We start from the raw sequence: 144,179 nt of genomic DNA on the forward strand, positions 1-144,179 counted from the left end.
AATTATTTTATGTAAGTATGAATTTATTTGTTAACATATGGGTTTATTATTTTAATGAATTAACAAATATTTTTAGAATTTCTTTCTTTTTGTTTCTAATGGTGAAAATCTCAAAATATAAAACTCACATAAAAGAAGTTCCTTGGAATCCTCAATAACTTGGAAATAGGTAAGAGTGCAAACTTCCAAAAATTTGAGAACCTCTGTCCCACATTAATCCCCAATCCCTGAGATTATTTCCATTTTCTATATGAAGGTAAAAACTTAATGTGATCAAAATGATGTTTGAACTATGTTAGGGAAATCACAGAAACTTGTTAAGTCACCATTGCCCAGTCATACACATGTGCTAAGCTGCCAAAATCTGGCCTCCTGCCACCACCACTTTTTCTACTGGGCACCATTCCACAACCCAGGGAAGCTGTTAAGTCTAATGAAAGGGCCTGGTCAGACCTTATACCCAGAACCTGGGAACAAGCAGCCCCCAATGCTTACCAGAACAGGAAAGCTCAATGGCAGGGCCTTCTCCATCTGTTCTCCCCTATGGGTTGGATCAAAACCACACTGAAACCATATAGATTGTCCTGACCCTGAGCAGTTTATAGCCACTCCAGGAGACCAGCCATGTTGGGACTTCTTCCCTTGTTCTTTTGGACTCTTTGTGCTATGTAAGTATCAAGGAGATTATTTGCCCTTTCTGGACTCTATTCTGTACAAAAAAGGGATTATTTGCTGAAAATTTCTGTTGTCCCTGGAGCCTGTGTTCCCACAACACAGTTGTAACCACTGACTCCACACATCATACTCCAATATACCCCTATATATACATTTCCCACTTTTGCAAATTTACTCAATTAAAATGTATTGAGATCTTAAATATTGGAATCACTGTGCTAAGAGAGTGTCCATCTCAGAAGGAAACAGGGCCTTGGAGCTATCATCTACTTTTAATCACTGAGAAGACGGGATACTCTTGTGAAATTGCAGCATGTTTTTTATTTTTTTTTTTCTTCTTTTTTTATGGGATTACAGAAAAATCCTACTTAAAATGCAGGATTCCCATACTCCATCCCACAACCATTGGCGTGGGACATTTGTTACAATTGATGATAGCACATTTGTATAATTGCACTATTTATTAAAGTCCTTGGTTTAACCTAGGGTTCACAGATTGTATAGTGTATGTCCATTGAATTTTTTTAAATTTTTATTCTATCATATACATATATATATAATCTAATATTTCCCTCTTAATCATATTCAGATATATATTTCAGTGTTTTTAATTGTGTTCACAATATTGTACTATCATCACCACAATCCATTACCAAAAATTTTCCTATCATTCCAAATAAGCACCCTGTAATATTAAGCCTTAACTTCCCATTCCATATCCCCATCTCTTCCCCTGGTAACCCATACTCTAGACTCAGACTCTATGAGGTTGCTTATTCTAATTTTTCAAATAGGTGAGATCATACAATATCTGTCCTTTTGTGTCTGGCTTATTTCATTCAGCATGAGGTTTTCAATTTTTATCCATAAGTTTGCATGTATCAGAATGTCAATACTTTTATGGCCGAAAGGTATTCCATCATTTGTATATACTATATTTTCTTTATCTGTTCATCAGTTGATGGAGACTTGTGTTGCTTACCTCATTTGGCAATTGTGAATAATGCCGCTATGAACACTGGTGTACAGATGTCTATTAGAGACCCTGCTTTCAATTCTTTGGGGTATATACTTAGCAGTGGCATTGTCAGGTCATATGGTAGTTCAATGCTTAGCTTTCAGAGGAACCACCAAACTGTTTTCCACAATGGATGCATCATTTTCCATTGCTACCAGCAATAAATGAGTGTTAATATTTCTCTGCATCCTTGCCGACACTTGCTTTCCATTTTTTAATAGCAGCCTTTCTAATAGGTGTGAAATGGTATCTCACTGTGGTTTTGACTTACCACAATGTCAAAGTCCCTGATGGCTAATGATATGCTTTCTGGCCATTTGTATATCTTCTATGGAGAGAGGTCTGTTCAAGTCTTTTGCCCATTTTTGACTGGGTTGTTTGTCTTTTTGTAGCTATGTTGAAGGATTTCTTTATATATTCTGTATGATAAACACATATCAAATATGTGATTTCCAAATATTTTCTCCTATTGTGTAGGTTGTCACTTTACTTTCATGATAAAGTCCTTTGAGGTACAAATGTGTTTTTTTGGTTTGTTTGTTTTTTTAATTTTGGTGAGACCCCATATATCTATTTTTTTCTTTTGCTGCTTGAACTTTGGGTATAAAGTCTAAGAAACTATTGCCTGAGACAAGATCTGAAGATTCTTCCCTGCATTTTCTTCTAGGAGTATGGTAGTTCTAATCTTATTTTTTATTTATTTATTTTATTTTATTTTTCTTTATTTTATTTTTTTGCTGAAAGAGATCAGTTTACCCAGCACTATTTGTTGAAGAGACTATTCTTTCTCAATTCAGTAGTCTTTGCCATCTTGTCAAAATCAGTTGGCCATAAGTGTGAGGGTTAATTTTTGAACCCTCAATTCTATTCCATTGGTCTATATGCCTGTCCTTGTGTCAGTACCATGTTTTGTTTACTGGGGCTTTGCAATAAAATTTAAGATGGGGAAATGTGAGTTCTCCAACTTCATTCTACTTTTTCAAGATGGCTGTGATAAGATGAATTTAAGATAATATTTTTGTGATATTAAGCAATAGCATGCTATTTCCATAATCTCAGTTGTACCCTAGCTTCCATTACCACAGCAATAATGGTATTTGTTATATCAGAAGGTCAAATACAACCTAAATAAAGAGTTTATTGCTCAGTTTTGAGTTCCAAATTAGATTTTCTTAGTGTACAGAAAGATAATAGCCCAGCATTGTAGATAGATCTTTTTTTCCTACATTCTGAATTTCAAATATCAAGAGAAAACTCAGAGGTCAGAGCACAGTTTTTGCCAAAGCCTAACTATAGAGAAGACAGAGGATGTAAATGACATCAGGACAGTTTTACTGTGACTTAGAAAGGAAATAAATGCTTGAGCAGTGACAGGAATCTAAACACATGGAGTAAACAGCTGTTTAAGACATTGCATGGGCCCCTGATAAGGGACCTAAGCCCCCTTTTGGGGATGGGTGTAAGATAAAATAAACCCATGATAGGGCAAAGAAGTCCTTGTACCTGCGGCACATAATAACTACAGAAAAATAGAAGTAATAACTTTAAATGCATACATAGAAAGAGAGCCAGAGACGGTGCTTTCAGGTATCCAGTGCTTACATGGGCACGCAAGAGCTTCAGAGTTTCTTCATACTTTCGCAGAATGTAGCAGTTCAGAGAAGACCCATGACTTGCAAAGTGTTCTAAGTTGAAATGTAACCTTAGAACTGGTAACCTTGTTATCTGAAGCTCAGTGGAAGTAAATAGTCATTAGCAGTGAGTACCAGCCTGATGTTTTAAAGCTAGGTTGAACCTTACACATATCAGTAGATATCAGTTCATTACTGACTGCTGGTGGCAAAATTTAGGGAGGGCAGTACACTGTGTACAGTCAGTGCCCTTCCAGGAAGATTGTAAAACTTCATGGTGAACCCAGGTATCAAATTGGAAAGGCACGACAAGCAGAAAATACGCCTGATAGTATGTTTTAACTTTATATTGACTGCATATTTAGGTGAAAGACTAATATAAATCAAAGGAGATAAAATTACATTTAATAATTAAATGTAAGTTCCACTTCTCTGCCCTCACCTTCAGTAGGAATGTGTGTTCCAGGAGACACTGATGACAGTTTTAGACAATGACGTTAAACTTCTGGGATTAAACCTTGTAACTCAACGTGGAAGGAGCCAAGAGCCTGTCTTTTCTAGTAATCTTCTTAGGTCTTCTGAATGAAGCCCCTCCTTGCAGCAAGTGGGGCACTTTGGTAACAGGTGAGACAAGTAGGTCAATTTTCTGTCCAAAGTGATATTATATTTTTACTTAAGTAAATGCACGCTCTTTATCAGGAACAATGGCTATATGTAATCCATACATTGCAGAAAAGCAGCAATAAACTATTTTTGATGAAGTAGAATTTTTTATATCATATATATCTTCATATAAATTTGAGAAAAAGCTAAAACAGTCAAGACATTTCTCAGGACTATTCTGAAAAACTGGTATGACTTATTTACCACAGCTAAGCTGAGTAACATGACTTGTGCATTTCTCAAATATTGGCATCCACTCCAGGCTTTCTGATACAGCGTATAGCCAAGATTTGAGTGCAAACAATTCAAGATATGCTACATAAAATGATGCCAAAAGTGATAATAAATGCCTTGTATAAATGCAGGACTTACTCATAAAAGACATTCTTTGTGGACAGATAACTATTGCTGACAGCTTGTAAATCCCAGAATTCTTCAGGAGGTTTTTTCTACTAGCCGTTTTTTCTGGCCCAAGTTTATATGATAACTGATTATCACCAAAAAGTGTTTAAGGATGCATTTTTAAAGAGCTTGGATAATTTTAGATTTGCAATGTCGGACAACAAAAATTTCAGTATGTTGTATTATCCTCTAATTGTGTAGATAAGTAAAGAAAGTTAAGCACTAAAGAAAAGATTCAGCAAAAATATGAGTAGTAATATAGTTGTTCATAGCTTTATCTTTAGACAAAGGCTTCCAACTAGTAGACATCTTTAAAAAGGAGCCATAAATTTATTTAAAGAGCATCATTGTTCAGGCCTGCAACCATAACATTGCCTTTTTCAATTTGTGTGAAGTCCGTTCTGGTAGGTGACATTGTTCTTGAGTAGTAATCAATTCATGTCTCAGTGCCATCTGGCATTCTGTTGCTAAGCACAGCTGAAACACTGTAAGGTGAAGTGTGAGTGGCAAGAAGCAGGGTTTACATTCAACACGATGTAGGAGTCCAGGCTATACGTTCAATAAATCCTTGATATGCCAGGCCAAAACCATGGATTGCTTTATTCTAATAAGTGATGAAATGCCTTGACAATCCTTATTTTTCATGGAATAAAACATGAAAAGATAATCACTCCAATGAGATTTTGAAGAGCTTGTTTTATTACATAGAGTGAGCTCATAATGAAGGTCACAGTTATTTTCTTGGATTGAATATATACAAGTCATTAACAGCTATATCATTACATAAGATGTTACTGAAAACTTCTATCACTTAGCTATATGTTATAGCATTCCTAACTGGTTCATTTTCACCTATCAGTCAGTGTCTATATAATTTGTCATTAAATTTCTGGGATTAAAAGGCAGTGCTATGAATGATTATGCAGAGAAAACAGGCTTGTATCAGGAGTGCCCCCAACAAATATGACACACATCTACAGTTCTATAGAGCTGCAGCATTCCCATTGAATATTTCAAACGTCAAGGAAAAATGTAAGGTCTGATCAGAATACTTCTCAAAATTTCACCCCTGATTTGTTTCCCAAAACATCAAAAATAATCAGCTGTAGTTAATCTTGGGTGTGTTGAAACTTTACACAAACCTTCCTCTGAGCAAAAACAGTAAGGTGTTGATTGCAGATATGATTAATAATTCATACAAGCTACAATCGTATTGTAACTGAACATTCCATCGAGTCTCTCTTTGCCATTATATTTCATGACTACCACAATATGCATAATCCATCTTGGGAATGTGTGCAATTAGTTCAAAACATCTTCCTGAATTTAACATTCCACATCTCCTATTGCTTTCCTTGGACAAATAGGACTTGTCTAACCTTCACACAAATTGATTCAATGAGTGTATCGAGCTGGAATAAATTTGGCTCAGAAAACACCTTGGGGAAGGGTACTGACAAACCCTTGTAGTAGACAACCACCTATAATAAATGAATGGCTACAAAAGGTATCCCCAATGATGAGAAACATTTCTTTGAAAAAAAAAAATATGCTTTCTTTTTCTAAGAATGAAACTCTTTGAGACAGAGGCACATTATATGTTAAAACAGTTTTAAGGAAAATGATCTACATGTTTCATACATTCATTAACTCATTCAAGAAATAATACTGATAGAATATTTACTACATAGCAGGACATTTGCATGGAACTATAAATACACCATACTGTTTTGTCTATAAGGTCAAATACAGGAGTGATGCAGGAACATTAATGCTTAAAAAACAATTTGGTATGTATTCTACAAGCATACCTGATCTTCTTTCTCTGACCACTTTACCCTTAGCTTCTTCAGATATTTTAACTGAATAAGTACTGAGTACAACATTCACTGAAAAATTGCCTATTTATCTGAGTGATGCTGATCAAAACATGGGAAAATAGGAATGGGACTAATGACCCATCCTTCTAATTTTCACATACTGCTTCAATAGGAATTTATTCCTGTGGTATGGGCATTCTTCCTCAAAATAATTTTGGACTGGCTTTGGATATGTTTATGTTTACTCTTGAACTTTGACTTTTCTACTTTTGAAAGCTGTTGGGGATTGGCATGAAAGGCACGTTCAGGTCCCAACCTCTGGTTCCATGGGTAGAACCTCACTGTAAATAGGAATTTTGAAGATGATATTGGTTAAGGTATACGCAAACGGAATGAGTATGTGCCTTAATCCAGTATGGCTGAAATCCTTATAAGTAAAGCAAATTGGACACACAAAGAAAAGCCATGGGAGAGAAAAAAGCTGTAAGTCAATGTACCCCCAGAAGAGAATGGAGGAGACATCAGCATGTACATTGCTATGTGATGGAAAAGCCAAAGAACCCCAAAGATGGTCTGCCAGCCAGAAGATATTGAACCATGGGAAGAAACAAGCCTTCTTGCCTTTGAAAATATGAGCCAATAAATTCCTGTTGTTAGGTCAACTCATTTCATGGCATTTATTTATTTTTCCTTTTTTTTTTAACCATAAACTTCATGTTTTCACAATACTTTAATGATAAAGATACCCCTCTGATCCTGCACATTCATTTTTTAAGCATTTTATCTTGAGATAATTGTAGATTTACATGAAGTTATAAGAAATACTAGAGATCCAACATATACTTCACCCAGTTTCTCCCAGTAGTAACATCCTGCATAATATAATTATAATACAAAATCAAATCCAGAAAATTGATTTGATACAATACCCATCCTTCCTCAGATTTCACCATTTCACATGCACTTGTATATTCAGTTCTATGCAATTTTATCACATTTAGATTCATGTGATAATGACCATAGTCAATAAACAGAAAAGTTCCATCTTAAAGACCCCTGGTGCTATGCTTTTTTTTTTTTTTTTTCATTTTGTTTACCTTTTTTTTTTCAATTCAATTTTATTGAGATTGTTCACATACCATAAAATCATCCAAAGTGCAATTGCCCATGGTACCATCGTACAGCTGTGCATCCATCACCACAATTACTTTTTTTTTTTCAATTTTTAGAACATTTTCATTATGCTGGAAAAGAAATAAAAACAAAAAAGAAAACTGATATCCTTCCATACCCTTAACCACCCCCCTCCATTATTGACTCATAGTATTGGCATAGTACATTTGTTACTGTTGAGGAATGTTAAAATACTACTAATTGCAGTACATATTTTACAATAGGTATATTTTTCCCTATATATTCCTCTATTATTAACTTCTAGTTATAGTGTCATACATTTGTTCTAATTCATGAAAGAGATTTCAAATATTTGTACAGTTAATCATGGACATTGTCCACCACAAGATTCACTGTTTTTATACATTCTCATATTTTAACCTCCAACTTTCCTTCTGGTGACCTACGTGACTCTAAGCTTCTGTTTTCCATGACATTTGCACATCTTTTAGCACTATTAGTTATTCTCACAATAACATGCTACCATCACCTCTGTCCATCTCCAAACACTTAAGTTCAACCTAGTTAAACATTCTTCTAATAATAAACAATAGCTCCCCATTCTTTATTTAGCCTTGTTCCATATCCTGGTAACTTCTATTTCATGTCTGTGAGTTTACATATTATGATTACTTCATATCAGTGAGACCATACAATATTTTTCCCCATGTGTCTGACATTTCACTCAACATAGTGCCCCCAAGCTTTCTTCATCAACCCATTTTTTAAGGCAGTTTTGTTCACCCACCATACCCTTCATCCTAAGTAAGCAGTCAATTGTTCCCTGTGTAATCACGCATTTATGCATTCATCACGATCACCACTATCTATATAAAGATATTTCCATTTCTACCACCGTGCCAGTTTGAATGTATTATGTCCCCCAAATGCCATTATCTTTGATGTGATCTTGTGTGGGCAGACCTATCAGTGTTAATTAGATTGTAATTCTTTGAGTGTTTCCATGGAGATGCACCCCACCCAACTGTGGGTGATGACTCTGATTGGATAATTTCCATGGAGTTGTTGGCCCACCCATTGGGTGGGTTTAAATTAAATTACTGGTGCACTATATAAGATCAGCTAGAAGGAGTGAGCTTGCTACAACCAAGAGGGACACTTTTGAAGAAACCACAGGAGCTGCAGATGAGAGACAGTTCGAAGATGGCCATTGAAAGCAGACTTTTGCTCCGGAGAAGCTGAGAGAGGACAAATATCCCAAGTGCAACCAAGAGTGACATTTTTGAGGAACTGTAGCCTAGAGAGGAACGTCCTGGGAGGAAGCCATTTTGAAACCAGAACTTTGGAGCAGATGCCAGCCACGTGCCTTCCCAGCTAACAGAGGTTTTCCGGACACCATTGGCCATCCTCCAGTGAAGGTACTCAATTGCTGATGTGTTACCTTGGACACTTTATGGCCTTAAGACTGTAACTGTGTAACCAAATAAACCCCCTTTATAAAAGCCAGTTCATTTCTGGTGTTTTGCATTCTGGCAGCATTAACAAAGTAGAACAACCACAAAGAAAGAGAAGAGTCATAGAAGGTAGAGAGACAAAAGATAAAGAAAAAGAGTGAAAAAAAATGACAGCTAAAAAGCAACAGAAGGAAAGATAGAATTAAACTAAAGTAGAATAAGAGAGTCAGACAACATCACCAATGCCAACAGTTCCATACCCCTCCCTTATATCCCCCTCTTATAGGCATTTAGCTTTAGGATATTGCCTTTGTTACATTAAAGAAAGCATAATACAATGTTTCTGTTAACTATAGTATCTAGTTTGCATTGATTGTATTTTTTACCCAGTACCACCCCATTTGTAATACTTTGCAAGGTTGACATTCATTTGTTCTCCCTCATGTAAGAATATATCTGTAACTTTTATCACAATTGTTGAGCACTCTAGGGTTCACTAAGTAGTACAGTCCCAGTCTTTATCTTTCCTTTTGCCTTCTGGTGTCCCACATGCTCCTAACCTTCCTCTTCCAACAACACTGACAGTCATCTTTGTTCAGTGTACTTACATTGCTGTGCTACCTTCACCCAAAATTGTGTTCCAAACTTCTCACTCCTGTCTTTTCCTATCTGTCTGTAGTGCTCCCTTTAGTATTCCCTGTAGAGCAGGTATCTTGCTCACAAACTTCTCATTGTCTGTCAGAGAATATTTTAAACTCTCCCTCATATTTGAAGGACAGTTTTCCTGGATATAGCATTCTTGATTGGTGGTTTTTCTCTTTCAGTATCTTAAATAGACCACACTATTTCCTTCTTGTCTCTATGGTTTCTAGTGAGAAATCTGCACATAGTCTTATCAAGCTTCCTTTGTATGTGATGGATTGCTTTTCTCTTGCTGCTTTCAGGATTCCCATTTTGTTTTTGACATTGGACAATCTGATTATTAAGTGTCTTGGCATAGGTCTATTCAGATCTATTCAGATCTACACTGTGCTTCTTGGATCTGTAACTTTATGTCTTTCACAAGAGCTGGGAAATTTTCATTGATTATTTCATCTCTTGTTGCTTCTGCCCCTTTCTCAACTCTTCTCCTTCTGGGACACCCAAAACATGAACATTCATGCACTTCATGTTGTCATTCAATGCCCTGAGACATTGCTCGTATTTTTCCATTCTTTTCCCTATCTGTTATTTTGTGTGTAGGATTTCAGTTGTCTCGTTCTCCAGTTTCTAAATGTTTTCTTCTGCCTCTTGAGATCTGTTGTTGTATGTCTCCATTATGTTTTTCATGTCTTGTGTTGTGCCTTTCATTTCCATATATATTGCCAGTTGTTTTTCAAACTTTTGATTTCTACTTTATGTTCACCCAGTGCTTTCTTTATATCCTTCATCTCTTTTGCCATATCTTCCCTGAACTTGTTGATTTGGTTTTTGAATTGATTTAGCATATTTCTTTGAATCTCTTTAATTGATTGTTTTATTAAACTGAAACAATATCTCAACTATCTTAATTGAGGTGCAAGTTTGTTCCTTTGACTGAGCAATATCTACATTTTTCCTAGTGTAATTTATAGTTTTCTGTTGTCTAGGTGTCTGGTTACAGCAATCAGATTTTCCTAGACCAGAATAGGTTCAGGTCTCAGAACGGGCTTATATTCAGTGTTTTCCCTGAGGGTGTCTCTTAGAAGGTTGATAGACTTTCCTGTGAGGCCTCTAGCTGCTGTGCTTTTCCTAACCTGCCCAACAGGTGGCACCTGTCAGCCTGTCGCTCCCAACTGGTATAAGGAGGTGAGGCCCCTTTAGTTCTCAGGTTAGGTTGCTTCTGTTTTGGCTGTTTTCCCCCAGTCTCTGGGGTATGAATTCTGAAGGGAAGGTCAGCACTAGAGCTGGGCCCCACATCCTTCCTCTTAGGGAAGATACACTCCCTAAGAAGCTATCTTCTGCATTTGAATTACTCCTTTATCTCTCTGACCCTGTTGTCTTCACCCCTGTCTGGGTCAGAGCACTGTGAACTGAAAGTGGCTGAGGCACTCTCCATCGAGCCACTCAAGTTAAGAGACAGAAAAAGGGAAAGAAAGCCCCTTTCAGAGACAGTCCATAGTCCCCCAGTTTCATATTGCATTTACTTTAGCTGCCTCCATTTACAGACTATTTCACGATAAGCAAGCCCTTTTACCTTTGGTTCATTTACCCTAAATACTAAGTGAGAAGAATGGGACTCTAACTGGTGCTCAAATTTTATTGTGCTTTTGGGAACAAAGTTTAGTTAACAATAGAAATCAAAATAATTTTATCATAATTTATATTCACATATTATTGCCAACTAGTGAAAATTAACTTAAGGCACATAAGAAAAAACATACAGGATGCACTATTTAAAAATATACTATTATTCTTAATATCAACCTTTACTAAGCTACATGACAGTAACTTGAATAAATAACTGGATAGATCACATTTGATTTATGACAAGAGTCATACCAGAAACTTCCCTGTAAGTTCTTATTTAATTATAGATATGATAGAATTAAAAAATATATATTCCAATAAGACCTGCCCCCAAAAAGTGGCAGTTGGAGAAGTTGCAATTCTTTACCCAACATAGAAACTTTGAACAGCCAGCAAGACGTGACAGAAGCACCTTTCAAAAGCTCCAGAAAATAATTAAAGAACTGCACTAGCAGGGTGAGCACCAAATAAAGAGAAGAACTACTTGAAGGCAGTAGAATTTCCTGGCACCCAGGCTGGTCCATCCTCTCCAACTCACCAGCTTGGCTTGGAGTTGACCCAGGGTCCTATGTGGATCCCTGGTCCAAATTCCAATGGAACAGAATAACCCTCTTTCACATACTGGAGATATGTATGGCTGACTAAATCTGTCTAGTGGTAGCCTGAGGGACTGGATGTCTCACAACATTTTTTTGTATGTAGAAGATGACTCACTGAGATCTCCTACAGAAGGCTGTAGGAGAGCAGTCAAGTTGATGCCTGGGGCAGGTTGCTAGTAGTAGCACATGCAGTGCAGTGCCCAGGATCATGAGGAAATTGTTTCCAAGAGAAGAGTGGATATTCAGAACTTTGTAAATATGGAAATTTCTAGGGATCAATGTGCATGCCCAAGACAAGCCACCTGTGCAGCAAAGACAAGGGAGGACCCTAGGCTTTGGCCTGGAACTATTCTTCAATCTCATTGTATGGATAAGGTCAGAAGGAGAGCACTTGCACAGATCAATATGCAAAGCTTGGGGAAGATGTTTTGTGTTTTTTCCTCCTCCTCCTCCTCCTCCCTCCCCTTCTTTTCTTTTTTTTTTTTCTTCTCCTTCTCCTTCTCCTTCTTTGCAATCTCCTGGCATTCAAGGAAAGTTCCTTCATAACACTAGCTTAAGGATACAAGTTTAAGGAACCAACACCTTATAGTCAAAATTTCAGTGATACATTAAAATTTCAGAATATCCAGGTTTAAAGAAAATATTATGAAACATACAAAGAAACAGGAAGTGGTAGCCTGGGCCAAGGAGAATATTAAAATATTAGAAAACATCAATGAGGAGGTCAGACCTGGGATATTCCAGACATAAATTTTAAAAATGGTCCTAAATGTGCTCAAAAGCTAAAGGAAAATATGTACAAAAAACTAAAGAAAATCAGGAAAATGATGGAAGAACAAAAAGAGAATATCAGTAGAGAGATGGAAATTATGAAAAAAAACACAAACAGAGCTGAAGACCACATTAACAGAAATTAAAACTTCCCTAGAGAAGTTCAGCAGCAGATTGGAGGTGGCAGAAGAAACAGTGAACTTGAAGATAAGACAATTGAAATCACCCAGTCTGAGGAGTAGAAATGGGGGAAAAAAAAAAAAAGAAGTGTGACTAGAACCTGAGGAGCATATGGGATAATAGTTTATGTATGCTATTAAACTTAAGTTGGTGTGCTGGCTTGGATATATTATGTCTCCCAGAAAGCCATATTCTTTAATGCAATCTTTTGGATCAGACTGATTAGTCTGTTGATAAGGGTAGAAACTCTGACTGAATTATTTCCATGGAGGTGTGGACCCCACACATTTAGGGTGGGTCTTAATTAGATCACTGGAGTCCTTTAAAGAGAGCTCACACAGAGAGCAGAGAAGACAAAATACCCCAGGACATGCTAAGCCAGGACCCACAGAAACTGAAGGAGCTGACAGAGATGCTTGGAGATGTTTGGAGGTGAAGAAAGAAGGATGTTTGGAAATGTTAAGCTAAGAGATGAAGCCCAGAGTTTGCCCAAAAGAAGCTAAGAGAGGACCCCCAGACACTTAGAGAGGAAAATGCACTGAGAGAAAGAAGCAAGGATGCACAATTGCAGACAGAGAGTAGCAAAGACAGAAGTCCAGAGACATCTGGAGAAAGCCATTTTGAAATACAGCCTGGGAGCAAAGGACCAGCAGACAACACATATCTTCCCAGTTGACGGAGTTGTTCTGGATGCCATCGGCAGTTCTTCAGTGATGGTATCCTCTTGTTGATGCTTAACTATGGACACTTTTACAGTCTTAAAACTGTAAATTTGTAACCTAATAAGTCTCCTTTATAAAAGTCAATTCATTTCTGGTATTTTGAATAATGGCAGCATTAGCAAACTGGAACAGCTGGTATCAAAGCAAATGAGGTTGTTATTGATTTAGGATGTTAAATTTAAGCCCCAGGGTAACACAAAGAAAATATCAGAGAACATGCCAACTCACAGAAACATAAAGTAAAGTACAGGTTACCAGGGGTAGAGGGAAGGGATGGGGAATTAATGCCAAATGAGTATAGGATTTCTGTTTGGGATGAAGGGAAAGTTTTCAGATGTTCAGCTTCTTGGTTCCCAGGCTTTCTCTTGGCATGAATTTCTTCTGCTTATAAAGAATTCTAGTAATAGGGTTAAGACCCATCCTGACTGGGTTGACCACACTTCACCTTAACTGAAGTAACTTTATCAAAAGGTCCTACTTACAATGGATTCACACCCACAGGAATGGATTAGGTTTAAGAACATGTTTTTCTGGGGAACATGGCTCCAAGCCACCATAGGAGGTAATTACATTTTCCACTTAAAGAAGGTCATTTTAGAATAAAAATTGTACGGACTTTCGATCCAGATTGCCTAGGTTCAAAGCTCATCCCTTCCCTTTTATGACTATGTGAGCTTAAGCAAAATTAACCTTCTCAGGCCTGAATATCCCCTTCTATAAAATGCATATAATAAAGCAGTCATTGATGGTCCCAGAAATTTTATATATTGTAGCTTTTTCAATCCTCACAACAACCCTTAAAATGGTAGTATTATCTTCAGAATGATTCCATTTGACTATGATCTGTTACTTAAATGTGTTCAGTTTCTCTATTGTGTTTTGCTTTCAATCCCTTGATATGAATGGCTTCTCTCTAGAGTTTATGCATCAGAAATGTAAATGGTTATGGTAGTGAAATATATTTTAGTAAATTGTAGAAATCATAAAGTAGTTTGTATATGAAATATTGATTGGTCAGAAATGATACTTATTTTTTCAGTGATAACTACAACAAACTTACAATGCACTTACTGATTACTGTTATTATTATTTTCCCACCCAGATTTAAGTACTTTATTATCCAATGATATAAATATTTGACAACAACCTTAACTTATATTCAGTGGCTGATTTTTCCTATCTCTCTGTAGTAGCTCTTGACAAGCTTGAAATAAAATAAAATTATTTGGACTGAAAACATGGTGTAGAATCTTTAATTAATACTATTCAAAGCTCTCATTCTTAAATGAAAACTGGGCACAAAATCTAGACTGACACACTTGGTAGTTCGAAAAATTATTATTTCTTTTATTTTTTCTGATGAAAGGTCCACTGTTGGTCTCATTGTTCTTTCTTTATAAGTAATTGCGTATTTGTATTTTTTTGCTCTGCACTTAAGATACAGTCTCTGTCTTCAAAATGAGAATCTATGTCTTTCATCAACTCAGGAAAATTCTCTTTGAACCATGCTTTTTCCTGTTCAGTTGTCTCCTGTAACTCCTCTGAGATGTACATCACAATTTTGATTTATAGTTTCAAAAATCTATCCATTTCCTTTTCTGCTGTATGCTGCTCAATTTGTTTCTATCTTTCAGTCCACTGATTCCCTCTTTGTGTTTAATTTGCTGTTTAACTCAATCGCTTAGTATTTCATTTTCATAATGTTTCTTTGTTAATGGCCACTTTAGTTCTTTTGCAAATCTTCATTTTTCCCCCATTCTCATTATGATTTATTTTCTTACAATTTTTTTATTAATTTCAGGCATATTTGTATTATATTCTATCAGAATCATTTATTATCCCAAGTTCTTCCTTGCAATTCTGATTTCCTATACATGCTGTTTCCCCATCACAATGCTTTCCTCAACTAATACGGATCTCATCTTTAGCAAAGTTCCTTGTTACTGCTGTTGGTGTTTTACTTTTTGTAGACTTCTTGTGTACCTTAAATTAAGAGAGTGTCCTTTCAGATAACTTTTTATTTTGCATTTGCTTCTACTTGGTGCTGCCAGGATTTCATTCATTAGGTTCCAGCTTTTCCAATATTTCCCAGCATTAGATTCCACATCCACATGACAAATAAAAATTCAAATTTCTCATGCATTTATAGCACACACCTTTCTCGTTTCTTATGGGATATTTATTACCCTAAACATGTCCCAGGGTTCAGACAGTCTTATTTGCTGCTGATTTTATGGCCTATTGAGCTAACTTTACCAGCAAACTAAAAAAATTATAACAACTTCCTAATAACATACAGGTACAGGATAATTGTAAGACAATAATAGGATAATGCTAAACTACTAGAAAAATATAAGATAATATTACAATTTATAACATGCTTTTCCATGCATTACTTCATGTGCTTTTTCCTAAAATTTAGTGAAGTAGGTAAGCCAGACATGCACATTTTTTCTTAGGGACTCTTTTCTATATTCACTAGTGTAGATTTACATAAGCTGATATAGCCACAATATATCTATTTTATCACAATTTCTGAATAAACAATAAGTTAAATATGTGTATATTTTTGCTGAAGAATAGTTTGTAAAGTCAACAAATAGATCTCCCTTTCAAGTCATGGTATTTGGAATTCATAATACCAACCTGTACATTTTAGATCAAACTGAAAATTTAAACAGAGCGAGAAATCTAAATTTCAAAGAAAACTAATGATAGAAGTGCTAAAATGTCATCTCTTGGATTTAAGGAGGTAATGAAAGGTAAAACCACCACTTGGAGGCAGCAAATTATGTTTATGTGTTTCTTCATGATCATTAAAATAATCTTCTATGTAAGTAGGAATATAAGGTGAGGAAATTTTCTTGGCACAATAAAATCATGCTGTGAATGTGATCACTAAATGTGAACAGACTGAAAAACAACGTTAAGATACAGATTGTACTAAGACATAGCAGGATTAATTATTATTTGCCTGATTATATTTAGTAACTGTTGTCATACACTGACAATCCAGGGCTTAGCTAAATGTCAGGCTATTTGGCATTGCATTCTTAATCCAGTTACAAAGCAGAGGTGAAGCTCAGTGGTTTGCAATTTCTGCATTGTGGATTTTGACTCTGATTTCTCCTTCACTCTCATCCTCCCCACCCCCGAAAAAAAATAGAATTTACATTTTGGCGCAGGCTACGTTGTGTGCCTAATATTCCATTGCTTCCACCATTCATGATCCTAAAGTTGACCCCTTACTTAAGTTTATGAAATTTTCAATCTAATATGTGTGGTTTATCAGGCACTACCAACTATACAGTTCTCCATCAACCATGTACCTTAAGTTTTAATACAAATTGCTAATTCTTCTCTGAATCATCATTAGGATTTGTGGAATTTTTGTTTCAATATATCATCCCTTCTATATATATTTGTTGTCATTCTTCTTTGAATTGTAGCTTTCCCTCAATAACTGGGCTATTCAGTTTCATATTCTGTCTACTGGATTGCTGATTGAATCCACTTATTATCTATGGCAGAGCACAGGTGGATTTCTGAGGATCTTACATATTTATCCCATGTCTACCAGCTTTTATCTAGTGTAGAGCTGCTGGATTCAGACCACTTCTTCTCTTCAAAAGACCCCACCACAGAAAAACATAAACACATATACTCCTATACTCACAGATACTTGTGATTGTAAATGCAGAATGCAGTTGGCTATAAATATTACATAAATTAAAAATCTCAAATACCCACAGTTCTCACTAGGCACTTATTTTTATCTGTTAATGCTCCAAACACTTTACTCTGAGTTTTATAAACTTAAAGTCTCAATATGGCAACACTAGTAACACTTTCTTCTTGAATATACAGCATTCTGGAGGCCTCAAATCTGTGGCCATAAGGTAGAGAAACAATGCCTCAGTTTTCTGATTACTTACAGACCTTTTATTTCCAAGCAAAAGAGGAAAGCATTAGGTATCTAGTAGACATAGTTTGACTGCACCTGCAATTGCTTTTTCCCATCTATGATTATTAAGCTCATACTTTGTTAAAATTCCCCTCAGAGGGTGGAAATAGGTCAACTTTCAGCTCTACATTTCAGTTTATAATACAGTGCTCAAGCCACTCAACCTGCAGTGCTGAGGAAGTCACAGACACACCTAGCAGTCATGTTCCAGACCTAACCTACAGACACCCCCCTCCCTTTCCTTTTCTATTGTTTGAGGATATTTTAGTATGTTTCTATTCTACAGCCCTGGGGAGATGTTAGGTCTAACGGAGCTGCCTGACCATACCTTAAATCTGAATTCCATAATAAGAAGTTCCAGCTGCTTATCAGGGCTGGAATTCTTAGTAGCAGGGCCCCTTCCCCCTGGAGTGGGCAAATACACAACACCCCCTCCCCCCCCGCCCCCAAGCCACACATATCTGTCTCTTCTCTCTTACAGGAACTGAGGCATGCAGAGTTGTTATACACCGATCCAGACCCAAGCAGTTGGCTTCCCCGGGAGACCAGCATTGATGAGATCTTTTCCCTTGCTCTTTTGGACCCCTTGCGCTGTGTAAATAATAAAGTGGTCATTTGCTAAAATTTTCTGTTGTGCCTGAGCCTGTGTGCCCATGATGCACCATATAGCAACTCAGTCTGCAAGCAGGAGTAGTTGTGATCCGACTGAAAACCAAATACATTGGACACAATAGGCAGCATCAAATCCATTTAATGTTAGTAAAAGATATGGGACAAGCAATAAAACAGATTAAGACAACTACATAATGGAGGTTTGTGGCTCTCAATCATGGCTTCCAAATGCCCAGGCATTCTGCACTTGGGATTCCTGTGGCCACAAGCAGTGAGACTCAGTGGGTGGAGACCACTTCAGTTCAAAGAAACCTCCAGTGTTAGTAATGTAACCCACCCAGGGTTACATAGCTTTCCTGCCTCATCCATTGCAACTGTATCTTAGCAACTTTGTTTATTCATTACTCAATTAAAAGTCTCAACAATAAAGTACAGTGACTTGGTCAGGTATGTAACTTGGGATCCAACACATTTTAATAAATTCCTTGAGTTGGTATTGTAAGGAGAATTTGACTAAGGGTCAGGTGTAGGAAAAAGAAGAAACAGGTGAAATTAATTTTAATACATCTGCTTTAACCCAATATATCAAAAATACAATCCAAATATTATCATTTCAACATATAATCAATATAGTCAGTTTAAAAATCATTAATGAGATATTTTACATTCTTTCTTTCTCAAGTGAATAGCCCCAGGTCCTACACTTCCATGCAAAACCTGTCAGCACTTTCAGAAATCTTCCCCATCTGCATCCCCATATCCATAACTCAGTCATTCTATGGAATTGATGAATGCCATCCAGATGGTAGAATGGACAAACAGAGCTAGATTCAAATGGCTGGAGGCCATGTTGGAGGACTGTCAATCTCTGCCTCCTGACTGATTTAGGTCCAATAAGTGTAAACCAGGCTTTCTTTCCAGATACTTTATGAACATACAGGACTGTATTTCTTGTGTGGAAGCTGGGCACTAGCATAACCTCCTTCCTATAAAGGTGACTTGCACCTTAGAGAGATCATTAGAGAAATTCAATTGTTTACAGAAATGTCAGTAGATCTTGTGGCCCTCAGGCAACTGTGGACATGAAGTATTTCCTTGGTTACTTGACGGAATTTCCTGCAAATAGAAACTAACTTGCTATTTATTATGCACATCCAGTGGGTAGTTATCTCTGCAATGAGAGTCATCCAGTCAGAAAATTTAGTACGGGATTTGTCCCTGTATTGAGCTAAATCTATCAATGACACGGACTCAGCCCTAGACAGCATTTGGGTTAGCATCAAGGCATTGGCTTGGGTGTTTGGGGATGATAGAATTGCCCTAAGCTTTGTCTTTGTGAGCCAAGGCAGAGTCTGTGCATTGGTAATCCATTCTTCCCTGCCTGAATTAATGCCTCAGGCCAAATATAAAGGTCAATACAGAAATTTAAGGAGAAAGCCATATAAGTTTTCTAAGGTAGACCCTGATGGTCTATGATATGCATTTAGTTGGTTGGTCAGTATAATAAGAAGCATGGTTGAGGTCAATGGTGCAGATTTGCTATATTCTTTTTTAAAGATAGGAAGTTAAAGATGGCATCTCATTCTGGAAATAAAGGTAAGTTTGCTTGCAGACTTGACTGATAAAGATATTGTCAGTTTTGAAGCAAAAGGTAGGAATACTTACTGCCCATCATAAAATACTAAGTTCCCTAAACTCAGGATTCTTATTCTATAATGCAACCCACTGTGTGTGCAGGTGTTATATATCCCTCTTGGCTCATACTACCATTGTGGGGATTGGCAAATCTGAATTCCATAGGGATGGCTGCAAGTTGGAAACTTGATGAAGGTGAAGTTGAAATCTCCAGAAGTAGATTATATGAAGTTAGTTCTTTCTGACAACTGAAATCCTAAATTCTAGCTTTAAGGAATCCAAATTGCTGAAGGCAATGATTGTAGATGTATTCAGATATAGATGTAATCAACCGACTATTAATTTAAACCCATCTATGAAATACCCTCACAATAACAATAATAATCTTGACCAAGCAACTGGACACCATAACCTAGCCAAGGTGACACATGGAATTACACATCACGATTTCCTACTAAGATACTGAGTAAAATCAATGAGGGGAAAACTTAAAATGAAGTTTAAAAACAAAAAAATAAACCTAAGTGTGTTTCAAGTAAATAATAAAACCACGCTGAAGGGAAGGAGGAAGAACTAATAAAAATAACTTTGGAATACAGCATTTGGGCTATATACTCTCAGTCTAAAAACAGCAAAAATTGGAGAGGGGAGCAAATATTTGACTCCAGTTAGTAGATTTCTTCTTTCCAGTGATATGGGTTAGCATATATGAAATTACTTTCTGTGTATTGTAAGACTGATAAAGAGGGAGAGAGCAAGCTTAAACGACCTAGAAGCAATGGCACCCCAATAAAAAGAAGCACAGTTAGAACCCAGGCCACTACCAAGGAAAGGACTTAAGACACTTGAGATAAAGAGCTGACTTGAGGACTGGAGAAAGGAAAACCCAACATAAGCCTGAAATATCTTATGCCATAAAGTAAGGAAAATGCTTAAATGATAGTGAGGTCATGTCAAAAGATATCAGAAGCCACCTTGTAGTAACACACAGGGATAAAATCAGAAATAATAACTTGAGCATCAAAATAAGTTGAGTAATGGCTTATAACCAGGGACTAAAATAAATAAGAATCATAAGATCATGCTAAAATTAATTAATTAAGTACAACTAATCCAGTTAGAGGGAATGATGGAGTCAGAAAATCATCATTTAGCAATCATCATAGCAATGACTGATTCAGGCCAGAGTCATTTAGCATCAACGGTTGCTAAAATGAGTAGGTAAAAGCAGATACAGAAGAGGGTATTAAATTAATCTCAAAGTATTTTCCAACAATTTATATATTAATTACAATGGGGAGAAGAGTAGCTTCATAAGGAAGAATTCTGAAAGACACCACCATAACCAAGTGATAAAAATTAACATCACAAATAATGGGATTAACCTACATTAAATGCCTCCTGATATGATGCATTTAGAAGGACATAGCATCCCTTAGGTGGTCTTCTTGCCAAAAACTTGTAAACTAAATCTAACAATGCTAAAACACCAGTCAAATCAAAACTGACATTCTATAAAATAACTAGCCTTTAATTATAAAAAATGCCAATATTAGAAAAGACAAAGAAAAGCTAGGGAACTCATTCGGTATAAAGGAGCCTACAGAAATATGACAACTATACCCAACACAATTAATTAATGACACTGGATTTGAATCCCAGAATGCTGAAAAATAGCAACAAAGAACATTATTGGGACAACTCATAAAATCCGAATATGTACTGTTGCCTAGATTATCTGTTGTATCAAGGTAAAATTTCCTGATTTTGATATTGTACTGTGATATGTAAGTGAGTGTCTTTGTTATTAGGAAATACCTACTGGAGTGTTTTGGAGTAACAGAGTATAATGCCTACAAGTAACTGAAATAACTCAGAAAAAATAATTTGTGCAATTATGTGCATATGTGCTCATATTCATACAAATACATATATATAAGTATATGTAAATATATATATATATACACACACATACATATCTGAGGACAGAGAATGATAATTAAACCAGGGCAAAATGAGAGTTATTTTACAATGTTTATGCAACTGCTCTGTAAATTTGCAATTATATCTAAATAAAATAAATAAATAAATAAAATGTTATGAATCAGGATACTAATAAACACATGCAATATGGTCAACCACAGCAGTAAACAGGTGAATTAATCATGGTCAATTTTTTTTTTCTTCAAATGAATAGATAAGTGGGAAAACATGTAATAATGAAATATTTCTGAGCATAAGAGAAACCACACATTTTCTCAGGTTACTGGTGAGAATAAAAGAGCTACAGTTTTCTGGAGGTAGTTCATATTATGTGTCTTAGCTTTACAAGAGAAAATATTTTCTGATATGTGTCTTAGCTATAAAATAGTAAATACTTTCTGATCTAACAATTCTAATTACTCCAGGAAAAATAAGAAACATACAAAAATGTTAACTAAATTTGTGTATTTCTCTATTACCATGTCCATGATAAATTTAAAACAATCTGCCTTTATGACAAAGGTGAATTAGATAAATAATGTCACATCACTGTAATGGATTAATATACAGATGTAAAAATTAAGTTGAAGAAAAATATGTTGATAGCATGATTTAAAAAAATTAAGCTATGTTATATGAAAATTAGATGACAAAAAAGACTGGGTATATATGACACATTGCCTAATTACCTAAAAATAAAAGGTGTAATTGCACACGAGTAAAGGAAGAAAATGATAAAGCATATACATGATAGGATTACAATTTTTTTGAGGATCCAGAATGATGCCTCTTTGAATTCTCCCAAAAAAAGTCTCACATGGCAGGCAATTTAAAAGATCCCACCCTAGATCTGTTACAGCAGAACATTGAGATGTGGCCCAGGAATCTGGATTTTTAAATAGCACATTGACCAATTTTATGGCATGCTAATGTGTTTCTTGAAAGTAGAGCTCCAACACTAGAATAGACTGCACCAAATGATACCTCCCCCCACCCCACTGTGGCATGTAAAATGTAGAAATATACTTTTCTGTCCAATCTACATTTTCTTCATAACAATTAATTTTCTTTTAGTAATAAAAGAAAGTATTAATAAATGAAAGATCACAGAGTTTTTCGGCATCAGTATGCCTAAGGAAGACTAAGGTATAATGTGAGATTAATGTTTTTCACGTTGTCTCAAATCTCCTTGAGTGCGGCTATCTACAAGCAACCAGTGCAGTGGTAACATGCTTACGAGAAAACCTTAAAAGCAGAAAGCCACCAAGACCAGCTAATATAAAAGAGCATAGAGCCAAGACCAGCCTGTCCAAGCTTTGGCATATGTTTGTTAATGCCATGTCAAGTGTCTTGTGGTATTTCATCAGTCTCATAAAGCTTACTCAATATTTAGTAACATGGCTATTACACATGAAGACTATGAGGCCATGGAACACAGCTTGCCTACAAATGCTGAAAAGGCTTTACTGCTTGTCACCTATATCCTCCCACTGGAGGATGTGTGAGAAAATTATTACATCACAGAAACTGAAGAGTTGTATATTGAGCCAAAAAGCAAGAAACCCTCAAATCAACAGGGAGAAGAAATTAGTTTCAGTATACACTGAAGTAATGTGTGAAATGTGGCATAGCAGGGGAATTATGAGAGAAAATGAATTAAAGGAATAATAACTAAAGTTCATTCACTGAAGCAAAAATACCGAGCAAAGGAAAATTGTCAGGTATTGTAAGCAGTTGTCGTTTGTAAGCCAGTTTAAACAACATTTGTTAAGAAGAAAAATCTGCTTGTTATAGATGATTTTGTTTAGCTTCATGTTTACAATGAAAATGAAATATGTGTATGTGTGATATATTTTACATAATGATGAGTGGATATTAAGAGCTTGCAAAACACTGCTGAATTCACTCACATTGAACACATTCCCCAACAATTGCAGGATCTGAGAAAAACTAACAACTGCATACTAGCACAGAAAACAGCGCATTGGAATTTTGTTGCAAAGAAGAGTTTTGACACCGAGAAAAAAAATGTCACACATTGTAAACCAGTGGACTGTCTTTTATGTGGGCCACCATAATGATTGCATTTTAAGAAGAAATGCCATCACTTTAGAAACCAGTGCTTTATTGTTGGTATACCCTTTTTACAAAAAGCTCCCCCCCAACACCTTCTTAAAAGACTGTATTCTTTAACTCTTGTGTTAATAGGTCATCATTACAAAACTTATATACTAAATGCATTGCAAATAATTGTGATTGTCAGATTTATTATCTAATCAATATCTCCCAAGAGGCAGTTTTCACTGAAAAGATAATTTTAGAAGGCCAATTAAAAAAAAAAAAAATGGCTATTACTTTGAAGGCGGTTGCCTTAGCTACCTCATCTGCAAAATGTGGTTAATAATATCTAATTCATATCTATTGGAATAAAATAATTTACCTAAATTGCCGATTATAATCACCAGCAAAAGGTACAATCACAACAAATGACAATTCTTGTATTAGTGTGTTTGAAATTTAATACACTATTATTAATTTTTTAAATGGGCTCACCTACAATCACATGCCTGCTGGTTAGTCTGCTGGTGAACACAAAGTGAGAGACTTAAAAGTGAGAACTATCTTCAGTAAGAGATTAAGAATGTAAGTTCATTGAGAAGCCAGACATTAAACTGTTCGTTAGAGATCGTTAATTTTTTTATTTTTAAAAATTTTCCCAAATAGCTATTTCAAAGAAGATAAGCCTAAAAGACATAAATACATCCCGGAGAGCTGCTCTGGCAACTGTGTCTTCTATATACTGAGCATAAGAAAAACACATTCTACAAAAAAAGAATTAAACGTAGTGCTGAGAGTGTTTTTTTTAAAAAATGCATTTTTTGTTACATTTTAGCTTCTTTTAGTTTATGAAGCTCCTACATCTATTTTTCTTCCCTCTTAAATGAGCGTCAGCAGTCCTGAAGCATAAAAGTGTTAATACTTTGGTAAATGAATCACTATTGCATTCAAATTGTTAGCCTCTGAACAGATGTCAGAAAATAAAGATTGGCCGCCTCCAGATCAAGTTGCTACTGCCAACTCTCGCGAGCTTTGTCAGTAACAGTTGATTGTAATGTCAGTGCAGTCCAATTTACAGGCTGGAGAAGCAGCTGCATCCTGCTTTTCCCTGAAGTATTAAATGATTTCAACTCCTTGCAAACTTTATCATCTTTGTTGCAGTGATTCGGGTAAGTTGTTCTGAATTTACATCTTCTTTAGAGATGCAAGTTACTGTGAAACTCAATCTGTAGGCAGATTGTGATCCCTTCACGTGTTTGTTGTGCTTCTCTGGTGCACTGTGGGGGACGGTCATTGAAGCTTGCATATGGGACAATGAAGCAAGCTAGCAGGCACGTGTGTCAAATCTACCTATTATTCCGGGAACGCTGATTAAGCCCATTTGGCTGCTGAGGAAATAATGCATTTATTCAAGTTTTTATAAAAGACCGTAACACTTGTGGATTCACTGCGATGTATGTTCTTAACGAGTTCCCTAAGGGAAAAACATTTAATGCTGCGTTTTAACCCTAAGTGCATTGTTTAGCGAATCCTTCCCTAGAAGAATAACCGAAGTGGTCTTTGACCAGCCTTGCTCTGTTTTATTTAAGTGGCATGAAATGAGCAGTCATCTTATTGTCTGACTTAACAGGATACTTTTCTTAATCAAAGCCTTGTCATCTGAACTTCAGCACTATCGATTAGCAAATAAAAGGTCTAAGTTTCATTTATATTTAAAAGAAAATTTATTTCCTAATTGATTTACAAACTTTTGCCCCTTTGCCCTATTGTTGTTTCTTTCTACGTGTGTTTTAATTTTAAGAAAATATTTTACATTTTCAATTATTTTATTATTATAAAATGCTAAGCAAATAAAGACTTTTTGCTCATCTTATCCTCTCTTACACCTACTTTATTTTGATGATATTAATTCTCATTTAGCAAAGGGTTTAAGCATGAAGGGAAATGTGAACAAAATTATTTCATTGTTTATGATTTCTATTTGCAATATATATATACATATTTTATGAGTTCGTCTTCCAAATTTTTATGAACATGTTACATGATAATAGGCTTCATTTGGAATTACTATCACTAGTCTGTGTAATGCCTTTCTTAATATAAACTATCATATTTTGATGAATACAATTATATCTCACATATACAAATATCTACTTTGTTTAAGAATAACCATGAACTTTTAATGTTTGGCTTCATCATTTAAATGAAAATCTTTAGAATTCTCTGTCTAGATATAAAATAACACAATTTCTCATTTGATTTGCAAAGTTCTGTTTTATTCTAGGTTTTGTTTTTTTTTTTTTGATAATTTCTTATGCCTTTAATCATAACAAAATATTGAGATTTATATAATTCCACTTTTTGTTCTTACGAAATATAAGCTACTACTATCTTACCATGCTGCATCTTATTTACAAATTTAGTTTCTTCTTTTGGTTGAATTTTTGTTAACTACATTATAATACATATTTAAATTAAACTTAAATAATTAAATATTGTCTTCAGAATGCTTTCATGACAAAATCAGCTAATTCTTAGCAAAAGTGCACTGCACCAGATGTTAGAGAATTGCAATTGAATAGATGTCAACTGAAGACCAGATTCAACTTTCAAAGACCCACGAAATTTCTCTAATAATTGCATGTTCCAATTGTTCATTAATTCACACAATGAAAAGTTTGTGAATATTTTTCCTGATTTTGGACAGATTCAGATCTCGTGCTTCTTGTACCTAATATAGTGTCTTCTGTCTGTAAACACCCTTTCAGCGCCTAAAGGATCTCTGAAAGACAGTGGTATAGTCTATTTATAAACAAACTTCCTCAATTTCCCACTTCACTTAGCCTGCAACAAAACAGGCTTTTTAAGTTGGGTATAAAGGCTTAGTTGTTTTAGTTTGACCAAACACATTTTAGTGGTGATTGTACTAGATCTTATTAATATTATTTTAAATGGCTCTTTTCTGACCATTTTAAGAGACTAACTTATTTTTCAACTAGAAATATTTTACTGTAATTTTTTAAAGAGAGGAAAATTACCGAGAAAATTTATACCAAATATACAAAAAAATATAATATTTGGATGACCATCTTTTAAGAATTCTCTGGCCAAATATTTTAAAAATTTGATACCTATGCAATTTTGGCAAATAAATGGCACGTAAATAGCACTTTACAGCAACCATTTTATTATATCATATCTTATTGCATAACATTATGTATTTCTTAAAGCTGGCTGGAGAATTTTGATATTAATTTTAAAATTAAAGTAAAATGCAAAAAGAAGAAAATATTTTTGTCATCTTACTTTGAAAGTTGTATTGTAAAAAGTTTAGAATATTTTCCAGAAATTTCCAGTAGATTAGATTTCCTGAAACATTTGATAACTTTTGAACACTGTGGTATTCCCCTTCAGTTCCCACCCACCCTAACCCATCATTCATTTTCTTTGCAATTCCAGAAAAAAGATCCTACCTTCCTTTTAAATATTAAACATTATACCAGTAAGTTAATTGATCTAAATTCAGGTACTCAGTTGAAGTTGGTTTGAAACTTTGCACAATTCTTTCTAGTAAACATGTGTTATTTGAGTTCAGATAGTTTACTTAAAGTGATAGTAGCCAAAATGTAGCAGAATTTATAGGAAGAAAAGCAATAAAGTTTGGTTGTATATTTTAATTATCAATAAAGATTTAGAGTTATATCTAATAATATGTATGTTGTCTCCTTTTATTTATTTGTGAGTCATTTGGTTGTTTAATCATGTGAAAACATATACTAAAATTTTAAATGTCACTTAATGGAAGAATACAGAGCCAACATGTAAGACTAGAGAATACCAGATTATGGAAAGGGCAAAGTAATGCTTATTTCAATAAAGTACCTGGGCTAAATGTAAAAATTTTAGTCTACACTAATGATGAATGTGTGAATATATGCATATTTTCATATTAAACGGTATTTAACACTCCCCAACAGATACCATGCAAGTGACTTGGAATTATATTGCCATTCTTGGAATGAATACATGTTTACAATTATTGTTTTGAATGTTATTAATTATTACATTATTTACAGAGTGACAACTCAGATATCCTTGTTGAAAAAGCAAGGATTATTATTCATATACATAACACTAATATTAAGATCTTCTCAGTGTAAAAATAAAAATAAAAACAAGAAATAATTGTGGAAATCAAAACTGTGACACAAAAGTGCTATTACAACATTTTAGATGTTATAACAACAACTATTTTTAAACATGCAATGGAAATTGTCAAATTTATTAATTATATATAAAATTTATATTGTAATAATTATATTTTGTGAAAAATTAGTAAACTATGGAAAGCATGTAAGTTTGAAAGTTATCAGAGATCAAAAATTATTAGGATTTGTTGTTTGTTTACAAAAACAAAATAATATTTAAAAAGAACCAAGAAAAAAAGAAAAACAGATGATCTTTGTGTAAGACCCAGGAACGTCGACTGAACGAGGCAAAGAGGTAGAATGAGTACAGCCAGGGATGCTGCAATCACTCCATTGAAAAACAGCAAAGAGCAAGCCAGCTTTGTTTCTTAATTAATTCCTTTTTTCTATCCAAAGCAGATTTTTCAAAAGGAAAAAAAAAACATTCTATCACAGCCCTTTGTTCTTCTCCAAACGTGTATATTCATTTACTTAAGAGAAAGGACTTAGTAATTATCAAGAACTGTATTAGCAGTGCCTCTAAAAGTCCTGTACTGTTAGAAATATAAAATTTAATTGATAAGTATCAAGTCTACAGATACCATTACATTCATGCTATATTATACTAATTCATTTTATTCATAATAAAACATTGCAGTTATTGTGAATATAATATCTAAATATCATAATAGTATTGAAGTATGGTGTTAAAATATCATATTCTTCAATAATATATTTTTTGAGATTAGCACAAATCCAATTGTATCAAGACTCAGAAAATGAAAAAAAAAGTAAGCTCATGGATTGAGGATGAGAATTCTTATTGTTATAATGATAATCATATATATGTAAGAATCAGGCACTGAACAAAATACTGTAAACCATGGAATAATTTATTCAGAAATTTGTGGGGATAAAAAGTTACTTATTGATCATTAGCTGTCCTATGAGGAGTGGTGAATGAGTCTTATTTAATATGTGTGTCTTAGATCTGGGCCATAATTATCAGGATATTGCCTTATGTGCTGCCGTCTATGATCATCTAAATAAATAAAAAAACAAAACAATAAAAATACTAATACAAATATTCACAAGATTAGCCCCCTGGATACATAGTTTGGATTTACAATTACAGCATCAGAAACAAATAATAAAGGAAAGAATGTGAACATTTATGAACCCTTGTTATTATTATATGGATGAGGAACAGTGTTTTAAGTTGCCACTTTAACAGATTTTCTTTCAGTTATATAAAGGTATTAGTTCTTTAAATGACGTTTTATTCTTTTTTTCTCTCGTATTTCGTCACATGTCGATTTTGGAGTCTGATTTGAAACATTTTTTTTTATTCAATGAAAATTCATTGTCTCCTTAAGAACTTTTAGTAAAACTTTGATCTCCACGAATAGTCTCTTTGTGTTATCAAATATTATGATTGTGTAGATCTCAGAGATTACTTTTGCTTTCCCTAGTTTCTCCAGATATTTCTTAGTTGCAGTTCTCTGATTTTGTCTACTGTCAAAATACAAGTAATTCTTACTATGCTAACACATTTAACCTCACTAGTTAATTATACTTTAATCATCAACCAGCAATTAACAAATGTGCATTAATTAATCCCCGGGTGCAATGTAAAATTCATTTTAAACCAGTAACTTCCCCTACACAATACATTGCCAATCTTGGTTCTCACCACTGACCTTGTAATTTAGGTAGAAAAGCCTTTCATGGCTATTAAAATTCATAGAAATAGCCTGATTCAAAAGAGGAAGTTTATCCCAGGCATACATAAACGTGATATATATGCTATATGATATATATGTCTCCAACCTTTTCTACCTTTTCCTACATAGGCCTTTACAATGGTAGCAGATTTGTTACTTTTCATACTTCGTAGGACAAATAATGATTACTATGTATTTGTTACTGAATGTTCAGTGAATGGATTGTCCAAATCCTGACCATAGACTAGGATTGAATAGAGCAAAAGAGCCTAGAGAATAGGCAGAAAAGCCCCAGTAGGGACCATGGACACAAATAGATAATGATAGGATCTTAGGTCTATGCGTCCTTAAAGATTCTTGACCTACTTCACAATTCTGCCAAAAGCCAGCCAGTCATGATTACAACTGTGTATATTTCAGAGGATACATGAGCTAGTATTTCCTCCTGTAACTAAGTTAGAAATTGTATCTGGCATAAGCAGAGTACTTTGTAAAGTTCTTTTGGTGGGTAGAGGTATAATATGATATATGCCTGAGATAAGCTTCCTTTTTTTGAGTCAGATGATTTCCTGAAACTCAATAACCATTAAGATCTTCTCTACATGGATTTTGTATTTTAGGTTTACTCCCTTACTTTCTGTCATAGCTTGTGTCCCTTTCAAGCATCTCAGCACTATCCTTCATCCCCATACGGATAGAACATGTTCCTATTAAGTGTTTGTTTCTTTATGACTCAAGCCCTTAAAAAACTAAATCTTCCTTAGACAGATTTGATAATGGATAGTCCCAGAATGAAATAATTTCTACTTTTCCATTTCAATTATTTCTTTTCTAAATTGAAAACTGAAATGTCCCTGAGCCTTCTCTATTTTTTTTTCTACATAGACTTTTTATAGTGGTTGAAGATTTATTAGCTTTCATAATTTGTGGGATTAATAAGAAATATTATATTTTAGTTGTTTATCATCAATAAAGCATAACACTATATGCATGAGGCTGTTAAAGCTTCCTAATTACCTCTCTTTCAGAAACCAATATGCAGAGCAAAGGCACAATTATATACATCAGATTTCTCTTGTGGTTCCTCCTGCTCTGTATGCTTATCAGGAAGTCACACACAGAAGAAGACATCATAATTACAACCAAGAATGGAAAAGTCAGAGGGATGAACTTGCCTGTTCTTGATGGCACTGTAACAGCCTTTCTTGGAATTCCTTATGCACAGCCACCTCTTGGTAGACTACGATTCAAAAAACCACAATCCTTGACCAAGTGGTCCAATATTTGGAATGCTACAAAATATGCAAATTCTTGCTATCAGAACATAGATCAAAGTTTCCCAGGCTTCCTTGGATCAGAGATGTGGAACCCAAACACTGACCTTAGTGAAGATTGCTTATATCTTAATGTGTGGATTCCAGCCCCTAAACCAAAAAATACCACAGTAATGGTATGGATTTACGGTGGTGGTTTTCAAACTGGAACCTCATCTTTACCTGTTTATGATGGCAGGTTTTTGGCTCGGGTTGAAAGAGTTATTGTAGTTTCAATGAACTATAGAGTGGGTGCCCTAGGCTTCTTAGCTTTACCAGGGAATCTTGAGGCACCAGGGAACATGGGCTTATTTGATCAACAATTGGCACTTCAGTGGGTCCAAAAAAATATAGCAGCCTTTGGTGGAAATCCTAAAAGTGTCACTCTTTTTGGAGAAAGTGCAGGAGCAGTTTCCGTTAGCCTTCATTTATTTTCTCCTAAAAGCCACCCATTTTTCACCAGAGCCATTCTGCAAAGTGGATCCTCTAATGCTCCTTGGGCAGTAATGTCTCTTAATGAAGCTAGGAACAGAACGTTGACCTTAGCTAAATTTCTTGGTTGCTTGAGAGAAAATGAGACGGAGATCATCAAATGCTTTCGCAATAAAGATCCCCAAGAAATTCTTCTAAATGAAGTATTTGTTGTACCCTATGAGTCTCTCTTGTCAGTGAACTTTGGCCCAGTGGTGGATGGTGATTTTCTCACTGACATGCCAGACACACTACTCCAGCTTGGACAATACAAAAAAACTCAGATCTTGGTGGGTGTGAATAAAGATGAAGGGACAGCATTTTTGGTATATGGTGCTCCTGGTTTCAGCAAAGATAACAGCAGCATCATTACTAGAGAAGAATTTCAAGAAGGTTTAAAAATATTTTTTCCAGGAGTGAGTGATCTTGGAAAGGAATCCATCCTTTTCCACTACACAGAGTGGTTCGATGACCAGAGATCTGAAATATACCGTGAGGCCTTGGATGATGTTGTTGGAGATTACAATTTCATATGTCCTGCCTTGGAGTTCACTAGAAAATTCTCAGAATTGGGAAACGATGCTTTTTTCTATTACTTTGAACACCGATCCTCCAAACTTCCTTGGCCAGAATGGATGGGAGTGATGCACGGTTATGAAATTGAGTTCATTTTTGGTTTACCTCTGGAAAGAAGAGTTAATTACACAAAAGCTGAGGAAATTTTGAGTAGATCCATAATGAAACACTGGGCAAATTTTGCAAAATATGGGTAAGTGCTGGTTCTTGTAATTGTTTTATTTATTTTGTTTTGCTTTACTTTATTAGGTCTCTAATGTGGACTTCATTAAAGGCGCAGAAAAGATTTACTTACTTTCTTTGTACCTAAGCTGGTTTGGTATGTTATTACGCAGTGAATTTCCTAGTGTTAGAAATGCTTAAAAGAGATATTCATGAACATTTTGAAAATATTTTCTGATTTTATGTCCAAAGTTTTGTGACGTGCAAAAGTAGCCCAAGTTTTCATGGAAATCTGTTTACCCTGAGAACTAGAATTACCGTGACTATGCCTTCTAACCTGCAATTTTATAATGCTCACAGGCTTAGGCAAGATTGGGAGTATATCTTATCCTCATGCTCTTAAGCAGTGGTACAGTATTGCCTGATACGTGAAGAAACAGATCTCTACTCAGGGAAAAGAAGGGGCAAGATGGCGATAGGGTTGGCCCTTAGAGTACCCAAAATACCCACTTTGCCATTTTATTTATTTTTCTAATAATTTTGTTCAGAGCTTTCAGGTAACCTGTGTTAGCCAGGAGCTACCCAGATCCTCATGTTTAGCTAAGCTGTTCTCTACTTGAGCAGTCAAATAACTGATATTAGAAAATTGAAGGCATTATAAAAGAACATATTTTTCCTCACTTGTTATAAATATTGTAATATAGTTTCTAAATGTGTGTATGTATAGAAAATAAGGTTCTATTAAAAAAAAAATTCATTACACTTGTCACCTAAAAATGAATTTTATATATTAGAGTAATTTGAAGCAATGTGAATCATAAAAAATAGAAATTTGCACGTTTATTTTTAAAAGGAATGCTTACAGATGCTCACAATTTGATTGATGAATTAATCCTATCTGTCATACTGTCTTTTATAATTGAAAAGTGTACTGACAGTGATATTGCTTTCTGGCTTTCTTTTCTACCTCTATTCTTAATTCATTGTCCTCTGTGTTACTCTGTGCATCTTTCTGTAGTATTACTCTGTGATGTCATTTTCTCAAAATCTTTTGATACTTACCCACTGTATATATAAAGTTAAAATTATTTCACCTGGCATTAAGGACCTCTGCAATGTTGGTGCAACCTACATTCCTGAATGCCAGTTGGCTCCTCAGTAGGCTACTTTTCTCATGAATGCAAAAGTTTCCAACCTTAACCTCACCTCAGAGCCTTGTTCTTGCTATGACCCCTGGGTAGCACACTTACCTAAGTTGTTTTAAGGTCCTGACCAACTGCACATCTCATCCAGCATTTCTTAAATTCTTGTACTTCTAACTGCTTCTGCCCCCTTTGCACTCCCGCAGAAGTTATTGGTTATGTCTTGTCTCAATCCTATCTATCTTTTAAACTAGGCCGGAGGCTTCTTGAAAGAAAAACTGTTTTTTATTGTCGATTCATTGGAAGTCCTATTAGGGGCATATAACATACTTAGTAAATATTGGGTTAATGATTGAATGAGACCTGGTAAAATGTAGTATAGTTTAGTTTTATTTTTTTCAAGAGGTCTATTTAATTTATAACTGTGCAATATATTATGCCTTCTCAACTTAACATCACTCCAAATCTCTGCTCAAGAAGAATCATCCTATATCTAGAACTACATTAGTATTACTTATGTCTCATTCTGTTCACTTCCTAAGGGATATATCCATATAAAAGCACTTGAATATGTTTCTAATTCTTTCTTACAGTTATAGAAATTGTAAATTATTTGAGGAAGAATATTTCTCATAACTAATGATGCCTATAATTTTTAAAGGACTTCATATTTTGCATGTTGAAATCATCAAAGAATTTATATTTTCTCATGACACAATGGAGAACACCGGATCAGATGTGTTAAATGACTTGTCTGGCCCACAGTCAAGCAATAGATCAGAGAAGAGAATCATTAACACTTAATAGAATAAATTGTTTAACCCTAATCTGGTAGTTCTATGATCAACGTCTTTTAATGCTATATTACTGAAGGTTGACACTTTGTAATTGTAATTATAAATTCACATAATAAAGATTATAAACCATAAAGGGTTAAAGTGAACTTTGCAAAGTAGTTGAACTATAATGAAATGTCTTTGGTTTTCTTTACAGTGCAGATTTGCACAGTTGAACAGAGATCATAGTAATAGGTCATATGTGTTGAGAATTGACTTGATAGCACACATAGTGTTAATATCGTAGTATACGTTATCTCTCTTCACTGTTTGCCTATGAGTAATATAATATAGAAGTTTGGAAAGCTAAATTCAACTCCCGTAGAAACGAAGTTGGTAATTGTTAGGTTTAGAATTCTGTTAACATCCATCTGACCACATACATGATACTCTAACTCTGTGGTTCTAAGTCAGGGGTGATTTTGCCCCCAAAGGACAGTTAGCAATATCTGAAGACATATTTAAGTGTTATGACTGGGGGTTGGGGGAAGTATGCTATGATCAGGGTAGAGGCCAAGGATTCTACTAAACATCCTATAATGCACAGGAGAGCACCCCCACAACAAAGAATTATTCTATCCACACTGTCAGTAGTGTCAAAGCAAAGAAACCTTGCCAGCCTCCACTTCCTCCCAATCCAAAAATGAGATGTTAAAAAAGTAAAAAAGTAATATGAAGCTGTAATTCATATTCAGGGAAATGAGGTTTCAAGTACACAGTTCATAAAATGTTTTAATAAATTCTTCTTAAACAGTAAGCCCATGTGTATTATTTATGAACTTTGTTGGAGTATAATTTACTCACAGTAAAATGCACATTTTAAGCATACAGATCAGTAAGTTTTGACAAATGCATACAAATAAAATATACTACCACTCCAATCAAGATATAATTACATTGCCTCGGAAAAGTCCCTCTTGCCTCTTTGCAGACATTTACTTCTGAGCTCCAGTCAACGACTAGTTATATTTCTATCATTATAGATTACTTTTTCTTTTTCTAGACCTCCATATTATTGGAATAATGCCGTATATATTCTTGTATCTGGCTTCTTTTTCTCACCATGATCTGTGTGTTTCATCTGTGTCATTGCATGTATTAGTAGTTCATTTGTTATTAACTGCTGAATACTAGTTTCTTTGGGAGAATATACCAGACTTTGTCTATCCATTCACCTACTCATGCACATTGAGGTTTTTACTGTTTGGGGATATTACGAATTAAACTGCAATGAATATTCTTGTACAAGTCATTTTTTGATACATGTTTTCTCTTCATTTGGGTTAATAGCTAGGAGAGTGATTGCTGGTTCACATAGTAATTTAATTCTTAACTTTTTAAGAAACTGTCAAACTTTTCCTTAAAAGTTGGGAGTGTTAACCCTCTGCAGCAAGGTATGAGAGCCCCAGTTGATCCACATCCTCAGCAATGTTTGGAGGTATCAGTCTTTTTAGTTTTGGCCATTCTATTGCCTGTGTAGTGGTATCTCGTTGTAGTTGTTAGTTTATAATTATTCTGATGACTAATGATATTGAACACTTGTGTGTCTTCTATTTTGAGGTGTCTGTTTTTGTCCATTGTTACTGGGTTTTACTTCTGAATGAATTGTAAGAGCTCTCCTAAATTCAAGATACAGGTCCTATATATTGTGAATATTTTCTCCCAGTCTGAAGCTTGGCTTTTTATTTCCTTAATACTTTTCTTAGTATTTTCTTAATATTTTGAAGAGCAGTAGTTTTTAATTTTGATGAAGTTCAATGTATTTTTTTTTTCTTTTATGGTTATAACTTACTAAGAAATCTGTCTACACAAAATTTGTGAAGTGTTTTTTTCTGTGATTTCTTCTAGAAGTTTTATATTTCCAGCTTTTACAATTTGGTCCATATTCATAAATAATTTTTGTGAACATTGTAAAGTAGGGGTTGAGTGTCAATCTTTCTCCCATATAAATATGCAGATGTTCAACACCATTTGTTGAAAAAGGCTATCCTTTATTTTACAAAAATCAGTTGGCCTTATATGTATGTACCTATTGAAGATTATGTATTCTGTTCCATTGATTGATCTAACATCTATTCTAATATCAGAGTGCCTTCAAAAGTGTTTTTTTAACAATCAGATAGCTTAAAGAATGCACTCCATTATCCTTTTCAAAATTGACGACTATTTCAGGTTTAAACTTCCAAATAATGTCTAGAATCAGCTGCTCCATTTCTGCGAAATAAGGTGTTAAAATTATTGATTAATTTGGAGAGAATGACCATTTCCCATTTTTGGTTTTCAAACCCATGAACATGGTATATCTTTCCTTTTGTTGTTCTTCAATTTCTCAAAAATGTTCAAAAGTAGTATGTGTAGAGGCCTGGTGTATATTACATACAAATTATTCCTGAGGTTTCTGTGAATTTTTAAATTGCTTTTTGCAATTATGTGTAGAAATACAATTGATTTTTACATTGACTTTGTACCATGAAAGCTTGCATATTTCACTTATTAATTTTAGTCACTTTTGGTAGAATTGTTAATATTTCCCACGTAAAAACAAACTATTATCTCTGAAGAATTGTGGCGTCATGCTTGATGATTTTCCAATCTTTATGTTTATTGTTGTTTTTTGTGGTTGCTGTTATAGGTTTTGTTATTGTAGGCTCTAGAACTTTTAACAGACTACTACATAACAGAAGTGTCAGTTTACATTCTTATTCTGTTACAGATCTTAGGAGAATATGTTCATTATTTCGCTATTTTGTGTGCTATTAGCTATAGTTTGGCCTTCATTAAAATCAGGAAGTTACCCTCTCTTTGTAGTTTGCTGAGAGTCTTTATTATAAATCAATGTTTAATTGAGGCAATTTTTCTCCTTCTATTTGAGAGGACCATATATTTTTGTGTTTTTTTTCCTCACTAATTCTGTTAATGTGGCAAATTATATTGATTCATTTTTTTAGTTGAAACAATATTGCATTCCTAAGATAAAATCCACTTTGCCATAATATAGTATCCTTTTGATATATTTCTGGATTTGGCATGCTAATATTTTGTTGATATTTTTTTCCTCTTGCTCGTGAGGAATGTCAGTATGTAATTTTCTTTTCTTCTAATTTATTTGTAAATTTTCAGTATCACAGTAATACTGGCAGGCAAATTCATTTGAAAATGTACTTCCTCCTCAATTGTTAATTGAGTTTATACACCACTGGAATGATTTAGTTGTTAAATGTTCCTTAGCAGTGAAACCATCTGGGCCTGGTGTTTCATTTGTGGAAAATTTTCTGTTGTAAATCTAATACTTTATTATATATAAGACTATTTAGGTATTTAATTCTTCTTGATTCATTTTTGTTAGGTTGTGTTTTTCATGGATTACTTTTTCCCAGTTCATCAAAGTTGTCAAATTAATTGGCATAGAATTGTTCATCACATTCCCTTATTTTCCCTTCAATGTTTGTAGGATCCATGAATAATAGGAGTAATGGGAATAATAGCTCCACTTTTGTTCCTAATATTGTTAATTTAATTTTCGCTTTTTTGTCTTGATTATTCTTGCTTGAGTTTTATCAATTTTACTAACATTTTCAAAGCATCATCTTTTGCCTTTGCTAATATTTTCTCTTTTTTTAACATCATTGATTTTTCTTCACTGTTTAAAAAAATTATTCCTTCTACTTACTTGGACTTATTTTGTTCCTCTTTTTCTAACTTTTTAATATGAAAATATAGATAATTATTTTTTAAACTTTATCTTTCATTTCTAATAAAGGCATTTAAATTATATTTCCCTTTAAGCACTGCTTTCGCTTTTTCTTAGAAATTAATATATGCTGAGCTTTTCATTAAGCTTAAGTTCAAAATAAAATGGATTTTTATTTGTAATTTCTTATTTTATCTATAGGCTCTTTGGTAGTCTGTTATTTCATCTCCAAATATTCGAGGATTTCCTAAATATTTTTTGTTGATTTCTAATTTAATTTAATTCTAAAAAGGGAATATACTAAGATTTCTACCTTTGAAATATATTGGGAATTATTTTTTGACTCAGCAAATGATTTATCTGGGTGATCTATTCAATGTACTCAATAAGAATAGTGTTCTTCACATGTTTGGCATAGTGTGTTCAGTAAATTAATTAGTTTGTGATTGTTCGGGTCTTCTAATATTCCTCCTAGTATTTTTGTTCTACTTGTTCTTTCAAATATTGAGAAATGGGTGTTAAAATTTCCAATTCCAGTTATGGTTTTCCCACATCAAGCTACTTGTTGTTTATCTTTGCAGAGTGTATTTTGTTCCATCCTTTTATTTTCAACCCATTTATTTTTAAAAGCTCTTATCTTTAAAGGAATGAAAGGATAAGTCATAGACTGGGAGAAAATATCTGCAAAACATATATCTAATAATTTGCTTACAAAATATGCAAAGAACTTTTACCTCCCTACAGTAAGAAAACAAACAACTCAAATGAAAATGGGCAAAGGACCTGAACCCGCACCTCACCAAAGAAGATATGCAGAAGGAATATAAGCATATGAAAAGTTGCTCCACACCATACATCATTAGGGAATTGCAAATTAAAACAACAATGAGATACCACTACATACCTATTAGAATGGCTAAAATCTAAAGCACTGACACAGTAAATACTAGTAAGGAAGTAAAACAAGAACTCTCATTCATTGCTAGTGGGAATGCAATATTGTAAAACCACTTTGTTAAGACAACCTGGTGGCAGTGTGTTAACAAAGCTAATTATAGGCTTATGATAAGAACCAGCGAACACACTCCTAGGTTTTTACCCATGAGTTGAAACCTTATATCTACTCAAGGACCGGCACACAAATATTCATAATTGCCAAAAACTGATGTAACCAAGATGTCCTTCCATAGGTGAATGGCAAAATAAACTATGATACATTCATAAAATGGAATATTATTCAGTGAAAAAAAGAAATGAGCTATGCAGCTATGAAAAGGTACAGCAGAAACTTAAATGCATATTGCTAAGTGGAAGAAGCCAGAACAAAAGGCTACCATACTGTATGAGTCCAACTATACGACAAAACTATAGACAGAATAAAAAGATCAGTGGTTATCAGGGGTCCAGGGACAGAGGGAGAGTGAAGAATAGGTGGCATACAGGACATTTTTAGGACAGTGATGAAACTGTTTATCATACTGTGATAGATACATGACATTATGCATTTGTCAAAAAGCCATAGACACCAACAACACAAAGAAAGAACTCTAATGTAAACTGTGGACATTAGTTAATAATGATGTATCAACATTATTTCATTGATTGTAACAAATGAACATGCTAATAATGCAAAATATCAATAAAAGGAGAAACTGGGGGGGGTAGATATATGGGAATTCTTTACTTTTTATACAGTTTTTCTAAAACCTAAAACTGCTTAAAAAAATAAAGTCTATTTATTAAAAAAAAGCAAAACACAAAAAACCTCCTGCCTAATAATTGGAGTGATTAGTCCATTTAAAATTTAATATAATTATCCATATGCTTGAGTTTGACACTACCATCTTGCTAATTTTTTAATTCATCCTTTCTATTGCTCCTTTGTAGACATCTTTTGCATCAGTTAAATCTAGTTTAGTATTCCATGTTATTTGTGTGCCAGTTTGAAACAGTTATGTACCCCAGGAACGACTAGTTCTTTAATGCAATCTTGTGGGGGCAGACATATTATGGGTGGGATCTTTTGATTAGATGTTTTCCATAGAGATGTGACCCACCCAGCTGTGGATAAGAAATTTGATTGAATATTTCTGTGGGGATGTGACCCCACCCATTCAAGATGGGTCTTAATTAGATCATTGGAGTCCTTAAGAAAGCTGAGAGCCCACACAGACCCAGACACTTTGAGATGCTGGGAGATGCAGACAAAAGAACATTTGGAGATGCTAAGCTAAGAGATGAAGCCCAGAGTTTGCTGCAGAGAAGCTAAGAGAGGACTACCATATGCTTAGAGAGAAAAGCCCCAGGAGAATGAAGTAGAGAGCTGAGAGAATCTAAGAGAGATTGAAGCCCAGAGACATTTTGGAGCAAAACATTTTGAAACACAACCCAGCAGCAAAGGACCAGCAGATGCCAGACACGTGCCTTCCCAGCCAACAGAGATGTTCCAGATGTCATCAGCCTTTCTTACATGAAGGTATCCTCCTCTTGTTGATGCTTCAGTTTGGACAGTTGTATGGCCTAAGAACTGTAAATTTGTAACCTAATAAATCCCCTTTATAAAAGCCAATCCATTTCTGGTTTTTGCTTAATGGCAGCCCTAGCAGACCAGAACAATTTGTGTACAGACTTTTTAGTTTTGCCTTTAATTTTTTTTTTTTTTTCAGTAGTTGCTCTAGGGCTAACAATATGCTTCCTTATCTTATAAAATAAACTTAGAGTTAATATTGAACCACTTAATACTTCACACTTGACACTTCCCACTCTGTTCTTTATATGGCATGCTTCCTATTTTTTACTTCAAAAATGTAAGAAACTTACAATAATACAATTTCACATATCTCCCTGATAGTTTATTATATTGTTGTTATAAATTTGAATCATAATATAATATAAAATCCACCTTAAATATCATTTGATTTGAAAGTCAGTTATATTTTGAGTGGATTTAGAAAGAAAAAGAAAAATGCTATTTTATATTTATTTTCCAGGACACTTTATTCTTTCCTGCAGATTCTGGTTTCATCTGGTATCATTCTTCTTTTTTAGGATTTCTCATTCATTGTTCAGGTCAATGAACTATAAAATGGCTCAGCTTACTTTTTTTTCTGAAATTGCCTTTGTATTTTCCCTAATTTTGAAGGATATTTTTTCCAGATACAGAATTCTGAGGTGACTTTTTTTTTTCCTTTCATCTATGTAAAGATGTGTTTCATTAGCTGTTCTAATGTGAAGTCAGCCTTTGTTTGTAGTATTGTTCTTCCATTGGCAATGCCTTTTTTTGAGTCCCTTTTGCTGATTTCAAGATTTTTCTTTATGGTTTTCATCAGTTTGTCTGTGATATTCCCAGATATTATTTCTTTGTATTTTTCTTGTCTTGGGTTCACCGGCATTCTTGTCTCTGTAATTTGATGATTTTTGTCAAATTTGGCAAATTTTGGGCTAGTATATCTTAAACATTTTCCTATCACATTCTCAGTCTGATCTCCCAGAAATCCGATTATACATATGCTAGACTGTTTGATGTGGTTTCACATATCAGGGACTTTCAATTTTGTTTATATTTATTTTTCAGATATAATACTTGTTATTGATTTATGATCTTCAAGCTCACTGACTCGTCTTCCTTTTATAATCTGTGGTTAATTTATTCAAAGATTTTTTTTTTATTTCACTTATTTTTAAGTTTTCAGATCTAAAATTTCCATTTTTTAAAGTTTCCATTATCTGCTAAGAGTACCTCTATGCTTGCTATGTAAGAATATATTATTCTTTAAGTCCTTGAACATATTTAAAACAGCTGCTTTAAGGTTTCTGTATACTTATCCAATGTTTGGGTCATCATGGGGCCAATTTCTGTTTTCCTATTTCTTTTCAGGCCTAGTAATTTTCAATTTCATAATAGAAGTTTTGGATAATATATAGTAGAGATTCTGGATTCTCTTGTCTTCTTCTAAAAAAATGAATGCTTTATCTGAAGAAAGTTTATTTTTATTCTACCAGGAAGTTCAATTATGGGATGATCACCTTAATTGTGTATCAACTTTGTTTCATATTTTGCTAGAGCAGATTCAGGGAGAGTCAAGAAAATTTTAGACCCTCAACTGGACAGGATGTAAAATATCTGTCTCCACTGAAAATATTGTCCATGCTTGGTTTAAGGGTGTGTTAGGTTGGGGATAAACTTGGTCTCATTGTACTCCTTACTCCTATGGTACAGTCTTCCACTCAGCTGGATGCTGACTATTAATGAGGCATTAATGAGATGTAAACAAAGTGTTCCCAACTGTAAAATATCATTTATTTAACCGCCAACTTTTCCCAGCACTGCTTTTCATCTCTTTTCTGCTCTCAGCCTTGTAGAATCCTCTCTCTGGTCAGCCTCTCATAGTCTCACCCTGTATATATACAGTCCAGCCCTCAGCCAAAGACATGTAGGGAACCTCTGCAGAATTCTAACTCACCTCCTCTTTGGATTCCTGCCCTGCAAATTCCAGCTTCTTCAGCAGTCCAGAACTCTGATTTCTATCTCTTAAGCAAAGTAGGGCTACTGTTTTCTACTTAGATTCAAGCTCCCTGCACCTTAGACAGGAAATTATACCCAAATAAGGATCACAGATAACATGAGACTCACCTTGGGGTTTGCCTTTTCTCAAAGATCATAGGCTTGTTCTGCCTGTTAGCCAACATCTGAAATTCATTGCTTTCTTTGTTTTGTCCAGTATTATAGTTGTTTATGATGGGAGGGCTAATCCAGTGTCAGTCATTCATCATGGAAGAAAGCAGAAGCCCTCTTCCACCCAATTTGTATTTTAAGAGACTTAACCCTTAAATTTGTCATTTAGTTATATAAAGCTAATTTTCCGTTTGCTTTTAAAGAGCTTATCAGTTCCCAAGATGTATGTTGGGCCAACAACAACAACAAAAAGATGAAGTTATTGTATGAAAACTAAATTGTTTTCAAATTTGGAATATCAAGATACAGTGTTTGAGAAACCTTATGAAAAAAACAAACCATAGTATAATTTTGCCCATTGCTGATTGTAATTGCTATCTGTATTAATGTCATAGGACAGCCATAACAAATTAGCACAAACTGGGTAGTTTAAAACAACCAAAATTTATTCCCTCACAGTTCTGGAGGCTAGAACTCTGAAATCAAAGTGTCAGAAGGGCCATGTTCCCTCTCAAAATCTCTAGGGAAGGATCTTTCTTTGCCTCTTGCAACTTCTGGCCGTGTGTTCCTTGGCTTGTGGAAGCATAATTCCAGTCTTGCCTCAGTTTACACATCACTTTCTTCCCTCTGTGTCTGTGTTCCTGTGTTCAAATTTCCCTCTTTTTATAAAGACACTAGTTATATTGGATTAGGGTCCACCTTAATTCAGTACGACCTCAATTTAACTTGATTGCCTCTGCAAAGACCTTATTTCACAGGTACTGGGGTTAGAACTTCAACATAGCTTTTGGGGGGAAAACAATTAAATCCATAACACTACCTATATATGCTTTACTTTTCCTTGCTGTGCCCTCAATCCCATCTTCAAAGATAAATTTAGAGACTTTCACAGATACCACATAGGTCCCTGTTTGCATTAATTACATCCAATGTCCTATAATAAAATATGGTTAAGTATCAGTGCAACATATGCATCCGTTGTCACTCATCATAAGCAAGAATTTTATGGGCAACACATTAAATTATCATTTATTGCATATGGGCAGCACTATCCTGGTGAATTTGCGAAATTTAAGCTTAGTAGGTTTATCAGAGAGACTCGACCTGCTAAAAAAGAAAATAAGCCAAAATATAGGTCATACCTTAATGTAAAATAGAGGATGATCATTATTTCATGATTCCTCAAGTAACATCCGATTGTTGCACAGCATCTTTTATTCATTATATCTTCTCTAGGTTCTATAATCAGAACTTATTCAGCATGTAACTTCAGGGGGAACTATGCCCAACACAGTCACACAGTATTCCAGATCATGAGGGATAAACCTGGCTGCACTCAGTGTTAATGTTTCTATAGATCCTTTGGATATATAACCTTAGTCAACTATTTAAATTTTTCTTTCTTTTTTCTTTCATCAGTAAAATGGGAAATATAAAAATACCTACCTAATAGGTGCTGTGAGGACTAAAGATATAATCCATGTAAATTGCTAAGCCCATATCTAGAATGTAATCTGCTGTTAATGTTGCTAGTTATTATTATAGCTGTCATCAACTGGTTCCCCTGTGCTTGTCATTGACAGGACATTGCATCTTGCCCTGCATTAAAAAAAATCAGTTATTCCCTTATCAGACACAACCCACCTCAATTTACTCTCACCCAAGATTAGAATTTGGCTTCACCCAAAATCTACAATCGTTTAACTTCCTGACTCAAAATTAATTAATCAATTAAGTTTTCAAACAAATGAAAGTAAACTTTAAAACTGAGTCAATTAACTTGCTTCTATCTGCTTGGTGATAATTCATTTATTCATTGTCCTTCCCAAAGTGGGGACTGTTTTCTAATGCTTTTTGCTTGGGATAAGTGTATGAGACAGGTCACTTTTATTTTGTCCTTATGTTGATATCATCAAACCAAAATGTTAAAGTATTTATAAGTAAATTCAAAGCATACCTCCTCCTATTCTCATGTATTTTATGTATTTATTGTTTATTTCTTCCATTTTAAGGAACTTTTATTAGAGAAAGAACAATTTAATTGGAAACAAAAATATTTCTAAGCTTTGCAGTCACATGGTTCACTGATCTGTAAAATATAAATAAGAGCAGTTCTTGACTTTACTAGAGTGCAGGTGAGATTAAATTAAAAACTATGCAATATTTTCTTAATGAACAAGATATATTAAATAGTTGGGACAATTAAACATTATGGATGCCTTTGCGTACTCAATTGTAATTATAATAACCAGAAATTATAGATTTCTAAAGTAATGAACATTGTGCTCTAATTTGGAATATTCAGTGTATGTGTGCATGTGTGTCTATGGGGATGAATGCTTTATTTGGATAGCCATAACTTTATTTTTTTTTATAGTACTAGGAATATGCTCAATAATAATGTATTTCCTGACAATTATAATGTGAAAATTGATTTAATAATATTTAGTAGATATACTTCTATGTTGTTTTCTAATATGTGACAGAAAAATAAAGTGATTGAAAATATATTTCAATCCCACTAATTTTTCAAATGAGTGTATTTTCTTTGTGTGCTCTTTTATTTCTCCTGGAAAAAAATTTATGTTTTTAAAAGGCAATAGAGAGACTGTAGAAAAAGTAAAAGAAACTATGAATGAAATTCAGTGTACTTCATTCTAAATCTCTGTGTCTGTACTCATTATATAGCATTTGTGCAAATACTTTCACCAAAAAATTAATTTTCAAATTATACTTGAATTTATTTTTTATTGTTTTTCAACTTAACAAAATAAATATTCTGGAATTTCACCATAGCATACTATTTTTTAAGACATATCTTAATATACCAAAAGGATATTAGTTTTAGATAGTTTTAAGATGAAGGGTACCATTCCAATGACAAGGTATGAAGTCTATGGGCTTAATGTTAGAATGAATAAAATTCTAAAATGATGAGACTGTATAACATTTTTCAGGTGGGAAAACTGTGGTCCATAGAAGAAAAATGAATTGCTGCTAATAGGTGATAGAGCAAAGATTAACTATGACTCAAGACTATTAATTTTCATTTCCTTATATATTCCATTCACCAGGCAGCCTTCACCATGAATTATTAAAAGTAATCATTAAGTATGTTTAGGAAATGCACTTAGTTGCAAATTTGTTATTTCAACTGTTAGCATGCTGATATCTGCCTGGTTAATGTTACAGAAGTAAGGGCAAAGACAGACTAAAATTAAACATCATGAGATACAGAGACAGGTTTAAGTTTGTTAAAGACTGTCATCTGGCTATCCATTCCAATTATTATCAGGCTTGTAATTAGATTCTCTGACAGATAATAGTTCATGTGGTTTCCAGAGTGAAGGAAAAACTCCTTACCCTCTGACTCTATAATTATTTGTGGTCCATTATTATAATTAACCCAACTGGAATATTTTGATGACTGGGCAGAAGGGTCAGGATTCAAATCCCGTTGGATTTCTTTATTGCTATCACAACAGCCTCAATGTTCTATCACTTCAAATTCTTTTCCCCTCTTAGGAAGTGGGTTAGGGATTACTCAGCAATGCATAAAGCAATAAATGCCTAGCTGCAGTGTTGCTGTAATTTATCTTAAGTTTAACAAATAGAATATAAATGTAAGTCTAAAAACTGATATGTACTAGTGTAATTTATTTGAAAAAATAAAACAAAACAAAACAGATTACCTTATGGGATAATTCAGAATATACATAAGATCACCTGGAAATCTATTTCAGAGTGCAGCAATATTTTACCATTTAAGGTAGGGGAATGAGAGAGAGAGATTAGATCCCCTCAAAGAGCTAATTCTATGAAACTAACTATAAAACTAAAAAAAAAAAAAAAGGTCCAAATATTTCAGAAGATTCTTGCAGTTTGGTAGTTTGGTAGAAGAAAACCAATGGTTTCATAATATAAGAGGACTCATTAAAACATGAAAAATCATATTTATAGGATGCATTTACTTAAAGACAATTTAGTGTGATTTGTTCTCTTTATAGTTGTTCTAGTTTGCTAATGCTGCCTTATGCAAAACACCAGAAATGGGTTGGCTTTTATAAACGGGGTTTATTTGGTTACAAAGTTACAGTCTAAGACCATAAAGTGTCCAAGGTAAGGGGATACCTTCACTGAAGGATGGTCATAGGTGTCTAGAAAACCTCTGTTAGCTCAGAAGGCTCGTGGCTGGCATCTGCTTGCTCCCAGGTTATGCTTCAAAATGGCCTTCTCCAAAATGTTGTTCTTGGGGCATTTTGTCCTCTCTTGGCTGCAGCTCCTCTTCAAAATGTCACTCGCAGTTGCTCTCCAAAATGTCACTCACAGCTGCTCCAGCATCTGGGCTGTGTGGCTCTTTTTAAAATACTCCAGTGATCCAATTAAGACCCACCCTGATTGGGTGCGGCAACACCTCCATGGAAATTATCCAATCAAACATTTCACTCACAGTTGATTGAGTCACATCTCCATGGAAACACTCAATCAAAAAATTCCAATCTAATCAACACTAATACACCTGCCCCCACAAGACTGCATCAAAGAACATGGAGGTTTGGGGACATAATACATCCAAACCAGAACAATTGTTTTCCAAATGTTTTTGAATTTGGAAAAAATAAAGCATTCATTTTCACTTCTGCATTTTAAATTCAGTCTAAATTTAGGATTAATCATTCAATTATTTTTAAATTCATTTTTAAAATAATAATTTCAGGAATACATATTATAAATGTGATGCTTCAAAAGACCCATGGAATGCAATATAATAGCTTCAAATATCACAAAATAACAAAATACAGAAACCAAATGTGATACTGACTGTGCCACAACCAGTTATGATTAATCTGTTTGGTCACATTGATGAGTTCCAGACAGTTACTCTTGTTCTGATTTTCCTTTCCAGTCAATACCACTTAAGATCAGAGAACTCAAAAGCATCTTTCTACCCTTTCATTTCTGTACATTATCATTTTGGCTGGACTCCTTTATATTAACTAATGAGATGATCTAAAGATTTATTGTAAAGGAAATGTTAATATCAACTTCTCTATAGATCTCTGCTGTGTAAGAGCAAGAGAGTCTTTATCTTATACAAATCAAATTTAATTAGTTTGGGTGTTTTAAGTTTTAACTTAGACAATGAATCTCTAAGGATTGATATCAAAATTATATTTTTTGTTACTAGAGTTAAAATTATTAATTGGCAAAATTTATTTTGTGTAATAAACCATTATAAAGCAAAATAATAGCTCAATGATGCCACATGTGTTATAATTTCAGGTTTTCCTCAAAAGCCGTACTACCAATCATTCTTTCACCAATTTGATGAGGTTTCTGGAAGCATGAAAATTATACATTTTATCAAAATCCTCAAAATTAAAATCTACATTTTTTTTATAGAGGTCTTGCTGAGCAAAAGTTAAAATTTTTTGCATGGTTGTGTCTGTATTATGTTGATTTGTTTATTGATTCATCCACTTTTTCATCCAATGGATATTTTTGACACTCAGTATCACCAAGCATTACCTAGATGATAGGGATATAGCAGTGAACAAAAATTGAAACAGGGAAAAGAAGAAAAAAGAAGGAAAAAAATCAGAACTAGAAAAAAATAGAGAAAAATCTCTATTGTAATGGAAGGAAAAAGACAATAAACAAATACATAGTATGACTGGTAGTAACAAGTCCTCTGAAGAAAAATATTAAGAAAAGTTAGCAGCATAAAGCTTGATGCGGATGGAAGGTGGTATCATTTTTGCAGTGGTCACATAAAGCAATGTTACATTAGAGCAGAGTGACAGAACAAATCTTGTGGATATCTGGGGGAGAGTTTTCTCAGAAGAGTAGCAAGGACAAAATCCCTGAGACTGAGCTATTTAACATGTTAAAGGAACAGCAAGGAAGCCAGTGTGACTGTAAGAGTGTATGTGAGGGCAAAGTGGTAAGAGGTAAGAACATAAAAGCACAGAGTGCCAAGGCTTACAGCTTTTGAAGCTTGGTATGACTTTGGAATCTACTCTGAGTGAGATGGTAAGCCATGAGAGATTCAGGACAGTTAATGGCATGATTGGACTTAAAAGGATAGACTTGACTGGTAGGTATGTAAGAGTGAAAGCAGAGAGAGGAGTTGGAGACTATTGCAGCAGTCCAGGTAAGGAATGGATGATGTCTTGGGTTGGGTGTAAAATCAAAGAAATGGTTGTAGTATACACTTTGAATGAAGAGCTGACATGATTTGCTGATACATGAGAGAAGAAATTGAGACAACGGTGCTCCCAGGTTTTTGACCCAAGCCACCAGAAAAACTGAGGTGTCATTTTCTGAGATAGGAACAACTATGGGAAGATATGGCTGGAATAGTGTATTCAAAAGTGCTACATCTGAAGTTTAAAATGCCTATTTTGTGGCTATGTGGAGAAGTAAAATAACAATTCAGACACGGAAGTCCAGAATCCAAGAAAGAGTTAGGGGCTGGAGATATAAATTTGTATCAAACCACTTGAAGATGATATAGAAAGCCATGACACAGGACCGTATCACTTATGGAGGGTGTAGATAGATCAGGTGTCTGAGCACTTAAGAGTTAATCAAAGGAGTAAGAAGATCCAGCAAAAGATAATGAGTAGCCAATGAGATGGAAGAAAAAGGTATCCCCTAAGGCAAAATGAAGAAAATATTTGAGAGAGAGAGTAAATTTTGTATCAAATATAGAATAAGTACAATGAAAACTGCATGAAACTGCATATAATTTCTCTGTGGGTTTGGAAATGCAGAGGTTGTTGGTGACAATGACATGTGATGTTGTTAATGGAATGGTGGGAATTAAAACTTCAATGGACATTCAAAGACAGTGGGAGGAAAGGAAATGAAATTGCACCTCCGGCCCTATCAAGGACCTTTAAAGTAGAGCAGAGAAAAAGTCCGGGATGTGGGGATATTGGAGGGAAGGAGGGAGGATTTTGTTCTTTTTTTTTAAATGGAAGCGATTAGAACATATTTCTGTGCTGATGGGTAGGGTACAATGATTAATTGTGATTCATTTGGTTTGGGGTTGGCATTGTAATGATTTAACTTGTTTATTTACGTTCATATTTATTTATTTATACATTCTTTTCTCTTTAGAAAACAAGCCTTCTAAATACAATGCAACCCACAAGGTTAGAAGTTAGTCTTTCAGTAACTTAGATTATGCACTAGGAGAACCAGGAGCTGGAAGCAAAAGGAAAATCAACAAAAGAAACCACCCAAATATTCTGAACATCAAAAGAGCTATTGCAGAAATATTTCAGTGAATTTACTCCACCAGAAAAGATTGTATTTCATCCTTTGGAACATATTGACTTGTAATGGGCCCTAAATTCTAAAATAATTACTCCTTTATATTTTAAGATAACAGGCAAATCAGAAACAGCAGTTTTCTATGAAGCCTAAGGCAGGATGCAAGCAAGGGAACTGAGAGGCCACAAGAAGCTGGGGAAAAAATAGCCTCTAATATGCAAATTAGTATAAGTAGTGACAAAATATTGATCCTGAAACCATAAAATGTGTCATGCAGTATCCTCTATTTGTCCTTCAGCAATCAGGGAAGATTATATAATGTTGGTTGGAAAAATTATTTTGTTAAAATGAGCATTGTTATAATTAAAAATACTCTAACCCTTAAGGAATACACTTATGTAATATGTAAACAATAAAAATTTAGTTTATTGCACAGTCAGATATTCTTAAGAAAGTATATGTCCATGTAACCTTTGGATTTAATTTTAAACCTATGTTATTGGTTTTCTTTTTTAAATAATAACTTCAATTAAATTTGTTAACTGCTGGCATGTGCTAGCTCCCTGTTAAGGACTTAACTTTCATTATCACAACACTCCAGGGAAATATTATCACATGTTGTGATGAAGATACTGAGTTTTGAAGAGACTACCTGTCATGGCCCAAGAGGACTTTTGACACTGGACACGTTCTGAGACATGAGCTTTTATTATAGGGCTTACCTACAGGGTGGGGAAGTTGAGCCATGTTGCCCTGAAATCAGGAGCTTCACTGAATGGCTTCAGGAACTGCTCTGAATGGTGGCCAGTTCAGAGCACAGTGTGGAAATAGTCCGCCTTTTGCAGGGCTGAATAAGCTGGTTATAAGGGCTTGACATTCCAATGGGTATGAGAGCATAAGACGGGGAGTAGAGGGTCATGCAACATAGGGAGGGAGTGATTGTAATCAACAGGGAGGAGGCGAGGATTATAGAGATAACAGTATCTAAGGGAGTCTCAGGGAGGAGGTAGTTTCGGGTATAGATTACAGTTAGCATCTGATATTACAAGGAGAATAGGTCAAACCATAAATGACCTAGGTCATGCAAGCTGCTGTGTGCAATCTTCAAGGTCCTTGGAATGCCATGTGCCCAGGGTTCCCACTTTACCCTACTCAAAATTGCACAGTTGTGAGTCAAAAACAGAGCTCTAATTTGAATCCATGTGCATTTTCCCTAAAATTTGCTACCTCTGTTAGAATTTTGAGGTACCAGTGGAAAAGGGAAAGAACAAATAAGTGAGCCTCTTTTGTCATTAGTTTCCTTATCTTTAAGATGAGGATGCTCATACCTATCCCCTAAGCTGTGCTGGAGATTTGAGAAATTACATGTAAAATTCTAGACACATAATCCAAGTAGGGTTGTCAGATAAACTACAGGATGCCCAATTCAATTGGAATTTCAGCCAAACAATGAGTATTTTTCAGTGTGCGTATATTCCACATATATGCATAGAGCATACTTACACTAGACATTTTTTTTCATTATTTAATTGAAATTCAAATTTATTTGGGTGTCTGTTTTGTTTTGGCTAAATCTGGCAATCCCAGCTACAACTCAGATGGGCTCCAGAAGGCAGGAACTAGCTCTTGGAAGGAGGAGTTTGACAAAAACTGAGAAGTGTGAGAATGAGGTTCAGTGAAGACCCAACACAAGTAAGAATCAGGAAACTTAAGTGGAAGCTGGTTCCTACAAGTGGATCAGGCCAGCAGGGATGGAGAATGGGGGCATTTAAGGGACACATTTTGTTTTTAATGCACTGACTTCATTGCTCAATATTGGCTCTGGGGTTAGGCAGGACTCAGCTTGCCTGTTTCAGGTTTCCATTAAGGAGCTGAGGAAGGCAAGGATTAACATCCTAAGGGCAAAAGTTGATTTAAATTATTATCATTATAACAGAAACAGGATTTCCTTCTCTCTTGGTCTGGATCTCTAAATCTCTGAATAAGCATTTGAATTTATTGTTTATTTTTGTATTTTTGTGTTTTTTTTTGTTTTTTTTTTTTTTTTCTTTTCTACGGAGGAAATGAAAACTCAGGGAAATGAATGTTTCACAAAATGTATTCATAGAATCAAACTGATGAACCCTGAAATAAAAAATGAGGGAAATATTACATAAACCACAAAACAAGTTATTTGTAGAAACTTCAGACAAATTATTTATAACACTGCCTTTTGCAATCTCAGATTTGATATTCAAATTGTCACTAAATGACTACAATGCTCTATATGATTATCGAGTTTAAATTATTAAAAAGTAAATCAGACTTTGTCACATAAGTGTTGTCACCTATATTTATTACAAAGTAACCATAGTGAAAATCAAAGAAACCTAACAATTAAAAAAATGACTGAAACTCTAGGATGTGCAAGTCCTAATCTCGCACGTCAAAAAACACTGTGAACAGATATTCTGTTAGTTAAGGGGCCTATAATAAAGAATATTTAAATTAAGAGAAGTTAAACTATAATATAGGGCCACATTAGTTGTTGAGAAAGAAAGTAAAGAATTAAAGGCCAAACAATTAGAGAATTGTAAGAAATTCTTTGATATTATTTAGGGCACCATGAATATTTCTAGTAGCTTCAAATGATAAGCAACAGAGATGGAGGGGGTCTAAGAAAAAAAAACAAAACAGAAAAACTAAAGCTTGGCAATTAATTTCCTTAGCAACTAGAGTATACTTCCATATTTAAGAAACCATATTTAAGAAGTCACACCTCCCAGACCTTCACACTATTAAGGTGTGCTTATTTAGATTTATTGCCCTTTTTCTATACAACATTGGTTAAACATTTTTTATCATGAGAAAATACCATATTAAAGACACCCCAAAATCAGTAACAATTGTAATGCAGCTAGCAACTTGCAAAAATTATGGAAAACTTTGATGCAAATCTTTTCATTTTCTTTTATTTCTCTATGTTCTAGAATAGTTGAGTTCCAATCCAATACGAGAAGATGAAATTTAAAATGAAGTAGATGTCATAATCAACAAATATGAAAATTCCAATATAATCCTATTTTAAAAATTGAATAGTCTATTTATTTTGAAAGTATATTATAACAGATTTATAATTTTTTTGTATCTATCATGTGAAATAAATGGTTGGAATATCATGCCAACTAGAACAGATAATGCCTTAATCTTTGAGTATTACATGGTAATAAACACTTTTCTTATCTAAGTCATATAGCTGGGCCACAAAGGGATAGGGGGAAGCAAAAGATTTTTGATATCCAACTTTTAATATACTTTCTAATGCAAACAGGAATTTTTGATCAAGGATATTATAGTAATTTTTATCTTTCCAAACTGTTCAACTATTAGTTAAATTGTATTTTTCAGACCTGTTGCCAAAATGCTGAGAATAGATAAATACCAAATATATTTATTTTTTATGAACTCCTGTTTTTTTCCCGCTAGAAGAATTGAGGTGGTCGTTTACCTATTCTTGAAAGTCAGTATTTTCAGAGTCTTCAAGATCTAGCCTGCAGATATTCTGAACTCTTGAACTGACCCAGTACATAAGGAATTTCTAGAGATTGAAGGATAAGGAGAGAAAGGAAGAACAGGGGGGAAGTGGGAGGAAAGTTTTATTTAATTTACCAAGTTTAGAGTGTTGGACTGAATCTTTCATATATTTTGAACCCATTTAGTTTTCATAAGAAATTTGCTCATTTTGCTAAACAGATGAAGAAACTGGGCAATGTGGAATGGCTAGACATTGTTTGAAATGGGATTCTGACCCAAGTCTTTTTAACTGCAAAGCTACCTTCTTTCCACTAAATCATCCAGCTACCTTTTCACTCTAGGTTTTACTTTTTTTTTTTTTTAATATTTTTTAATCCCCTCTGTCCTCAGTTACTTACACAGAATTTCATGGTTGTCCCAGTTTGCTAATGCTGCTGTTATACAAAATACCAGAAATGGATTAGCGTTTATAAAGGGGATTTATTTGGTTACCAATTTATGGTCCTAAGGCCATAAAAGTGTCCAAACTAAGGCAATTAACAATAGGGTACCTCATTGAAGAAAGGCCAATGGCATTTGGAATGCCTCTGTTGGCTGGGAAGGCACATGGCTGGCATCTTCTTCCTTTGCTCCCAGTTTTGTGTTTCAAAATGGTGTTCTTCAAAATGTTTGCTCTTGGGGCATTTGTCCCTCTCTTTTGCTCTCTAGAGCAGACTCTAGACTAGTGTCTCCAAAACACCAGCAAAAATCTGCTCTCAATGGCCAGCTCCAAAATGTCTCTCTTAACTGCAGCACTGAGCTCCTTCTGTTTGAGCTCTTACAGGGCTCCAGTAAACTTAATCGCGACCCATGTTGAATGGGCAGGGCCACACCTCTATGGAAATAATCTAATCAAAAGTGTCACCTACAGTTGGGTGAGTCACATCTCCATAGAAACCTAATCCAAATACCCGCTAGATTTGATTAAAAGACCATGGCTTTTTTGAAGATCTGAGAGCAGAGACATGAATGGACATTTGCAAACTGGTGTTCATGGAGGCAGTAATCATGATTTGCAAAGGGTTCAGATGACCTAAGGGTACATTGACTGAAGAATGGAATGGTGTACTGTGGTGTACGCATACAGTGGAACACTGAGCAACTACAACAAGGAGTGAAGCTGTGAGACACACAATGAGGTGAATGGATCCTGTACACAGTATTTGAGTGAAGTACACCAGAAATAAAGGCAAACACTTTAATGCCTCACCAATATGGACTAACTACAATGTGTAAACTCAGAATTGAATCTTAGAACATAGCCTAACGTGGACATAATTATTATAATAGTCCCTAGATTGTAAGCTCTTATGGCAGTTAACTCTATCCCTGAATTGTAATGCCTATCTCTAAACTTTGAGATGCTGATCCCTTAGCATATAACCTGATTGATCTCTGGAACAATGCATGTCTCTGGGACACCTGAAACTCAGAGCTAGAGCTTGGCAGATATGAATATCAGTATTGGTGAATACAGCCACTGTTATAAAAAAAATAAAAAAAATAAAAAAGCTGAAAAAGACCCCAGACTTCAATTAGTGATATGAATGAAGCAGGTCTGATTAAGACCATGGCAAGCCAGGCCAAAGGGTAAAGGTCGAAACTGACTATGCTTTAAAACTTCAACTTCCATATGAGACCAAGGGAAGAGATATCTATTTGGTACAGGATCTAAATTTTCTAAATGGTACAACTCTACAGTTGATTTGTTCAAACACCACAATTTCATGGAACTTTGAATAGGAAGTGAGATACAGTAGGTTAGTATAGGCTGGAGTGAAATAGTGACACATCCCAGAGTAATTTGGGCAGATAATAAAAAATATATTTACAGCCTCCCCCTCCCCAGCCCCGAGGATCTGGGAGAAGGTGTGGATGTGTTGGACATCCTTACCTGGACTGGTGTTGATGTTGTCACAAACATTGGGACTGGTGGTTTGATGTGCTGAGCCCTCGATCATGGGACTTGCCCTTATGAAGCTCACTACCGCAAAGGAGAGTCTAAACTTGCCTAAGAGTCTTCCCCTGAGTACCTCTTTGTTGCTCAGATGTGGCCCTCTCTCTCTCTAACTGAGCCATCTCGACAGGTGAACTTGCTGCCCTCCCCCCTACGTGGGACCCGACTCCCAGGGGTATAAATCTCCCTGGCAATGCAGAATATGACTCCCGGAGATGAATGTGGACCCGGCATCGTGGGACTGAGAGTCTCTTCTTGACCAAAAGGGGGATGCAAAATAGTTTCAGTGGCTGAGAGATTTCAAATGGAGTTGAGAGGTCACTCTAGTGGACGTTCTTATTCACTATATAGGTAACACCTCTTAGTTTTAATGTAATGGAATAGCTAGAATTAAATACCTGAAACTACCAAGCTCCAACCCAGCAGTCTAGACTCCTGAAGACAATTATATAATAATGTAGATTACAAGGGGTGACAGTGTGATTGTGAAGACCTTATGGATCACACCCCCTTTATCTAGTGTATGGATGAGTAGAAAAATGGGGATAAAAACTAAAGGACAAATAGGGTGGGATGGGGGGGATGATTTGGGTGTTCTTTTTTCACTTTTATTTTTATTCTTGTTCTAGTTCTTTCTGATGTAAGGAAAATGTTCAGAGATAGATTGTGGTGATGAGTGCATAACTATGTTATCATACTGTGGTCAGTGGATTGTATACCATGGATGATTGTATGGTGTGTGAATGTATCTCAATAAAACTGAATTTAATAAAAAAAAATGAAAGATCATGGCTTTGTTGGGGATATAATATATCCAAACCACTCAATGGTTAAACTGGAACTATAGGTATTAGGGAGAGGAGAGTAATGGCTATCTATGTGCCCTACGACTTTTCTGATAAAATGATGTCTACGTTACCAGAATAAATGTGTTTTTCATTCAAATTTATTAATAAAAAAATTGGATGCTGAAAACAGAAAATCAAAAATGGAATTTTCAAATTGAAAATCAAATTACTTTCTTTTGTTAGTTGTGTTTTGAGTTTTTTGGTTGATGCAGAGAAATCAGTTAATCTTACTCCTATATTCATGGTACATAGCCATTGTCTGTTCATGAAAGACCTCTTTCGTGTTTAAAATTGTGTTATTATTTATCCCACAATTCTTGCATTCCCACGTACATACCTATCTCTTTTAGGCACATTTGCCTACAGGAGGTGGTATGTGTAGATGAATATATAGGTATGTAAGTTTTCACTTCTATCTCAGACTGACATTGTTTGTATTAATGGAAATTTAGTTAGAAGAATTCATACTCCTACCTGCATGTGCAGTCATTTCTCTTTCATGCCACCATCACCCCCTTCCCCTCTTTTTTCAGGATTGTAACTGCCCACTAAATGGAGAGGTCAAAATCCTTTACATTAAAGTAGATTGTATTTGCAATTTGAGCCTTCCACTTTTGAACAAGATTGTTTCAATTCTTGTGTTGTTATAGTCTTCCAATGAAAATAACATTGATGTTCATTTCATTGTGGAGGGAAAAAAAATAAAGATTTATTATATCTACTTTAAATACCAATTGAATACTTTTCTCAACTGCATGTTTCAGTCAAATTTTAGTGCCTTAATCCTGAGCCAGATGCTTCTGTTCTCCAGAAGTTTCTCCCCAGTCTTACCCTCTGGTATTACCACAGTTTATCCATTGAGTTGAAAGCAGCGTATGTCATTTAAAGGTATACTAATAAGCAAAAAAAAAAAAAAAAAAAAAAAAGGAATAATAGCTTCCCTCAAATACTGTTAAAGGAAACCAATGTCATGCAATTTAGGTTGAAATGGTGGAAAAGGAACTTTGAGTGGCCAGATGCCCACCAAAGCAGAGCCGATGAACACAGTGTGTTTCTCCCAAGGACTATTTTATTAGTTGTGTTTGTTTTCCTATTTTTATTGGGCCTTTAGAACACAAGTGCGTGTCCCGAAGTCATATAGTCTTAGGGTAAAAGATTGGAACTAAAATTTAAAATGATAATGCTATGCAAAGTGCTTGGGAAATCCTGTAAAATACAACTATCAGCACACAAAATAAGGAAATGTATGTAATGGGTAATCTGCACTCTTCCAGGATACTAGATATGGTGTAAATCAGGGTATTTTGTGTGGGCGTAATCTTCAAAGTAGTGGCGATATGGAAAACTTTTATAGACATCATTTTCTCTGTGAATTTAAATATGCTGTTAGAAAATAACAATTTGAACAGAAAAATACTATCCATAGCTTGTATTGAGTATAGTTATAGATAATAAAATGAATTCTTATTGTCAGATATCTATTTTTAAAAACTCAGTGAGCAAAAATATAACCTACCTGAAACTTACATGTCTGCAATAAATCTCAACTTGTGTAATTTGTATGAAAATAGATTTACATAATTCACCTAATGCAATGCCTATCACATAATAATGTGATAATGAATTATAATTTTAATGATAACAAATTACTAATAATCTTCAACTTAAAAAGCCCTGTTAGGAATGTAAAAAAATACTTTTTTTTTTTACCTCCCTAAAATACCAAAGAAAGAGAGGTGTTTTCCAATAATTTATGAAAATAAAATAATTTTTAGCTTAACACATTTTTTAAAACTTTGTCAGTTAAGGAAATTTAAGGACAGTGCCATACTAGACATATTTAAAATTAGTTTCCATTACTATTTTAAGTTAATAATCATAAAATGTATGCCTTTTCTTAGAAAATTTGTGTGCATTATCATATGATGTATTTTATATTGGAAGGAACCATAATATGAAAGTATGCTACTCTTGGGTTATAAAAATGCACATTATTGTGGGGGAGAATGTTAGAGAGGAATATAACTAACAAAAATTTACTTTAGTATATGTCTGAATAAATTTATGCTAAATATGAGCAATTTAAATAGTTATGCATGCAGGATTATAAAGGCACAAAGATAATGGGATCTAACACATTTTAAGACTTCTTGAATTTCAAAAAGATCTACTTAAAATCTACTCATTCATTCTGAATTCTTATTATATTATATAATAATAAAAAAAGTGTTCTGTAAGTTGTATTTCTATGCCACACAAGAGACCCATGAGCCCTCAAATTTGGCAATGTTGTGATATGTATATGTAATTTTTAAAAATTGAAACTGCATGGAAATTTGGTTTACCTATTTTGTTGGTACCTGGACTTTGATATTTTCACTTATATTCCCTTAATGTTCTTCACAAATCCAATTCCTCCAAAATAAATATAAAATAAGTGAACATAAAATAAGGTTAAACATTTTAAAATGTAGAAAAGTAAGAGTTCATAACAATTTACTCTTCCACAAGCTATGTATCAAGTAATATTATGCACAACCAGTTACCTTAAAAGGAAACAATTATATAATATTTTTTGAAGTTTGTAGGGATCATTTACTTTTTAAATATATAATGTAAAAATAATATTTGGCTTTCTTTCTGTTTTTTTCTTTTAGCTGTGTATTTTTTTTTTTTTTTAAAGTTCTATATCCATTAAATATACACTTCCATTCCCTCCATTCGCCACATCCCCTGGCAACCTTTTGTTGAGTTTCTTTAAGGCAAAATGACCACTTGGAATAGTGCTGACTTTTTTGAATAGTTAAGTCAGTAATCCAGCAAGTCTAGCTATTTTTTTCTCTAACAACTGAGATTTCCATAATCAGATCAGCCATGAAAAAGGCCAAATATAGTCATTAACACAAGCAAAACAGTATTTAATATATTTTTACCACTATTAAGATAGATTACAATAAATTACATAGTTATTATCATAAATGTGATTATACCTTTTTTTGGCATCTGGGTCTGTTCTCTTTTTGGTTTATCCAATATTATGAACATAAATGATTATAAAAATAAAATGTTTACATTAAACCTTACCTCAAAACTCTATATTTTACAGTTTTATTCATATAACAAGTACTTATTTAACAAATAACAACTTGAGCCAGGCACTGTGCTAAATTCTGTGGGGTCAGTACAAATTAGTGCAGAATCAGATGCAGACCTACCATCACCGAGGTTACCACTTACTGCTGGAAAAGAACAGCAAAAAAGCCATTTACCATACAGTGTGATACATATCATAAGATGGTTAAGTACAGACTTCTGCAGAATAAAACTATAGGACAACCTCTAATCAAGCCCTAAGGTCTACAGAAACTTTTCTCAAGGAGATAAAGAGTGCTTAAGAAGTTGAAATAAATCGTTCAATAACCCAGAGTGAGGTGAAGAAAGAGATGGCAAGGGGGGGCGGGAATCTGGAAGGCAGGAAAAGTCAGGTCATGAATTTGTAAATATTGCTAGTTTTGGATTATGTCCCAAGGATACCACATGGAAACATTGATTAAGCCTGGAAAGAATGATATCAAATTTTAATTTTAGAAATATCATCCTGTCTGCAAAGAAAATGGCCTAGAAGAAAGCAAGCATGGTGACAAGCAGGATTTGAAAATATGTTTCAATGGCCCAGAGTAGTGACAATAGGGACCTAGATCAGGGGCTAACATTATAAATTAAAAGACAAGGCAGAGGATGGATTTGAGAAGTTCTGTAAATATAATCCACAATTTTGGTGATTGCTTAATAGATATGGCGAGTGTATGAGAAGAAAAGGAAGTCAATGAATTTTGCCACGTTTTCTGACTTGACTTTTACTGAGTTAGGGACATGTATAGCACAGCAGGTTTATGGGTAAAGTAGATGAGTTCAGTCCTGGAGATTGATTTAGTGCCTGTGAGACATCCAAAGGGAAAGGCTGATATAGATGGCCTTTCGATACGTACGTAGATGGTAATTTAATCCACTAAATTAGATATCATCACTAAGATATTTATATAAAGTGAGAAAAGGCATAGGATAACTGATGAGCCCTGATACTAATGAAGAAAAAAGAGGAAAATGAGTCTAAAATTCAGACAAAGAAGAAGTGGCTGGAAAATTAGAAAGAAAATAAGAAATGTGTGGAGTTTCTGAAGGCAATGGAGGTTCATCTGTTAAAAAAGAAAGGCAGTAAAATGGCAAAGTAAAGACTGAAAAATGACCATGTATTTAGTGATTTAGGTCATTGTTGCCATCCATGTGTTTTTTGTATCTTCCAGAATCATATAAAGAGAGCTAAAAATCTATATATCTGTATACATATTTCGTATCTCTGTGTGTGCAAGCATCAAGTTAAATACCCAAAACATGTAACGAAACTTATTATGCCACTAAGAAGTGTAACTTGGTGCCTAAAAACCCCTTTGGGAATTATTTATGTTTCCTGAATAGCCTGTACTGAAATATACACTCATTAAATTTTCACCTTTTCCAAAATTCCAAACCCCTTCCACTGTTCCCTGTGACTCCCAGGCTGGCAATAAAATTCACTTTGGTTTCAACCTACCAGAATTCCCTTTACCTTTTGGCTTTAACTGATGTCTGGCTGATCTTGAAGATCTTATTTCATCTTCAGTCCTCTTAACTGGTGACTGTTTTTATTCCACTGCCTATGTACCATAGAGTTGTATATATGTTTACCTGCGTGCTCATTACCATTTCCAAAATATTCTTCTCTCCTCCCTCAAAATAATCCAGCTTCTTTGAAACAGAGACTATCAAACTATACCATCCACTCCCCATCCTCGCTGCACTCATCTCCTGAAACCCTGGGAAATTGACTCATTCATTGGAGATTTTTCAAACCTGGCTTACTTTCCTTTTCTCTCTCATAATTCAGCATTTTATTATTTTGGTATTTATACCAATAATCTGTCCAATGCCTTGGCCACTTTCTTTGAATCTTTCTCACCTGTGAGACTCACAACATTATATGCAACCAAATAAATTAATGTGGCTGGAAACACACACACAAACCATAGTAACATCAAACTCAAGAGGGTCTTTAATATTGTCTAGTATTAAATGTCCCTAGGCAATTCATTCCCCCGCTTTTCCAAAGAAAATTTATGTCTTCTCCTCTCTTCTGATACTTCAAAATGTCCACCTTCAGTCACATCCTCAGTTATAAACTTGCTTTTTTTCCCCATGGAAAAATAAAAATAAAAAAAGAATCAGTGAGCTCACCAAATTAGCTGACCTACCAAAATCCAAGTATAAATACTCTGCATACCTCCTGCTGCAATGTATATTCTGTCTTTTTTTCTCATCTCTATGTGAGGGTGGGGCTCTGTAGAGCCCATTCCCTGGTGTCTATGCAAGAATTTAGGTTCTAATATTATTTTCCCTCCCTTTTTCATTATCAATTTTTCCTTCTTCACTGAAACATTCATATCAATTTAAAAGTATACAATATCTCTTATCTTATGTAAAGCTTTCCACATCATTCAACAGCTGATTCCCCCATTTTTCTATTTCCATTGACAGCAAAACTCTATAAATGAGTTATCTCTACCCGTTGTTTACTTTTCACCTCTCATTTTGTATTTAAACTATTCCACCAGTCCCAGGACTTCGTGGTGACTATTCTCACCATGGCCATCAATCACTTCCATGTTGCCAAAGCATATGATCTTTTCTTAGTCATCTTACATGACTCAGCATCAGTATTTGCTACAAGCACATTCTTCCCCAGCACTCACCGGACTTTGTCTTCTTTTTCTGGACCTGCCTTTTCAGTCTCCTTTGCTGTTCCTTCTCATCTCCTCATCCCTAAATGTTATAGTATTCCATAGCTCAGTCCCTTGACATCCCTTTTCTGTACATACTTATGACATAGATGTTCTCACAGCTCTAACCACCATGTACATCAGCCCACAGCTCTCCTGAAACCCCTGAGCCTTATGGGCATATACATATGAACATCTAATAGGTATCTTGAACATTATATATCTATTTTAACTTTTAATATTCTTCTCATAAATGTCCCATCTCAGTTTAAAAACAGCTCAATTTTTTCACTTGCTCTTGCCAAAAAACTTGTGGTCAATTTGCTGCCTCCTTTTTATTATTCCTACATCTACTCTATCTGTAAGTTCTATCAACTTGACCTTTAAAAAATAACCAAAGCAGAATTATTCCCAAGAGCAAACATTGTTTAAACTCATGCCCATTACATGTCTTTTAATGTAGAATACTCATAAATAGGGAGGGAGCATTAGGTGATATTAAGAAATTATTACATTTATTAGGTGTGACAGTGTTGTTTTTGTTAAGTAGGAATATGTTTTGTATTTTAGAGGTCAACATGAAAATACTTAGATGTAGAATATTGTGGGGTCTGTATTACAGCATAAAACAAACAAATGAACAAAAATAGAGTATTAGAAAATATGCAGAATTTAACTATATTTGGACACTTCCACTGCTACCACTTTGGTCCAAGCCACCATCATCTCCCACTCATATTTTTGCACCAGCTACCTCACCATTATTTCTGTTTTCTGTGTTCACTCAACTTCAGTCTGTTCTCAACAAAACAGCCAAAAGGAGCTATTAAAACAAGTCAAGTCCTTCCATTTCTTTGTTCACAGTCCTACAATTACTTTTATCCCACTCAGAGTAAAATAAAACATTTTACACTAGCTCACAGGCCCCATTAAGTGATCTGTACACCTCCTGATTTCCCATCTCTCCCCTTCCCATCCCCATTCCACTTTAGCCACATTGGTTTCCTTGCTATTTTTTTTTTTTTTTTTTTTGAACATACTAAACACAGTCTCATACCAGCCATACTTAGGGCTTTTGTGTTAACTGGGTCTTTGCCTCCTTCTCCAGATATTTATATGAACATATCCTTAATTTTCTTCAGACATTCTAAAGTTACCTTCTCAATGAAGACTTCTCTGGCTCCCTGAACAACATTTTCAACTTTTTCCCCACTTAAAATTTACCTTCCTGTGCAGGTTTGAAACTGTTCTGTACCCCAGGAAAGACTATGCAATCTTGTGGATGCAGACTTATTATGGGTGGGATCTTTTGATTAGGTTGTTTCCATGGAGATGTGACCCACCTAAATGTGGATGAGACCTTTTGATTAGATTATTTCCATGGAGGTGTGACCTCGCCCATTCAGGGTGAGTTTTGATTAGTTTACTGGATTCCTTAAGAGAGCACAGGAGCTGACACAGACCCAGACACCTGGAGATGCAGACAGAAAGACATTTGGAGATGCTAACCTAAGAGATGAAGCCCAGAGTTTGCCCTGGAGAAAACTAAGAGAGGATCCCCAGACACTTAAAGAAAAACACCCTGGAAGAACAAGCAAGGATGCACAGGGGCTGAGAGAGAGAAGCTAAGAGAGACAGAAGCCCAGAGACATTTTGGAGAAAGCCATTTTGAAATCAGAACCTGGGAGCAAAGGACCAGTAGATGCCAGCCACATGCCTTCCCAGCTGACAGAGGTGTTCCAGATGCCATGGATCTTTCTTCATTGAAGGTATCCTCTTGTTGATGTCTTACTGTGGACAGTTTTATGGCTTAGAACTGTAAATTTGTAACCTAATAAATCCCCTTTTTAAAAGCCAATCCATCTCTGGTATTTTGCATAAAGGCAGCTTTAGCAAACCAGAACACTTCCCTACTTCTTTTTTTTGCCCCCCTCTTAACATTTACCATTTACATCGTTTATCTTATCAACCATCTCTCCCTACTAGAATAAAAGATCTATGAAGACAAGTATTTTTTTTTTTTTTCCACAGCTTAACCTCAGTTCCTAAAACACAGTATGGCACTTAATGTACAGTCAAAGAATTGTTGTTGAATGAATGAGTGAAAGAATGAATGAATGTATTTTTCTCAGCTTCCCCAACTCTAAAGCTCCACAGAGCTCAGATTTTAGATCTCTTTCCTTCCTTCTCTTTTCTTATATTTTTCCCTAGGTGAGCTCATCCAGTTCTACAGCTTTAAATACCATGTATAGGCTCATGGATTCCATTTAAATCTCTATATATGTCTCTTTCATTTGCAAGTTGCTTCAAATCTAATCCTTAGATTTCTTTGCATCGAAATTTCTCCATCCCACATCAACAAATTCTATCAGCTTCACCTTCGAAATATATCCTTGAAAAATGTAGATCCCACTATTCCAGAATTAAAAATCTAATCCAAGAAGCTGTTATGGATTGAATCATGTCCCCAGCAAAGACATGTCCAGGTCCTAACCCATGCTCCTGTGAATGCAAACCCATTTTTAAATAGGTTCTTTGAAGACCCTGTTAGTTAAGCTGAAGCTAAACTGAATCAGGGTGGGCCTTAATCCAATGTAACAGGATTGCTTACAAACGGGGAATTTGAACGCAATCAGGAATAGGGGACTAAAGGACACAGGTGAAAATATGACTGAGGTAGAGTTGGAGTTACGGATTTATGTCAAATCACTGCCAGAATGCTACTGACTTCAGAGAGAGCATGATCCTGTCAACACCTTGATTTTGAACTTCTAACATCCGAAACGGTGAGGAAATAGATTCCTAATGTTTATGCAAAAGAGTTTGTGTCATTTGTTATAGCACCCTGATAAACTAAGATAGTAGCTAATATATATTTTCTAGATATGACTGTAACCAACCTTAGTCCCATCCTTGCCTCTACACAGTTTATTCTCCACACTGGTTGGAGTGATCTTTTCAAGTGTTAGTCAGACCTATCCCTAGCCCAATAATAACTCCAGTGATTTCTCATTATACCTAGAATAAAATCCAACTTTCTTATAATTATCGACATGTGTCTACATGACATGTTCTTTGGCTATATCTACTAACCTTCTGTCTGTGCTCGAGCCAATCAGGTCTCCTTAATGCCACTTACCAAAAATGTGTGTGTGAACAGGCTTTGAGAGGTTGAATAACTTTACGCAAGTTTAACCAATTTTTAGTTGCAGAGTCTGGTTGCAGAGCCAGTGATTCCAAACCATGTATTAGGTAGCTTTCTAGGATGTTATATGGTCCTGGGAGCAGGTTGGGTGCATTAATTGAAATGGGGAACATAAAAGGCATATGCTTTTGTGGCATGTATGGGGAGAATTGAGGGTTATACATAGTTGTGGACCCATAAAATTGAGGAAAGCAGAATGCCAAATACAGGTGTCTAAGCAATGGCTAGAATTTCCTGCCTATAGAGTCGAGAATAATTAAAACCATGAGAATGAATAAATGCCAAGGGAATGAATAGAGGCAGAAAGGAAAATTGAGTCGAGACTATGGAACAAATAATCTAACTGGTGGCCTTATTTGTTACTTTTTACAAACATTTGAATAACAAGATATTACCTGTTGCCAGAATATTAGGTCACAATGGCAATGATTTTAAAGGCAGGGAATAGGGTATATATCTTTATCAAAATCTTTAGTTGGACATGTGCAATGTTAAAAAGTTATGAAAATAATTCTAGCACAACCCCTGAATGGATTTGTCTCCCTATCAACACTATTTTCTACTCATTCTTATTTCCCTTCCCGTTGAGAATCACTGATTTATAGCATGGGAAGAAAAACATACCCAAAATTAAATACACAGACACACACACACACACACACACACACACACAAAGGTTAACAATATAAGAGAAAATGATGGTAAGTAGTGAAAGAGATATAGCATAAAAATAAATATATTTTAATTAAAATTGTCCTGAGAATAGCGTCTCATCACTGTGAAAATAATATGAATTACTAGTAAATGCATGTCTGAAGGAATGTGCTTCCTAAAAGAAAACCGAGATGGTTTTAAAAATTGCAAGTATTTTTAAAAGACGCAACTCTGTTGTGTTTTAATTTTTAATCCTAAAATTATTGAAATAAATCACATCAGAATTGAAAATCTAAACATTTTTCACTTGAATATGGATTTCTTGATTTTTCTTTCACCTCCACACATGCAAAAAAGCCTTGCTTTTAATTGAGCTTCCAACATACTATGAAAGAGGACAGACTTTAGAGGAAGACAAGCTTGGTTTAAATCCTATGTTTACCACATACTTGCTGAGTTAATAAATCCTTTGGTATCTCTATTTCCCTAATAATATATACCTCACATGTTTATTGGTAAAACTAGTCCAGTGAGTAATATATCTCCTATTTTGCAGAGTATGCAAGCAGGAGCTAGAATGGCTATGATGGTTGTAGGAGAGTGTTGTTACTCTCTTCAACCATTATCATCTTCTTCCCCTTCTTCATTTTCTTCTTTTTCATCATCATAGCTTTCATTTATTAAATATTTTACCATGGCCCAGTCATGATTCTAACATTTTGCATAGATGTTCCATGTATTCTTTACAATCACACTACAAAATGCATTGCATTAACACCCTATTTTATAAGCAAAGAAAATGATGACAAGAGAGTTTAATTAAACTGCCCAAAGTCATACAACTAATAAGATTTTTAAAATACTTTTTTGACCTCAGTTTCTTGATTTTAAAATTGTTTTTAAATTATGATACCAGAAATAGAGCTTTATAGGTCCTAATATCAGAAAAACTTTAAAAAATAAAGTGAATATATTGTTGGCAGAAATACTCCTCATCCTTTATAAAGCTACCATTCCTTAAGAAATAAATAATCTCTTTTCCTACCCCTCAGATTTAGGGCATTTTAAGATTTCTAATTTCTAATAAAAATAAAGCAGGTATTTATGTTCATAAGTACAAATTCATTTAGGGATATACATCTGATCATGACAGTATAAATATTTCTGTAACTAATCATAAAACTGAATATATAATGTAAATCAAAGATTCTTAAGCAGTCCTCCTGATGAATACGTTTTTCTTAAAAGTCATGAGACAGTGGCTAAGGAATACTATCTTTAAATATACAGGTTATTAAAGGGTGCCTCTCAGTGTAAAATAATTATTTTTGCAGATTATTATGGCATATCTGCTTTGGACATAAGAAGTAAAAGCGTGTGACTGACTTTTCTGCAATTAGCAAGTCATTCAGAAGTCACATTCATTCACTGTCACTAGAGAAGAATCTGGAAGGAATTGCCTGAGCTATATTTAGAGAACTGTAATTTTTGAGAACTGTGAAGACCAGACTATTCATCCGTCTCGAGTTTCTTTTTCTACGTAGAAGCCGGAAAGCTTTAGCCAAGAAGCAAGGCAGGAAGGAAGGTTTGTTTTCAACATCCTTCTCAGTTTATCTCACTACTCCTTACTTTGACCAAATAGTAAGTTTTGAATACCTACAGGCCCTTTAAAGACGTTTGGCTATCCTCCTCTCCATTTCCTCATAGACAATATTATTTTTAATATTATTACCTGAATTTGTAGTAGTTTAAATTTATTTATTGTCTAGCTTCACCTACTTAATTGATAGAGCCCTAAGACCAAGTCCCTTGCCTGTTTAACATAGGGAGTGCTTGGCACACAATAGGTAGCAAAAGTCAAAGAATGAATAGCAAAGAACTTCCTGAAAATAATTTCAGTATTGTGGACTTTAAAAAAAATCACAGCTGGCCACATTTAATTCATCTCCAGGTAAAAGTAAACTCATTGTTCCAAGAGTGAATAGGTAATCCTTTTTCCGAAGGAAAAAGAGGCCATGGTGTTAGGGTTGGGAATAGGGTTACGTGGTCTTGAATACGTCTGGTTTCATGTATAACTAAAATTATGTTATAGAAGAGAATTTAGCTATGTGGTCACAAAGCAGAGAACCTCTGGGTAAAATTCAGAGACAGTTTTTAATTTAGTGTAAAAAAGACATTTTTTTTAAGGAAAAAAAAAAATTAGCCCCAGTGCCTGTAATGTACTGCGTATGAACAAGATCTATCAATGAAAGTTAGTAATTAGTTAAGTTAAATGAATTTGAATTGTCTTGAAAATTGTGTACATCCAGTGTGGAAAGTAAGCAATGGAAACTAGAGTAGTTTTATGCCAATATCTAACAGTGAATCAAACACTGAATGAGTAATTGGACAATATTGCTTCAAGGAAACTTCAAGTTTATTTAAAGGGCATATCTTTTATTGAGTAAAAAAATAAATGAATAAAATCATTTAAGTAATAGAAAAGCTAGGAAAAAAAAAAAATCCAGAAAGGAGTCAACTGAAACAATTATAGGATAGAAACCTTTTTTGATTATAAAATATTTCTAATTATAGGCTAATAAAATAGGGAGCTTCAATGAGGAATAATTGAAGGCTGGAATGGGATATCACAAAAGTTTTCAAATAATGTAATTATTGATAGATGATTTTTAATGTACTAATTAGTGATCAAATGCCAGAATAGAAGAATTATTGAAAAATAACCTGGCATTTTATGTGGTACATAGCAAACATGTATTTACCACTACCTCCAATGTTGAAATAGTTTTAATAATATTTAGGTCAAAAATTTTCACATATTATTAATTATATTTGCTCTCATGGATCATGAAAATAAAGTAAGATTATTTCATATATATCACCATTTTAATGGTTAGAAATTCAGTTTGGTTGGCTATTCACTTTGAAAAATTCATTGAACATGATTTGGGCTCTATTCTGTACATATGTTTATTGCAATAAAACTTACCTAAAATGTTTATTGTGCTAACAGGAATCGTCAAAAATAGTTTCATTGCTATCCATGCACTTTAACGTGACAAATTAGTTTCTTTCACCTTACTTTCTCTAGAAGCAATATCTTTCTTTGTAGACATATTAAAAACCAGATATACCTAGATATATTTAAAATTGTAGTTTCTAATATATTCACCATATTACCTAAATCTTTTCTTTGCACATTGGCTACTGTGCATATTTATACATAAAATCACACTGGTTTCAGCACATTAAAATTTGTAACCTAAATTCAATTGATGATTGATCAGTACTAGGCAGGTGTATTGGCTTAAGAAAGGAGGCTCAACTGAAATATCAAATGCCGTCTCTAGATGCATGAAGAATATATAGGGTAGTTATATTCTCAGGTTTCCATAGTGGGAACTGTGCTATTTGGAAGATACCACAACACACAACAATACATTCAGAGAAAAGTTTTCCATATTGCTTTTGATCTTTATAAAGATTTCTAATAAAATTGGAAAAGAAAAGATACAACTTGTCACCCTAGAGTTGAACATGTTTTGTTCATCAAAGTTTATCAAGTATTCTATAGGATAAAATGGGTATGTCCTCTGAATAGGAAGTGGAGAAATAAAGAGATGAGATATTCATCCACAGGCACAGACATTATGCTAAGAAGTAGGTTATTACTGATTCTATGATTAAAACTGGAATGTTGTCATACCTCATTGTATCACTGCACATGACTATCTGATCTAGTTTTCAAAAACTTTATAACAGTAATGCTTTACATTAGGAAGCAATGATATTTTTTAATGTTGATATTGTGTTTAGTCAAAATCATGAAAACATGAGATTTATGCTTTTGGAATTGTGGGGTTTGAGGCCATGCATTCACTCTTTCTGAGACTGAAACCCAACTAGGACATCTAGTTGTGTGATCCTGGACTTAAACTCTCTGTACTTCAGTTTCCTCATCAAGAAAATCAGAGTAATGTTACATTCTTCAGAGAATTACTGTGAAGGTTAAATGAGTCATTACATTAAAAAGTGCTTAAACCAATATCTCATATATATCAAGTTGCCAATAAACATTAGATAAAATGTATCATTTTTATTTAGTCATTGTCTTTAAACAGGTCTCAGCCTCAAAATATCATTAGCCAGCAGCCTTTGCAATTGTTTAGGAGAGAACAAAACAATTTTGTCCCTTCATTTAGAATGACAGATTTCAATTTATAATTGTATGCAGTATAATAACAGACTTTTTAAAAAATTTGCTCTGATAAAATCAGCCTCGTGGTTTACTTACATCAGCAAGCCCTCTGCTAAGTAAAAGCTTTACCCAACGGTTTTGTTTTTTTTTCTTAAATTGGGCACTAGTGTAGTCTACAAGGGTGAACAAAACAGACATGTTCTCTATTCCTATAGAACTTACGGTCTAATGGATGTTGTCAGTCAAATAGAAGGCCTTCCAGCAGATAGTGATATAAAGAAAATACCTTTGACTTCAAGAAGAATTATTTGATATGTTCAAACAGCCCATAAAAGAAAGAAAATCATAATAATTAAAGTTTCATACAATATTCTTAGAGCATTTATTTCCCAAGTCCTTTTTAACATTCATGTGTTACTTTAAAATCAAGCTATTTTAAGACTTGTATATATTGCTACAAAATTAAGTCTCTAGGACTTTTTCTTGGCATTTTGTAATCATTCCTGAAACTTGGGCTTGCTGCCATTAAGTTTATGGCACAGACTATAGCAAACTGACATGAAGAGTAAAATTGATAGAATTCGGAAAACTCAAAAGAGAAGCCAATTTGTTTCAAGTTGGGGATTATTTTCTTATCCATGATTAATGTTAAATCTGCCCTTTATTAAAATAAATGCTCTAGTGCCATTATGTGGAAATGCATTTGAACTTTATACAGACCACTGGGCGCCCTCTGGGACTCACATGATTGCATCCAAATGACAGCAGTTACTCTTCTGTCTGTAGAAAAGAAAAATAGGTATAATTATAGTGCATCCTCACATTCAGAAGTTAGGCAAAACATCTGGTGCACTTGCCAGGCTGTAGGAAGAAAGGAAGGAAGGAAGGAAGGGAGAGAGGGAGGGAGGGAGGGAGGAAGGAAGGAAAGAAGGAAGGAAGGAAGGAAGAAGTGGAGGGAGAGAGATAGAGAGAAAGAGAAAGCAGGTCTTCTGCCTCTCTCTAAATTAATCTAGTTATTCAGCCCACTTCATTTTCTGGAGAGCTGGAGGAAGCTAAACATTGCCTGGTGTTCCTCTTTAATTCTCCAGGTGATTAAGCAAAACTTTCTGTACAAACAGTGCAGAGGAAAGAAGAAAGAATAATCTTTCAGACCATGAAAGCTTTGTGCATCCATCATACCAACAGCATAGTAAGGATGTTAGAGATCTTTTGTCTGGCAACCTTTTGCCCCTTCAGATGATGAAAATTGAAGGTGTGCTATGCAACCTAATTGCTTAATGAGAACTGTGCTCTGGTGATCAATTTGTTTTCATGACTCTGTCCAGCAACCTTAGTGAAGTATTTAGTAGAGTAGGTTAACTATAAAAACATCTTTTAAATACCGTAAGATTTAAATGTTATCATAAAAAATAAAAAAAAAACAGACAATGTGCTTTAAAGTGGGCAGTTGATTCCTAGTTATATATTTAGAAAAAAGTACATCTAAGCAAAGGTGAAAATGTGTTGGAGGATTTTGATTATAAAGAGAAATATATTTTTACATGTGTTTAAGACATTTTTTACTCCTTTTTTTGTAGGTGTGATTGAATTCAACAAACACTGATTGACAACCTGTATTAGGCTTTCTTTGATGATAGTGATAAAAATATGATCAGAGTAAGACAAAGTTCCCCACACCAGGAAACATTCAAGAAGTATCACCTTAAATGCAATGTTCAGCTTTAGTTGTTTTATCATCTTTTATATTGGATTTTTTTTCTTACTTACGAGGCATCCACTTTCATAGTACATTTCTAGCTATAATTGGCCATTGTTTATTGGTAGTGACCTCATTCCATATTCTCTATGTCTCCAGTTACTACAGTTGCTAATTATTCTTAAGATTAGAAGATGATGTAAAGCTAAACATAGCCTATCTGCATTATATCCTAACATAAATGATGATATTTATTTAACTGAAATGTAATTTGTTCCTTGTTGATAGTATTGAGTGAAAATAAATCTTCATCTCTCTTTTTATTTCCTTCCCTATCAGGTTTAGTCCATTGATATGTTTTGCCTTTTCAACAAATTAGGTAACAGGATAATACAGGCTAAGTATTTTTTGGGGGGAATTTCCCTTTTCTCCTCTTCTCTCCTCTTCTCTTACCATCTCTTCTCTCTCATCTCTCATGAAAGCCTGTATTCTTTATTCCCATTTTTCAGTCAGAAGTTGAGAATGTATCCCACTTTACTGGTTAAAATGATGAAATAAAGAAAATTAATAACCCACTTGACCACGGACCCTATTCACATTGAATATTTAGTACTAAGAGGTCATCATTAGTGAATTTCTGCATGATTGTAAATTTCTAAGGTGTAGGATTAGAAACTTGCCCCTAAGAATACCTGGATTTCTGCCTGGAAATACAAACCCTGTTGAAAAAAGGAGGGGAACTTAAGCTAAAGGATCTAAGGAACTGTTCTTCAATAACTACTTCCCCTAATTTTTACTGTTTGCAATATAAATGTCAGGAAGTGGGAGGAAGCAAGTAACAAAAATGAATAGATTTAGATATTTGCACTAAATACAATCTAAATTGCAAATAATCCATCTATTAGAAATTCTGTATGCAGGACTATATTATAAACTTCATATTGCTTTAGTAAGTAATTTTATTGCCCTTATTACGTCCAGAGGGAAACAGTCAAAAAAAATCTTCATAACAAACTCAAGTGAGTCTACATGGAGATCATAAGTAAGCCTTGGAAAAGAGTTGTGTTTTAGTTTGTGAGTGGGGTTAAGAGAAAGTGTACATATTGTGAATCTTCATCAGCCGATGTAGAACATGGAGGTCAATTCCATTACCACTTCAGAGCACTTAAAGAATCAATGTGAATTTTTAAGTCTTTGATGTTAGAAAAGTAGTATTTATAAGACCTTTATAAGAATAAAGTGAACTTCTCTTTTCTAATATTGGAAACATTTATAATTTATAATGGCTACTTAATTAATCCAAAAGCTATCCAGTATTGAAGACTTTCACTTAGTGCTCATTTCAACAAGCATTTCTTGTGCGCATACTTCCTGTCTATTATTACAATAGGTGCCAAGTATGCAAAAATGAATAATATATTATGTGCTCCAAAGCTCACAATTTGTTATTGACATTATTTGGCACCTTTACAGTGGGTTGCAATAGTGTGATTTTTGTCTTTTAAATTAGATTTTTATGTAAATTGTATTTATTCAATTATTTTTATATCCAAAATATTCAAATTGCAAAATACATATATACACTTTATATATGGGAGGCAGATAAGTAGGGATATGTGTGAGTTTGTGTGTGTGTACATGTGTAAAGAGAAGTTATTTGAATGGTTCCATTTGTCTTTATAGACTCTTGTTGGAAGCTTGTAGAAAACAGTGAAGTTCAGTATAATATGTTTCTTAGAAAATAGTCTACCTAAGACATTGTGTTATAGATTAAAACAGAGCTAGTATCATCAAATTATTGGTAATACATTCATGAATTAATACTAAGTTGATTTAATAGAATTCAGTGGGTATTAAACTCATTTAGTTGGTTATATAATCAAGAACAAATATTAAAATTAATTTATGAAATTTAAGAAATCTATCTTTGGATCAGCATTAAAGATTGCATGGATTTTAGAACCCTTAATTAAATGAAACCAGTAATGAAACTTGGTCAAAATTATAAATATATTATAACCATTGAAAATTCCTCTAGAAGGAATCAAACACTACTTCAAAATGTATTTAATACCCAAATTGAGGCTAAGGAATTTGCTGTACACAAAATGATTCAGAGAATATGATCATGATAGAAACAGGATTCTATTTATCCTTTTCTTTATATACAGTGTCACTGTTTTGACTGTCTCTATATATTTTCCCAAAACAGATTATGTTGTGAATTCATGTTTCTCATCATGTCTTTAAATACGAAGAGCAAGTTTGTTTACTGTATGAAAATTATTTTGTCTGTCATTTATTCAAATATCTTAAAATACTAGAAGCCACATGTGAATTTTTTTATTTGCCATCACTTCTACAAATCATTTGTAATGAATATCTCCTATGTTATTTTCATTTTGCTAAAGATTCATAGAAAAGTTAGTTCCTAAATTGCTTAAGGGTCATAGATCTTCACATCTCTTTAAATGTGCATCATTTATGTGCAAATTATATGCTGTTTTTTTTGTTTCCTTATGCCTACCATTACTAATATTATAATAGTAATTTTTATTTTAAAGTTAAACTATTATGGCAAAATTAGTTTACACGTGAATCATATGTCAAAATATTTCCACAGTAAGTAAATTAGGTCCAAAAATATTTATTTGAAGGAGAATTTCATAGCATTTAACTCAGAGTACTGAGTTTCCAGAAAATAGAGAAATTATCGTCTATGAAGTCTGTGTCATGGTAGCTTTGAAATGTGAATATTTACTATAGCTAAAAGTAAAAGAGATAACTTAAAATATCAGTTGTGATATTGCTTATATATTCTAGTTGTATTTCTTGTATGTATACTGTGAACTAGGCAGTATTTAGGTTTGTAAACAAGGCAATCAAATAATGACTTGCATGGAGCTTATCCTCTAGTGAGAGAAGAGGGAAAATGGGCAAAGTAAATAAAACAAGATGAAGAGATAGAGACTAGTTGCTTCAAATCAATCATCAAGGAATGCCTGTTTAAAGGGATGGTAGGAGAAGGGAAGGACAGGAGGGAGCTAAGATCTGGAAGAGAGAGATACTGTATATACTATTATCTAATTTATCGCAATACGACTTTTGCAAATAGTATTGATATTTGTAAATTGAGTTACATTTTTAGTTTCAGTGCTCCTGTGAGAACACCATACAAAGAAGCTCATGAATCCATTTGGAATGCAGAGATTCCTTCAGTGAAATAAAGATTACTTACTAAATTCCAACTGCCTACTTACCATCTCCACCTGGATCTGAATTTTAACATGTGCAGAGCTGAGTTCTTGATATTGCCCTGCAAGTACACTCCTCTTGCAGCCTTTCCCATCTCAGTAACGGTGACTCTGTTCAGCCTCCCAATTTCTCAGGCCAGAATCCTAGGAGTCATCCTTGACTACTCTCTTCTCTCTATAGCTAATGCATTGAATCAATCACAGGGGCTCTACTTTCAATACATATGTAGGATCTGATCACTTCTCTCTATCTCAATTAACTTTCTGGTTCAAGCAATTATCTCTCATCTAAATTATGCAGGTAGCCTTCTAACTAGTCTCCCTGCTTCAGATTTTGCTTCCTCCTGCCCCTTTTACCATCCCCACCCATCTAGTCTATTCCCAAAACTACAGCCAGAATTATGATTTTTTTTAAATATGTAAGATTGTGTCCCTTATTTCTTCAGACTCTCCAATTGCTTCCTATTTCATGCAGAGCAAAAGCAAAAAGCTTACAAAGGCCTATAGGGCCTTAAATAATGTGACCCTTCTGTCACTTCTGAAACCTCATCTTATACTACTTGCTCCTTTGTTGGCTCCACTCCAGCCACACCATTGTACTTGATTTTCTTGGAAAACTCCAGGCACATGTCTGTCTTTTAGTCTTTGCTTTTTCTTCCCCCTGCTGACATGCTGTTTCCCCAAATAATGCATGGCTCATACCTCTCCTCCTTCAAGTCTCCACTTAAATATTCCCTTTCTAAGCTTTCCTATAAAATATTGCAAAGCTTTCCTTAACCCCACCCCACTGACACAAACACACACGCATTTACTCACTTGCCATATCCTATTATCCCCACACCTTGTTTCTTATTTCATCACTATACATAGCACCTGTGCCAGTTTGGATGTATTATGTCCCCGAAAACACCATGTTCTTTGATGCAATCTTGTTATTAGTGTTGATTATGTTGATTATGTTGGAATCTATTGACTGAGTGTTTCCATCGAGATGTGACTCAATCAACTGTGGCGAGAACTTTGATTGGATAATTTCCATGGTAGTGTTACCCACCCATTCAGGGTGGGTCTGAACTAAATCACTGGAGCCCTATAAAAGAGCTGACTAGCAGAACGAACTCAGAGCAGCTGTGAGTGACATTTTGAAGATGGCCATTGAAAGCTGACATTTTGGAGAACACCATTTTGGAACACATCCTGGGAGCAAGCAGATGCACATACGTGCCTTCCCAGCTAACACAGGTTTTCCAGATGCCAATGGCCTTTCTCCAGTGAAGGTACCCTATTATTGATGCCTTACCTTGGATGCTTTACGGCCTTAAGACTGTAACTTTGAAACCAGTTAAAGCCCCTTTATAAAAGCCAATCCGTTTCTGGTGTTTTGAAATATGGCAGCCTTAGCAAACTGGAACAGCATCTATTACTATTTGACAAAGTATGTATTTTCCTTATTTATTTTGTTTATTATCTTTCTTCCCCAAAGAGTGTAGCCTGCAAGAAGCAGGAATTTCTGACTCTTTTGTCATTGCTGAACCTCTGGTGACAAAATAGTTCCTAACGTATAGTAAGGTACTCAATAAATATTTGTTGCATGAATGAATGAATGAATGAATGAATTTATTTTCTAAATTCAGATTCTCTATTAGTCCTTCTATTTAGTTAAGTAAAATAGAATTGTGTTTAAGTTTGCATGATATGGAATACAAATACCCATATATATGGAAATTTAAGAAATACCCAATATATACTATATCCCCTCAACCCTCTTACAACACTAGACTATTCAGCTGATCTGCCAGTTTACAACTAGTAATTACCATTTTCATTTTACTAGATTACAAAGCTCACTGAAATATTATTACTTTTTAAACCATTATATAGCTTACTTTGAAATAACTGTCTCTGAATTCTTAATCTCAAAACTCTTAATTCCTGTGCTAAAATTGGGCTGGCAAAATCAGGACTCTATAACTACAAGAAAACTTGATACATGAGGTTAAGACATAACCATGTCAATCAATATGTTTTTTATATATCTGTTCATAATTCTGTGCTCAAATATCAGTGGTAAGCAGGTAATTTTCTGCAGCATGGACGTAAGGAAGACACTCTGTGCCTTTTTTGGTTAAAAAAGCTTTATCTTGAAATTTTTCAAACCCACGTAAGAGGAAAGGTATAATGGTAAGCTTGAGAAGGCCTTTGTATACCACAAAGTAGAAAATGTACTCAATAGTAAAACTACAGCATAGATGTCTCTATTTCATGGAAAATTGTACTTGCTACTACTTTGGAGTCTATTTTGTGACAAGAACAGAAAATGTTTTTTGAGATATAGTAAAGTTAGGATGTTTAAATTTACCTTGCAATTTGGAAATTAGAATTATATACTGCTTTGGAATTGTGTATCTGGGAAATACAAAGATTTTAATTGATACAGATAAGAAAATTACATTTCTTATCAAGTTTTAATGCCTTTAGAGAGTTCTTAAAATTATAGAGTAATATGTTTCATCACTTCTACAGCTATTTCAATCATTTTTTTGAAAACTATATTTGCATCCACAGGCAAAGGAATTTTATCACTGAAATACAATTTGGGATGTCATGAGTTATTTCATAGGACAAAATTTGTTAAATGAACACTGGCAGTGCCATTAGTGCTACGCTCTTGAGCTCAAGTACAAGTCAGCTCTGTTTAAGTCACCGTTTGCAGAAGCCAGAAATGATTGAGCAGTTAAAATGGTGCCATAAGTTAATTAGAGTGGAATTAGAAGGAAAGTGGGCAATTTAGGAACATAAGAATTGCTGTACCGAATCAGACCAATGGTTCTCCTAGTTTAATATCCAGCCCCAGCAGCTGTACTTGTTAGTTTCTAAAGCTTTAAAAGAAAAGAAAAAGATGATATAATTCACCTAGACAATCATGCCATCTGCAATCTGGAGAAATTTTCTTCATGACCTCTCTCAAATAATACCCTAAAGCAGGAGGTATCAATCCTGTTATGATACTGGTTTAGCTTGAATAAGTCTGGTTGTTAATAATTCTAATTAAATCATCCAGTTCCTACATAAAATCAACTATTCCATCAGGAACCTGTTTAAATCTAAATCCTGAATCATAGCTGAATATGTCTGCTTCTATGATAAAACATAAATTTATGATGCTTATTAGATGCAAGTTTTGATGACAAAATCTACCTCTAGATAACCATGCTGGATGAGTGCCAGCTACTATTTCCAAGTTCTTCTGGGTTCACAGGCTTTTGGGAAAAAAGTCTTGAATCTGCTAACAATAGTCCCAAACATTTATTCATTAATAATCTACAAAAGTTATCTGAATTATGAAGACTTTTTTATGCTGAACTTTCAGAAAAGACCCACTGGAATTTTTCATATGTGATTTTGCTTAATGTAGAATGCATCTAAAGAGAAGGAAATGAATTCCTTATCACTTTTGTCTTTCATTTATGATAGAAGTTCCTGTGGCTACCCTATAGGTTTCTCAAAGGTCAGTATTTCTAAAACATTATGCTTACAATAATGTCTTTAGTCAAAATTCCCTCCAGGATAGTAAATGCCTACCAGCTGAAGTCTCACCATTTTTTGGGGTTGTCAGGTCCTAATGTAATAACACTAATGTCCTAAAGTCATAATTTTAATGGTATCTCCTTCTATTCCAGAATCAAAGAAAATTACTTTTGTTATTGTTATTTGAACTAAGATGCACACTCATTTTTTATGACTATGTTAATTCAGTTCCCTTTCTCTAGATCTCCCAACTTACTTTTCTGGTTCAATTCCTTATCTCCTCTTTTTACTTTACTTCATCTAGAATCCCATTCCTTCCAGTAGTTTTCTTTCAAGCATATAACGATTGCTCACGCCTCTTAAAATTTGTGTGCTTTAGGCTCTGGTTTGGATTCCTTTATTTCCTTAGTTCTCTGTTTTCACGTTTCATGTAGTTCTTTCTTATAAAGTTCCTGAGGGAAGTTATGTTTCATATATATATATATTTGTATTTCTAGAGCCTCACACAGAATCTAATTCAATAATAATAGAAAAATATATTAAAGAGAAATTTTCAGAATTACCAGTGACTGACTATTTAGAGTCCTTTTTCAAAATGTTTGCTATTTCAGTATCTGTGTGATGGATAATTATGGCTATATAACATATTATAGGTAATATATTATCATGTTATGACTATATATAATTATCTTATTAAGTGTGCAAGGGTGAAAATGAGCCCAAAACTAAAATTCTCGAAGAAAAAATCAGCTGTTATTGATTAAAAAATAAATATGTGAGAAATAGAAAAAAAAAAAAAAAGAAGGTGAAGGTTTTGAATGGGCTTGGACACGTGAAGTTGGGAAATGAAGGAATTCCAAGCAGAAGTAATAGTTGAACCAAAGGAAAGACAGTGAGAAAGAGGAGGAATTAATAGGGAGCTGTCACTAATTCTTGTTGACTGACTCATGAAAGAGAATATCTGAAAATAAGCTTCGAAGTGTGGATGGCATCATTTGTTCATTAAATCCTAATCTGAATCCAATGGGGAATTATTGAAGGATTTTTAAGCAGTGAACAGATCAACAAGTACGTGAAATGAACTTAAAAGTGAGACTAAAGGCAATTCCTAGAGAAATAAGATTATTAAATAATTAGATATGTAATCTGTCCCCAACTCAAGTAGTAATGATAAGAACAAATAGAAGGAAACAGATTCAGGGAACATAGAGTTAGATGCTATTAATGTTCATTATGAAAAGATTTGGCACAGGTTGAGGGAAGAGGATGAAACAACAGTAAAACTGCTCTTTTGGGTATGTATAAGTATGAAGAAAACATTAGCATTGTTAAAACATAAAATTTTTTTCTCTCTCTATGTTAAACAGACATACAGTTAGTAAATTCTTTAACTGAATTTTAATTCCTGCATTTTTAACTAACATAATGTTTCAAGGTACCAAAACACTCAACCTGTCATCAAAACAAACCAAGATTTTTTCATGACTTTTTAAAAGCCCTTGTTAACAGTTTTAGAGAACAATAGTCTCAATATAACAATCATTTGAGTAGAACTGTAATGTCTTCTTAATTATTTAGAAATCCAAATGGAACCCAGAGCAATGGCACAAGATGGCCTGTCTTCAAAAGCACTGAACAAAGATATTTAACCTTTAATACAGAGTTACCAAGAATATCTGCTAAACTACGTGGTCAACAATGCAAATTCTGGACTCTATTTTTTCCCAAAGTCTTGGAAATGACAGGTATGTGGGGTTTTTTGTGTGATTAATTAATCGATTATGGATTTTGTGAAGGGGAGAAGGGCAAACTATCCAAGGCATGGTGATGGTGTTAATATATGTTTGTGTGACTTACTTTCAGTGAGTCCATTATTTATTTATTTATCTATTTATTTATTTATTTATTTTATTTTATTTTGAAATAAATTCAAACTTACAGGAACAGTTGCAAAAACAATACAAACCCCATAAACAGAACTCCAGCATACCCTGACACCCCTCCTCGATACCCCGATTCACCAACTTTAACATCCTGTCACACCACCATTTCTTTGTTTCCCTCCCTCCCTGCCTCCCTATCATCCATCATCTATGGCTCTGATTTCTGAACATATGAGAGTGAGCTGCACACATCCTTGAACAAACAGTATAATTCACATGTACATTTCCCATGAACACAAACATTCTTTTAAGCAATCCCATTAAGCGCAGCTAAGAAGTTCAAGAAATTCAACACTGATACAAAGCTTGCATTCTATATTTCCTTTTTTTCTTTCTTTTATCCTAACTGTGTCCCTTTGAGCCTCCTCTCCTCCATCCTCAGATCCCATCCAGGATCATCCTTGGCATTTAATGTCATCATCTATTTAGATTGTCTTTTTTTTTTTTTTTTTCCAATTGTGGAAACATATATACAGCCTAAATCTTCCCATTCAAACCCCTCCCTAACATGCCATTAGTGGGATTAATCACATTTAGAATGTTGCAATGCTATCACCTTCCAACCATCCATTAACTAGAAATTTCCCTTTGCCCCAAACAGATATGCTGCACTCATTTCTTAACTCCCCATTGCCCTTCCCCCACTTCTCATAACCCATATTCTACTTTTCATTTCTATGGTCATATTCTCTGATACTTTCTTTGTGTTTACCATGGGGCTTAAATTTAACCTCTTAAATCTATAACAATCTTGTTTTTCTTTGATACCAACTTAACTTCAATAGGACACATAGACTATGTTCCTATACTCCTCCATTCCCCCACCTTTATGTAGTTCTTGTCAAAAATTACATATTTTACACTGAGTCCAAAATCACTGATTTATCATTACAGTTTATGTATTTTAGATCCTGTAGGAAGTAAATAGTGGAGTTACAAATCAAAAATACAGTAGTATTGGTATTTATATTTACCATGTGATCTTCACTGGAAATCTTTATTTCTTCATGTGGTTTCAGTCAATTGTTTACTGTCCCTTCCTTTCAGCCTGCTCAATTCCCTTTAGCATTTCTTATAGGACTGATCTACTGGTGATGAAGTTCCTCAGCTTTTGATTATCTGGGAATGTTTTCATCTCCCCCTCATTTTTACCCCCCAGTTGTTTGTGAATTTTCTAAGTCTCTGATGGTTATTGACTTCTATTTGTATTCCATTGTGGTCAGAGAATGTGCTTTGAATGAATTCAATTTTTTTTTTTTTTAATTTATTGAGGCTTGTTTTATGTCCCAGCATATGGTCTGTTCTGGAGAAAGATCCATGATCACTATAGAAGAATGTGTGTCCTGGTGTTTTGGGATGTAATGTTCTATATATGTCTGTTAAATTTCTCTATATCTCTCTCTCCTTTCTTTGTTTCTCTGTCAGTAGTGCTCTCTTTAGTATCTGAAGTAAGGCAGGTCTTTTATTAGCAAAATCTCTCAGCATTTGTTTGTCTGTGAAAAATTTAAGCTCTCCCTCAAATTTGAAGGAGAGTTTTGCTGCATAAAGTATTCTTGGTTGGAAATTTTTCTCTCTCAGAATTTTAAATATGTCATGCCACTGCCTTCTCACCTCGATGGTGGCTGCTGAGTAGTCACTACTTAGTCTTATGTTGTTTCCTTTGTATGTGGTGAATTGTTTTTCTCTTGCTGCTTTCAGAACTTGCTCCTTCTCTTCAGTATTTGATAGCCTGATCAGAATATGTCTTGGAGTGGGTTTATTTGAATTTATTCTATTTGGAGTTCACTGGGCATTTATGCTTTATGTATTTATATTGTGTAGAAGGTTTGGGAAGTTTTCCCCAACAATTTCTTTGAATACTCTTTATAGACCTTTACCTTTCTCTTCCCCTTCTGGGACACCAATGAGTCTTAAATTTGGATGTTTTATTTTATTTATCATATCCCTGAGATCCGTTTTGATTTTTTTATTTTTTCCCATTCTTTCTTTTGTTCTTTCATTTTCCATTCTGTGGTCCTTGAGGAGGCTTAGTCATTGTTCAGCTTCCTCTAATCTTGTATTACGAGTATCCAGAGTCTTTTTAATTTGGCCAACAGTTTTTTTTTTTATTTCCATAAGATCGTCTATTTTTTTATCTTGCAATTTCTTCTTTATGATCTTCTAGGGTCTTCTTTATGTCCTTTATATCCTGTGCCATGCTCTTCTTCATGTCCTTTATATCCTGTGCCATGCTTTCATTGTTTGTCCTTAGTTCTTTGATTAATTGCACCAAGTACTGTGTCTCTTCTGATCCTTTGATTTGGGTATTGGGTTTCGGTTCTCCATTTCATCTGGTTTTATCATATGCTATAAGATTTTCTGTTGTTTTTGGCTTCTTGGCATTTGCTTTACTTGATAGGGTTCTTTCCAGATATAAAAAATACCAGTCTCTAATTTGTCAGATCTACAGCTTGGTGGTGTATACTTTCTCTAACTAACCAGCAGATGGTGTCCACAAGTCACCTATTCCCCTCAAGACAGTTCTCCCCAACTTTGTCTTTGTGGTGTATGGGGATCTGATTCCTGTGGGGTGTGTTGGGTCTGTTGTTGGTGCTGTCCGCCCTGAATGTGGGCATGTGTCTGGGTGGTTAGGGAGGCAGGGGAGCTTTAATAATCAAACTTCCCAGGTGTTCCCAGAGATTTAAGGCTGTTGCCAGAGTCTAAGGCTTCATTTCAGTCTTGCCACAGATTGTCTCTGCCACTGACACACAAGTCCTTGGTATTGGCATAGGGTCCCTGGGATTTCCGAGCAGGTCCCCCTTCTCAGCTATTCTCTTCCAGGACCTCTGCTGAGGGAAGGTTGTGCCATGTCACAAGTGCTCGCCAGCCCTCCAAGGAAGCCCTGGGCCGCTGGGCCATGCAGGGGTGTACCTAGCCTGTTGTTTCAGAATGCAGACTCCTGGTTTCACCAAATGCACAGTCCCTGTGGATTTAGCAGACTTTGTCCTGCTGGTGCATCGCTGGAACTGGTGTTCTGGGTCACTTTCTGGCATTTTTCATGGAGGTGTTTTTTTGCTGTCTCACCTAGCCACCATCTTAGGTTCTCCCTCGAGTCCATTATTTTTAACAACTTTCTTCCAGTGAGTTTAGACATGTTTTGAGGGTCTACTATATGATAGCACTTTAGCAGTTAAATAAAGAAAACTAAAATATAAATTTTCCCACGGAGAAGTATAAAACCTACTAAGGGAACTAAAATAGATTCCTACTTGCTATCTAGCCAACCTTTGTGGAATTAATTAATGGATAAATGCGTTAATAACTATATAAAATAAACATAATTTAAAGAATTAGAGGATAAGTACCCAAAAAGAGATATTGATCTATTGATAAATAGTAGAACTCTTTATAGCTAAGGGAGAAAAAAATCTAAATTTACATATTTAAAAACAATTCAAATATTTCTACATATTCTGAGCTTTGAAATATTTATCTATTTCAAAGATAATAAAAATTTGTATACATAAAGAATATTTATGTATATAATATGATATAACACAATATATAATATAATATAATAATAATATAATATAATATAGTATAATATAATATAATATAGTATAATATAGTAATTTTGTTGAATAATCCTTCAGGGAGTGATTGCTTAGAAATGTATATGGAAAGACCAGAAAAATTGGTTCAGATTATCTGATGATTAAAAAATTCAGTAGTAAGAAAATATTTTAATCTACTAGAGTAGTCAAACCATGTATAATCTTACTTTTATCATCTCTGAAAATAATGACATAAATATCCAAATCACTGCCTGGTTTTAAAATGCCCAGCTATCTATGACCCATGTGGCTCAAGTCTGGTTTCTCATTTTATTTTTCAAATAAAAGTAACTGACTTTCAACCATCAAACATACTGCCAGCCAGTTCCTGTAGACGTTGCCATTCTCTTTATTATAACACTCTAATTTGCAGACTCTGCATCAGATATTACAACACAGTGGCTGTTTTTAGTTTAGGGTTTGGGGGTTAGTTTCAGGCAAATCTGGGCATTTCAGAGCTATATTCGATTGTTTAATATGTCTTTTGATTATCAGACATTACTCACCAAAATTATAATTATGCACTCCATCTGTTTTGGAGATGTTTCTAATATACCAGTGCTCCACATATTACCAAATGTTCTGTGACATAATATATATCCAGAGATGGGCTTCTGCGTCCCCTGGCACAGCAACAGTGCTGCCCTTGTCCTCCTGGTGTGAATAACAATGAGGGACACACTTAATCCACCAAGGACCCAAAGAGATGCCATTTAAAATATCACAGACCACACATTCTTCATCTTTATTTAAAATATATTTTTAATGAGACAGTCATAATCTGAGGAAAAAAAAAAAAAAACAGATGCGGGGATTTTAAATGACTGATGTATTACAAACCAAACTGACAGTGGTTCTAGTTACTGGACATGTGGTCTATTGCAATTCATTTGTTAACTAAAATAAAATGTGAATATGAGCAATTTGTGAGGATAATACATCAAAAAGCTCTCTCTCTCAACACTCAAAGACCATAAAGCAGGTTGAATAAACAAACTCCTAAGTTTTTGGCCAGCTGCTGCCCCTAGCTCTGCAGTGCTGAGCAACTTCCTAGTTTGAACAATACTTAGCTGTATAGAAATAACATATCATGCCCTAGGTTATTTCCAATGTGTCTCAAAGGCAAAAGCTTACATTTGAGCACTGCTTTTCTAGATATTTCCCTAGAAACAGATTATCATATTAATTATATTTTTTTTAAATTTTAAAGCAAATGCATAACATGATTGTTTTAACGTTAACAATATATCCACTAATAATCAGAAATTGTGTTACATTTAAGGAAGCAAAATGTTTGAAGCTGTTTATTAGATTTTATAAATAAATAATGTAGGTGGATAAAAAAGATTGAGAACACATGTTCTTGCCATACCTTGTATTTTTCAAGTCTCAAAACTTCAAACATTTCTACCTTTAATGTTTTGAAAATTGGTATTATTCAGATGACCTGTGCTGAAGAGTTTATGGCAATATTACTTTTTAAAAAGTCAGCTCTACAGGTATAGGTAATTTTCAAAGGATACTTACCAGCTGGCTTTCTTAAAAGAAGAAATGTTTACCTCACTCAGGATGGAAGCCCAATAAAGCTTTACAAGGACCACCTCAGGAGTAGTTTACATTTGAACAATGCTTGTTCTCAAATAAACTTTTTCTTAAAACTCATTTAAACAAATTAATCCTAGCACTTAACTTTTGGATGATACTTCAACCCATGTCTATGCTGTTATTGCATGCACCTGCAAGAAATGAAACCTACCACATTTCTTTCAAATGTTATCAAATTAAGATTTTCACTAAGAATATAACTACATAGTATTTCATAATCACTTGAAAAAAAGAGAAGGGAAGAGGGAAATAACCCATTTGATGTCAATGAGATGATATCAATAGTTTTCACTAAAAATTGAAGAATAAATTTATTTAAAGAAAAAAAATCTTGACCCTCGTATCTTTCCTATAAAGAAACAAAAGATCCAATAGTTTCCTCTCTAGCATTTGAATAAATTGTGGAGCACTCTTGGTTGCCAAAACTAAAGAAGACAGCATATAAATTTAAGAGTTGAGGTACCATTTGAATTGGTCACTTCAGAGAGCCATTTGTTGTTTATTAATCAGTTAGCAGGACTGGTGGTCAAAGCTGAAGGAGATGGTGGTTGGGAGAAAAGATCAAACTAGTTTTCCTGTCTTAATATGTCTGAATTTTCCACTCACAGTTAAAAACAAAAGAAAACAAACAAACAAAAAGGTTTGGGCAACTTGTAATCAATTGGACTATTTGTTTCACTTCAAAATAATTCAACACATGAATCCCTCACAAATCCTAGCCTGTGTCTATCTCGCCCAACCCTCAAAATTATAGATGGACAATTAATAAGTTTGTGATCTACTATATAAAGAATTTTGTATTTCCTCATAATTTTAATAACTGTTCAACAGAGAAGCAAGTGATGAGAACAGAAGAGATTTTTAATGAACTCCCAAAGTATATGAAATATGTTATTTTAATTAGCATACAAAGCACATTTCAATATGATTTAATCTCTTCTAATTTTACCTACATTAAAAGTGTTGGGTTGGTTGACCTTTCTTACTCTCTTTCCTAACTCCTCAAACTTGAGTAGACTCAGTTGTGATGTAAAAATGTGCACTCCTTTTAATTGGCAGGGCAAAAAATAACTTTATTAATATTACTCTTATGCTAGGGAAGAATACTTTGTTTTTCAAATGAGACAATAAGGTAGAAAAAACAAAGATCAAAAAGTCATGAGAAAAACTGTTTAATATGTTAATACATGGATTCAATAAATAGCAAAGCTAGAAATAAATACTTGTAGTAGGTACAATGAATTCATTTCTTGAACACTCAATAGGAGCCCAACATTTGATTTCATAATGTGCACACAGTCACATTTATTCTTCACATGTAACTGCAAAATAGGGATTTCTAGTCCCATTTACAGTAGGAAAACTAAATATTGAGGAATGAAAAATTTTCTCTCTCACTAATATAATTTGTTAAGCTGAAATTTCAACTCAGGTTATTACAAAGCCTATGCCATTACCAAAGCTCTTTTCTATATTTCACACTGCAGTACCTTGTTAATTTCATAGCAATTATATCTACATCTCTTAAATGATAACTCTAAAGACAATTACATAGTATTCCAATTTTAGAGAACAGCAAAGTTGAAGAAAATATCAGAAGTTGTCTTTTATTTTCCAACTCTAGCTAGCTCCATATGAGCTTCCATTTTTTTTCTCTAAATGAGGATTTGGAGCACGTGACTAGTGAATGTTGAATACTCTAAGTGAGGAGTGGACCAAGTATGTAGAGTTGGTGAAGATCTGCACCATGCCAGTGCCAATGCCAGATAGGAGAAGCTTCTAAAACATTGCCAGGGGCTTATCCTACAAGACAGCCTTGATGTCGCCATAAAAATGTGGATTGTCTCTTAGCCCCACCATAGGAGAATAAATCTGGTTCTGACTTTTTTCAGATTTTCAGGGTGTTTTTTGTCAAGTTCTAAATTATTTGGTTTTTCCAAGTTCTATTGCTTTTCTATTTCTGCCATTTGTCTTTGTGATCAATTCTTCAATTATTACTGAGCACTCGTCAGATTCTCATCACTTTAATCTCATGCTCACAATTCTCAAATCCTTATTCCTTTACAGTTTCCTTATAGGTTTCCCATGAGCTGAAAAAAACTGAAATAATTACCAATCACTTCTACTTTGCAGTCTCAAAATAAAGCAAGACTGTAAGGGGAAAGGGAATTTAACTACTCTGACACTACTGATACTCCAGCAGAAGGTGAATGATCTTTCATTAGGCACGTTGTGGAAGGGAGCCTACATTGGGTGACTATTAGGTTCCTTTCCTTCTAGATTTCAGATCTAAGCAGGAAGAAAGATGTTTTAAAATGTGATGCCACTCATTGGCTCAAAATTCTCCAGTTGCATCCCACCTCTCTGAATAAAAGCCCGAGTTGTCACAAATGCCTGCAAAGTCCTAAATATCTTCCTACCAACCAGCTCTCTTTAACGTTTTTTTTTTTTTTTTTTTTTTTTTAACTACTCTATCCCTTGCTATCCCTGTTCCACTCACTCTGGCCCCTTTGCTATTCCAGAATTCATGAAGCATGTTGCTAAATCAGGATCTTTACAACTTGTTCCTTCTTCTATTTTATGGGAAGTACAGTGCCTGGCAGTTCCCTTCTCTTTGCATTCTGAATCATCAAACAAAAAATTAAGCCCCTTCTTTTATATTTCCTCAGACCTATAGACCCAAAGCAGGTTTCCTCTGTTTTACATCCAGAAAAACGGCTTTCTGCCACTTGAAACAATTTTAAAGTGGTTAAATCACACATATAATCAAGTTGGTTAAAAAAATCTAATCTCATTGATTTAACATATGGCACAGGTAGGAAAAAAATAATAATAATGACAAATTCAACATTTAACCTATTAAATTTTATATATATATATGTGTATGTGTGTGTGTATATATATTCATAATTGTTAACCCCTTATTATGTACATGCCCTATAAATATGCCCTAAAAATCTATACTAAAATTTGTTATTCTAAGAACTAACTTTTCCCAAGGAATATTCAGCTCAACAATATGAACCAAATTAAATTTATTATACATTTCTATAACAAATACTCATGTTTTCTGTGTGAGACATGTGATATATATTTGCCACTCTTCCACTAGGCAATATTAAAAAAAAAAACCTTTATTTATTATTTATCATATTACACAATAACACTTTTTAATCTGCCAGAATTTAACTTTATCTGTGCATATCTAGCTATTGATTATTTACAGGATTTTTAAGCATTTTTCTTTTCCTACAGAGTAAAAATTTCGCTTATATCCATACCATGAGATTAATATATTACTAATTACACATGCATATGAGTAATTCTGATATAATCCCTCTTTCCTCACACTGTCACTTTCTGGTTAAAACCAACATGTGATTTGTGGGTGGGAGGTTGCTTTTGAAACTGGTACTTTAAATAATTTATTAACTAAAACAAAGTACAAAATGTGGATAAATAAATTATGGTACATGAAATAACTTACAAATTTTTTTTCTAATAGCAGTTATCCATGAAAATATAAAAAATGTGACAAAGAAAATAACATCTAATTAAGTAGACAGTTGAGGAGGCTTTATTTTGAGAGGATTATATTTTTTCCTAAGATAGTTAAGTATTAACTATTTCTGGAAAACATTTTTTAGGACATATTATCATGTGCATAACAAAATGCCTAGTGGAGGTATGATTTCTCTTTTTATATTCATTTTTGCATCAATTAATTTGGTAAACATTTACAAGCCATATACTCTGCTACTGGGTCCTAGGAACTACAAAAAGCTAGAGATACACAATAGAACATGATAGGACCTGCTCACTCATAGTGAAGTGGTGGGGTCAGAGACCAGGGCCTTGAAAAGCTTTTAGGAGAAGATACCTGTTTTAAGTTAATATGAGAGTAAACTGGAAGAAGCCAAATATGCAGGAACCAAAGATGAATTGTTTGTGTGTCATGTTAAGGAATTTAAATTAAATCTTAAGCAAAGCCATTTCATGATTTTAAATGGGAGAGTAACATGCCCTTATTGAAACACAAATTTATTAGCTTTCATTCCATGAAAGAGTTTTTGTACATGTTGTCCAGAGTTGCTGAGATTATTTTTGGCATCAAAATAATAATTTTCATTTCTGAGATAGTGGCATTCATCCTTCTTAGGTTGCTTTTGTTTGCTGGCTTATTTGTATCAGGAGTATACTTGCTTCTCATCTTTATTTTATTATTCTTTTAAAAATTATTGTAAAATGTATTTTTTCTTGTTTCAGTATGAAAGTACTTAACACTAAATTTGCCTCTGAATGCAAATTTGGCATATCCCAAATTTTCAAGTCATTCCATTTGTTGATTTCTTTGTATCTGAAATATGCTAGCTTCTTTTATATTTATTTATTTAATTTTAAAAAATTATTCTTAGTTACTTTTTCTTCTTTCAGTATGAAAGTATTTAACACCAAAATTTGCCTTACAATGCAAATTTTCCAGTATCCTATAAGTTTGCATATTTATGTGTACTTTATCTTCTAAAATACTTGCAGTTGCAAGTTTGCTTTTCCCTTGCATGCAGAAATTCCCTTGCTCTGGAGAGATTTTTTGGTTAGTTCACTTTTTAGTATCTCTATCTATATACATGCTGTAAATATATGCATACTCTTTTACAAATTTGAAGGCTTTTTAGTCTATATGCTTATGTAATCGTTAGAAATGTTGACACAAATTTTCATTTTTATAAAATCAAATTTAATAACTTTTTCTGGAGGAGTGTGGTTAATATAACAACACTTTTTGAAACATGTTATTTTTCTTTGGGAAAAAAGGTAAATTACCTGTCTCTAAGGTTAAATAAATTTTAAATTGACTAAATTTGTAGTGACATTAATAAAGTCCTTCGTTAATATATTTCTTAGTTACATTATTAATATTAATTTATATTTATAATTTGAATAGCTTTTTACTTCCTATGTTTCAATACAATGCTCATTAGGACACAATTTATTAGAACTGCAAGTTTTCCAATATTGAATTTTTTTATTGTATTTATGTAATTATTTACTTAATTTTTGGCCTTGTATTTTACCATGTCTGCTATTTATGATGTTGTTTCTTATTTTCTTCTACTTGTATTTATGCTACATTTTGCCCTTGTTTTTTTACCTTTAACTTTTTGTATTACTTTATTTTACATAAATTATTTAAACGTAATAAAATTGAAAATTAACGTGAGGACAATTTATACTTTGTGCTTCATGTTAATAGTATGAATGAAAAGTCTTTCATACATATTATTATATAGTATTAGAATTGTGTTGTATGAATAGAAATAACTTTATATAGTTACTCCATACATAAGAACTTGGGAGGGTCAATCAATTGATTCATACTTTCAACAAATAAAAATTAATCAAATCATAATATATTGTATTAAACTTTCCATAATATTCATCACACACAAAACATAAAATCTAGGCATTGGAAAAATAAATATAAAGGAGTATAGGAGAGAATTTTTAAAATCCTCCTACAAATTACAGTTCTTTCCTTCTATCACAAATTAAAAGAGACTGTCAAAGGTTAATCTATTAGATGAAAATAACAGTCCAATGTATGTAGGGATTGATCAATATTGGATATTTGAATTTAGTACCAATCCTCCATTTTCTTTTTCCTTTTTTTACTGCATTTCCCTGTTTTCTCACAGACATTCAGAAATTTATGCTCTTTTTTTTTTTTTTCCTTTCCTGCTGGTGATATTTACACTTAGGGTGTGATGCACTGGTGATTAATGTTACTATCATCAGTACAATTGTGAACTTTCAGGAACCACTGGCTGGCAGAGAGACATTTTAAGGCAGATTTATGCTTCCTTGGTGCCTCCAAATTTATACAAAATAGATGTTGATGTCCTCAGCAGTTAGTCCATTCAGTTAAATTACTGCATTTTAGTTAAGATTACAAGCTTGGGAACTATCAGTTTATTTAAGCAGTATGAATCTGTTCTAAGATATAATTAAGTTTTAATTAATCAAATATAAACGCATTGCCTACTGTAGAGTTCTTCCCTCAAATTTTAAAAAACTGAAATTTACTAATCAAATTTAATCCTGTTTTTGTTTGTGATATGCCGGCCCATTTAAGTGGGTTTCAACATCAGTTTTGCCAATTGTTAATAATAATGAAAATTATTGACTTGGGACTACAGACTTTATCTTCTTAACAATAAACAAGTCAATATAAAAGAAGATGAAGAGAGGAGGAGGAAGAGGAATGGAAGAAGGAAGAGGAGGGAGAGGAGGGGAGAAGAAAAACTTTTAATTAGTTCTGGTTTATTTCATGGGACTCATTTTTTTTTTTCCTTTTTATTGCAGTGTAATCTCAATTTTGTTAGAAAATAATTAAATGTTTCATATTTTATTGTTTAAATCAATGCTGAGTGCTTTTAAAGGAAAAAAGTTCACAGGTTTACAGAGTACATGCACTAAAAAATAAAGTATTTCAGTGGACTAAATTATATAAACTTTTGATTATGAAACATAAAGAAGTTAATTTATATTTATCAGAATCAATGAATTTGGTATTATTTCATGGACAAGGAAAATAAATCAAATCTAAGATCTTTTCTCTAAATATTAAAAGTTCTGTTTCAAAAGCTAAATTACCAATCAGTTATATGTTATATAAAAATTTTGTTCTTCCTGAACTTTAGAGTTCTTTGTGTAAGTAACATTTAAGACAACATTTATTTACCATGAAAAATAGCTTAAAAGGAGATCATTTGTTTTGATATTTAACATCATTCTTCAACATCTACAATTTTGACCATTTAGAAAGTTCTACTATTCACAAAAAATCATAGACACTGACCCTTAGAAGACATTTCTTTACATAAGTGGGACATTCTTTAGTAAGTTCTCAAATATTTGTCTAATGTTCAAGCATCGTGAACATTTAAAAATTTAAGTATATCCTGAATTACAGGAAATATATTAATGCATGTATGAATGTTTTAAATATTTTTAAATTACATGTAAACTTAAAATGAATCACTGAATTTTTTTTTTTTACTTTTTTTTTTTTCATTTTTATTGAGATTGTTCAGATACCATACAATTATCCAAAGATCCAAAGTGTACAATCACTTGCCCCTGGGTACCCTCATAGAGCTGTGCCTCCATCACACTTAATTTTTGTTCAATTTTTAGAAACTTTTCATTACTCCAGACAAGAAATAAAGTGAAAGATGAAAAAAGAAAAAAAAGAAAAGGAAACTCTAAACCTCCCCATCCCTAACCAACCCCCCTCAATTGTTGACTCCTAGTATTGATATAGTACGTTTGTTATTGTTTATGAAAAAATGTTGAAATACTACTAACTCTAGTATATAGTTTCTAATAGGTATATAGTTCTTCCCTATATGCCCCTCTATTATTAACTTCTAATTGTATTATCATACATTTGTTCTGGTTCATGAAGTGATTTCTAGTATTTGGACAGTTGATCATGGACATTGCCCACCATAGGATTCAGTTTTATACATTTCCATCTTTTGACCTCCAACTTTCCTTCTGGTGACATATATGACTCTGAGCTTCCCCTTTCCACCTCATTCACACACCATTTGGCACTGTTAGTTATTCTCACATCTTGCTACCAACACCCCTGTTCATTTCCAAACATTTAAGTTCATCCTAATTGAACATTCTGCTCATACTAAGCAAGAGCATCTACATTTCTTCCACAAGGCAGGAGGGAGAGTCAAAGAAGGTAGAGAGGCAAAAGAAAGAGGAAACAAACAAACAAAAAAATGACAGCTAGGAAGCAGCAAAAGGAAAAATAACCTTAAATCAAAGTAGAATAAAGAATCAGACAATACCACCAATGTCAAGTGTCTAACATGCCTCCCCTATCCCCCCCTCTTATCTGCATTTACCTTGGTATATCACCTTTGTTACATTAAAGGAAGCATAATACAATGCTTCTATTAGTTACAGTCTCTAGTTTATGCTGATTGCATCCCTCCCCCAATGCCTCCCCATTTTTAACACCTTGCAAGGTTGACATTTTCTTGTTCTCCCTCGTAAAAGAACATATTTGCACATTTTATGACAATTGTTGAACAGTCTAGATTTCACCAAGTTACACAGTCCCAGTCTTTATCTTTCCTCCTTTCTTGTGGTGTCTCACATGCTCCCCATCTTTCTCTCTCAACCGTATTCATAGTTACCTTTGTTCAGTGTACTTACATTGTTGTGCTACCATCTCCCAAAATTGTGTTCCAAACCACACACTCCTGTCTTCTATCACTCTGTAGTGCTCCCTTTAGTATTTCCTGTAGGGCAGGTGTCTTGTTCACAAAGTCTCTCATTGTCTGTTTGTCAGAAAATATTTTGAGCTTTCCCTCATATTTGAAGGACAGCTTTGCTGGATACAGGATTCTTGGTTGATGGTTTTTCTCTTTCAGTATCTTAAATATATCACACCACTTCCTTCTTGCCTCCATGGTTTCTGCTGAGAGATCCGCACATAGTCTTATGAAGCTTCCTTTGTATGTAATGGATCGCTTTTCTCTTGCTGCTTTCAGGATTCTCTCTGTCTTTGGCATTTGATAATCTGATTATTAAGTGTCTTGGCGTAGGCCTATTCATATCTCTTCTGTTTGGAGTACGCTGCACTTCTTGGATCTGTAATTTTATGTCTTTCTTAAGAGATGGGAAATTTTCATTGATTATTTCCTCTATTATTGCTTCTGCCCCCTTTCCCTTCTCTTCTCCTTCTGGGACACCAATGATACCTACATTATTGTACTTTGTTTCATCCTTGAGTTCCCGGAGACGTTGCTCATATTTTTTCATTCTTTTCTCCATCTGCTCCTTTGCGTGTAGGCTTTCAGGTGTTTTGTTCTCCAGTTCCTGAGTGTTTTCTTCTGCCTCTTGAGATCTGCTGTTGTATGTTTCCATTGTGTCTTTCATCTCTTGTGTTGTGTGTTTCATTTCCATAGATTCTACTGGTAGGTTTTTTGAACTTTTGATTTCTGCCGTATACATGTTCAGTGCTTCCTTTACAGCCTCTATCTCTTTTGCAATATCTTCTCTAAACTTTTTGAATTGATTTAGCATTAGTTGTTTAAATTCCTGTATCTCAGTTGAAGTGTACATTTGTTCCTTTGACTGGGCCATAACTTTGTTTTTCTTAGTGTAGGTTGTAATTTTCTGTTGTCTAGGCATGGTTTCCTTGGTTATCCAAATCAGGTTTTCCCAGACCAGAACAGGCTCAGGTCCCAGAGGGAAGAAATATTCAGTATCTGGTTTCCCTGAGGGTGTGTCTTAGAAAATTGCTCCACCCTTTGATGCCTCAGGTCACTGTGCTTTTCTACCCAGCAGGTGAGGCCTGTCAGCCTATAATTCTTGACTGGTGTGAGGAGGTGTGGCCATGTTCCCCCAGGCACTGGGGTCTGGTTCTGAATGGAAAGGGCCCCACCCCTTTCCTCCTAGAGAAGACAGACCCCTCAGGTGGAGGTCATTAGCATTTCAATGGTCTCGCTCTCTGCTTGTGGTGTCTCCACCCTTCCCAGAGTCACAGCCCTGGAAACTGAAAATGACTGGGGCTTTCTCCACTGAGCCGAAAAAGAAACAGATAGTCCCCTTCAGACCCAGTCCAAGGCAACCCTGCGGCTCTCCCAGATCAGTCGTCACCCAAAGCCTCTGTCTGTTTTTTGGGGCTGCGTACCTGTAGTGAGCAGTTCACACTCACTACTTAAAACCCCAGTTGGAGCTCAGCTGAGCTGTATTCCCTTGCTGGGAGAGAGCTTCTCTCTGGCACCACGTGGCTCTGCAGCTCGGGCTATGGGGGAGGGGGTCTCCCGACCTGGTTCCGCAGGTTTTACTTACGGATTTTATGCTGTGTTCTCGGGCATTCCTCCCAATTCAGGTTGGTGTATGATGAATGGATGGTCTCATTTGTCCCCCCGCAGTTATTCTGGATTATATACTAGTTGTTTCTGGTTTTTTGTAGTTGTTCCAGGGGGACTACTTAGCTTCCACTCCTCTCTATGCTGCCATCTTGCCTGAGTCATCACTGAATTTTTAAATGTTCATGATGCTTGAACATTCCTAACTGAAAAGTATAATTTTGTTTTAAAGTGTTAGTCCCTATTTTCAGGATAGTTGAAATAACTTTGAATGTTGTTTTTAATTTAATAACAATGACTCAGAATCTTAAAAGTTTAAAAATAAAAAAGAACCACAAATGTATACAATGCTTATAGACAGAAGTAATTCAAGCCATCTTATAGCACTATCTACCTATATTATGAACATAAATATAAGCTTTAAAAATTTCATAATTTAAGAGTTTCTGGTGTCCAAAAACTTTATACTTCGCTATAATATACTTTCAAAAAATCAGGATTTCAAGGTTTTGTAGTACATGAACCTTCATTTGGTTCATTGTTTCACATAATTTCTGACATGAACACTCTTCTCCCCTAGCACACTAATACATTTTGCAAACTCCTTGAAAACAGAGACTGTCTTAGTCATCCGACTATTCTGCAAAGCAATTAATAAACTGCTTTCATTTAGTCGTTGGCTGTAATAAGGACTAGACATTGTTTGGAATTAAAATATATTGGAATGAGTGTAAAATCTATGTAGAATACCAATTGTGAAGCTATTACTATGCAGTAATAAATATTCATATATAGGTATTTTAATCAGAAATAATACTGTTATATAATTATAAATGCAAATGGATTCATTAAATGAGATTTTTGTTATGTAAGGCAGCCAAGAGAGTAATATCTATATATATCCTTTGCAATTAAAGCTAATACAATGTAATATAATTTGACCTAATATAATATATGAACTCATTTTTGCATTTTATATATTTTATACATTTTTATATATCTTATACATTATACACATTTCGTATAATGCATAATATTTTTATTGAAAGATTTTCAGTTAGAGAGAGACGCTTATAACAGAAAATGAAGAATAAAAAATTGTTGCGTAGTATACTTGGAGAAAATGACATCTGTGTGCCAGTTTGAATGTACTGTGTCCCCCAAACACCATTATCTTTGATGTACTCTTGTGTGGGCAGACGTTATCAGTGCTGATTAGATTTGCATGGAAATGAGCCCCACCCAACTGTAGGTGATAACTCTGATGAGGTATTTCCATGGAGACATGGCCCCAACCATTCAGGGTGGGCCTTGATCAGTGGAGCCATATAAATGAGCTGACGGGCAGAGGGAACTCAGTGCAGCTGTGAGTGATGTTTTGCAGAGGAGCTACAGCCAAGAGGGACACTTTGAAGAAAGCACAGGAGCTGCAGAAGAGAGACAGTTTGAAAATGGCCATTGAAAGCAGACTCTTGCTCTGGAGAAGTTAAAAGAGGACAAACACCCTAAGAGCAACTAAGAGTGACATTTTTGAGAAACTGCAGCCTAGAGAGGAATGTCCTGGGAGAAAGCCATTTTGAAACCAGAACTTTGGAGCAGATGCCAGCCATGTGCCTTCCCAGCTAACAGAGGTTTTCTGGACACCATTGGCCATCCTCCAGTGAAGGAACCTGATTGCTGATGTGTTACCTTGGACACTTTATGGCCTTAAGAGTGTAACTTTGCAACCAAGTAAACCCCCTTTTATAAAAGCCAATCCATCTCTGATGTTTTGCATTCCAGCAGCATTAGCAAACTAGAACAATCTGTAATCAACATTATTTTCAGTTAATATAAACAGCAATTAAAATTTAGATTAATACAACTTATTCCATGTTTTACAGGAAATATTGATGAAGCAGAAAGAGAATGGAAAGCAGGATTCCATCGCTGGAACAGTTACATGATGGACTGGAAAAATCAATTTAACGATTATATTAGCAAGAAGGAAAGTTGTGTGGGTCTCTAATTAATAGATTTACCCTTTATAGAATGTTCATTTTCTTGTAGATCAAAGCAAAAATATCAGTAGCTCTCTTACACACCTGGTAAGAAAGCTATTATAGAGCTGAAACAAAAATGCCAAGAGGATAATATCGATTCCTCACATCTTTCACTTAGTATTTTTCCTAGCATTCAAAACCCAAATGGCTAGAACATGTTTAATTAAATTTCACAATATAAAGTTTGACAATTAGTTATATGCATATTAAAATGATGTGCTGCTTCAAACTCTCTTTCCAGAATAATTTTGCTATGGTTTTTTTTTCCCCTAAAAAGTAACTGTGTTGTGTTTTTATTCACATATGTATCAACACTCATACAAAAGTATCTTTTTAAAATGAATTAGATCTGGAAACACTGAATATTATAATATACAACACTATTTCCTCTAATTTATGAATTTAATGTCAATATGAGATATTAAAACAAACACAGAAAACAATTGGCTTCCTTTGATTCTTATATAAGGGCAGAGAGAATTTTCAGATAAGAGGTTCAATCACTTGGAAATATTTTATGATAGAAACAAAGTGTTACCAACAGACAAAATTAGAACAATATGATTAACTCTACTATGGATTTTTTTAAATCCTATATGCTTGGAGTCCCAAACTATATTCTCTCTTCTTACAACTCTTGCTCTTGTCCACTGTCCCCACACATACCCCAGCATTCCCTAAACATGCACATATATGAATTACTCTCCCTGTATTTCAAATCGAGAAACATGGATGATCAGGAGTTGGAAGTGAGAAGGTATAGACTACTGCCATGGGGAAACTCTTGGGTGAGCCTAGAAATATTAGAATTTTAATAGGTAAATTGTTCAAATCCAGGAGAGAAATGGATCTATTTTTTGCAAACAAATTATGCTACTTTTTTTTAATTGAGATTGTTCACATACCATACAATTATCCAAAGATTCACAGTGTGTAATCAATTGCCAATGGTACCATCACACAGATGTGCATCCATCACCACAATGACTTTTTTTTTTCAATTTTTAGAACATTTTCATTACTCCAGAAAAGAAATAAAAATGAAAAAAGGAAACTCAAATAGTCCCATAACCCTAACCACCCCCTCCATTATTGATTCATAGTTTTGGTGTAGTACATTTGTTACTGTTGATGAAAGAATGTTAAAATACTACTAAATGCAGTACATAGTGTGCAATAGGTATTTTATTCCTATATGCCCCTCTATTATTAATTTCTAGTTATAGTGTCATACATTTGTTCTAGTTCATGAGAGAGATTTCTAATATTTGTACAGTTAATCATGGACATTGTCAACCACAAGATTCACTGTTTTATACATTCCCATCTTTTAACCTCCAACTTTCCTTCTGGTGACATACAGACCCTGAGCTTCCCCTTTCCACCACATTTACACACCATTCAGCACTGTTAGTTACTCTCACATGGTGCTACCATCACCTCTGTCCATTTCCAAATGTTTACGTTCACCCTAGTTGAACATTCTGCTCTTAATAACCAACCACTCCCCATTCTTTAGACTCATTCTATATCCTGTCTATGAGTTTGCATATTATAATTAGTTCTTATCAGTGAGACCCTGCAATATTTGTCCCTATGTGTCTGTCTTATTTCACTCAATATAGTGCCCCCGAGTTTTCTCCATCAACCCATTTTTTTTCAGATGGCTTTGTTCACACACCATACATTCCATGCTCAGTAAACAATTATTGGTTCCCTATATAGTCATGTATTTATGTATTCGGCACCTTCGCCACTATCCATATAAGGACATCTCCATTTCTTCCACAAAGAAGGAGGAAGAATCAAAGAAGGTAGAGAGACAAAAGAAAAACAAAAAAGAAAGAGAGAGAGAGAAAAAAATGACAGAAAGCAATGAAAGGAAAGATAGCATTAAACTAAAGTAGAATAAAGAGTCAGATAACATCACCAAAGTCAAGAGTCCCATACCCTTCCCCTATCCCCACCACCCCATATGCATTTAGCTTTGGTATATTGCCTTTGTTACATTAAAGGAAGCACAATAGAATGTTTCCATTAATTATAGTCATTAGTTTGCATTGATTGTATTTTCATCCCAATCCCACCCTATTTTTAACACCTTGCAATGTTTATATTCATTTGTTCTCCCTCTTGTAAAAACATATTTGTACCTTTTACTACAATCATTGAGCACCCTAGGTTTCACTGAGATAATACAATCCCAGTTATTATCTTTTGTCTTTCGTTCTGGTGTCCCACATGCTCCTAACCTTCCTCTTTCAACCATACTCATAGTCATCTTTGTTCAGTATACTTACATTGCTGTGCTACTATCTCCCAAAATTGTTTTCCAAACCTCTCACTCCTGTATTTTTCTGTCTGTCTGCAGTGCTTCCTTTAGTGTTTCCTGTATAGCAGGTATCTTGTTCACAAACTCTGTCATTGTCTGTTTGTCAGAGAATGTTTTAAGCTCTTCCTCATATTTGAAGGACAGTTTTGCTGTATATAGGATTCTTGGTTGGTGGTTTTTCTCTTTCAGTATCTTAAATATATCACCCCACTTCCTTCTTGCCTCCATGGTTTCTATCGAGAAATCCTCATATAGTCTTATGAAGCTTCCTTTGTATGTGATGGATTGCTTTTCTCTTACTGCTTTCAGGATTCTCTCTTTATCTTTGATGTTTGATAATCTGATTATTAAGTGTCTTAGCCTAGGCCTATTCAGATCTATTCTGCTTGGGGTACACTGTGCTTCTTGGATTAGTAATTGCATGTCTTTCATAAGAGATGGGAAGTTTTCATTGATTATTTCCTCCATTTTTGCTTCTGCCCTTTTCCCCTTCTCTTCTCCTTCTGGGACACCCATTACATATATATTACTGCATTTCATGTTGTCCTTCAATTCCCAGAGACGTTGCTCATATTTTTCCATTCTTTTCTCTATCTGTTCTTTTGTGTGTAGGCTTTCAGGTGTTTTGTTCTCCATTTCCTTAGTGTTTTCTTCTGCCTCTTGAGATCTGCTGTTGTATGTTTCCATTGTGTCTTTCATCTCTTGTGTTCTGCCTTTCGTTTCCATAGGTTCTGCCAGCTGTTTTCTCAAACTTTCCATTTCTACCTTATGTTCGCCCAGTGTTTTCATTATATGCTTCATCTTTTTTCCCATCTCTTCCCTAAACTTTTTGAATTGATTTAGCATTAGTTGTTTAAATTCCTGTGTCTCACTGAAGTGTAAGTGTGTTTCTTTGAGCCATAAACTTGTTTGTGTGTGTGTGTGTGTGTGTGTGTGTGTGTGTGTGTGTGTGTGTGTGTAGATTGTAGCTTTCTGTTGTCTAGGCATGGTTTCCTTGGTTACCCAATCAGGTTTTCCCAGAACAGAATGGCTCAGGTCTTGGAAGGGGGCAATAGTATCCAGTTTCCCTGGGGGTGTCTTAGAAGCTTGATACACCCTGTGAGGCCTCAAGTCACTGTGTTTTTCTGCTCAGCAGATGGCACCTTTCAGCCTGTAACTCCACACTGGTGTAAGGAGGTGTGGCCCATGGCTGTTTTCCCCCAGGCTCTGGGGTCTTGTTCTGAATGGAAGGCAGGTAGTAGAGTTTGGTACCACCTTCTTCCTCTTAGGGAAGATACAACCCCTAGGAAGAGGTCATTTACATTTGAATAGGCTCTCTACCTGTGCTATCTCCATCCTTGTCTGGGTCAGAGCACTGTGAACTGAAAATGGCTGTGGCTTTCTCCACTGAGCTGAAAAGGGACAGAAAGCCCCCTTCAGGCCAGTCCATGGCCTCCCTCCAGCTCTCCAAGTTCAGTCATCACCAAAAGCCTCTGCTTGTTAGGTATTCATAGCTTGTATTGAGCAGTCCACGTTTGCTAATTAAAACCCCCAGTGGAGCTCAGGTGAGCTATACTTGCTTGCTGAGAGAGTGCTTCTCTCTTGCACCACAAGGCTTTGCAGTTTGAGTATGGAGGGAGGGGGATCCTGGCTTGGATCCGTAGTTTTACTTACATATTTTATGCTGCAATATGGGGCATTCCTCCCAATTCAGGCAGTTATTCCAGATTATTTACTAGTTGTTCCTGGTTGTTTATTAGTTGTTCCAGGGGGACAAACTAACTTTCATTCCTCTCTATGCCACCATCTTCTTCCATCTGTGTATTACTTTTATAATTAAAAAAATTATAAAGCTATATTTATTGACATGACTGGCAAGGGTACATACCCATGAATAAATTCACTGAATAGCACTAAAACAGAGGAGTTAGAGGAGTTTAAGTTCTAGTTAAGGGGAGTACACAGTGTTTATGCTATTTAAGCATCTCAAACATGCACTCAAGACAGGAAAAAATGAGTCTGTAAGTCTGTACACTTTTGGTTAAAAGATGTCCCAGTTTTCATTAGTCAGAACTGTCTAGTGCTAGACCCAGTATGACTCTGCTATCCCAAGGTCATTCAAAGTTCATGGTACTTTATCAACTTCAGCTTGTTAGAGACAGTTTTGATAAAAGAGAAGTCAGATTTAAGATCACTTATGTGCTACTATAAATAGACATTTTTGCTTTATAGTCCCAGCATCATCCTGAGATGAAGAAACAACCACACAAAGGATAATTGAATTATCAGGCTTTCCATTCTATACCAGCAACTTGGTTTCAGGTGCCATTTTTTCAGGAATCCATTATGATTTTCTGAATCACTTGAACCTCCTCTTGATGTAGAATTATCTGATATATGAACTAATAAGATGTTACCTGTGTAACAGCTTTGAAGACCCTGTAAAAAAGCACTTGATGAGATTAATTAGGAAAAAATAGCTAACTTTTGTAAACATGTAAACTAGCCTTATGTGAAAATCCCAATCACATATAAATCCCATGAACCACTTTATCTCACCATTGGTTTGTTCCTGAAGAATACTTAAGTTACCCAGAAGCATTTGCCTAATGCAACAAATGCTAGTCTGCACATTAACCCCTCTTTGCTTGTTCTGTAAATAAACCAGTAAAATAAAATATTGATTCTACTGGTTCCAATACCATTGCAGCAAGCTGGGTTATCTTTAAAAATTATAAGCTGGTGTTACAGAGTCTATACAGTTTCACTTACTGGGATTGACATTTAAAGGGCAGTTTAAATGCAGAATTCTAATTCAGACGAAGAAGAAAAAGATGGAGGATGAGGAGCAGCACCACCTGGAACTGAATTTATCCAATTGGATTGTTTTAAGTACTTCAGAGCTTCAGGGCAGAAGAGGTGATGAGATAGGGAATTGAAAATAGATGACGTGGATAATTTCACATAGATATATGGGAATTTTTAACTCAGTGTTTCTCAACTTTCAACCATGACTGCACAGTGGAATCCCTGGGAATAAGTGTGCCCTGCAGCACACCAGATCATTTAAAATGGAACCTCTGGGAGTAGAGCACAGGCATTATTATTTACAAGTTCCCCAGATGATTCTAAGTTCATCAGTTTGAGCTGCACTGATTTTTTCCTTTCTATGATAGAGCTGTTTGCCTTATCTAATATAAGGGCAGTGCCTTCTCTAGAGAAGAAATTATGTGTCCTAGATCAGTAGTTTCCAAACTTTGTTACACATCAGAATCACCTGGGAAGCTATTAAAAATCTCACTGTCCACATTGCACCCCATACCAATTAAATCACAATGTAAACATGGGAGACAGGCATCAGTATTTTTTAATGATCTCCTGTTTCATTGTGCACCAGAGTTTGGGAACCAATGACCCATCCTAGATGGTTAATTTAAAGAACTGGGGGAAATTTATATTGTTTTCATAATTGCGGGCAAGTAACTATAAAACCTGCAATTTTTTGTGAGAAAGAAACATTCTTGTTACTGATATCTGAGAAACAAATTGTTTTTCTCTGCAGAAGATAGAGTAACAGAGATTACTGAATGCTTAGAATAAATTTGAGGTGCACATTTCTTTTCTGAGGCCTACATACAAGCAAATTACTCTTCAAAATTATAATTTTTACTAATACATATATAGGCTTTGGAGCATGCTAGGTTTGTAAAATAACAAGTAAATATTTATAATATATTTATGACAGCTTATATAATAGGGTTTATTACAGAAGGTCATTTTTAGCTTTGAGCTAACCCAGAATTTTGTCACTTGACAATAATTCAGACTCAAGGTGAGGAATCAGAATTTGAATTCTTATTTTCCAGGGCACTTATCATGTAGAGTATCAAATGTTTTGTGAACTTCCAGAATTTTGAGTAACCATTCTTGCCAGGCTAACAAAGAAATAGTGTTGGAATTAAATACTAAATGACTAGCTAGATGAGTCCTAAGAATTGTTATTTATCTCAAAAGAATTAACAGAAGAGATTTTCTTGAGTTAGTTACTATATTATCATCTTGTTTTCTTGAAGTGATGTCTTCCACTTTCCCTTAATTGGCTTTCGATTTCCTTCAAATGTTCAGGGAGAGGAAGAAGGGAGGGGCATGTCAAAGAAGTCTGTGCAGAGTAATCTATGAACCTGTACTTAAGAATTTTAAACATTCTAAAATCCTTGAAAATGTATGTGCAAAGAAATGATTTTATTACATATTTCTGCTGGTTAGTTATTCAAGATAGCCAGTATCAGTTTTATCCAAAGAGAGAAAACCAAGATAGCCAGTATCAGTTTTATCCAAAGAGAGAAAACCAAAAGAATGTTATTAATATATCTAAACCAATCTGTAGTATAAATTGAAAGTTGTTGGCTTATACTAAAATCCACCACTTTTTCAAGTGTATAGGGCGCACTCAATTTTCCCTTTCCTCTTCTACCCATCTTCTCTTTCCGTATCAGGAATATACACATATTTGCCTGCAGCAGATTTCCTTCTGAAACAGTTTCCCTTGAGGACCTAATGAAGTGGGTGGCAGAACTTGAGTTTGTGAAATAAGTGGAAAAGCCAAATTTTTAGTATTATTTTCCTAATATATTTTAGATGCTAGACAGATAATAATTTGCATAATTCTTTTAATCTTCAATTGGCATTTTTCCATATCAGCATTTTTAAATAGTTTCTGGGTAGTTTTTTACCCCCTTCCTTCTGCATCAAATTTTTCATGGTTATAAGGTTGATTACACTGTTTTTCTGATAGAAGGACCCTAAAAAAAATAGATTATCTCTTTTTGCATGTAAAATTTGTTTGTTTTGTTTTGTTTTTTTTTCACTAATAGTAAAGGAATAACTAGAGAGCTATTGCATAGTCTAGAATCCTCTGATGATCCAAAAGATTTCATCTGCATTTGTAATGCAAATTTTCATTATATTGTTGGGCCAATGGGAGCAGTCCCTAGTAAATAACATTCTTTGAGATACAGATTCTTCATGAAGCTGATTTAATTTAAGCTTCAGAGCTCTACACTTCTAAGAACGACTTCCAAGTCCCTGTGTATAAATTTGGATTTGTGATTTTATATTATTTTTCTTAAAGAGGACTCCCAGAAGGGTAGGATTTTCAGGATCCATAAAACCTGGTTTAGTGCCTGTTTTTCACATCAGTGTGAATGTGCTTTGATCTATAGATCTATAACTTTGGACACAAAACAAGGTTTTTGTCCTAAAGGACTCTTCCACTCCTATTTCTTTAAGGGGTCTTCCTGGTTATCTTTAGTTGAAATGTGCTATCTGTTTTACAACATTGTAATATGCTAATTTTGAAGTTAGTATCTTTGTGCAAAGTAATAACTAAATGAAAAGCTCAAATGCTAACATCTGCTGTGGCATTTCAATTCTAAACCAAATGTATGCATAATATTCTCTTTGATAAGTGAATTAACATTTTCACATAACCAAGAGAGATAAAATTTTAATAATCTCTTTAGGGTTTTTTTCTCTGAAATCATGTGGGAAATACTAAGAATTTTAATAAAACACTGTTCCTTTTTTCTTTCAAGATTTTTGAAGTTTTCAAAAGACAGAGTGATTATCATTCCCTCCCTCTCAGTTCACCTGGTACTATATCCAGTAGAGAGGCAAACATTTACTTTCCTTACAGTGGATTGAAGGTCACCAAGGAGAGCCCCAAATCCCAAATCTTCCAAGGTTCTTGATCATTGGTTGACACTGCTATGTAAAATTCCACCATTTCACATGCATTTCTAAGTGGTTGAAAAATATTCTCAAACTGTCACCATCCTGTAGAAGAACAAAAATTTAGACTCTTAAATGCTAAGGTCCTAATGGAAATTATTTTATTTTCTCACCTCTATCATCACTCTATTACATGAGGTGTCAATTTTAGTAAAGTGAGTCTGGCTTGGACCCCATCTGAAGATATCAGTGTCAGAATCCTTTGGGACATTTTCCTCTTTAAGGCACTCCTAGTAAAGAGATCTTAAAGGTTGACTTAGATGAGGTCTTCTTTATATCATGTAAGAACACAGGAACCAGATGTCCTCCATCTTCAAAACAATTTGATGGTTGCATGCCCATATCCCAAATAATTATCTTCTCATTTTGTCTTTTATTTATCTGTAAACACTTTTTAGTTGAATGGGTCCTCACTTAAAAATATGTAGCCATTAAGAAATCTTATGAAATGAAAACAAAATATAATCATATGAGAAAATTTTTATTTAGTTTTTAGTATATAAATGCATTTTTTTTAACGAAAATTTTCCTGGTATATACTTTCTGGGATAATTTTTCATTTGGTGTTCTTTTATTTATTATATGTTTTAATCAAAGATACTAATTATGCAGCTATTACTATTACTTGCCACATACAGATTTAGGCACTGGAGATACAGCAGTGATCAAAACAGAAAAATCCTTTGTTCTCATGGACTCTCATGGAGCTCACATTTAGTGGGGTGGGATATACAATAAAACAATAAACAAAGAACATAATATCAGGATCATGAGGAAAATACAGTGAGGTAAGGAGATAGAGACTTATAGTGGGGCAGGCATTTCTGATAAGGTTATAAATGATAACATGAGAGGAACCTAAAGAAGTGAGGCAGTGAGCCACACAAAAATTATTTCTGGCAGAGGGAACCCTGAGAAGGCCTTGGAGAGGGCTTCTCCCCCATTACTGTGTTTAGGGTACAGAAAGAAGGACTATGTTTCTGTAGGAAATAAGGGAGAGTGGTAGGAGATTCAATCAGGAATGACAGGAGAGGTAGAATGGAAGCTATTGGCAGGATTTTGAACAGATGAATAATGTGATCATACTGTATTTTAGAAGAATTACTCTGACTCTTTGGAAAAAGTGGTCTAATGTAGGTAAGGAAAAACCAGGAGAAGGCTAATTATTCCAGTCAAGAGAGGATGATGACTTGAGTTTGGTAGAAGTTGTGGAGGAATTAGACATGTTTGGGTTCTGGGTATATTTCCAATGATCAGCCAAAAGACAGAGAGAAGTTAACAATTAATTAATTATTTTCAGACTAAATGACTGGTTCAATGGAGTAATTATTTTCTGCGACAGGTAAAGGTTAGCATGTCTAAAGGGAGAAATAAGTTTGGTTTGGGTAGTGTTAACTTTGAAATGCCTATTTGATATCTAAGAGAAAGGTAGAGAAAGCTCTCTGTTAAATGAGCCTGGGATTGAGGGGGAAAAGACTAGATCTAAAGATATAAATTTGGGAGCATCAAGATGGTATATAAAGCCTTAGAACAGAAGGAGATTACCCTGAAATTGAGTGTAAATCTGGACTGACAGAGCTAGGTCTCCAACACTGAGACATAATTTGATGTGTAAATCTTTGTTAATCTCTCCATGCTTATCATCAGATCTTTATAAAACAACTTACCTCTTCTTAAGCTTTTAACCCTGACTCACCTCCCATTCAGCTATAATTCAACTTTTTTTTTCCTTTGGGAAAAATATACCAAGCCTTTTCAAAGCTGAGAAAATCTTTTGGTTGCCTTCACACATGAATGAGTATTTGGTTAAATTTATAACACTTCCATTAAAATCTATTCCCCTCAAACTCCATAGAATTCTCTACAAAAAAAAAAAAAAAAAAGAAAAAAGCCTAAGAGCAATTTGATTATTGTTCCTCTGAACAAAATATATATTTTCTGTATGGACTCTTCCAAGATTTTATATATAAAATATATGGATATGTGTGTGTGGATATGAATATGGATATGGGTATGATTAGGTATAGATATGGATATAGATACAGAAAAAATGTATATATACACACACACACATATATATATAATATATACATATATACAAAAAGTTCCTTCCTCACACAAAATTTCATATGTACATGAAGGAGCCATTATTCAGCCCACCATTATAATGGTATCTTTTCTTCCCAAAATATATTCATATCCTAATTCCTGGAACCTGTGAATGTTACTTTATATAGCAAAAAGGATTTTGCAGATCTGATTAAGTTAAAGATCTTGAGATGATGATATTATCCTGGATTGTCCAAGTGGGCCCTAAATGAAGTCACAATTATTTTTAAAAGAGGGAGGCAGAAGAAATTTTGACACACAGAAAAAAGAAAAAAGAGAACTGTGACCAGAGGCAAAGATTGGAGGAAGGTGGCCTCATGCCAAGGAATGCTGGCAGCCAGCAGAAGCTAGAAGAGGCAAAGAACAGACTGTCTCCTAAAACCTCCAGAGGGGACATGGCCCTTCTAACTTCTTGATATAGGGTCAATGAAACTGTCGCTAGAATGGTGAGAGAATAAATTTCCATTGTTTGAGTCACCAAGTTTGTAGTTGTTTCTTACAACAGAAATAAGAAACTTATATATTTCTTATTTCTTATATGTGTGTATATATATATTTATATGTGTGTGTATATATATACACACACATATAATTTAACAAAAATATATCTAAATATTATTTATCTACCTGATTTTGTAAATAGTTTCAGTCTGCAGTTTCAAACATATCCTCATTTCAATAACAATGTAGACCTAGAGAATAAAATAATCCATACACTGAGAGCCTGTGTCTTAAGAAAAACTCCTGCCTCACAAAAAATTTTTGAAAATTCTTGGTTCCAGAACTCAACACATTCAAATAAAAGTCTAGCACAAGATCTACAGGAAAATGCTATAATAAAAAGGAAAAAAAGACAGAAAACACTCACCAGAAAAGAAAATATATATATATATATATTTCATATATCAGATAACAGTTATGACTAAATTTATTTGCATTAAGTAAAAGTTTGGATATCAAAGCAAGAAACGACATTAACCAATAGTTCAAAGCAGAGATTCAAGAGTTCGGTGAAGATATGGCAAATAACAGAGAGAGACAACACATGAGATAAAATACAGATGTTGGAGTTTGAATCATGTCCCCCACAAAAGATATCTTCAAATCTTAATCTGCATTCCTTTGGTAATGAACCTATTTGTAAATAGGACCTTTTGAGGATGCTATTATTAGCTAAGGCATGGCCAAATTGAATCAGGGTGGGTCTTAATCTGTAAGACCCAAGGCCTTATACAAAGAGGAAATCCATAGTCAGTAGAAGCCAAACATCAGAAGGAGCCAGAAAGGAGAGAGAGATTGCCATGTGATGGAGGACTGCCATCACCTGAATGCTACTGACCCAGGGGGAAAGCATGATATTGCCAACATCTTGATTTTGAACTTCTAACTTCAGATTGTGAGCCCATAAATTTTTGTTTGAGCCAATCCATCGTGTGGTATTTGTCATAGCATCTCTGGCAAACTAAGAACACAGGAAAGAAGTAGAAGGGAAAAATAAAATCTCAGTTATGAAGACCACATTAAGAGCAACAAAAATAGAAGAATCATGACTGAAAACACAACTAAAATGAGAAGAATTGAAAAGTAACCTAAAAGGAATTAAAATAAAGAGTAAAAAAATTAGGGAGAGGTAAATAAGAAAGTTAGAAAAGGAGAGCCAACAAAATCAGCTTGCTAAGACTGAAAACTAAAGTATCAGGACAAAATTATTTAAAAATGCAATTCAAGGAAAATCATATGAAACAAAACTTTTGATCTGTAAGTTGAAAAAGAGCACCATTTATCAGGAAAAAAAATGTCAAATAGGGAAGTATACATTTCATAGGAATGCTACTAGACTTAAAGAAAATGTCTTCCTTATTAGAAAGATTAAAACAGAACCTAAATGTTCACCAATAGGAAAATATAAAAGTTAATTTGTTTTTTTTTTCATAAAACGAAAGTCATGCACCAGTTTGGTGAGGTACATCTTTATGTATTGATATGGAACAAATGTCAAGAATTTTTTTTTTTAATTTGAAAACATCAATGGACATAATATTATAGAGGATGTATTATGAATTCTATTTTTAAAAAACAAATATATATTTAGTATGTATGTTTGTATATGCATAGATTCTCTCAAGAGAAACATGTTTTAACAATATAATAGTGAACGCCTCTGGGGAGGGAACTGAATGGCTCTAATACAGATGTGAGACTGAGAATTATTTTACATTTTCCATTTTTGAGTGCCTTTTATACTTTGTAGCATATGTGTATATTATGTATACAAAATGAATAAAATGTAACTTTAAAAAGGCAGCCAAACCTGTTCAATTACTATCAGGAAAAAAAAAAGCAACATCAACAAATGAATACCCATGCTGTTGTTTTTTGCAGACATTGCTCGGCATTACAGCAGATAATGATAAATAATACCATCCAAGGTATTAATATTTTCAACTACTGGGTGCAGCATTTTGCTGTTAAATAATCCTGGAGGAAACATGAAGTCAATGCTACTCAAAATTATATATTTGGCAAGAGTTCTACTAAAGTTCTTCAGTGTCTATGGAGAATGGTAACACCTGCCCCTAACATTTCCAAGCCAAAATAACTCCTCCATTCTCTGTCATGAGAACTCATATGTCAACCAAGGCCCTGCTTCTTTCACAGGAAAAATAAATTGTCGATAGGACCGCTAAAAAGAAAATACAATGTACATTCCTTCATTTCTATAATGGGATGTCAAAATAGGCATTAATAGTTTGCTTCAATCAATATCAGGATTTATCTACATTCTAGGCTGTTGGAATAGATAGAGTGGACCTGAAGACTTGCCTAAAACCCATGCCATCAAAAAGAAGCCTCAAAAAGTTGATATCATAAACATATTCAGACAGAATTCCTTTGATCATCACATTAACCATACACACTTCTTTCCATCTTTTTCCCACCAAAAAAATAAAAGTGGAGGGGATAACAAAGGGCAAAATGTCAGAATGATACACATAGAAACCTCTCTACCAGATTATTCAAAGTTTTTGATCAAGATAGAGCTATTTCTCTGTAGACTTTCCACTTTACTTTCTTCTGTAATATCTGAATAAATCAAATATGTCTCTATACATGCAATATCATAGTTGACTATCTTTTTTTGTATTTGTTTCATAGCAAGACTTTCTCAATGATGGAAGCAGTGCATTGTTTTACATTCTGGCTCAGGTTCCTTATTTCCTTTCCAGAAAGGAAATAAGATCTCACTTAGAAGTGAGCACTTTGATAACATATGCCTGGAGGGCAGCTTTACATTCGATGGTCATAAAAACTCCTTGAGGCATTTATATAAGTCAGAGATGAAAATGACAAGAATGAGATTATCATACAAAGACCTGAGGAAGAACATTCAAGGCTAGTAAAAAGACAGTAAGCAAAAATAAACTTACATTTGAGGAAAAGATTGTAATTTAAAGAGTATAGGAAGAATCACTAGAGATGAAGTTGAGTCCTTTGGTGATGTAATCAAACCTGTAAGGACTTTGCATTTTACTGTAAGTTCAGTGGAGAGTTACTAGGAGAGTAAGAAGCATGGGAGAGACATGATTGGATTTACATTCAAAAAGATAACTTTAGACTGTCATGTGGTGACTGGATTTCTGGGAAGATTAGTCCTAATGGAAACATGGAAACCAAAAAGGAGGCTACTGAAATTGTCCAGGCAAGAAATGATTGTGGCTTGAATGAGGATAGTAGCAGTAAATATACAGTTCAGGATATCGAATATGCTTTGAAGGTGAAATCATGAGAGATTTTTGATGAATTGGATATGGAGTAGACCTTTTAGTTTGATTAACTCACTGTATACACTGAAATAGGCAAGCTGGGATAGGAAAACTCAGGCAGTAGAGCACATTTGTTAGTTTAGGGTGCAATCCAAGTATGTTTTGAACATGCTTGCAATTTATACTGTTTACAGTGAAATAGATCCTATACTCCTTACGATAAATTATTAGCTCTTCAATTCTGATCTGACAACTTCTCCAACCACATCCCTAATTTGAACCAAAATATATAAATTCTTTCCTCCAAAATGAATCTGTCCATTTCCCTTTGTCTGAACAACCTACCTTTGTGCACTTTCCTAAAGAATTCCCACACATCCTATAAAGAATAAGTACAGTCAGTTTATTTCCATATCTTTCTCTGACCAAGCTTAATTGTTTTTCCTCCAGCATTACTGAATTCACTTTATTCATACTTTTAACAGAAGGTATCACAGTCATTCTCATCATTTAGACCATAAGTTCCTCAAGGGTAAGTCTATCTCTATTTCATATTAGGATTCCTGGAACCTAATCCAGTGCATAAATTCTCACTAAAAAGAAGCCTCCTGTGCACACATGATGAAAAACATTTTCAGACCCACCCACATGTAAAAATAGTATTCACTCTCTCTAGACATATTTTTAAGTAGAAAGAACAAAAGTATGGTTGGAAAGCCAAAGGTATGCACGGAAAACCAATAGCAAAAATAGAGCTTTTTTTTTATTAAAACAAATCTCTATTTACATGCATTTTATCTTCATTGTAGAAACATTTCATTTCATACTGGGGAAAATATTGTCTTCAACTTTTCTCAGCTCCCACTCTTTTGTTAGTAGTAGATAATGTATGAAGGAACACTTATTATTTTCATATTAAAGGTGGACATTTGTAATTAAACCAAAATTATTTCCTTCCAAGTCACAGATATGGGTCAAGAACTTGACAGTGATTCAGGGGCTAAGAGACAGTGATAGCAGTGGATCTGGCTCAACTGTAAGGCCCATTATGGAGCAGGATGAAAGCCAGTAGAATGAGTATATGTTCTCTCTCTCTGCTTCTTTTTATAAGAGTGGTCTGCCAAAAATCTGCATATTGCTGGCAGACAAGCAAAACCAATCCAAGCACCTGTGTTGCAAAACTCAACAATCGTGTGATTGCCATTACTGATCCATCTGTGAGGCTGGTACCTGCCACATGTCACCACTTACATAAGGTGGGTTGGTAAGGAAATTCCACTGGAAAGGAGGATAACAAAATTAATGTATTTCTTTATCCTTTTTGTGATTAAAAAAAAAAAAGCAAGCATTGATGGAAAGTAAGACAAAATGCTTTGAACAAATTAGTAATGTTTGTTGCACAATAACTAAGGAACCCTTAGTGCAAAAATGAAAAAAAAAAAATTCATATAATTTGAGGAACAAAGCCTGTACTTTCTTTACTAACTTGTTTAACACAGATGGAGTTCCAGTAACTAGTTCAGCACAGAGGTAAAAGAATGAGATCTAGACCAAGAATACCAAACATCAGGTAAGGTCCATTATCTTAAATTCTTAAGTAACAAAAATTTTGCTAACTGAGTTGCCAAAAAAGTGAGATTTCATGATGTCAGATCTTGTCTAAGCTTAAGATATGGCTTCAATATCAATGAAATAGGGCTAATGAAAATATTCAATAGCGTGAAAAATATTAATGAAATATGTTGAAATTTCTTTTGAGGACAAACTGTTTTTTGCAAATTTTAGTTGTGTTAATATGCTAACAATGTGCAAATCAAAAGTAACAATTATAGTAAGTAATATTTATTGTGCACGTACAATGCACTGGATGAGATGCTACAAGTTTATTATTTTTAATCCTCCTAAAGCTTTCAAAGTGAGAAAAATAAGACCAGAGAAGTTATCTACTCATCTAAGATGGTAATGGGATTTCCATTACTAATGCAGCATTGGCCTATTTTTTTTTTTTTTTTTTTTGATGTGTAGATTGTACTTCACCACTACTGACCATTCTCTAAGTAAGACTGACTTGCCCTAATATTAGGTATAGTCCACAATATAAACAACAAGTCAATGGAAATTTTGCTCATTTAGTTTCACTTTTACCTCTTTCCTTTGCTGAATAATGGATGCTTTTCCTCATTATAAAATACAATTTTTAGTGTATCATAGTTATTCAACATAACTACTTGTTCAATAGTTCTTAAAATAAGTTTTATTCCTTTATATCATTTTTATGGCACTATTCACAGTGCCATATTAGGCAGTGCTTGATAAACACCTTGGTCTCTAAGCTATTGAGATAGTACAATCCAATAATATTGTATTATGAAAGACACATACAATACTGTACTAGCTGAGAAAATCAATAGAACATAAAATACCCATGGAACAGGTCAATGAGAAATCTGAAGGATAAAAACAAGTATTTGTCATGATAAGATTCAGATGGGAAATGATAAATTTGGATTCCAGGAAACAGGTTTCTGGCCAGATCAACTGAATGACAAAAGATAATACATGCTTCTCATGTGTTTGCCTTAGTTTCTTCAACTTTCCAAAGGGCATTTATTACGAGTTCTGAAAGACCATTCATCTAGCTACCTCTGAGCAGTGAGTATACAGGTAGTTTATGTTCTATAATTTTGCTCTTCTCTATTTCTAAAATGTCTATCTATCTTTTCATTGTGGAATTAAAAACTTATAAAGAAACTTTACGATGACCCTTTGTAAAATAGTGAGCAAGGTGTGTACTGAACTTGAGACTCTGAAGTTAAGTGACTTTAAAGCATTGCAAAGTACTATCATGAAAGATTCAGGAAGAAAGACTCTTCTAGATTTTTCAGTGCATAGAAATATCAAATGAGAATGCATTCCTTATGTTAAGTGGTACTGATGTACTAGGTATTTTTTTTTAACATTTTATTAGGAAAAAATTCAAATATATAGGAAAGTTGAAATAAAAATTTACAGTAAACATTCATATGCCTACCACAATACTGCAATTAACATTTTACTATATTTGCTTTGTCACATTTCTATTCATCTTACAACCTCTCTATCCATGAATTCATCTCTCTTACTTTTTGATGCATTTTTAAATATAATTTTATTGAGATATATTCACATAACATACAATCCATCCAAAGTATACAATGTTTCACAGTATTATCACATATGTGTGTATTCATCACCATGATCATTTTTAGAACATTTGTATTACTCCTGAAAAAGAAATAAAAAGAAAAAAGAAGACCCCAAACATCCCATACCCCTTACCCTTCTGTACCGGTTTGTATATATTATGTCCCCCAGAAAAAGTCATGTTCTTTGATACAATCTTGTGGGGGTAGACATATTAGAGTTGATTAAGCTGGAATCTGTGGATTAGGTTGTTTCCATGGAGATGTGACCCACCCAACTGTAGGTGTTAACTCTGATTAGATAATTTCCGTGGAGCTGTGGCCCCACCCATTCAGTGTGGGACTTGAATAGTTTAGTAGAGACCTACATAAGAACTCAGACAGAAGAAACTTGCTGCTGCAACTTACAGAGACATTTTGAAGATGGCTATTGAAAGTAGAGTTTTGCTGATGCTTTGGAGGTACTAGACCAGAGTTTGCCCCAAGAGGCTGATACAGACACATTTTGGAGACCGCCAGTTTGAACTGCAACCTGGAGCAAGCAGACGCCAGCCATGTGCTTTCCCAGCTAACAGAGGTTTTCTGGATGCCAAAGGTCTTTCTACAGTGAAAGTACCCTATCGTTGATGCCTTACCTTGGACACTTATTGTTTTCTCAATGTCTTTCCAAGTTTTTGGATTGAGGGCTATAAATGAAAAGCAAATATCCAGCAGTGATGAATTGTATGTTATAAGTATGTTCAGAATTCGTATTAGTTAGAGTTTTGTATTAGTTAGAGTTTTAAGTTGCAATCAACAGCAACCAACTTAGGTGGATCTAAATCTTTTCTACTTAAGCAATAAAGAAATGTCTTGAACATGCATAGAGTTTTTTATGTTTTAATTGAAGAGCATAGAAAAAGCACCAGTAAACTGAAGAGGTAGGCTTTGAAACATATGGAAACAAGGAGCAAAAGAATAAATATTTAGGATCATTAAACTAAATTGAGGAAGACACAGTGGACCAGACACTGCATACTGCCAGAGGCGCTACTACTGCCACCGAGACAAGGAGCTGCCATGGCCCACCACCAAAATGGGTTTGCAATATTCCTATTCCTTGCGACTTCATGTTGTGTTATAAAGTCACTTCTGAGTGCCCGTATGGACCACCCAGGTAACATGTTCATGTCTGAGGTGTTTTAGCTTGCATAATGTGAAGGGAGCTTAGTTTTCAAATAAGAGCCATAGAAGAGAGAAGTCTCTAAATTTAGAAAGGGACTTCTTTTGATTGGCACCAAGAAAACAGCAAATAATCACTAAACATATGTAATTTTATTTCTACCTGCTCAACAATCCTGTGGGGTAGTAACCAGGGCAGACAAATCCTTCTTGTTTTATTGATGAAAAAATTTTTTGGACAGCTATTTTTTTGTTAACTTTTCCTTGTTACCATATTTTCTAGGGGATGCCCTGCATTTTATTTACGTGGTTTGGCTAGCAAATGGATTAGAACAGACAGCTCTCCTCCTCGGCACCCAGTAGCACGGCTGCAGGACCTGTGGGGTACCTGACTGTCACAAATTGGGCCAGATGTCTAGCAAGAAATCTAGACGTTTAATCTGCACACTGGCAGTCTTCTACAATAGAGGAGCCTAATTTGAAAGCTAAAGGCAGACTGTTTTTAGCTAGGAGATAAAGTTCAGCAGCAAGACCAAACAAGGAAACAGCCCAAAGCGATAATTGAAGTGAGAGCCCTGATAGTAATCATGTTTCCCGTTATTTTTCCAGGGCCTGGTCACATGGCGCCCATTTGAACTGTGAATTACCCTGTGTTCCATTCTAATAATAAATTTTCCTTTTTGATTAAGCAATCCCAATGGGTTTATTTGCCACCAAGATTTATAATTATTATTTTAATTATAGGTAGATGATCCTGATCTGATACCTGCTTTCTAACTCAGGTTTCACCTCACTCTGAAGCTATATATCAGAATTTAATGTGTGGTACCTCAGTGTTTTCTAACTGTAATCAGTCATGTAATTAACACTGAATTTAATCTTCCTTAAAGCATAATGCCATAGAATGAGTTTCCTTCAAAACAAAGAATGCCTGCTTGTATTCTTAGAAACAGATATAAAACAAATGAAAGCATCAAGAATTATAGAAGAATCTTCTAATCCCCATTTAAATTATTATGCATTTTATCTTCTCCATCCTGTCTTTATAAAACATTAATAAGGCTGTAAGTCTAAGCTCTTATGTCAGTGTAACTATGTAGCGCTTTTGGATTCCCCAAAAGATTGACTCCAAATATGGTATTTTCTTGCTACAAGTAATGTGCATATGAAAGGTAATAACTCATCCTTGCAAGCTCTAATTCCATAATAATTTATTCCAGGGTCTTGGCAGCTAATGCTTCACTCACTATTAATAGAAAGCTATGCAAGTGTGTAGGTGGTACTTTCAGTTTAGTAATGCTGTACTTAATTTCTTTAATTTATAAAGTATTTATAAATCTCATCTATGCAATGCTGCTGAAACTGTGTAGGCAGAAGCCAGTTATCTCCTCATCTCACAGCTTTCCAAATTATAACCACTCTTGTACCCAACATAATCACCTATACTCCTTTCACTATTTCTGTTGTGTGACTCCCCATCTGTTACTTTGTATCTTGTGAAATAGCTGATTATTTGTATGGCTCATGATTATTTTGTTATTACAATTGCTCAACGGCAAGCAGGTTGTGTTAAAGAGAGCTTAAGGGTTTGTTGCAATCCAGATTCCTGGATTCTGTTTCACACTGAAAGCATCAAATTAAACTTTTATGAATTGCCCTTACTTATATCTGATAACACTCCCTGTCCTGAAGCCTACTTATTCGATGTTAGCACAGCCATATCAGCTTTGTTATGCTTAATGTTTGTATGGTATATCTTTTCTAGTACTTTTACTTTCAACTTTCCTATGTTTGAATAAAACTTTATTTATGGATAAGAGATTTTAACTTCATATAATTTTTCATGTGTCACATAATGTTTTGTTATTTTGATTTTTTCCCCAACTTTATAAAATGTTGAAAACATTCTTAGCTGGTAGGCTCTTCAAAAACAGTCAGTGGGCTGAATTTTGATCTGTTTGTCAATCCCTGTTCTACAACAGAAAACAAATTTAATCATATTAAAAATGATGGATTCAATATGTATAGTTCATTTTTATTTGTTCAGTTGTTATTTATTGATTATCTAAATTGAGTGAGGTACCATATAGTTGCAGTAACTCAGGATCTTAAAATTTCAAGGGAGGAGATAACACATGTAAATATATGGATAACCCAATAATAAATGTGTTTAGTGATAAAATAGCATTATGTAGAATATTGAACAATACATTGAGGTGTTGAGATATAATTTGCATGCAATAAAATTCACAGATTTTAAGTGGATAGCCTGAGATTTATAAATGAACACACCTGTGAAACTACCAAAAATAGACCAAAAAAAAAATATTTTCATCACCCTATAAAAAAAGCACTACTTGTCCCTTTACAGTAAAACTCCCACCAAGAGCAACCACTATCAGATTTCCTTCAGATTAGATTAGTATTTGTTATTCTAGAAATTGACATAAGTGAAATCATACAGCATGTACTCCAAGAAAAATTGTGAATTTTTCTAGTCCTCCCTTAAGTTCTGCAAGTTATAACTTCATGATTTTTTGAACCTCTGTTATTAGGTACATAATTAAGATTTTTAGGTCCTTTTGTTAAACTGACCCTTTTGTCTTTATGAATGGTCCTTATTTAAGTCTGGTTGTACCCCTATCCTGAAATCTACTTTATCTGATATTAATAGAGCCACAGTTCAGTGTTTGCATAGTATATATTTTCTCATCCTTTTACTTTCAACTTTCCTGTATTAACATCTCTTAAAAACTGCATAGAGATAAATCTTGCATATTTATCTGTCTTAGCACTTAGCATTTAGTCTACATACTTGGGTTTAATTCTACTTTCTTACTATGTGTTTTCTGTTTGTCATCATCTGTTGTTTGTCCCACTGTTCTCCTTTCTTTGCCTTTGTTTAGGCGTATTGACTGTTTTCAGTAGTCCATTTTATCTGCTACGTTAAATTAATTTTAATGTTTTAATTAGTTTTAGTAGTGTTTATTTTAGGATTTCAATATGCCTCCTTAACTTTTTATCTACTTTGAATTAATATCATACCATTTAACATATAATTCAAGAATTTAAGATCAGACTCATCTTCCAGTCTCATTTTCTTCAGCCTAAATCTCTCCCTGTAGTGACTCTTGTAGTACTGGTTAAGTTATGACCAATTCTCTTGGGTTTTGTTTAGCTGAAAGTTTTTTTTTTTTTTTTAATTATTATTTTGCCTTCCTTTTCACTTTCTATAAAATCATAGGCAAGAGGGTTGTTGTACTTTTTTTTTCCAAAGTACTTTTAAGATGCCATTTTATTGCTTTTTGACCTCCATTATTTCTGCTAAGAAGTCAACAACCTTGTTTATTATTTCTCCACTGTCTGTATTGTGTCTCCTCTCCTCCACATTTTTATTCCTTTTTTTTTTTTTTTTTTTTTTTTCATTTTCTTCCTTTTTTTAAATCTGGCTGCTTTCAAGATACTCTCTTTATTTCAAGTTTTCAGTAATTTGACTTTGCTATGACCTGATGTGGTTTACGTTGTATTTATCCTACTTGGTGTTTTACATGCTTCTTGGATATATTGATTGATGTTTAAAAGAACTTTTGAAAATGTTAGCCAGTATGAAAATATTTTTTCTTTCCCATTATTTCTCTCTTCTCCTTCTAAGACACCAGCTACAAATATTTTAGGCTCTTTGTTTTCATCCCATAGGTCATTGTGGCTCTGTTAATTTCTTTCATTTTTCCCATGTGTGCTTCAGATTAGAGTTCCTATTAATTAGTCTTTAAGTATACCGATTCTTTTCTTTTTAGTATCCTATATGCTATTAATCCCATCCAATAATTTTATTTCATATATTGTGCCTTTTCAGTGCTAAGATTCCTTTTTCGTATTTTTTAGAGATTCCATACCTCTCCTGATACTCCCACTCTCTTCACCATCATATCCATTTTTCCCTGTAAATTATTTAACATATTTATTACAGTTACTTTCAAGTCCTTTTCTGCTAATTGCTTAAATGTGTCATCTTATCCTTTTCTATTCATTTTTTGTTTTCTCACTTAATTATGCACATTTTCCTGCTTCCTCACATATCCTGTAAATTTAAATGATGTACTGAATTTTATAGATAATACATTACAGGGAGTCTTGATTTTCTTATCTTCATCTAAAGAATGTTGAATTTTTCTACCTGGCAGTTAAATTACTGGTGGATCTCCTTTATCCTGTAAAGTCTTTTGTTTTAGGCTTTCTAAGGTCAAGTCTATAACTGTTACTATTATTCCTAGATTGTAGCTCTATAACTTGAGAAAGGCCATTACTCCTAAAATAGTGGCCTTTCTGTATTTCATTGAATTCCTGAAGTGTCTACTAAGCTGTTCTCACTATACAGGGCTTAAAATCCAAACTCTCACTTCCTCAGACTGGGAAGCTGTTGAAAGCTCTGGTCAGCTATTTTAACACTCCAGACTTTGGTCCAAAATAGGTTCCTTAAAGTCAAGCTCTTTGATATTTATGTTTGATCACTTGAATAAGATGGTTGCACCAGATTTTTTTGTTCTATATTTTTGTTTTTCCCTTTGTAATTAATTACTTATCTGTGTATTCTGTCCCCCTTCCCCCAAATTTCATCTAATGATTTTAGTTTCCACTGATACTTCATAACTGGATAATTACGACGGTTACAAAAGGGATTGCAATTTGGTGATATTTTAATTCCATGGTTCCTTTTACAATTTACCTAGCAGTCCTGGAAAGAAGATCTTTGAAATCTCTCCATCATTGTTCTTCTTTTTTTTTTTTTTTTTTTTTTTTAATTGAGATTTTTCACATACCATACAACTATCCAAAGATCCAAAGTGTACAATCAATTGCCTATGGTACCATCATACAGCTGTGCATCTACCACCACAATTAATTTTTTTTTAATTTTTAGAACATTTTCATTACTCCAGAAAAGAAATAAAGACAAAAAAAAGGAAACTCAAATCCTCCCATACCCCTAACTAACCCCCCTCCATTATTGATTCATGTTATTGGTAGAGTACATTTGATACTATTTATGAAAGAATGTTAAAATACTACTAACTGTGGTACATAGTTTGCATAGGTATATTTATTCCTACATACCCCTCTATTATTAACTTCTAGTTATAGTGTCATACAGTTGTTCTAGTTCATGAAAGATATTTCTAATATGTGTAGAGTTAATCATGATGTTGCCCACCACAAGATTCATTGTTTTATACATTCCCATCTTTTAAACTCCAACTTTCCTTCTGATGACATATGTGACTCTGAGCCTCCCCTTTCCACCACATTCACATACCATCCAGCACTGTTAGTTATTCTCACAATGTGCTACCATCACCTCTGTCCATTTCCAAACATTTAGTTCACCCTAGGTGAAGATTCTGCTCATAATAAGCAACCACTCCCCATTTTTTGCCTTATTCTATATCCTGGTAACTTATATTTCATGTCTATGAGTTGTCATATTATAATTAGTTCATAACAGTGAGACCCTGCAATATTTGTCCTTACGTGTCTGACTTATTTCACTCAATATACTGCCCTCAAGATTTCTTCATCAACCCATTTTTTTAAGACAGTTTTGTTCACACACCATACATTCCATCCTAAGTAAACAATCAATGGTTCCCTAGATACACACATATTTATGTATTCACCACTATCGCCACTCTCTATATAAGGATATCTGCATTTCTTCCACAAAGATGGAGGAAGAGTCAAAGAAGGTAGAGAGATAAAAGTAAAAGAAAAAAGAAAGAGAAAAAGAAAGAAATAATAAAAAAAAACAAATAAACATGACAGCTGGGAAGCAACAAAAGGAAAGGTAGCATTAAACTAAAGTAGAATAAAGAGTCAGACAGCATCACCAATGCCAAGAGTCCCATACCTCTCACTTATGTTCCCCTCTTATATGCACTTAGCTTTGGTGTATTGCCTTTGTTACATTAAAGGAAGCACAATACAATGTTTCTGTTAATTAGAGTCTCCAGTTTGCATTAATTGTATTTTTCCCCCAGTACCACCCTATTTTTAACAACTTGCACTGTTGACATTCATTTGTTCTCTCTCATGTAAAAAACATTTTGAGCATTCTAGGATTCACTGAGTTATAGAGTCCTAGTCTTTATCTTTCCTCTTTCCTTCTGATGTCCCACATGCTCCTAACCTTCCTCTTTCAACTATACTCACAGTCATCTTTGTTCAGTGTACTTACATTGCTGTGCTACCATCACCCAAAATTGTGTTCCAACCTCTCACTTCTGTCATTTCCTATCTGTCTATAGTGCTCCCTTTAGTATTTCTGGTAGAACAGATATCTTGTTCACAAACTCTCTCCTTGTCTGTTTGTCAGAGAATATTTTAACCTTTCCCTCATATTTGAAGGACAGTTTTGCTGGATATAGGATTCTTGGTTGATGGTTTTTCTCTTTCGGTATCTTAAATATATCACCCCACTTCCTTCTTGCCTCCATGGTTTCTACTGAGAAATCTGCACATAGTCTTATCAAGCTTCCTTTGTATGTGATGGATCACTTTTCTCTTGCTGCTTTCAGGATTCTCTCTTTGTCTTTAACATTTGAAAATATGACTATTAAGTGTCTTGGCATAGGCCTATTCAGATCTATTCTGTTTGGAGTATACTGCTTTTCTTGGATCTTTAATTTTATGTCTTCCATAAGAGATGGGAAATTTTCATTATTTCCTCTATTATTGCTTTTGCCCCTTTTCCCTTCTCTTCTCCTTCTGGGACACCCATGGCATGTACATTCCTGCATTTCATATTGTCATTCAATTCGCTGAGACGTTGCTCATATTTTTCCATTCTTTTCCCTATCCTTTTGTGCGTAGGATTTCACGTGTCTTGTTCTCCAGTTCCTCAGTGTTTTCTTTGGCCTCTTGAGATCTGCTGTTGTATGTCTCCATTGTGACTTTCATCTCTTGTGTTGTGCCTTTCATTTCCATAGATTCTTCCAGTTGTTTTTTGAACTTTCGATTTCTACCTTATGTGTGCTCAGTTTTTTCATTATACACTTCATCTCTTTTGCCATATCTTCCCTAAACTTTTTGAATTTATTTAGCATTAGCTGCTTCAATTCCTGTATCTCAGTTGATGTGTAAGTTTGTTCCTTTGACTGGGCCATAACTTTGTTTTTCTTAGTGTAGGTTGTAATTTTCTGTTGTCTAGGCATCTGGTTTCCTTGGTTACCCTAATCAGGTTTTCCCAGACCAGAACGGGCTCAGATCTCAGAAGGGGGAAATATTCAGTATCAAGTTTCCTTGAGGATGTGTCTTAGACATTGATACACCCTGTGAGGCATCTAGCCACTGTGCTTTTCCTAACCTGCCCAGCAGATGGAGTCTGTCAGCCTATCGCTCCAGACTAGTGTAAGGTGGTGTGGCCTGCTTAGTTTCTGTTTTGGCTGTTCTCCCCCAGGTTCTGGGGTCTGGTTCTGAATAGAAGGCCGTAGTGGAACTGAGTACTATCTCCTTCCTCTTAGGGAAGAGACACCCCTAGGGAGTTATCATCTGCATTTAAATAGTTTATTTTTCTTTCACTCTGCTGTCTCCACCTTTGTCTGGGTCAGAGCATTACCCGCTGGCCAGAGATAACACCTGATCCTCTGGGCTCCTCCTCCTGGGACAGAGAAGTCCTCCAGCACTTTAAGGTCAGTCATCACTAAAAGCCTCCATCTGCTTGTTGGGGATTTGTAGCTTGTATTGAGCAGTCCACATTTATTAATTAAAGCCCCAGTTGGAGCTGGATTGAGGTATATTCACTTGTTCAGAGGTTGCTGCTTTCTACTACAGCGAGGTTTTGTAGTTTGGGCTGTTATGGGGGGAGGGGGCTCTCAGCTCAGTTCTGCAGTTTTTACTTACAGATTTTATGCTGTGATCTCAGGCATTCTTCCCAATCCTGGTTGGTGTACAATGTGTGGAAAGTCATTGTTGTCCCCCAGCAGTTAATCCAGATTATTTACTAGTAGTTCCTGGTTGCTAATTTGCTGTTCCAGGGAGACTGACTAACTTTCACTCCTCTCTATGCCACCATCTCCTTGGCCCCCCCCCCCCCATTTTTTGGATCATCATTACTATGGACTTAAGGATTATTTTTCACTGATGCAATGTATTAAAATATTGCTGTTTTAAAAATAAGATGTACAAGCACCTGTAAACTTTTGATATATCCTCATCAATTTTGAGCATCAGTCAACCTTATAAGAAATTCTGATAATAGAAAAGCCCTTCAGAGGTCCTCATAGGTTAGAATACTAGGCCTGTGGACCCTGACAGTGGTTCATCACAGTTTATGGTGTTCATAAGTAAGAAGGTGTGACCTTGGTAAAGTGCCTTCTCCAGCTAAGGTAGTCCCCAGTGGGGGCTGGAAATTCAAAAACATCTTACTGCAGTGTTCTCAGGCTGTTCATTCATGAAGGAGAATCCAAGCAATTCATTGGACTGACCACTGCAATTTGTAAAGAAATCTATGTTGACAGTTATTTTCTATCAGAATATAGAACTATAAAATCAGTACATGATAATGTCCCAGAGAAAACTGTAATGTGATTGTAGGAATATGAAAAAAATGATATAAAAATTTGAAATTTTTATATTAACATCTGTCCTTCTAGTATCAATTTGTTCTAAGGTAAAATAAAGGGAACTAAGCTATGTAATAAAAATAATTAATAGTTTCAGACTTCTCAAAATTATGTAAATATTGATAAAACTATGTGAATAGCAATTTATTGTGTTTACACTTATTTCTTTTTTTAAAGTAGTCATAGGAGAAAAACTTCAAGCAAAAACTTCATGTTTAAAGCAATTTGCACTCGATTTTAGGAGTTCAGAAAAGTTTAAAGAAGTATGTATACAAGCAGTAGCAAAAGGAAATTATTATAGTACAGAGATGGAATTCAGAGAAAGACTCCAGTCTCTGGAAGGGAAGGGGGAACTGGCAACAATGAGATAGACATGCATGGCAGGTTACCATGACAGAAATTTTGGGTCAGGGATACAAAAGATATTCCAAAAAAGCATGGTGTAAGGTGGAAATGGGGTTGTAGGTAAGGAGCAGAATCTTAATAACCAAACCTTGGACCCAGAGAACAAAATTACATTAGCTTGTAGGTGGCTGATTCTTAGAATTGGCCCCAAACTGGGTTAAAGCATGGTTCAAAACTGATGTCTATAGAACTAAAGACAATATATATTTGAGTGAAATGGCCAGGTACAATATAATAGGGCATGCTGAGAACCGAGGTAAACTCTAGGGCATATGTCTCAAGGGAACGAGGCAGATTTTACTCCACTCCAGGGGACTGTTGGCAGGTAAGCCCCATGGACAGATGTCTTTTTGTAATTTCCAGGGAGGCCAGACACCTTTGCTTTTACATTAATCTTCCAGCAATTCAATTAGATAATCAAATTTTTTTTTCCAGGCAAAATTTCCTTCTACTCAATCTTTACTTTGTTTCTTCTAGATTAGAGATTGTTGTCTTGCTTCTGCTTTTGATCAGGTATGTTCCACTGATCTCAGAGATTGTAAAAGGGCTCATTTTACAGTTGGGAGCCAAGCAACCATGTGTGACGAAAGCCAGAATTTGAAGGCTGCAAATCCACTTATCCCAGACCAAAAAAAAAAAAAAAAAAAGAAAAAACTTCAACGTATTTTGCAAAGCACTGTTATAATATATAAAGTATTTAATTACCTCAAAGATCTTTTTTAGTAAATAGTTTTCTAACCACTTTTATAAAACAAGAAATTTGAAGTTCAGAAGGCCCAATGACTGACACATATCTTACAGACAGCAAATGAAAGACTGGAACTTGGCTCATTCTTCCAAGTACTGTGCAATTCTCTGTGTGCTCCTGAAGAAGCAGACAGAGGTAGGGCTTTACACCATAGCAGCCAGTACTAGGGTGATTTCTGCTGCAAATAACAAAACCTCCTCTTACATTGAGACTGAATAATAAAGAATCACACTGGGTTGCAATAATCATGGCTCTGACTCCATTTCTCTGGGATTCTCTTGATTTTTCCTTCTTGTGTTGGCTTTCTCAATCAGATAACTTCCTTTATGGTTGCAAGATGAATACTTAATAGCTGCTGAAGCAATATGCTCCTTCATTTATATCTAAGAAGAGAGAGAAACTTTGACTCCCACAGCATACCAAAGCATGACTGGTAAAAATCTCTACACCTTTTATTGGCTGAAAGTGGTTCAAAACAGCTTAAATCTGAGCCAAATGCAGGCAAGAGGGATGAATAGGCTAAGCAGTTCACACTGCTGAAAGAAAGTCAATTCCCAAAATTTCATTGCTACTACACAATGTACAATGTGCAAAACAGTGGTTGGAAAGTCTACTTCAATAAGCAGGATGGTGCCCTATAGGATAAAGAAGGTATTCCCTGGTTGATGTACATAGCCCTTGGTTCTGCTCTAAATATGTTGCAAATGTCTAGGTAAAAGTGACATCTGCATCTCAGAAGTCTTTGAAGCTCTGACACCATCTCTGAAGAGGGGACTTCCTTCTAAATAGATTAATGTCATGTTTGATCTCAGATACATTAAGTATTATTTGGTCAGGTTCATTGATCACTATTCTGAACCCATATTATTCATGTCAAAGAGTTGCTTCCCTGTCCTATTTGTGGAGAAGAAATAGACCTCACTTTTCATATCAGGATCAAATTAATTATTTAGGAAGCTATCCATGCAATTAAATTCAACAAATATTTGCTGAGTAACTTCTGAGTCTAAAACACTTTGCTACAGCACTTGGTAATGACTCATATCTCCGTTTACAATGCATTAATATATTTATATGTTGCACTTGTTGATTGCTTGCTTAACAAATAGTTTCTTCATTTTTGTTTGTACATGTGTTTGTAGATTTTTGTTTTCAACCTAGATTTAAGCTGGCTTACTGAATGCTTTTCCTCCTCACCATATTATCCTTATCGCAGTACCCTTCCTCTAATAAAAATGCAGAAATCTTACTGAGTACCTGGAAATGTAGCATTAGAGTGGTTGCATGTATGTTTAAGAGGTGGATTTCAGGGTGAAAACTGCCTATATATCTTCTCCTTTGCACTTCTCTTGTCAGAGTTCTTACTTTTCTGCACGTTCAATCTAGGCTTGATCCAGGGACCTTATGTGTCAATGACAATAGTATTTCCATCCAGGAGTAATCCAGTCCTTTTCTTTTTATCATCCTGGGATGGACGAAGTAGTGCTTTTTCATTTTCTTTTTCTTTTTATTTTTTGCATTACTACTGCAAACATCTTTTTGCCTTTTCTCTCTTCTGTTTAGCCCAGGTCTGCCTTAGTTCTTTGGGAAGAGAAGTGGATAATGGTAATTTCATTGCATGTATAAGAGGGATTTTATTTAGGATTTTTCTGTTTCAGCATAGTTAATGGTGGAGATATATAAACTTTAGAAAGGTAATGTGCACACCATATTCTTCATTTCATTGTGGGGAGGAGGTTATAGTTATTTTCAGGTTGCCCAAACAATAATTAGGTGAAGCCCTTGAAACATTTAAAGAGTAAGGAGTTAAATATGCTGTCTGTTCTTTTGACTTAGAGGCTCAGAAAGTAATATAATTAAAACAACACTGGCTTTAAAATATTATTTTAAATAAATAATAAAAATTAAACATAATAGATATTGGACAAAGAAATAGACTAAACATTTTTTACTGTCAGAATATTTTCTTTTGTGTGTTAGCAGATAATTCTCTTGTTCTTTTCCAAATTAATTTGGATTTCATTGGTCTAAAGAGAAAAAGAAAAGTTGAAACACTAATGAAGATTTAAAAGCCCAAAGTAATAGTATATTTTATCAGTCTAAGGTTGCTCTTCTATGCTTTTAAAAACTTATCTTTTCACTTTGCCTTGAATTGAATAAAAATTCAATTGGTGTTTAGAGTTTGATAAATAGTTTCACAAATAAGAAATAATTATAAACAAACAGTATTTTAAAAATTCAGATCCAATTTTAAGATTAAATACTACCCTGAGAAAATATGAAATGAAAAATATTCTAACTTGCAGCACAACTGGAGTCTCACTAATATGAATTACTAATTGAATTTTTCACTGTTATGAACAAGGTATTGAAGAAGGCTCTTTACAGAATTACTTAGTTTAATTTTCTTCAAAAGCTCAGGAGGCAAGTATTATTATTCCTATGTAGCACTATGTATACGTATTCATTTTCTTAGGAGACGTATCTCTTTTATACAGAAACATGCTTTGTTGACTTAATAATCTGGTAAGTCACTAGTGGTGTGGTAGCCAATGAGACCTTCTCCCAGGAGCATGTTAGAGAATAATAACTTGTAGACACAATGATGGACTCTGGACTTTTCTTTGGGTAAGATAATGGTGCAGAGGAGAAGAGCTAATTTATGAGAATAACGTCATGAGATGGTTTTAATGTCTATAGAGGAATACAAAAGGAGAGAAGTTCTTTGCAGCGAGTGGAACTTAAGGGAGAAGTGAGCCATCAAATAGACAATTTGATTAAAACTTTGCTGTATATTTTGTATAACATGAAACCTCACCACTCTCCCCCACATTATCTTCAGTAAAGTATGCAATTCTAGTTGATGCATGGTAGAAATGGATCCATTAGTTAGGGAGAGTAGCAGCTGATAGTGGATTCTTTATATGAACCAAAGAAATGATTGCCTTAATTCCTCAAATACTATATTTCAATGGTTGTTTTTCTGTCCTCATTTTAGATGAGGAAACTGAATACTTGGGAGATTACCTCCTGTGCCTGAGGTTAAGATTAAGAACATGTCTATTTTGGGATACACAGCTATAAGCCACTACACCATTGCTGAACCCTCACAGTTCTGATTGCCATTACTGTATGAAAACTTTCTTCATATACCCATAATGATTGGTCAATACTTCAAGATTCAAACCTGGAAGTGTAGACATTCCATTATCAGAACCTGAGTCTACTATCCACCCTCCAGTTACCCACAAAGCAGGGAGAAGTTTTAACTGGCATCTTTTGCTTTAATAGTGTTTCCCAGTAAGACATGCACAATTGGGGATAAGCTCAATGCACAAAGGTTTTCCTGATGCTTGGTAACACAAAAATATACTACCACATCATATCTCTTCTATATTTCCTTTGGCACAGTAACATTATTTCTAAGTGATTACCATTTCTTTCTTTCTTCATTCTGCTTTCATGAGGCTATTCTATTAGGGTTAACTACTTTCACTTCTATTACTTTTTACTTTTCATTAGATTTTCCTCTCCTTCCCATCCCCCAAAGAAATTTCTCAAGTTCTTCTCTTTTCCTTCCTTTCCACTCTCCCGTAGAGGTAGCAGTCATCTTCATAGCCTCAACTCTTACCTATATGGGTGGTACAAAAATCTATATCTCTAACTCAAATATCTCTCAAAAAATTCAAAGTAAGCATAACCGAAACTTAATTCCCTTGCCCCAAATCCAAGTCCTCCTTAAGAGTCAGTCACCTTCCTATGTAGACTAGCCCGTCTTCTAGTTATTCCACTGCACCACGGATTATGCTTGCTTCCTCATGATCTGTGTCACCAAGGCTTTTCAACTGCTCATTCATAAGCTTTTCGCCAATTTGTTATGAACAGATTGATGCATGTCAGAGCACACAAGCCAAGTTAAACTTTACCAGGTCTGGTTAAAGATAAGTTGACCTAGGGTTTTATGCAATTCATGTGTTTTCATCTGCAAAATTTTGATAAAATGAATTATTTAAGGAAGAAATATTCAGTTCTACTTTGGAAGAGAAATAAGCCTAAAAGGATTTCAGAGTTTTTCCTTAGAAATATAATCTGGGAAAAATAAACCCCACCGCTTTTCATAATATTGGAAATAATGATCATATTTTCACTTCTTTTAATTTGTTCAAATATTGTATCAGACATTTACCTCTTCGGTGCATCACCTGTTTAGATCCTTCCTACATCACCTGTTCTCCAGTAATTTGGGTCATGGTCTCAGTCTTGCCATTGTTGCTTAGTAACCAACTCTGGGTGGTCTTCAAAGAGTGTCACACAGGCAAAATATTACAGTGGCTCACACCGCACCCAGCCCACACACCCCTTGTCTCCTGCCCTGTGGCTCACCTGTTGATGCTGAGGTCAGAGATGCCAGGGGACATGCCCAGTGACTACAACTGAGGCACTGAATACAGGATTGGTGGATATATTCTTTTCCTTTCTTCCCCAACTGTCTTTATAAGCAGTGATTTTTAAATCTTCTTAGAAGACAGTACTATGACATTGAACAATTAGTTGTACTCGATAATAAGTGGTGGCCAACTTTGCAATATACTCTTGTAGTGGCTCTCTGTTGGTTCCTGCTTCACTCCCCTTTTCCCTAATTCTGATTTCATGGGATCCTATTTCCTAATAAAGTGGTAAGCCTTTGTTTCAGCTTTTGCTTTCTGGGTAACCCAAGCTGAGACAGGTATGCCACCACTCCCACGGAGAGCCTGAGGTGGATATTTGGAAGAAATTGGAAGAGAGATCAAAACCATTTAAAGACAGCAATGGTCCAGTCAGGGATGGAAGCTATTTCAGAAAAAAAAAAAAAGAATACCTTTTATGACTAGAAATTGTGTACCTGTGTTCTTTAAAGTTAAAAGGGAACTAACCTGCAAATGGCTTTAATAGTAAGTGACTCCTACTGTGGAAAGCCGCCTCCCGCATCGGGCCTAGCGTATGCGCTGCAGCCTGCTCTAGAGTTACCCCCGCCCATCGAGTGAGCCAAGATGGCGCCTGCATCCTGTTTCCGCATAGTGACGCATGTATCCGCCACCCGCTCCTACCAATCGAAATCCTGTATACGCGATACTAGCCTAGAAGCTTATTGGTTGTTAATTGTGTATAAAAGGTCTTACCCGGACGGGGTAGGGTGAGACAGTCCACAAGGAGCCGTGCCTGACGGCCACATCGAGGCTGCTCTCCCACGAGGCGCCGTGCCCCGTGTGGGAACCAGTAACACAGAATGTTCATCTAGCTGTAGTAAAGGGCTTGCTTTCACAACTGCCGTGTGGTTCGAGTCGTGATTCATGACCAGGTTAGTTCGCGCAGTCTGCATCTCTCTCTCTCCTTCCCTGTTTCCCCTCGCCGGCCGGGAACCGGGGACCGAGCGGGGCAGCGCCGGACAAGTGGTGGCCCCTACGGGGACGCTCCTCCTCCTGCCTCGCTCTCGACGGTCCCTCTGTGAGGAGAGCAGCGCTGCGCGTCGAGCTTACGGCGGACTTCCCGCGCCTGATCAACGCGAGAAGGTGAGTGCGTCTTATTACATGATAGTTAGGGCCCGTGGGTTTTCAGGTGACCCCGGGGGACTCGGAAGAGCTCTCCGAGTGACTGAAGTATAGTGCCGACTGCAATCATGGGGCAGTCCGGAAGTTCACCTCTCTTAGCTCCCTTAAAGAACCTTTTGAAACAACGGGGTATCTCGGTCAGGAAAAGCTCCCTTCAGCGTTTTCTTGATGATGTTGATACTTTTGCCCCTTGGTTTGCCTGCACCGGCAGCCTTAGCCTACCCTCTTGGATGAAGCTCGGTCGCGACATAGACCGAGCGCGCCAGACGGGCGTGTGTATGGACCCGATTCTAGTACCCGTATGGGAGACCGTCCGTGCGGTCCTTGAACTAGAATCGGCTACCGGCCTAAGCCCGTCCTCTGTCTTGCAAGAAGCACGGTGCGCGCTCCAAGAAACCCAGTCAGTTTCGTCAGCGGACGGCTCCTGTAAGGGCAAACCGCCGGAGTCCAGTGACTCTGACTCAGAGTCAGATAGCGATACTGACGAGAAGGCGGAAGCATCCCCGCTAATTGAGTGGGAGGAGCCTCCCGCCACACCCGTGCGGCCTTCCGCCCCGCCAATGTCTACCGCTGCACCCCCAGGGACACCCCAGCTCCCAACTGACGCCTTGGGCGGTCCCACCAAAGGACCTTGCCGAGAGCTCCCTCTAGTGGCCATGCCCAGTAAATGTAATTATCCTTTGCTGCCAGACCCGGAAACCCCGATGGGTCGGTCAGGGGAGGGGCAACCTTTGCCGTACCCCCCGCCCGAGTATACAGGCCCTCAGGACCCTTTGCCATTAGGTAGTGGTGGGAGACATTTCTGGAGATGGAACCCTTTCACAACATTTAGACCTTTTGGCATGCTGGGTGGCTACCAGCCACTTGAGCCGCAGCCAGTCTCAGAAATGTACCCGGTTATTATCAATCCCCAAGGTGGCAATCGGCACGAATCATATGATTACAAACTATTGAGGGAATTGAGGCAGGCCGTCCATCAGTATGGCCCCAATGCCCCTTATACCTTGAACATGATCGAGAACCTCTCTGCTCTAAATCATACACCCGCAGATATTTTTCAGCTAGCCCGTGCTTGCTTGCCGTCAGGCCGATTCATAGATTGGAAAGCATGGTTTGAGGAGTTAGCTGAAGAGCAGGCCGCAAGGAATGCGGCGGGGAGACGTGGCGGGTGGAATGCTGACATGCTGTTGGGGAGAGGCGCCCATGCTCAGAACCAAACGGGTTTCCCACAAGAGGTCTATGCCCAGATCTTCCGCTGTTTTGTGGGTGCCTGGAAAAAGCTAACAGGTGAGGGAGAGGCTCAGGCCTCACTCAGCAATATACACCAAGGCCCCACAGAACCATTTGCGGATTTTGTAGCCAGGATGCAAACCGCAGCTGAGAGAATCTTCTCAGATCCAGGAGTAGCAGAGACTGTGGTTAAGCAAATGATTTTTGAGCAGTGCAACAAGGAGTGCAAAGTTATCCTGGCACAAAACAGAGCAAAAAATTTGACAGAGTGGGTCAGGCTCTGTAGAGATGCTGGCAGCCCTTTAACTAATGCAGGTCTAGCTGCCATGCTAGCCAGCTCCCTACAGGTGGCTACAAAAAGCCCGAGAACCTTAGGGGCAAAGTCTAACGGGTGCTATGGCTGTGGCCAATCAGGGCACTTTAAGAGAGATTGTCCCAATAGACGTCAGCCCCCTGCCACTCAACGGTTTGGCGAACCAGGTGCAGCAACCAGGCCGTGTGGCCGTTGCCACAAAGGCCCCCACCGCGCAGAAGACTGTAAAACGGTTTTCGATGCGCAGGGTAGACGCCTCTCTGGCCGCCCCGAGCAGATTCCAAAAAACGGGAAGAGGGGGTCCGCCCTTTCGACGGACCCCCTTGCATGCCATTCGACAACACAGGATCCGATCAAATTTGTGCGTCCCCCGGCTCAGCAGGACTGGACCTCTGTGCCACCTCCAGACTCGTACTAACCCCCTCCATGGGTGTCCAGTTAGTAGGGACCTCCTTCAAGGGGCCCTTACCGGCTGGTACTGTAGGGCTCATATTGGGAAGAGCATCCACGGCCCTGAAAGAATTAACAGTTATACCAGGACTTGTAGATTCAGATTTCACAGGCCGTGCCCAAGTTATGGTTCAATCTCAGCGGGGCACCTTAGTCATTGCAGAAGGTGATAAGCTGGCGCAGCTCCTGCTCTTACCCAGCTTACATGCAGTCTTTCCAAGCAGAATCAGACAGAGAGGGGAAAAAGGGTTCGGATCCAGTGGAGCGATTTTTGAGGGACTCCATATGTCCCTGGAGTCTCGACCTATGCTAACCATTAAGGTGCAAGGCAGATCTTTCTTGGGCCTGCTCGATACAGGGGCCGATCGGTCTATCATAAGACAACAAGAATGGCCCCCCACCTGGCCAACGAGCAGGGCGGAAGAGCCCATTAGAGGAATAGGCCAAATTTCAGCGCCCATGCTCAGTGCAGCTGCCCTTCATTGGGCCGATGAAGAAGGACACCAAGGCAGTTTCCAGCCTTATGTATTAGCCCTGCCTGTGTCTTTGTGGGGAAGAGACATTCTGACCCAAATGGACGTTACTTTAATTAGCGGCTACTCCCCAACCTCTAAGCGACTGCTAAAAGAAATGGGGTATACCCCCGGCAAGGGTTTAGGAGCTTCACTGCACGGACGTGCGGAGCCTATACAAGCTGCCCCCAAGTCTGACAGACGAGGCTTGGGTTTTTCATAGGGGCCACTGAGGAGAGATTCCCACCCACACCTATAAAACTAAAATGGAAAACCGAGGCTCCGGTGTGGGTGCCTCAGTGGCCCTTGCCACAGGAAAAACTTGCAGCGTTGCACGCCCTAGTATCAGAACAACTAGAAAAGGGCCATATCGCCCCTTCCACGTCACCGTGGAACACCCCTATATTCGTAATAAAAAAGAAATCTGGTAAATGGAGACTGCTACATGATCTAAGAGCTATTAACGATTGCATGGAGCCTTTAGGGCCCGTTCAGATGGGACTGCCCCTCCTCTCGGCATTACCGGAGCACTGGTCGATTTTCATCATAGATCTGAAAGATTGCTTCTTTTCTATTCCGCTCCACCCTGAAGACACCCCTAAGTTTGCCTTTACTGTGCCCTCTAGTAATCAAGAGGAGCCCTGTCAACGCTTTGAATGGACAGTCCTGCCCCAAGGCATGGCTAATAGTCCTACCATGTGCCAGCTGTATGTCGCTGCGAAGCTAGCTAGCACTCGGCAGCAGTTCCCTCAAGTGAAAATCATCCATTATATGGATGACATTCTCTTAGCCCATAGAGACACAGATCTTCTTAAAACAGTTTTGTCACATTTAGTCCTTAGTCTTAGAGAAGCTAACCTAGAGATTGCCCCTGAAAAAATCCAAATGACTGACATTACCACTTTCCTGGGGGCGAAAGTCGCACCCACTCATGTTTCCCCCCAAAAGGTGTCTCTCAGGCTAGACAATATACACACTCTCAATGATCTACAAAAACTCATGGGGGATATCAATTGGATCCGTCCATACCTAAAAATACCCAATGTCAAACTAACACCTTTGTTCGACCTGTTGAAGGGGGATTCTAATATAAACTCACCTCGAAGCTTCACTCCAGAGGCAAGGCGAGCACTATGCCAGGTGGAACAGGCGCTCAGTGGCGCTGCATTGAAGAGAATAGACCCTGATGAGCCTTTTGAAGCCTGCGTGCTGCCGACAGAATTACAGCCCACTGCGGTACTGTGGCAGCGGGGGCCGCTGCTCTGGGTCCACCCTGGAGTTTCCCCCAGAAAAAGTCCTAGAGCACTATCCTACAGCGGTTGCAGACTTGGCCCTAGAATGCATTAAAAGGGCTGTGCAGCATTTCGGTCAGCAGCCCAAAAATCTCAGGGTGCCTTATTCTTCCCAGCAGCTTGAGATACTCACCGGATGCATAGATCAATGGGCCATTCTCCGGTGTACATTTCTTGGTCCCATTAACAATCAGTTCCCTAAGGCTCCTCTCCTGCAGTTTGTCACCCGGCACCCAGTGATTTTTCCCAAAGTAACCTCTCCTAGGCCACTAGCAGGCGCCCCCACCGTATACACGGACGGCTCCAGCTCTGGAACAGGGGCGTATTGTGTGGAGGGGGACACTCCTAAAACAGTGCTCTTCCAACCACAAAAGCCTCAATGGGTAGAACTGCAGGTTATCATTGCAGTCCTGGAAAGCCTTTCCGAGCCCTTAAATGTCGTCTCGGATTCTGCTTATGTTGTGAACTCTGTACAAATTTTAGAAACGGTGGGCATTGTTAAACATTCCTCTACAGTAAGGACGTTCTTTGCCAAACTACAGGAGGTTATATGGACCAGGCAACACCCTTTTTACATAACCCATATTAGAGCCCACACAGGTTTGCCTGGCCCTATGGCCCAGGGGAACCATAGCGCAGATGTAGCCACTCGACAGCTGCACATCTTTCCAACGCTGGTACCGTATCAACAAGCCCGAGAATTCCATGCCAAGTTTCACATCAACGCAGGTACCCTAGCTAAGCGGTTCAGCATACCACGTGCAGCTGCTCGAGATATTGTCCGAGCCTGCAACAATTGTGCAGAGCAGAGAGCAGTCCCCTCGGTTGGGGTCAACCCTAGGGGTCTCACCCCAGGGGATACTTGGCAGATGGATGTCACTCATCATTCAGAGTATGGTAAGATCAAGTACTTACATGTGTCGGTGGACACATGCTCCCAAGTTTTATTTGCCTCTGCTGAACCAGGAGAAAGAGTCTCCCACGTCATTGCACACTGCCTTGCTGCATGGGCAGCTTGGGGTAAGCCAAAGACGTTAAAGACGGATAACGGGCCTGCCTACACTAGTAAATCCTTCCAAAAATTTTGTGACAACATGGATGTCCAATTAAAACATGGCATCCCCTATAACCCTCAGGGGCAAGGAATCATTGAAAGAGCGCACAGATCTCTCAAAGACTTGCTTAAAAAACAGAAAGAGGGTATAGGCCACGGCCTGTCCCCAAAAGCTCGACTGTCTGTAGCCTTGCTCACATATAATTTTTTAAACGAAAATTCACAAGGAATGACACCTGCCCTGCAACACACCACCCCGAGTCCTCCGCATAGAGGTCTAGTCCGTTGGAAGGATGTCCTGTCGGGGCAGTGGAAAGGCCCTGACCCGGTGCTCAGCTGGGCCAGAGGCTCTGTTTGTGTTTTTCCCCAGGAACCAGGACGTCAACCAGTGTGGGTTCCGGAAAGACTGGTGAGAACCGTGACATCACCTGAAGAAGCCAAGGAACAGCTGTCAGAAACGCCAACGAATATACAACCTGAACCATTAGACCAAGCCTCCGACCCTGCTGATGATGGCGACGACCGACAAGACGATAATAGTAGGACTGACCACCCCGCGGTTGCCCAAAAAGAGGATCGGTAACTCTGTTCTTTGCTCTCCTATAGCAATCCTTCTAATCTGCCTTTTTAACTATATTTCCTCCACAAGCTTCAACGAGTCCTTCCCCCTCACCAATGACACACTGATCCTCTCTTTTGCTAACCTCTCTGTCAAGGTTGTCAACACCACAGTTGCGGCGAATGCTACTTGTGAAACTGGTAATGGCGAGTTAAGTAAGGGAGTCTTGCTTGAATTTCTTAACGTTACAGGGAAGAGCCGCCAGTCTTGTGAAGGGATCTTGAGTAAAAAGGAGACTCAAAGGTGCCTTTTCCTTCCAGGGCTTGCTCCTACAGTCTGCAACCGTTCCAAAGACCCGGATGCCTCGCCGCCCCGCTATCCTAGTGTATCGCCCAAGTTATGTCTGGCTCCCCGTCAAGGCAACCGACTGGGTTGGCCCTGTTTCTCAAGTTGTTTCACTTAACAATATCCCCTTCTCTAAGTCTAGGTGTCCAAGAGGCATAAAAGAATGGCTATCGAATGCTGCCAGTGTAGCTTCCTCTTTGTTTGTCCCAACGATCGGGCAGGCTGTGCTACAAGCATGGACAGATCGGCAGCTCGCCATAACGATGGAAACGGTAAATGGCTTGGTCAACCTTACCCGAGACGTGCTACGCCGCCACAATCAGATGCTGAACTTAAATTTCCAGGCCATTCAGAAACTCCAAGCGGAGATAGATGAACTTGGACTGGAAATAGATGGACTCTGGAGAGTGCTTCAGCAAACATGTGACACCCGGTGGCTTACGGTTAAACTCTGTGTCACTCCTGTCAGGGCCAACGTGACCGGAAGCATTTCCAGAGTCTCTGATTGGCTGAAAAGGTCATATTTTCCTGAATTTGTTAATCTCTCCCAACAGGTGGAATCTAGTTTAGACACAATTGGGGGGATCAAGTTAAAACCCGTTAAAGTCGATCTCTCCGGGTTAGGCGAGGTTCTACAGAAACTATTGCACAGTGTTTCTTCCTGGTTCTCTTGGCCCAATTTAACTAATTGGATCCTCATTGCAGTGGGATTATTGGTGGGATTAGTCGTTGTTAAATGTTTGCTAGAACGCCTGTTTCAAGCGCAGCAGCAATTGCGTGTTACCACTATGATGGCTATGACTCCCACCTCTGTTACCCCCCGATAGTGACCGATTTATTAACCATACCCCTTCCTGGTCGCCTCAGGTGGGGCGCTTTGGAGCAAAATTTGTAGCGAATCGCATGGCTGTTTCTCGGGTGTAAAAGGCGACACCAGTAGTCATAATTTTGTCTCAGGTGGGTCTCTAGGGCAGAGTCCTAGTTGTGGCCAGACTGGACCCTAGCCATTGCACAGAGACACCTAGTGACACCCCCGACTCTGGTTACTGCTGTTCCTGCCCCCGTCGTTGTTCCCCAGTTGCCAGGCAAAGCACTGCAGGGAGAGTCACGTTGCTTCCAGCTTACGGACTCTCCGGTCTCCATATGACGTGAGCATTCTGGTTGGTGCTAGAGGCTTCGCCGCTGGATGGCTGAGGCCTAGTCCAGACTCCCCAAAGCACCAAAGAGGTTGTGAACCATTTGGGTTCACGGGAGCACGCTCATCACTGGAGACACTGGGTCAAAAATAAATAAGAAAGGGGGAGATGTGGAAAGCCGCCTCCCGAATCGGGCCTAGCGTATGCGCTGCAGCCTGCTCTAGAGTTACCCCCGCCCATCGAGTGAGCCAAGATGGCGCCTGCATCCTGTTTCCGCATAGTGACGCATGTATCCGCCACCCGCTCCTACCAATCGAAATCCTGTATACGCGATACTAGCCTAGAAGCTTATTGGTTGTTAATTGTGTATAAAAGGTCTTACCCGGACGGGGTAGGGTGAGACAGCCCACAAGGAGCCGTGCCTGACGGCCACATCGAGGCTGCTCTCCCACGAGGCGCCGTGCCCCGTGTGGGAACCAGTAACACAGAATGTTCATCTAGCTGTAGTAAAGGGCTTGCTTTCACAACTGCCGTGTGGTTCGAGTCGTGATTCATGACCAGGTTAGTTCGCGCAGTCTGCATCTCTCTCTCTCCTTCCCTGTTTCCCCTCGCCGGCCGGGAACCGGGGACCGAGCGGGGCAGCGCCGGACATCCTACAAGTGGAGTCTTTGGTGTCTAGGCCCCAAATTGCCCATATATTACCTCATAAAGAGCCATCAAATTTCATAAGTTCATTAAATAAAAGAATGTCAAAACACAGAAATGAAGCCGGATGTTCTTTTTAGAGTAACTTCTACATCCTCAAACTACAATCAGAATATCAAATATGAGTTTACATAAATTACCAAAAATAAGAAAGAAAATTTTATGTAACACAAAACAATTGCTCTTCAGTAATGTCAATAAGTTTGAAGAAATCATTACCCAAAAGTCTATCTACTGTGACTTATTTTTCATTTATTTACTTGAGATTTTTGATATTATTGAGAGTTTAGATATCATCTATCATATTGTCACTATTTTTCAGAAATGTCCTGGACAGCTTACTTGTACAGGTTTTTGAGAAAATATAATTAAGTTAACTATATTGAAAAAATAATTCAGTCTTTAAAAATTGAAATTTTTCTTCTTACATTATATTTGAACCACATTTGCCATAGTAAAATTTAGGACTTATAAATTTGTATTTAGCTAAAAAAGTATCTTTCTGTATGTTAATTGACAAAATTATATTTGGCAAATTCTATAAAAACTTTACATAAAAAGGATGGAATTGAATTGCCATAAAAGAATTTATTTTCTACTTTCTCATTCAACAGCAACAAAAAAGAAAGCTTATATAGAAATTCATCCATGATTTTAGTCATTTTGAAATTAATCTTGAAATTAATTTGGCATTAAAATTATAAGACTAAATTTGCTTTGGAAAGAAAGTATCAGGTAAATTGCATATAAAGTGGTTTCTCAATAAATAAAAAAGTGTGTTTATATTTAAATTTTCTGGCACTTTTTACTATTAATTCTTATCACAGTGGAATGTGGTTTGGCAGAGATCCCACATAACTTAACCTCTAGTCATGCAAAAATTGACAAGTAAAATTAGGAAGAGTATCTTATTTTTGAGTTATTTAATAGGTAACTAATTATTGAGCAGGACACAAAAACACTAGCCATAAAAGAAAAGGTAGTAAATTATACTTCAGTGAAATTTAAAAAATATTCTCATCAAAAGACAACTTAAAGGTTAAGGCATACTGTGTGAAATATATTCACAATATGTAGATATGTGTATGTCTATATATTCCTAGAAATAAATAATACAAATATGGATAACCAAGCAATAATTTGGCAAAATATTTGAAGAGATGCTTCACAAATGGTAAGGAAATTGCCAATAAATATATGGTTGCTCAATAACTTTAGTCATCAAGGAAATGAAAAATTAAATGACAGTGAGATACTATTCATGCCTCCAGAATGGCTAAAACCAAGAAGACTAACAACACCAAATGTTGTCAGGCAGGCAGACCAATTGGAATTCTAAAATATTGCTGATGGGTGTGTACAATGATACACTTTGCAGTACTGTTTGCAGTTAAATATATCTCCAAACTATGATACAGCAATTCCACATTTAGCTATTGACCCAAGATATGTGAAAGAATATTTTCCCATTTGTACAAAAATATTTTAGCATCCTTTTTCATAATAGCTAAAAACTGGAAATAATCCTTTATGTCCAACAACAGGAGCAAAGTTAAACAAACTATGGTATATCCACACAATAGAATATTGCTCAGCAATCAAAATGAATGAACTAATTGTAACAATTTGGATCATTGCAAAAACATTTTGCTAAGCAAAAAAAATCCAGGCACAAAACAGTTCAAATTCTATAGTTCATTTATATGATATTCAAGAACAGAAAAAAATTAATCTTTTGTGAGAAAAATTGTAAAGTGATTTCCTGAAGGGTGAAGGAGGGAGTTTAACCAAAAAGAGGCAATAGTGAATACAGTGGGATGATAAATATTCTTTATCTTGTTTTGAATGGTGATCACACAGTTCACTGTCAGAATTCAACAAACCAAACACCTAAAATCTGTGCATTTCATTATTTTAATTAGACCTCAATTGTATACAAATATATACACATACACTTATATATATATATATACATACATACATATACATAGTTGTTTAAAACTAGAACTGAGCCTCTAACTCCTGTTGCTAAAATTCTAAAATCTAAGAAAAACAGTAATATTAAAAAATGCAAATCATGGTTGACATTTTCTGTCTTAAGCTTGTTTCTTAATATTTTATACCATAGAAGTCACTGAATTTAATGAAAGTAGTGTTCATGATTGTAAAATAAGGGAATTCATAAATCTGTTTAAAATTCTAGCATTCAGAGATCTTTCTTTGGGGGGAAAAACACAAACAAAAAAAGACACAACTCTGATTTGGCAAGTGCTATAGAAAACTTGAAATTTAGTATGCAGAAAAGCAGTCACCTCAGGCTCTCCAGACTTTAACTTCAACAGAGTTGTTGATTTAGATATTAAGACACTTGTATCAGGATAGCGTAGGTTATTATGTTGTGGGTACAAATTATCCTTAGGGATTATTTATCTCAGTGGCTAAACACAAGAAAGATTTACTTCTCACTAGGTACACATGTCCAACTGGGATGCTGGGAGCTTTTCTCAGAGAAGTCACTCAGGGATATGTCGGTCTTTCACAATTACCACAGCAGTGGAAGTGAGACTATAGGGTCTCCAGCAATTAAGTTCTTCAGTTCGAAAGGGAGGTACATGGCTTCTACCATGTATCATGAGCTAGACTAGTTAGATGGACAAATTCCACTTCAAGGGAGAGGAGGTATAAATCCTCACATTGCCTGGAATGTCTGTGTTCACATTTGGTGAACAACTTTAATGCCTTCTATACTTATATAATGGGAGAGATAGATTCTGATAGATTCTGGAAGTTTCCTTCCTAGCCATTAAGAAAGAAGAAATATATTTGGTTTATATAGTTAGAAAGGCCTCCATTTACTGATAATTTAAATAAATAATTTATCAATAATCTTTAAGAGCTAAAATGATTTTTATGACCCCTCCTAAACTCCCTCTAAAATATCACCTGTTCTTCAATATGGGACAAAATTTAAAAGAACAAAATGAAATAAAGAAGAGTATATGTTGTGAACTATTCTTTCTTTGGCTCATTTGAAGATCCTCAGTTGTCCAAGTATTCTAATCATAACTACCTCCAGAAAACTTATCGGATAACTTACAAAGATCAAAATACGAAATATCATGGTCCTTTCTTTCCCATTCAACTGCTTCTGACCAAATGCTAAAAATATTTATTGTATTACAGTAAAGTCTAATTGAAATAAAAAAATGAAAAAAAATACATTCACACCTCATTACTTTAGCAAATATAATGGTTTTACTTTTTCCATGTTGTCTTTTTCGGTCATTGTCTATTGGCAGAGATAGTTTTTACATATTATTAAGCACAAAATAGATATAATACATGTATTTTCTTTTTCACTGAACAATATATATACTATAAACATCTGTCTATGCATCTAACTGTATATTTAAAAAGGTTGCTTCTGAAATCTGTAAGTCCATAAACAAAAAAGAACAAGTTAAAACGCCCTAGTTTTCTACCCCAAGACCCCTCCTCCTTCATAAGTGAAAAATAAATATAGACATACACACATACATACATACTCAGGGGAGCAAAGTATACACAGATAAGGATTATATTTCTCATTCCTTCCCTTGCAATTAAGGGTTACTAAATTTTGACCGTTAAGAGGGAAAATCTTTTTTCCCTGTGGTATTCTGAGAAGTATCCTTAAAAGAGAAGGGTCAGTCCCTTCTTTACTCCCTTCCTGATTTGGAATTTAGATGTGATGACCAAAATTTGAAAATATCATCTTAGAATATCAAGCTAGAATGAGCCTAGGTTCCTGAAAACAAAGCCTTGGCTAAAATGCCACAAGACAGAAATAAACTAACCTAAAAAGCCATTATTTACTTTCATCTGTTTATGTTTTAGTTTTATTTTTACGTGTAGCCAAGCAATGCTAACAAATATAGCTCCGGAGTGCCAGCAGTGATAAACATAAATTGATGATTTTAAATTTCTATAAATACTTACATTTAAAATATTCTAATAGTACAGGAAGGTATAAAATAAAAATTAAAAGCTATTTCACACATCATTTCCTCTCCCCAAATAAAATCTGTTAGTTTTGCTTCATTCTTCCAAACAAATGTTTTAATTTATCTAGCAATATAGATAGATAAAGCAATGTAGATATAGACTGATAAATATATAAATTCATTCTGATTGTGTGTTATTAGTTACTCTAATACTGTATGTTGATTGATATAGATGCAGATGTAGAAACATACATAAGCATCTTTTCCTTGATTCTGGCAACATTATACAGTATCAATTATTTCATTTATGAAGAATAAGGAGAGTAGAACATTTTTTTTTCTTCTATCCTGCATTGCACCTTTACCTCCTAGGTTTCACTGTATTTTTTTTTTCCTAACATTCCTTTTATAATGTAAAAGGAATTTTTCACTGTATATGACATATTTATATATTTATCCCTTGTTTTTTACAGTTTATTCAATACTTCCCTGTTCTCCACCAAGAGAGTTGGGAAAATTAAGACCATCCCATTTTCTACTACCTTTTCACTCTGCCTCCCAAATTTGTTTGCTTTTATTTATAATTTTCACATGTATAATGTGTATGATATTTAATTTGTGTAACCACATTTCCTATAGTTTTTTAAGTGAATTATTTTAATGCAGATCATTGGTTTTTTATCATGGCTTATCACTTTTTTTTTTTTTTCATTTTTATTGAGATTGTTCAGATACCATACAATTCTCCAAAGATCCAAAGTGTACAATCACTTGCCCCTGGGTACCCTCATATAGCTTTGCATCCATCACACTTAATTTTTGTTCAATTTTGAGAAACTTTTCATTACTCCAGACAAGAAATAAAGTGAAAGATCAAAAAAGAAAAAAAAAGGAAACTCGAATCCTCCCATATCCCTAACCAACCCCCCTCAATTGTTGACTCGTAGTGTTGCTATAGTACATTTGTTACTGTTAATGAAAAAATGTTGAAATACTACTAACTGTAGTATATAGTTTGCAATAGGTATATATTTCTTCCCTATATGCCCCTCTATTATTAACTTCTAATTGTATTGTCATACGTTTGTTCTGGTTCATGGAAGCGATTTCTAGTATTTGGACAGTTGATCACGGACATTGCCCACCACAGGATTCAGTTTTATACACTCCCATCTTTTGACCTCCAACTTCCCTTCTGGTGACATATATGACTCTGAGCTTCCCCTTTCCTCCTCATTCACACACCATTCGGCGCTGTTAGTTATTCTCACATCTTGCTACCAACACCCCTGTTCATTTCCAAACATTTAAGTTCATCCTAATTGAACATTCTGCTCATACTAAGCAACCATTCCCCATTCTTAAGCCTCATCCTATATCTTGGTACCTTATATTTCATGTCTATGAGTTTACATATTATAATTAGTTCCTATCAGTAAGACCCTGTAATAATTGTCCTTATGTGTCTGGCTTATTTCACTCAGTAT

The 144,179-nt window shown here is 35.4% G+C and overlaps 1 protein-coding gene across 3 annotated transcripts; it reads left to right on the forward strand.

Moving 5' to 3' along the window:
- Window positions 1-24,604: 24,604 nt before the first annotated feature.
- Window positions 24,605-98,112, forward strand: BCHE (butyrylcholinesterase). 3 transcript variants are annotated; one of them, XM_037841409.1, is made up of 4 exons: window positions 24,611-24,758; window positions 30,529-32,053; window positions 79,931-80,097; window positions 97,279-98,112. In XM_037841409.1, exons 1-4 carry the CDS (start codon window positions 24,710-24,712, stop codon window positions 97,401-97,403), a joined length of 1,866 nt encoding a protein of 621 aa, XP_037697337.1. In that variant the 5' UTR covers window positions 24,611-24,709; the 3' UTR covers window positions 97,404-98,112. The 3 variants fall into 3 exon arrangements, with proteins under 3 accessions (XP_037697355.1, XP_037697346.1, XP_037697337.1); XM_037841427.1 differs by lacking the exons at window positions 79,931-80,097; window positions 97,279-98,112 and adding an exon at window positions 49,492-49,994 and having other exon boundaries at window positions 24,605-24,758; XM_037841418.1 differs by lacking the exons at window positions 79,931-80,097; window positions 97,279-98,112 and adding an exon at window positions 33,826-34,655 and having other exon boundaries at window positions 24,605-24,758.
- The last annotated feature ends 46,067 nt before the right edge of the window (window positions 98,113-144,179 follow it).

Source organism: Choloepus didactylus, chromosome 1, assembly GCF_015220235.1.
Source record: "Choloepus didactylus isolate mChoDid1 chromosome 1, mChoDid1.pri, whole genome shotgun sequence".
Taxonomy (NCBI): Eukaryota; Metazoa; Chordata; class Mammalia; order Pilosa; family Megalonychidae; genus Choloepus; species Choloepus didactylus.

What these genes read in the sequence shown, in the direction of transcription:
- BCHE (XM_037841409.1), top strand. Translation starts at nt 24,710, where the DNA reads ATGATTTCAACTCCTTGCAAACTTTATCATCTTTGTTGCAGTGATTCG. An exon ending in TCTTTGTTGCAGTGATTCGG is followed by an intron (nt 24,759 to 30,528) that starts GTAAGTTGTTCT and finishes CCTCTCTTTCAG; the next exon opens with AAACCAATATGCAGAGCAAA. An exon ending in GCAAATTTTGCAAAATATGG is followed by an intron (nt 32,054 to 79,930) that starts GTAAGTGCTGGT and finishes TTAATTATTTAG; the next exon opens with AAATCCAAATGGAACCCAGA.